The sequence below is a fragment of the Rhinolophus hipposideros genome (genome assembly GCF_964194185.1).
Source record: "Rhinolophus hipposideros genome assembly, chromosome: 19".
NCBI lineage: Eukaryota > Metazoa > Chordata > Mammalia > Chiroptera > Rhinolophidae > Rhinolophus > Rhinolophus hipposideros.
Window position 1 is genome coordinate 36,061,706 of NC_138065.1, and position 144,179 is coordinate 36,205,884.

Consider the following 144,179-nt stretch of genomic DNA (forward strand, 5'->3'; position numbering starts at 1 on the left):
CCAGGCCTACTTCACAAGTTTGTTCTGAAAATCCAACGAGATGTTTGGAAAGCCCTTGGTCCAATAGCAAGCTCTGCACTTCGAAGGGATTGAGCCAACAGCAAGGAGGAGGACGGGCAAATTTGTACGACTGCGGAGGTGAAGTAGTCGTAGTACTGTATGTAGTGCTATTTGCACTACTGTGAAGGAAGGTGGGGAAGGATGGATTTCTTCTCAGACCTTGGCTAACGATGAAAACAGGAAAGAATTGCCTGAACCTCGTTGTCCCTGGTCGAAGGGTAAAATGTACACAGTTCAAACGCACTTGAGGGAAATCAGCGATGATTTTTATCTGTAGGTGCTAATGTGGATTAAGGTTCTCACTGCTCGGGTAACGGTCTCGGGGCCTCCTGTCCCACACCTCGCAGCGCGTCCGCGAGTCCGGGGGACCTGCGCCCCTCCCTCCCCGGGACCGCTCCCCCGGGCCCCGCCCCTGGCCCCGCCCCCCCGGCCCCGGGCCCCGCCCCCTGGCCCCAGGCCCCGTCCCGGGCCCCGCCCCCCTGACCGCGGGCCCCGCCCCGGGCCCCGCCCCCGGCCGCGGGCCCTCCCCCGCCCCTCAGAGCCGGGCGGGGCTGTGTTCTGGGCCCCGGGACTGACAGCCTCGCCCCGCCTCGCCGCCGCCGGCTGCTGCCCAAAGTAGCCCAGCGCCCGGGGAGCGGCGCCCGCGGAGCCGCGCGCGCAGCCACACGTGAGTCTCGGCAGGTCGCCGTCGGGGCGGCCGCGCCGCGGGGAGAAGCCCGTCGGCTGTAGGGCTGCAGTGAGGGGGCCCGGGAGCGTTTTTCGGCTCGTCCCACTTACTTGGAAACCGAAAGCGCAGCGGCGGCGTGAACCCCGTCGCCCCCTCCCCGCGCCGGGCGCTGGATTGATGGGAGCCCGGGAGAGTCCCAGACCCGCGGGGGGGGCGCGGGCGGAAGGCACAGGGCAGCGGCCGGGCCTGACCCGGGGCTGGGGAAGCCGGCGGGCAGTGGCCGCTGATGCGGGCGGGCGAGGACCGTGTGGGGAGCCGCTGAGCTCGGGGCTTCTTGGCAGAGCAGGGGTGTGGCGAGGCCGAGACTGGGGTCCCGGCCAGGAAAGCGGCTGCAGAGCGCGGTTGCGGGCTGGAGGGGCCCGGTTCAGGCTGGGTGCACGGGAGGGTGAGGACTTTCAGGCGTGCCCCGCACACCCGCACTGCAAACCCCTTGGCCCCCTCTCCCCTCTTGCAAGACTTTCCAACCTGAGCACTCTAGCACGAAACTTTAATATTGGAATGAATGGAAACCTCCAGAAACTGTTGGATCGAGCGTGCTCGTTCCGACAGACAGGCAACACTCTCCCCCCACCCCCACCCCCACCCCCACCCCCACCCCGCCCAAAGAGAGCCCAAAGGAGTTGAAGGAAACCGAGACTCAGGTAGGTGAAATGAGTTGCCCGGGGACACCTAGAGAATTGCTGCCATCTGGGTTCTCCGCACTAAATTGCCTCCCCGTTGTTACCGCTCGGCTCGGCAAGGTTTTGGCAGTTGTGAGAATGATCAGTGCACACTGGGGCCACGCTCTTGCTGCTAACCCCACTGGCCAGACCTTCTTGGCTGGTTCTGCCCGCCTCCTGCATAGTTTCCATATTTGGCTATTTCAGATTTACTTTCATCGGAACTCAGTTATCTCTCTGTGACAGGCAGGCCTGCTCTACGCCAGCGTGAGGTTGGTGAAATGGGGCATGGCTCCCTGCCTAGGCTGCCCCCTGCACACCCCTCCCTCCTCTGCCCTGGGCTCTGACCCGTTTCCTGTGAGGACAGGCATCTAGTAACCGATTTAATTCAGTGAATATTTATTGGGCACAAGCACTGTGTGGGAACTGGGCCAGGGCCAGTAGAATATACCCGTAGTTCCTTCCTTCAGAAATATTTGCATTTTAAAAGGGTTGTGGAAGACAAAGAAATCGGTTCAAGTGCTTCTGGGAATAGAACAGTTCTGGGTGTGTGAGAGATAATTTTAGGCAGGGAAAGGCTGGGTAGGACTTCTCAAATCCAGAGTGCAGCCAGCCTCCAGCTCTGCCTTATACACACAGCCAAAGACAGGGGTGTTAGCACAATTGATGGTTTGGGTGAAAACCTTATCATCTAAACACTCCCACCCCCTACTTTAATTTGACAGAGAGGCAGGGAGGAAGGGAGGAAGAGAGGAAGAGAGAGAGAGAGAGAGAGAAATTAGTGCAAGAAAGATGGCCGTGAGATGGAAGCAGAAAATGTCTAATCTCTATAAAGATTTTTGTTGTTGTTTTTGTTATTATTTTGTTTTGAACTCTAGTTTGCTCCCAGATCATGGGTTCCCCTTCTCTGGATCCTGGACAGAGACAGGAGAAAGTCTCCTGTCTGAGCCAACCTCTGGAAGTCCTGCCGGAGGGGAGGCGACTTTCTCAGGTCCTCTGGGCTGAGGTCTTTGACAGTGGGGATAGAATGGGCAGTGTTTCTATCTGTCAGCAAGCATCACCTGCGTGCCCACTGGCCATGGGTGGCAGCGCTGTGGAAAGAATATGGAAAAGTGATGGGGCCCCATCCACTGGAATTACTAACTGTAGCAACTGAGAGTTCAGTAGAGATGATTTGCAGAAGGTGGGAGCTAGATGCCTGAATCAGTGCCGTTAGGTTAGCCATGGGAAATGCTTGTCAGCATTTAGACAAACAGAGCTTCATGATTATCTCAGCTTCACTGGGAAGGACCCTGAAGAAAAAATGGTAATTCCTTGTTTGTAAAGCTTTTTCCCTTTTAAAGCATTTTCTCATTGCTCTTGCCATTATGGTCTCATTTTATCCTCTGTGATATCTCTGTGAATCAGGCCAAAGTAGTATTATTCTCCATATCTTTCAGATGGTGAGGGTGCAGCACGGAGAGTGTAATAACCCTTTAGGCTCCACTGCCAGGCCAGGCCTGCCTCTGCAAAGTCTCTGTTTTCTGCTCCACGCCCCACGTCCTGCTTTCTTAGAGCGTTAAATCTGCTTAACTTCTCTTCGATTTCAGGGGTCAGCAAGGGGACCCAGACTCTGATAATGCGTGTATGGTCTGCTCCCACATGGAGCACACTCTCCTGTCAGCTGCCCTGGGCACCCCATGAACAGACGCCCACCCTACCCAGCTGGGTGCACTCAGGACAAGTTGTGTATGTGTTCCTGTTTATCCTGGAATCTGACATAGAGGAGGCCAAAACAAATGTTTACATTGAATTTATTTGAGATGTGTCTCCCATGGGCTCTGAGCTGCCAGGAACTGATGGCTGGGAACGTGTGCTGGGTACGGCTCTGGGGAGAGGGGCTGAGCTGCCGCAGGATTTGTTTAGCTCTCAGAAATGAGAATAGCACTGTACCCTTTTCAGATAGCCACTTCTCACTGCCTCCCTGAGAGAAGGGAGAAGCAAGTGCCATTCCGTCCACTTTACCTGGTTGCAAACTGGGTCAGAAGTGACTTGAAAGATCTCCCATAGGGACCAGCCACAACCCCAGCCCGTCTGCTGATTCCAATTCCTGTGCTCTTCTCATAGTATTTTGGCTGAAGGAAGCCGGGATTCTGGGCAAGAGGAGCGTGAGGGAAGCAGGAAGGCATTCATCAAAAGCTGCCTGACACCTTTGTCACTCACCGGGGTTCTTTAAGAGCTGATAGACCAGGGAAAGGGGGAGCAGTGGCCCATGCAGTCTCCGAGGAGGTTTTCCTGCCCAGGTGGTGGCTTTTTCTGTGGTTCCTCTGGGGCAGGAGCTTTCACTCTATCAGAGTGTAGCAGGTAGGTATCTGTATGTATGCTGGGGATAGAGGGGAACATGCCATGGGGCAGAAGCCATTCCCAGGGCTGGCAGGCTTCTACCATTGCCCAGGCCAAGGTTGGGTCGCAATTAGTTTGTTGCTTTGCCCAGTGGACAGCTTTATTTGGAGGGTCAGACATCAGTTGACCTAGATGGCCCCCGGCAGCCCTGTTTTGTGAGGAAGTGAGCTGGAGGACCAAAGAGGAAATAAATGTGAAAATACTCATCAGTCCTGAAAAAAAACTGCAAACTCCACACGCAATGAGAGTGATGAGTTCATTCTGCATGTTGTTACCTGGAGGCAGGCGGAGGTGCTCAGATTGCATTGTAGCAAGAACAGGTACCTCCGAACATGCTTGTAGGGCCAATGTTAGATGACACAGCCAGTGGGTGCCCCTCCTGGGGGCATGTGGGAAGGGGTACCCATCTCACTTACTTTCAGCAGATCCCCAGGACTCCTGTTTTGTCATGTTCTCCACTTCCCTCCTCACAGATTCAGAGCATCCCTGAATATCCCTCACAGCTTTTTATGGTATTTTTTTCTGTCAAGGAAAAGATGCTCTCCTGCTCCACGACAGAGTACCTTTTCCACCCCCACGCCTGATTCAGCTCTCCTCCCTCAGAGACAGTTCCCTCCGTTTCCATCTTACCACTGACTCCTTCTCTCCCCCACAGGCCCAGTCTCTGTTAAACGAGAGGACCCCATGCTTCCCCAGCCCCTCTCCTCTCCTCTCACCGACATGCTTCTGGAAGACTAGCCAGCACTTGCACTTGTGCTGTCGTCCCCCATCAATGCCGTACACCTGCTGCACTGCTCAGATCACTCTTTGAAGGCTTTCAGGGCCTGGTAATCCTGCTGTCGCCAGCTGGCTCTGCAGCTGTTGCCATCTCCGTGGAGGGGGCCACACCGTCCCCACTGAGGCTCCCTTACTTGACCTCGAACTTCTTTTCCTCCTGCCCTGCAAGTGCCTGTGTGGGGCTGGGTCCTCAGCTGGCTTGCTCTTCCCTATGCTCCTCTCCCTAGAGCTCCCTCTGCTCCCAAAGCTTAACCAACACTCTGAAGAAAAGGCTGATCCCGTCTGCCACCCAGCTCCCTTCTTGGCCAGTTTGATTTCTGATACACAGAATCTTCTCCGTGATAGTTGAGGAACCCCTGAGATACTGGTCCGGAGCCACCCCTTCCTCTGTGTTCCCCTAACCTGCGCAGAGATCAGTGCTCACCCTCGGGCACCTCTGGCCTGGCTGCCCCCAGCCACTCTGTCACCAGGGCTGCTACCTGAGTTCACATGCGCCCGACCTCTTGGCTGTTCTACCTGAATTGTGCATTCACTCGCTTTCCTGCCCTTCTCTTTTCTCTCCCACATTGCTGCAGAGGGGCCTCCTTAATGCATAGCCTGACCGAGACCTACTGTTTTCACTAATGCCGTAGTGGAAATAGTGTGGACTTCAGAATCTGGCAGGCCTGGGTTTCATTCTGGATTTATGCCTTGCTGGTAGTGGTTGTATGATCTGGACACGTTGCCCAAGTTCTGTGGACTTCTGTATTCCTACCGGTAAATAGAGATAGTAATCTTGCCCACGTGGGGTTGCTGGAAGGGGTAAATGAGCCAGTATGTACACAGAGCCCTGGTGTGTGGTGGGTACTCAGTAAAGCTGGTTTTCTTCTTCCTTGTATTTAATAGCAGTAACAGGGAGTTGTAGGGTCTCGGGGGAGGTAGAAAATGTGTGTCTGGCCTAAAGGCACTGGAATTTAAATTAAAAACAGATGAGCAAAAGAACTGCCATGTGCCAGGGTAGACCATCATTTAAACTAGCCTGTGGCTGTCGCTTTGCAATCTATAGACCAGGCAGACCTCAGGGGCCCGAGTGGGTGAGCTGGGGCAGGACATGGTGGGGAGACGCTGGGACAAGCCTTCAGCAGGCGGAGGACAGAGAGAGCAGAGAGAGCAGGCAGCCTCCGATAATGGAGGCCTGGCCCCAGGGGCAGATTTCAGGGGCAGGATGCTAGTCTTTAGAATGACTTGTAGTCAGAGCAATGCAGCCCTGGAGGAAGAATAGCACTGGACAGGGAGGCAAAACAGGAACCAAACAGAAGAAATAAAATGGGTTTGGGACACAAAATACAGGCATTAGCTTCATCACCAGGAGCGGAGCAATTACTCGAGTGGTAGCCAACTGTGAAGTCAGAGCAGGATGAGGAGTGAGGCTGGCTTGATGTCAAGCTGTCAGCCAGAGAGAGCCCTTTCCACTCACCCTTACTGAGGGGGGATGGCTGGGACAGGAAGCTGTGTCTGAGCCTCCCTAGTGGGGCCCTAGATGGAGGCAGGTGGATGGGGTGAAGTGCAGCAGGTCATGAAAGCTCCCCTTCTGCCTTCGTGACATTAGGAGTCTGAGAAAGAGGCCGGGTGGGGACCTAGGATGTAACCTGAAACTTACCGTGACTCCTGGGTTAAAGGCAAGATAATAGAGTGGAGGCGTACGTGTTAAGTAGATGCAGAATAAAAGAAGTGGTTAACCAACCTATTCCAGGAAGCCCTCAGGACGGGTGGAAGGGAATATTGGACTGTGGGCAAAGGCATTTCTAAGGGATAAAGCAAGGAGTCGGTAACTGCCCTAAATAAATGGAAAGTAGATTATTTTGGAGCAGATTGATTTCCTTATATTGAGGTGGTTTATTTGACATCCCAATAATTTGGGGTGTTGCTTCAACCTCTCAATAGCACTCCCCGGACGTTTCATACAAAAGTCCAATGCCACGTATTAGCTACGGGCAGCCAGACACTAAATTCTTTCAATCTTCCCTTCATACCAACAATTCCACATGTCTGACTTCAAGTGATTCACTCACCAACATTGCATCTTTCTAACACGTTTGACTTCTCTAGCCCCGTCTATTCCACCTCGTAACTAATGCTCGATTTTCTCAGCATGAGCTCTGTTTACGTGAAACAGGTAGGGCTTTCTACACCTGACTTACCTATTCTTCACTTTCTTCACACCATTTCCCCTGCCTAGAATGCCTCCTGTTTTAGGCCATTAATTCATGCCCCTTTCACCCCTTTCAAAGAAAACTCAAAATGAGTCTCTAATTAGGAAGGCTTCTGTGTTGAGGGTCCTTACGACCATGCCCAGGTTTGATGCTTTGCTGGGAGGACTCACAGGCTCCCGCATTTGGCACACGTGGATGGTTTATGAGAGGGAAAGGACTCAAAGCAAAATCAGCAAAGGGAACAGACACGGGGCGACTTCTGGAATAAACCAGGTGGAACCTTCGAAGAGTCCTTCCCCAGTGAAGTCACATAGGTGACTTAATTCTTGCTTAATCCCTCCAGCACTGAATTGTGACAACATGTGGGAAATGTTGTCAAACAGGGAAGCTCATTAGAGACTCCATGCCCAGGGTTCTTATCGAGGAGGGCTCACAGACACCCTCTGCCTAACATATACCAAAATTCCAGACTTCCGGAAGACAGACAGGTGGTCAGCATAAGCCACAACTGCTTGCAGACAGTGTAGGCACAGTGAGGCACACTAATCCTTAGGGGAAGCTGCCCCACACCACCTTCCCAGACATCAGCCACGGCCGTCTCTGAGGATAGCCGCCTCAGGCCTGCTCTGTGAACTCTTCTCTGCACAGCTTCCCTGCATAACCCCAGCTGTCAGAGCCTAACTGGTGGAGAAAATCCCCCCAGACAAGGAGCTAGGCTCCAGCTCAGCATGGCCACTTACTGCTAGGTGATACTTTGAACCCCTCAAACTCCATTTTCCTCCCTTATATGGAAAAGGGGAATTGTAATTCTTGTGTGTGGACCTCAAAGGTGACTGCGAGCACCGAGCACGAATGAGATGACGTAGTGTGTCATTCCACCCACCTCTGTTGGGCTGAGCCCCACGGAGTCTAAGGCAGTGAGTGAGTAGCACGGGACCTGCAGAGGGTGGTGCGATGTAGTGGCTTGGATGGGACAAAAGCCTGAGAGTGAAGCCTTAGCCAGCACTTACCAGCTTCGTTTCCATGAACACAAGACGCAATTCCCCTGAGCATCCAGACCAATCTGTAAAACGTGAACACAAATAATAAAACTGGTACCCGTACCGCCCTGGGTTGCTGTGTCGAGTAAGTAGAACAACCCACGCAAAGCTCCTCACCACAGCCTCCGGCCCATTGCAGGCACCCACGGTGACAGCTACTATTTCACTCAAATATTTGAGTACTTGCTTTGTGCCAGAACCTTGAAAACGGTTCTTGAAAAAGACATACACAGTCCCAGCTCTGTCTTCTGCTTGCTGGTACAGATTAATATTGAACAGATAATTATATAAAAATGAATTTTAATCATGCTAAGGGCTATGAAAGAGAAGTACAGTGTGACAAAAGAGCATGTAAAGAGGAAGAAGAACCTAAGCTGGCTGAGGAGGCATGCGAAGGCTTAGCTGAATATGTAATACTTTAGCTGGGCTCCAATGAGTTTAGCTCTGTGAGAAGTGGGGAGAGGAAGTTTCCAGCAGAGATAACAGCATGAGCAAAGGGAGACCAGCCTTAGGGTAAGGGCTGTAAGGAGGGAAGGTTCTGCACTCATAGGAGGAAAGGCAAAAAGAGCAGAGAGGCTGTTGGGATAAAGGGTGGAGCTCACAGATGATCCTGGAGACGTGGGCAGATTAGGGACTTGGAACCGGAAGGGTAATGGGAGGCTGTGAAAAGATTGTGTGACTGACAGCAGCTCGGCATTTTCAAAAGCTCAGTCTGGTTGCTGTGTGGAGAATGCTTTGGAGGAGCAAGTGGGCTGGTGGACCAGTTACTGGAGAGGAGGGGGCGAGGATCCACTATAGGAAGGGAGACCCATTACACACAAGAATGCCGCTGCAGGACCAGCTGACGGGGTGGTGGCTTGAATCTGGGGTGGGGGGTGGAGAGGTAAGTGGGATGTGTCTATGAGGTACACTCAGGGGTCTTCAGTGACAATTGGATGTGGGGGAGGATAGAGAAGGCATCGCCAGAAATGAGGCCAGTTGTCTGGTGACAACAGCAAGATTAGCAGTGGGTCTTCACCAAGAGGGAGCTGTGGAGAGAGGACAGATCGGTTCAGTTATGGATGTGTGGGCTTTGGAGTGCCTGTGAGACAGTCGGAAGGAGACGCCAGGGAGGCAGTAGCACATGTGGGTCTAAACACAGAGGAGAGAGACCACTGGGAGCTGTTAGCTTGTGCATGCTGTTTGGTGCCAGGACAGTGGTGTCAGGGAAGCTAGAGGGAAACAGTATTTCAAAGTGTGTGTTTTCTGGGAAGGAGGGCAGTCAACAATGTCTGATGTTGTAGAGGGGCCAGGAAGATGAAGACTGAAAACTGACCATTGGTGTTAGTGACCCAGAGCAGTTTGGGTGGCGTGGTGGGTGTAAGCCAGGCCGGACGGGGCCAAGGATTGGATTGAAGAGAGGCCAAGGGAGACAGTGTGTGAGGGTGAGGATAGGTCAAGAAGTTTGGCTGTGGGAAGGAGGAAAGCTCACATTTTAGAGATATACGAGAGTGAGAATTTTTGTGTTGCTTTCATTTTAGAAGAGACTTGTGATTGTTTCAGTGCTGGTGGAAGGAGCCAGCCAAAAGGGAGAGCTTGGTGGTGAAGCCAGTGGGATGGGTGATAATCAACATCAAGGACCCCTAAGGAGGCTGGAGTCCAGAAGAGGTAGAATCTGGCCTAATTCAGAGATCACCGCTGCCATGGCCCTGAGAGGTGAACTGGGGCGTCCCCTGCAGGGAGACACGCAGGCGTGGCGGCAGGAAGTGGAGGTGTTCTGGTCTGAAGACTTCTATTTTTTCTCTGTGCAGTAGGAAGTGAAGTGTGCCGGTGGGACTGAGGGGAGTGGTCATGGTTTGTGAAGAAGAGAAAGGTTTAAAATAAATAGTGAAAACAACAGCATGAGCTGAAAGGGAAAACCTGGCCCTGCTCTCTCTTATCTGTTCCTATGATCAAGTCTACAGAAAGGAACCCCGGCAAATATGATTTGAGGTCTCTAGCACCTTGTGGGGCACCTTTAGCAAGGTGCCCATGCTTGTAAGGTGCCCATACTTCCTTATTGAATTGAGTTGTTGGCCTGCCTATCTTTAAAAATCCTTCTCAGCATTTTCCCCTCCTTCCCAGGTGGCTGGCTCTGGGCTGTTGCCCCCTGACCCAGGGCTCGTTCACAGGAGTTGGGAGCACTGCTCAAGCCCCATTCTTCTAGCCCCAGAGGGCTGAACCCTCCCCCTCCTGTCGCTGACTACCCCCCACCCCTGTAGTCAACCCTGATTGCCAGCTTTGCCTTTTCTCGCTATAAGTGGGAGAATTGTAGACTTTTCAAACAGTTGAGATGACAAGACTTAGGTACTGGGAAGCATGCTTAGTGAGAAACAGGCTGTCCTGCTTTCTGCAGAACACCATCAGGCAGCCGTTCCATCTTTCCGTAAATACTTACTGAGCGTCTCTCATGGGCACTGTTCTCAGAGATGGTACCTCAGTAAACAAAAGAAACATCCCTGCCCCCAGGAAGCTTGTACTCGGGCAGAAGATGCTAGATGGCAGTAAGTGCTTTGGAGGAAAGTGCTGCAGGTGATGGGGCTGCCGGGCTGCTGCATTTCCATGTGGGCCACCAAAGGCCTCACGTGTGCGGTGACATTTGAGTAGATACCTGAAATGAGGGAACAAGCCATTGAGGTGTCAGGGAGAAGAACGTTCCTGGCAGGAGACAGCAAGCAGAAGAAGGCTCTTCTACTAGCCAAGAAAAAGTGTGGCTGGTGTCGCTGGAGCCTGTGAACAGGGTAAAGTGCTGGGAAACGAGGACAGAGAGGCCAGAGGCCAGATGACATGGGACTCTACGGACACTGACTTTTTATCCTGAGTGAGATGGGGCCATTGGAGTGGAGGAGTGACATATCTGACTTCTGTTTTTAAAAGGCTGCTGGGTTTTGAATAGACTGGAAGGGGCAGAGGCAGAGGTGAGAAATGAGCTCGGAGACTAACGTTGTAGTTGGTGGGGAGATGACAGCGATGCTGGAGGTGGTGAGCAGCCATTAGATAAGCTTGGAGGGAGAGCCAACAGAATGCGCTGTTGTGCTACAGACAGTAAGCCAAGGAGAACCCAGAGTTTTGGGTCCATGTAACAGGGTGCTTGGTGGCACCATTTTACTGAGAGGGAGGAGCAGGTTGAGCGGGGTTGGATGTGTTACCTTGAGATGCCTGGTAAACAAATATGGCCGTTGGAATGACTAGTTCAGGGTTGACGTCCCAATCACAGAGAGAAATCGGGATATTGCTAGCCTTAGGTGGCATTTAAGGTAGGAGCTGGATTAGCTCACCTGGAAAATGAATGTAGATACGAGAGACCAGCCGGCACTCTGAGAAATGGGGGGCGAAGGAGTGGCCAGTGAGGGGGAAAAGGTGACCCAGAAGCTGGCACGATGGTCTGGCTTGGTGCTTCTTGCACAGCAACAGCTATAGAATCTAGCCTGGGAACTCGTTAAAAAGCAGATTTCTAGCTGCTACTGAGAGATCCTGATTGTGACAGATATTGATTAGGATAGATTAAGCTACTGTAACAAATAGGCCCCCAAACAGAGGTGCGTCTCTCTGGGTAAGGTGTCCAAATCATCCTTTTCACTCTCCAGGACACATTCTTAGGACCCAACCACGCTGGAAACCATTCCTGGACTTTGTGCAGAGGTGTGATTCCCCACCCAGACTGGAAACCCCTTGGGAATGGGAACTGTCTGGTAACTTGGGGTCCTGTACCACTCCCCCCACTGCCCACAATAGAATGAGATGTAGGCTTCTGCGTGCAGCAGGCACTGAATAAATGCTAGGAGTGAAGGATGTTAAATGCTTATTTATGTGTCGTGTACTGTCATTTATATGGGCTAACACATTTAACTGTAACTCCAAGCCTTAGAGGCAGGTACTATTATTGTCCCATTTTCTAGCTGAGGAGATGACAGAAGTAAGTGAATGACAGAAGGGACTGACCCTCAGTGGCCTGGTTCCAGGGCTGGTCTCTAGACTGTACTGCCTTTCATCACAAACCGTCTTTTGGTGACGGTTGGGATGTGGGACATTTTCCCCTAGCCATGACACAGACCAAAGAGCACTGGACTTGGGGTCAGAAAGGCCATATTCAAGTTCCTGCCCTGCCATTGCTAGCTGTGTGATTTGGGGCAAGTTGCTTGACAACTCAGGGCCTCAGTTTCCTCAACAGAAATAGAATGATGGTAATATTGCCGCAGAGTTAGTGTGAGAACTAGGTGTGATGTTATATGTAAAAATGCAAACTGCCAAGTATTAGTAAGCGTAAGGTCGTATTATATTATTATTATGTTTGAAAATTAAACTGGAACTCCTAAGATTAGCCGAAAGAGCTGCCTGAGGGGTGTCAATCGTAGGAGACCCCACAGGCCTTGCTTTAAGCCCAACAGTTTCTCTATATACTCTTATTTGCCGATGTGTCTGCATGAGATTTAGTTTGAGGAGTTTTAGCTTTTAAAACAACTGTGGCACTCTTTTCCATTCTTCCTGCTTCTCTTGGGTCCCCTTTCTAGGCTCTCCCCCTGCTTTCCCTCTTCTGTTGTCCTAATCAAGCCCGTCAGCCCCAAGAGCCTGACGTCCAGTGTTGTACTGAGGTGCTACAATGTTCTGTGAGCTGCACTGTCGGATGGCCGCCCCCGTGTGAGCTGGGCGTCTGGGGTGTGCCTGGGGTGGTGGACTTCTGGAAGCTTCTCCCCTCCAGACTGGGGTGAGAGGGCCGCCTCTGGTGCCATCAGCTTCCTCCCTGGGTCTGGGCCAAAGCTGGCCTCGCTGCTGGCCAGGAGGGGATTGCCCTCCACAGACTCTTTAAGCTTTCGGGCAGTTGGCAGAGGACATTATGTCACATGTCTGTGGTCAGTTTTGGAGACATGAACTTAACGCAAAGGTAGCTGTTCACCAGCATTTGTGGGAAGATGAGGCGCAGCTAGAATGATGTTGGCCTTTGGTAGCTAAAAGTCACCAAAAGGTCAAGCCAGGGTTTCTGAATCCTCCTCGGGGTGTCAGTTCTGCAGCTTATCTAGGGTAGTTTCAGGGCTCTTCCCTTTCCTCAGAGTACCCTGAGGCCATGGAGGGTGGGGCCCAGCAAAGGCCCCGCCCAGTCCTGAAAAATGCTTCAGAATTCCAGGCTAAATCCAAACTAGGGTCTGGTGGCTGTGTGCATCCCAGCTCCCAAGAGGCTTTGGTTGTGGAGCCACTGGGTTCTCCATCACTTTCCAGGTGCATGTACTCTTGTCTACCAGTCCGTGTGAGAACATAGGGTGGTCAGGAATGGAGAACGGGGAGGGCACTGTGAGTCTGAGATGATGGTGAGGACATGGGGTTGCTACCCACATTCAGTAATACAGCCTGGCTGGGGATGAGGGAACCTTTCAGATGATGAGACGTGAGAGTTGTGGCGAGAACTAAAGGTAGAGGGCTGACCTAGCCTCAGGGGAACCCCTCAGAGAGCCTCCTCGAGGTGTGGTCAGGGGTGTGGGGAGAAGAAAAAAGTACAGACTCCCCAGCGCCAAAGGATCAGGGAGTTTCAAGAAGGAAGTACCAAATACCACATAAAAGCAGGGGGGCAACGATTTAGGAGAGACTCCTGGGCAAGTCTGATTACATGACTACAGTTGAGATCTTCAAACTAATATAAAATGCTTTTCCAAACTATGCAGGGCCTCACACACACACCCCAACACCCAGATGACTCGGGCCCCCGCCTCCAGGTTGTAAAAAGGCAGAGTACAGGTGAACTTGGGAGAGCAGGGAAGGCTGCGGGCAGGTGCCAGTGGGGTCTGCAGGCACCGCTCTGGGGCCAGGAGTGGGAGGGGAGGGGACTGGAGAAAGTGGCCGGTGGACTTGTTGCTGGGTCAGGACGGTGAGGAATCTGCCACCGTCTGGATTTGTGAAACACCGTGCTGGATTTGTGTTTCCCCATCCATGTGTGCATGTGGTAGGTTCTCAGCAAAGGAATTAGTGAGTAACTGAATGAATACATGTTTAGTGGGAGACAGTCCAGTATAACCATGAATTCAAAATAATGCATTGGGTGAACTGAGGAAGAAAATGGGTTTGCAGGGTAAAGTAGAGAAATGAGGAAAAGGGCAACAGAAAGGCAGCTCTGGGTAGAGGAAGAACAGTTAGGGGTTAAGGGTCCCAGGTGAGGGCCATAGCCCTGTGTTGCGGGGGAGGTGTTGGTATCTGGAAAAGCCATGGAGAGATATCCAGCTTGTGCACGCAAGTGAAGATAAAGTCAGTAATGTTCTGTGCCCACCCACAAGGTTACAGCTGGGACCTGAGCCTTAACTAGAGTACTGCCTGTGGGGGAGGGAGGGATGTGGGGAAAGGGAGGTTTGGAGGGGGTGGGGGAGAGGACCCGGCTCTGTGATCAGGCCTCATCCAGTCATCATGGTCACTTCTGGGCCCGGACAAGGGGTTGAGGGCAGGAATATGGGGATACAGAAGAAGATACAGGGAGCAATCTTTTCCTATAGAGAACTAGATAATAACTAGTTTAGGCTTTATGGACCATATGGTCTGTGGTGCAACTGCTGAACTCTACCACTGTAGCACAAAAACAACCATAGACGATTTGTAAACAAATGAGCGTGACTGTGTTCTGATAAAACTTTATTTACAAAAACAAGTGGTGGGCCTGTCAACCCTTGATGTATATTAACTAATCTTCAAAAATTCTGTGAGTTAACTGTTATCATTGTCACCATTTTACAGATGAACAAACTATAAAATGATGACAATGATGGAGAGACTAAGTAAGTTGCTGAGGTCACATGGCTATTCAGCAATGGAACCAGGATTTGAGCCCAGGCAGGTCCACTCCAGAGTCCATGGTGGTAACCATTATACCACACAGCTCTTGGCAGACCTTAGAAAGGCAGGGAGGAACCCCAGGTCCTCCTTATTCCTTGACAGCCTCCACTGCTTCCTAGCCATAGGACCTCCCCAAGTCTTCTCCTTTGAAAAATGGGGATGATGATAATAATAATATACACATCATATGGTTGCTGTCAGGATGAAAGCGAGACAATGCATGTAAATTAGTTGGCTCTGAGCCTGGACACAGCCTCCGTAACTGTAATCCTGACTCATATCCAATTCCAGTCCTTAGCTTCCAGTCACATCTTTTCATATTGTCCCCTTGTCCTCTGTCTGCCTCATTCACATTTGTCCTAGGTGCTTTTCATGGCCCTGCTTCCAACAGCGCTTTTCCACTGAGGCCTCATTTCAATCCTCAGTTTCCCTTCTTATTTACCAAACATTGACTGAGTACTCTGTGCCAGGCAGAGGGCTGGCTGTGAGGATCTGGGGACCAATGAGGATAGCCCCTCCGTTGAGGAGTGTTTTGTGCAGACCCTAGATGGCAGTGGGGACTGTGACAGAGTTGGAGCTGAGGGTGGGGGCTGAGAGTCCTGGAGTCAGAGCTCGCTAAAGAGGAAGAAGCTCTTGTGTGGAAAGATCAGTAGTGTTTTGTTGGTGGTGGTTTTTTCCCTCTTGGTCTAAGTTCTGAGAGCAAATCTAAAAAGTCTCTTGTAGCCTCAGAGCCAGGTGGACTCTGGATGGTTCTGAGCAGCAGAGAGAGTTCCATTCGAGGCTTCCCTATGAGTGACACTGACATTAAGGCGGCAGCAGCAGGACCCAGAAGAGGGGGCGGGGAAGCCCTTTAGCCCTTGAACCGCAGTCTCTTCACCAGCAGTGTGTGGGTGCACCCCCAGGCAAATGAGGAACCAGAGGTTTCTTGGCAACTTGGAGAGAAGTCACGGTTGTCTTCAAAGGAACGGGAATCATGTCCACATCATTCTCTGTCCTGTGCCGTGGTGGTTGTGTTGAGCTGTGGGAGCAGCTGCGAGGAGGAGGTGAAGGGCAGGAGCAGAGGCCTCGCTGTTGTCTTGTGGGGTTTCTTCTTTAGAGGAAAGATCTTTCTGGGCTTTGCAGACAGAGGCTTTGGTAAAACCTGTGAGCCCCTCTCAGTTCTCCCTGTGGCGTGGCCACAACATACTAAAGTGGTTTTCTTCTTTTTCTTCTGCCGCCTCCGTCTGCTCCTCCTCTTCTTCTTCTTTTAAACTTTCCTGGTAGTAACTGTTCTTCCTGGAAGAGCAGAATCTCAGAATTCAGGGGCCAGAAGCAACGTGGAGTGAGCAGCTGGCACCCTAGCAGAGCTATTCCCTTGAGTAATGCCCCGGGCAGAGCCTCCTTGGGTCACTGCATCTTGGGATTTGACATTTTTACTTTTCCTCATTGCTACCTACAATGTCTCCTCCTTTAATTTAACCCCAGGACCCTTCACTGGGTCTTGGGTGGGTTTGGGGAGTGACGTATTTGCACCCGGCCTCTGTATCAGATGTGAGCAGTGGAGTTGGCTCCTTACGTTCCTGGCAGGGCCTGAGCAGAGCTGGGAAAGAGCAATTGGCCTCTAGCAGCCCGTGCTCTGGCAGCTTCATTGGCCAGTGTGGTGTTGCCCCTCGTTTGCCCGTGGCTCAAGGCCCATCCTGGGGCACCAGGGCCTGTAAGTTTCACCTCCCAGAGCAAGCCATCTCTCCTGACTCCTCAGCCCTCAGTCCCGTCCCTTACAGGGGCGGTGGGGGGAGGCTGGAGGCCTCTCCATAGTTCTCAGACTCCTCCCAGGCACCGCCGTGCATTTCACCACATCTCCTGGACCCTAAGAGTTTTTGTCCAATCCAGTCATTTGCAGTGGAGACCTCAGGCCTAGTTGAGGGGGAGGGTCACACCAGGCTGCATGAGGGTTACTCTGGGGAAGCAGCACTGATTAAATCCCAAACAGGGAGTCCCACAGGGCTGCACTGCAGCAATGGGTGTGGGTGGAAGGACCAGGCGACAGGCTTCAGGACTGGCTTCGAGGAGTTTTCCCATTGCTGTCTCCCTAGGATGTCGTCTGTCTTCTGCTAGGAATCGTGTAATTTATTCTGGGAGAAATGTTAGATGTCAGCTGGTCTGACTCACCCTCAGTCAAGACTGTCCCTAAGACCCCCTGCCTAGTTATGTCTCCTCCTAGCGTCCTTTACGTCCTCTGCTCCTCTGCCACATCTCACTGGTGCCCTCACTTATCCAGTCTTCCAAACCGCAACCTGGGGCTCATCCTCCACTGTCCTCTCCCTCCGCCTTTCCATCGAAGCCAGTTCTAAATCTATGCGTTTTACCTTGGGAATGCCTCACACACATGGCTTCCCCTGACCACTGCCTTGGATCAGGTCTTCGTCCTCCTTTGGTCTGTGTGGTAGCCTCTTCCACTAGGTTCCCTGCGTAGGCCTGTCCTCTGTGGTTATCATCCCTAAAAAGGTCAACAGCGTGGGGTAAAAGTTGGAACTCTCGACGTTGGCATGCATTCAGGACTCTTCACAATGTGCTCCTCCTCTCTCTACACTTACAGCTCAGAGACCTTGCAGGTGTTTCGGACAGGGTATTTACTTACACAGGAAATAGCTGCACAGGTGATGGCAAAGCTGGGAGGCCAACAGTGAGGCAACGCCAAGATGAGTCATAACAGGGAGCTGCCCACCATTTCTAGAATTGAGAGGACAAAGGGAAGACATGGTGTTTCCAGAGCTTAAGAGCTGGGGACCACAGAGGGCTGCCTGGTGGAAACTAGTCCACAGAGCGGGGGTCATCTAGTGGTGATTCTAGCCGTGGAGCAGACCCAGTCAATGTTGAGATTGTGCCCAACACCCCCGACAAGGGAGACATACTCTGGCTTCCCCCTTCCTCCCACCCTTTAGTCTCCTACAGTGCCTCTCATTGACTGAACCCAACCAGAATCGAGGGAGCCTGGGAAACAGTTTGTGGGAGTCAACCCTCACCCCACCTTACAATGCAGACCGGGGCAGAAGAAGAGCAGAGAGTGGCTCTGAGAGCACACAGGCAAATGACTGGCATGTGCCCTTAATTCCACTTCAGCTATAGTAAATTATTAAACATTCCAGAATTTTTATGAGACTTTCTGGGAAACTTTTTTGTCACCTTCATCTAGAAAGTGCCTCTTCCTTCTGCAAGACCAGCTGAGATGTTTTCTCCTCTGTGAAAGCAGCAGACACCTCAGAAAGTGTTAGCTACACCTCACCTGGGCTCCAACAGTTCTTTGTTAAATCTCTCTGTGTGGTACCTGTCACCAGGGTATTGTAATGCATTGTCCCATGTCTGATTTCCTCTGCTCCAATTGGAGACCCTCCAGGGCAGATAAGGCTATCACGGGTCTCTGCCTTCTCAGCACCCAGTCCAGGACATGTACGTACTGAATCTGTGCAGGGATGTACAAATGAGGAGATGGTGGGCTGCCTGCCCAACGTTTCACAGCTGGTGAGAGACGGAGCAGGAATAAAGCCAGTTCTCTGGCCCTGTGCCCCTTCTACTCTGGGATTTGATCCATGGTCACCAGAACGCCCAAGAATTAGAAGTTGAAAACCCTGGAGACCTAGTTCCTGGGCTTATGTCTTATAAAGTACAATGTAATATGTAAAAACATTCCCAACTTTCCCAGACCTTCATTAATTTAAACAAGACTCTGGGGGACTGTGGACAGACCGACAAGGACGCACCTTCTGTGTGAAACCTGAGACTGAATTCTGCTAGATACGTGTCCTTTGTATTGTAACCAAAAGCCAAACTCACGCTGCTTCAGAATGTTAGACTATTTATTATGCGTTCCCCAAAAATGAATCAGAAGGAACATGTAAATAAAGAGTATCAGTCATGACATCTACAGTTTTCCTTCAGCATTCTAGAAAATTCTCACGGGAAAGATGCATCAGTTTATGAAGCTAAAACATGGTGTGTAAAAGAAACTCAAGGAGAGTTCTCCTGGAGCAGATGAAATGTGGTTTTCTTTTGTCTGTTTTGGTTTGAGTTACTAACCCCTCAGCAGGAGGACGACGTTCTCCTTTCCTTCGATGGCAGGAATAGGTATTGTGAACTGCGGTAAGGAGATACGCAAGCTGTATTAGTACTTATGATGGCTTATAAGTACTTACTTATTTTCTTATTTGTAAGAACTGACTCTTTTGCTGTTTTTGTTACCTAAGCTATTATACCCAAAGGGGAAAGATTTTAATCAAATGGAACTCTTATTCATTTCCACTAAATAACTGCCGGGGAATGACAGTGTACCAGCTGCAAATGTTGGAGTAATTAGAGAAATGTATTTGCTAGAAATGTCAGCCTTTGCAGTTCTATTATCGGGGCTCTCGTGTCAGCGAGCACAGTGAATTGATTGCATTTGTGGAGCTGGGTCACAGGCCTGAAGAACTTCAGAGGAAGGACACAGACCCCGTACAGCTCAGTTTATGTACAAGAACGTGGCCTTGTATACATCTAAAGTCCATATTGTACAGAAGAACAAAAGTGCTTATTTCTAAAAGGTCTCATGAGATGAAAACTCCATTTCATGCAAATAAACACTGGACAAGATGACACATTAGCGTGTGAACAAGGACAGCAAATGGCTTAGGCTTGCTGACTAGGGCCAGGCAAGACACACCGTGGAAAGAAAAGGTAGGATGGGGCTTCCGGTCCTTAGGCCTCTGCTGGCTGTTCCCCCGGCCAGGGGGCTGTCTGTTGTCTGTGAGGGTCCACACGTACTGGGTCCTGCCAGTACAAACACTGACAAAACCCAGGCCCGCCGGCAGCCTGATAGAGCAGTGGCTCCCCAAGTGTGCTTCTGACGCCCCGGGGGTGCCAGAGCAGCTCCGATGAAGAAGGCAGCTAGTGTGCTCTTATTTAAAATTCAAGTATGTTCAGGCACAGAAATGGGCAGATTTTACAAACGGGAGTTTTGCCCCTAGAAGAGCAGGTTGTTAAACATTTACCATTACCCACTACCTGGGACTCCTTGAGACCCTTTTAGGGGATCTGCATGGGCAAACTATCTTCATAATAATACTAAGATATCATTTGCCATTTTTACTCTCCTTCTTTCTTGAGCATACAGTGGTGTTTTCTAGAAGCTACGTGACGATGGTATTGCCACGGATTCAGTGCAGGAATAGATAGGAAAATCCAGCTATCTTCTATTAAGCCCAGAGATGTACAAAAATCTAAAACAATGCCACTCTTCTAATTTTCTTTGTTTTGGAAAATGGTTGTTTTTCATAAAAATACTGTTTATGTTAACGTATAACTGGCTCGTGATTATCTTAAAGTAACGTAATGAAATTTTTTTTTATTTTCTCAACTTTAATCTGAAATATGATAAATATTGATAGATATAACCCAGATAAAAATTCTTTGGGGTCCTCAGTATTTTTTTAAGAGAATATTTTTTAGAGCAGTTTTATGTTCCCAGCAAAATTGAATGGAAGGTACAGAGACTTCCCATAGACCCCTCCCCCCACACTTGCACAGACTCCCCTACTATCACCATCCCCCATCAGAGTGGCACATTTCTTACAGTTGATGAACCTACATTGTGTAGGGGAGGAAAACAATTTTCCCTCTATCCTTCTGAGTTCTTAGCCAAGCCAGATTAATAAGAGAAAAAAAAACAATCTCATACATACTGGGGTGCCAAAAAAATGGATACACATGTCTTATAGTCATCTTTTGTTATCAGTATATATTGAGTATTACAATTTTAATAGTTTTTTTCTTTCTTAAAATGTGTATACATTTTTTTGGCACTCTCTGTATATATCATGTATACAGGGGATAACCTGGGAAAAATGAGTAACTCTCCAAAGTGGCTTAGAATTCAGATTTGAACACCCTTTTAAGAGGGAAAGGGGAGGAGGGATGTAGGCCTCTTAGGGAGAGTAATTAGTTTTTAGGAAACCTGAATGGGCTCTTAGGAGAAAAGATGGGCGATATGAGAGTTTGTGACAAAGTTTGTCTGGATATCAACTTCTAGTTTCTTCTGTGATGAGTCAATCTTCCCTGGTTGATGGAACTCCCAGAAATGTGATAATTGAGTTCCTTTTGAAGGATCTGTCTTTAGACAGATAAAGTGTTCCAAGTGTGCCTCCATTTGCTGTTCTTCAAGTGTCTACAGTTCAAAATAATATACCAATGCAGCATATTTTGGGGTGACAGGTCCTGAATTCCTACAGTTATATTTTGGGGTGGCATATTCTGCTACCCCAATTCCATAGTTTACATTAGGGTTTACTCTTACATTCTATGGGTTTGGACAAATGACATGTATCCATCATTATTGTATCATACAGAATAGTTTCACTACCCTAAAAATCCTCCATGATCCACTATTCATCTCTTCCTTCCTCCATCCTAATCCCTGGCAACCAGTGGTCTTTTTACTGCCTCCACAGTTTTGCCTTTTCCAGAATGTCATATAGTTGGAATTATACAGTATGTAGCCTTTTCAGATGGGCTTCTTTCTTTTAGTAATATGCATTTAATGCTCCTTCATGTCTTTTCATGGCTTGATAACTCATTTCTTTGTAGTACTGAATAATATGCCGTTGTCTGGATGTACTGTAGCTTATCCATTCACCTACTGGAGGACATCTTACGTGGCTTCTAAGTTTTGGCAATTATGAATAAAGCTCCAATAAATATCCACGTGCAGGGTTTTATGTGGATATAAGTTTCCAGCTATTCTGGTAAATGCCAAGGAGTGCGATTGCTGGATCAGATGGTAAGAGCGTGTTTCATTTGTAAGAGGCCAAACTGTCTTCCAAAGTTACATTGCTATCAGCAGTGTATAAGAGGACCTGTTGCTCCACATCCTCGCCCGCGTTTGGTGCTGTCAGTGTTCGGATTTGGCCATTCTGATAGGTGTGTTGTGGCATCTCACTGTTGTTTTAATTTGCATTTCCCTGATGACGTGTGATGTGGCGCATCTTTTCATGTGCTTGTCTGCCATCTGTGTATCTTCTTTGGTGACGTATGTTTTGGATAACAGTCCTTTATCACATGTTCTCCAAGTCGGTGGCATTTCTTCTCATTCTCTTAACAGTATCTTTCACAGAGCAGAACTTTTTAATTTTAATGAACTCCAGCTTATCAATTTTTTCTTTCATGGATTGTGCCTTTGGTGTTATATCTAAAAAGCCATTGCCAAACTCCAGGTCATCTAGATTTTCCTTCTGTGTTATTGTTAGGGGTTGAGTAGTTTTGCATTTTACATTTAGGTCTGTGATTCATTTTGAGTTCATCTTTGTGAAGGGTGTAAAGTCTGTGTCTAGATTCATTTTTTTTTTTTTTGCATGTGGATTCACAGTTGTTCCAGCACCATTTGTGAAAATACAGTAGAATTGTATTGCCTTTGCTCCTTTGTCAAAGATCCTTTACGTGGGCCTATTTCTGGTCTCTCTATCCTGTTCCATTGATCTACTTGTCTGTTCTTTCACCAGTACCACATGCAATGTCTTGAATATTATAGCTGTATAGTAGCTCTCCAAGTCGGGTAGAATCAATCTTCCAATTTTGTTCTACTCCTTCAATAGTGTGTTGGCTATTCTGGGTCTTTGGATCCTCAATTTTTAAGAGTCTAAAGGGGGGGCCCTGAGACCAAAAAGTTTGCATTCATGGTATTGCATTCTGTAATGCATTCATGGTATGGAAGAGAAAGATGGACAGACACACAGATGAGTGCATTACATTTCTTGTGCTAGGAAAGAGGATAGCATGCGAGCGGAGGGGAATCTGAACTAAGTTTTGTACGTCCTACTGTTCTGGGGGCTGAACCAGCCTGTTGCTTTAGGGTACATCCCTGAGTCCAAATTCACATGCCATATGACACAGACATGAGCCTGGTCTCAGGAGAGAATCCTAGAGAGGCATAGGACGTGAATTGTCAGCCTCCCTGGGACTGGAAAACACAGGGCAGAGCAGGGCAGTCTGGAATTGGTCTTCTCAGAAAAAGTCTGGCTAATTAGGGTTGTATATATAACTCAAGTGCCATACCTTTTCATCTTTATAACTAAAGCTTGTTAGCTCTTAAGAGTAAACCATGTTAAAAGGGGAACAATCACATCTGTACATCTCACCTACCACCCGTGAAGTTCTGCAGGAAACACATGCAGAGAAGAAAAGGTGGGCCTTTGATCTCAAACCCCAGCATCAAAAAAACCCACAAAACAAATAAAACGAATCCCCTGGTCTGTTGGATGCCTCCAGAGAGAAAGATTTATTTGCTGAAAGAGGCCATTTCCTTTCTCTGCTTCCTTCACCCAGGCCACCCCCCAAACTCAGACTACTCCCGCAGTGAGAGAGCCTAGCAGCTGACTTGAGGAAAGCTGAGAGTTGGAGGGGTCGGGCTGCACAGCTGTTCCCAGGCCCAGTGGACCTCACCAGCTGCAGGAGAACCGTGAGGGAATTCCAAGAGCAAGTCAAAGCACTGAAGCCCCAGGCCAAGCCTTCCTGCTCCCCAGCCATGTGGAAGCACGTCACCCCCAGGGACTGCCCCAGATGGCCTCCCACCCATTAACCATTTGCCAGTGATTTCCCCAGGCACCACTTCTGGCACTGTGCCAAAAGAACAGAATTCCTGCGGTGGAGGCAGGGTTGTTGTTAACCTGGGAACCACCGGTGGGTTCAGAGGGTCCCTAAAAGGTCCAGACGTGTGTGCTATTTTACAGGGAGAAAGTCTAGAGTTTTCATCATATTTTCAAAGGCAGGGGGCTGTCCTTGCTCAAAAAAGGTTAAGAATCACTATGTTAGAAGCCAATACTCCTTACAGCTGCTCTGTTGAGCATTTTTCAAAAAGTGCATTTAATAACATCAGTTCAACAAATAGGTCAGTTGTTCTCCATGCCTGGGCCAGTGCTAAGGGCTGGAGATGCAACAATGAGCAAGACCAGATGCAATCTGTGTGTCATTAAGGGACACAGACATAAATCAAATAATCACACAAACACATGTCAAATTTCATACCAAGTATTGCTCTGCAGGAAAGGAACCTGGTTCTATGATGGATATAACAGTGGATGTTTAGTTTTTCTTTTTCTGTATTTATCTTTGAATAGGTAATGCATTCATTTTCAAAAATTCAAAAGGACTATACAGTGAAACTGCCTTCCCCCAACCTCCCTTATCCCCAGCCACTCCCTGGAGGCTATGCAAATTCTCCAGACTGGTGAGTGGGCCTCCTGCTGTTAGACCAGAGAGAGATGAGCAAGCTTACCTGAGGGTTTGAAGCTTGAAATGAAATTTGAAGCATGAATGTCAGTTAACTAAGTGAAGGGAACTGGAAGGGGACAGGGGAAGCACTCTAGACAGCGGCAACAGCTTATGCAAAGGTCCCGTGGCAGGAGACAGCCTGATGTATTACAAGAACTAAAAGAAAGCCTGCATGGCTAGAATGCAGAAAGCAAGGGGGCGGGGAGAGGTCCAGGATGCCGCTGGGTGGAGAGGAGGCAGGCTGATAGCCTGCTCAGCAGTATGGCTTTTCCCTACAAACCCTGGGAAACAAACCGCTGAATGCGGAGGGAAGGTCACCGTCAATCATACTTGCGTTTTGAAAATATCACCGTAGCTATTGTATCGAGACTGGATTGGAGGGGAAAACATTTAATGGTCTCTTATTTAGTTCAGGTAATAAATGATGTGGGTAGTTGGTGGTGCTTTATATACAGCAAGGGCCTCACATAACTTTCCTTCAGCATCATTTTGTTATAATGTTGATGAGCTGCTATAGGAACTTAGCTCTTGTTTTATCTATCAATCAGCCTGTGGTAGAATTGGTTTTGTTATACATCATTTCACCAGAGTTCCAAGAATATATCAACAATGTTAGGTGAGGACTTACAATATACTGCAAGAAATGTATTGGTGTGCAGGTTCTTACTTCTGAAAAATGTTAACAAACATTTGTTTCAATTCTCTTAACTGAACAGAAGAAAAGCCGTAACAAGAGTTTGCCTAGAATGTAGTTAACACCTGGCTATATTTTGTCCAAGCACATGGCCACACTGACAGGATAATTTAGCATCCTGTGAAAAGGTTGATGGACAAAGGGCTGAAGTGTCATGGCGTCTTGCTAGACGTCATCTGGTCCCGCCCCCACCTGACCACCCCAGGCGTCTCCCACTACAGGAGCCCTCCAGTGGCATGAGATTGGTCCTGTTGTTACAGGTTCTAACAGAGTGACCCCATGGGTGATGTCCAATAATTAATACACCCGATCGCTGGCTGTCATGGTTTTGGTCTGTGTACTTACTTTTCCTTCTGTTCTCTTAACCCCCCAGAATGGCTTATTCTGAGGAACAAGGAGGCATTCCCTGTGGTTTCCTCCGCCAGAATTCCGGCAACTCCATTTCCTTGGACTTTGAGCCCAACACAGAGTACCAGTTTGTGGAACAATTGGAAGAGCGCTACAAATGTGCCTTCTGTCGCTCAGTACTTCACAACCCCCACCAGACAGGCTGTGGGCACCGCTTCTGCCATCACTGTATCCTGTCCCTGAGGTGAGTGGGCAGGCCTGCAGCTCTGGTCACAGCAGACCAGCCAGCACCAGAAGGGGGTGTCCTGAGATCTAAATGTCATTTATGGCCACTCAACTGTAATCGCGGTTTTGGAATTGCTGTGGTTGGCCACAGAACCACGAATATGAGGAGGGGCTCTCCCGGGCCCTTCTGTGAGAGCCTGAGGAGTAAGCTTCATTTTTTGGCACTTCCTTACTGATGTTTACCTTCTCTTAAAATTCTAACCACACCTGTCTTGCATGTGAGGGCAAACCTAGAAGCATAGGCTGTTTGGGGAAGGACCCATGTCTCCTGACGGTCTTTGCTGTAATTGCCCTGACCTTTCCTTGCCCTTAAGGCAGAGGTGGTGTCGTGTGGAGAAGAGACTTCGCTGCCATGGTTGTTGTCCATTCCCAGGCAGCTATAAAACCTGGGTCATGCTGTATTGAGGGAGAAAAGCAGGCATTTCGGGCTTATCGAGGGGCAGTAAGAAAGTTGTACCTTGCCACACTTGGAAAGGGGGTTATTAAGGCACGTTCTCCTTCTTTCATGGATTTGTTCATGCAGCACCTGTGTGTTCCAGGCACCTTGCTAAAATAAGCCCTAGTGTCCAGAAGTGAAGAGCTAGAGGTTCAGTGTGGAACAGGACCCAGTCTCTGCCTTCTAGAATGTTCCAGTCTTGTGAAGGAGAGAGGTTGGGGTACAGTGAGATAAGCAAAAGACTGCCGTGGGAGCACTGGCAGAGAGCATTTAACTCTGTCTGGGGAACTCACTAATTGACTTGCATCCTGGGGGATGAATGGGAGTTTTTCAGGAAGACTGGAGAGGTGCTGATATTGGGAAGCAGGGGTGGGGCCCTTCTGGGAGGAGGGAACAGCAAGAGCAAAGACAGGCCCGACCTGCTCGGGGAATTTCAATGGGTTGAGCATGGCTGTAGTGCTGGGGCTGCTCTTGGAAGAGCTGTTGAGGTCAAGTCTTAATTCTGGCTCTTTTTATTTTTCTCTCCAGAGAATTAAATGCAGTGCCACTCTGTCCTGTAGATAAGGAGATTATCAAATCTCAGGAGGTAAGAAAACCACTGCTTTGGTTTAGCAGCTCTCTAGGTGATGGAGAAGCCAGTGTCCTGATTGGACATTGAGGTTGGAGCAGGAGAGAGGGAGAGGAGCCTTCCTTGGAATCTATATTCCTCTGCTGAGGGGTCAAGTCAGACCTCACTCCTACCACTGTTTGAGAGTCTTGTTCTGGTCTTTATTGAATCCCCACCCCACCCCCAAGTTTCTTCTGATTCTTCCTTACCATCTTCTTATACTGGTTCCAGTTACATTGAGTGCCTTGGAGAAATGAAACATCCTGTTTCCTGGAATTCACTTTTTTATTTGGTTAATCTCTAGAACTTCCTTTTATTATTATTGTGTCTAATAATAGCCTTATTGAGATATAATTCATATGCCATAAACTTTACCTTTAAAGTAGACATGTTTCTTGAGTATACACCTAGGAGTAGAATTACTGGGTCATATGGTAACTAACTATGTTTAACGTTCTGAGGAACTGCCAGAGTATCTTTCAAAGCAGCTGTACCATTTTACATTCCTACTAGCAATGTATGAGAGTTCTAATTTCTCCAGATTCTTGCCAAAATTTGGTCTTGATCTTTTTGATTATCGCCTTTCCAGTGGGTGTTAAGAGGTAACTTGTGGTTTGGATTTGCATTTCTCTGATGATTAGTGGTACTGAGCTTCTTTTCATGCGCTTGGCCATTTGTAATATCTTCTTTGTAAAAATGCCTTTTCAAGTCCTTTGCCTATTTTTAAGTGGATTATTTGACTTTTATTGTTGAGTTCTTTATGTATTCTGAATAACAGTCACTTATGAGATATATGATTTGCAAATATTTTTCTCCCATTCTCTAGGTTGTCTTTTCACTTTCTTGATGGTATCCTTTGAAGCACAAAAGTTTTTCATTTTATGAAGTCTTATTTGTCTTTTGTGTGTTCAGTTGCTTGTTCTTTTAAGTGTTGTATCTAAGAGACCTTTATCTAACCCACGGTCGTGAAGATTTTTCTCCCTTGAAACTTCCTTTTAAGCTCAGTTTTCTTCCTTTAAAATTCCAGTACAGGACATTCAAGTATCACCTCCTCCAGGAAGCTCCCCGAGCACCTGTCTGATGTACCCGCTCCTTCTCTCCCTCTTATGATGCGAATTGTCAGTGCTTAGCAGAGGACAGTGCTGTCCTTGTGTCTGCCTCACCCGCTAGGCCAGGGATTGGCACACTACAGCATGGGATTTGTTGGGACAAATCCAGCCTGCCACCTGTTTTTGTATGACCTGTGAGCTAAGAATGGTTTTTATATTTAAATCATAGAAAAAAAAATCCAAAGATGGGTACACAGGAACTCTGTACTATTTTTGCGACTTGCTCTGAGTCTTATACTATTTCAAAACAAAAATTTGAAAAATCAAAATAAGAATGATGTTTTCTGATACGTGAAAATTATATGAAATTCACATTTCAGTGTCCATAAAGTTTTATTGGAACGGAGCCATGCCCATTCATTCAAGTATTGTGAACGGCAGAGCTGAATTGTTGCAACAGAGACCATTGACATGTGGCCTGCAAAGACAAAAATATTTACTATCTGACCCTTTATGAAGAAAGTTTGCCAACCCCTGGTGTGTGCTGAAATAGCAAGTCAGCACAGCTTCAGTGACACTCCCTGATGACTAATACAAACCTTTCTGCTGGGATGGGAAGCGGAAAATATCACCCTCAGCCACAGACCCACCTTCTGACCTTTGAGCACGTGAGGTCAGGTACACCAACCACAAAATTCTCCTAGCAGCAGCATACAGTGCTGGGCATGAAATTACTACCTGGCTTGTATGTTTGGGGACCTGTCAGAAGTATGTATCTGAGACAGCTTTTTCTTTTACGGTGATGAATGTGGTATTTCCATTCCAACCACTGTCTGGAAGTTGCCACCCAGCTTTTGAGATGTACCTGAAGACCAAATTAATAATAACTTCATGTTGCTCTAAAGCTTTGGAGTGTGAGAGACCTATCATGTTTATCTTTTAGGTGTTTAAAGACAATTGCTGCAAAAGGGAAGTCCTCAATTTATATGTATTTTGCAAAAATGCTCCTGGATGTAATGTCAAGATTATTCTGGGACGATTCCAGGTTGGTATGACTCATGAACAATATTTGTCCTTGCCATTTTTCCAGTGACGTGTATTGAACAGCTTTTTGTGACAGTTTCTGAGCTAAGCAGGATGGGGTAGGGGGTTCATTGGGTTGCCCTCAGAGAATTCCTGTCTAGTAATTTTACTAGCATAGCATGCCAAGGGCTAAGACGTAAGGGAAAAGGTTCATTGTGTCTGGAAAGTGTGGAGGAGATGCCATATGTACTAGACTTTAAATTATGGGTTAAGGACATTGCTCCAAAAGCGAAAATGTGAGACATGCTGGGCAAAAGAACTCTCAAGCAAGGACATGTCATTTGGGGGGAACTGTGAAGAATTTCGGGTCCCTAGGGTGGGAGCCAAGGTATGACTGCCCAAAAGCATTTGCAAGTGCTGAGATGGGTGTTTCCTAGCACCTGTGGGCCTTGGGTACCTGGCGTTTATGGTCTAAGGCAGGTAGGTAACAATCAGAACAGAGATAGGATAGAGTTTAAAGGGGAAGTATTGGTACGAGATGCAAACAAATAAGGTGCAGGGGAGTTGACTTCCTCTCAAGTGAACTGTCCTATGTAGCTCTTCCATCCCGCTGGGGAAGCTTGTTAAATTCTAAGCTGGAAATGTGGCTGTGTCACGGCAGGGCTCATATCAGATTTGATCACACTATGAATGAGTAAGACTCAGGCATCTCAAGCTTCCTGGGAATTGCTTGGCAGCTGCTGAGATTTTCCCCTCCCACCCACACATTTTGGAAAGTATTTCAGGTGATTCAGTCTTTTCTCCATCACGCCTCCAAACCCCCCAGGCACTGAGCTTATAAATGTGTAAATGATTTCCTTGTTAATCCAGGGAGTACTTTGGAGGTTCATGGAACTTTTTTTGTGTTTGCAAGTCAAATCCTAGAGCAGGCTCTCTTTTCCCACTTTGTTGTGTTCTCACTAAGCCTGAAAAGGAAATGAGGCTCAAATAGACCACTGATTAGTTTAAAGGCCATATCATCAGCGTCTAGAGGACAGTGGCTGGTTTCTTTTCACCTCTTTCGTGCGTGTGCGTGTGTGTGTGTGTCCCTGCATTCCCTGTGCTCCCAATCCAACCTGATGAGGTATAGAGTCTCCCAGATAGCAGAGGCTTGGTGAATGCTGACTGTTTTGCTGAGAGTGGAGGGAAAACATCAGTAAATTTTTGGATAAGATGTGACTTTCAATTGTTATCACCATGTGTTTCTTACTAGCAGAGGCAAAGGAAAATAGCTGTACTATTTATGTATTTCCTGTAGAAAAACTGTTTGCTCTTTTTTCCTTCAGAGAAGGGGTCAGCAAACTGTTGCTATCAAGAGCCAGATAGTAAATATTTTAGGCTTTGCAGGCCATACAGTCACTGTCACAACTACTCAACTTCCCCATTGTGGAGGGAAAGCAGCCATAGGCCGTATGTGAATAGACAGGCGCGTGGCAGTTCACCAATAAAACTGTATTGACTAAAACCAGTAGCAAGCCAGGTTTGGCCCAAGGGCCATAGCTTGTTAACTCTGTTTTAAAGGCTTTTACAGGGAGACAAACTCAGTAGGATTTTGATAATTTGTCAGCATCACAGTAACTTGCATTAATCCAAACATTTTATTAAGCTGTGCTTGCTTTTATAAATCTCTAATGTGACGACCACTGGAATGAATGCTGTCCATATCATTATTGTCTAATAATCTGGTTAAAAACATGTCCTGACTTTACAAGACTGATCATTCCCAGCTTCTCTTGGGCCCGTGATCCTATCATTTCTCTGCCTACTTCTGGAAAAGCTTCCTCTCGACCCCTTTTCTTCCTTTTATCCTTTCCTTTCCTTCACTGTCTTAGGATCGGCCCTTCTCTTCCCTCTTTTCCCTCTGTCTGGCTTTTACCATCTGCTATGCAGAGATTAGTACTTGGTGCTGGGGATGAGAATGGAGAGTTCATAAAAGAAATAACAAACATCCTTGAAGCCCTGGTAAATTAATTGGCAAGCCTAAGGAAAATATTCAAGAACTAACCTGAGAACAGGAGCACGTTCCTAGATAATCTGAAAGAAACTCAGCATACTTTCTTCTTCACCCATTCTCCCGTCCTCCTAACTTCCACCAAGCAAGGCTGGCTTTCACAGCCTGTGTCCCAGGTCCAGGCAGCTCTCTTAATGCGGGGCGCTGTGCTCAGCAGAGGCAGGAGTGGCCTCCACTGAGAGCCTGCAGGCAGGGGCTGCCCTCCCCGCCCTCTCCATCCTCCCTCCCTCCCTCAATAGGCCTTCCAGCCGCCTCTCCTCCCTTGTCAACGTCCCCCTGGCCTCTTGTCATCTCTTGCAGGACCACCTTCAGCAGTGCTTATTTCAAGCTGTGCAGTGTTCTAATGAGAACTGTCGGGAAGTAGTCCTTCGGAAAGATCTGAAAAAGCATATGAGCGCAGACTGCCAGTTTCGAGAGGAAAAATGCCTTTATTGCAAAAAGGATGTGGTAGTAATCAATCTACAGGTAAAAAGAGAATAGTCTTTATGGGGCTAAATTCTGCCTGACTGGTCACAGTGAATCAGATGGGATACCAGAACCACATTTTTGGATTTATTATTGTACAGAAATAGGTCTAAGAAATAACTTTATCTGAGGGTTCTGTAAAAAACTAAAAGCCTTCTTGTTGGTGGGATTCTATTTATTCATCATTGGCAAAACTATTGTTCAAGCATCTGCTGAGTGTGAGTGTGCAAGGAGTTATGCTAGTGCTGAGTCATATATTGGTGACAATACTGTCTGTCCTCAGGATGCTGCGATCTAACTGGAGCGGGAGGGTGTGGGCATAAAAAGAGAGCCTGGGGTACCTTCTACATGTGCCATGACTCCCACAGCTTCCCCCCTATGAATCCTGTGCCGTCTGACCTTTTAGAATAATTAGAAAACTGAATTGAATTTATTTATACCAAGAAAGTAGCCATGAATAATCCTTTCTGGAACTGGGCCACACCTTCCTATAGAGAGTAAGCTGTGTAACATAGATCCCCAAAGAGCTATGTGTATAAACACTCTGAGGCCATAAAAGGGAACCCTTGAAAGTAAGGAGGGGCTTTGTTTCAACACACTTTCTCTGTTTCAGAATCATGAGGAAAACTTGTGTCCCGAGTACCCAGTATCTTGTCCCAACAAGTGTTTGCAGCTTATTCCAAGAACTGAGGTAAGTGTAAATAATGCTCACAGTAGGTTTTATGTAAGGTAAAGTTTTATTAATCATGATGATTTGATAGAATTGCATAGGCCGAGGCCCAAGGTTTAAATGACACCCACGATAACCATGTCTCTATCTTCCCTTCCCTTTTCCCCAAGAATTCTCAGTTTTTACCTTAGCATTCTCTCCACCAGGCCTTAGCATGGCTTTTTCCTTCTCCTATTCCCGCCCTTCTTCCCAAGCCACGCTGGGTTCCCTGCTTGCTGCAGTTACACCAGGCATTTGGAGAATCGGTGATGAATTTCTGTAGCATGAGGCTGTCCATTTCGTAGGTGGATGAACACCTTGCCATGTGTCCTGAAGTGGAACGAGACTGTCCTTTTAAGCTCTATGGCTGTACTGTAAAGGTATGCGGTGCTTTTGGTTTCTGCCCCTGCATTCTATATAATTCACTGAGCGAGTTCCTTGTACTCTTGGATTCCATCCAGGATACAAAAGGACATTCACTTATGAGAATTTTAAGACTGGCAATTGTATTCATCAGGGTTCTCCAGAGAAACAGAACCAATAGGAGACATAGGACATCTATGAACATGAATACGAATATGAAAAATATAAATAATATAAATATAAATAATAAGAAGGAAAGAGAGCGAGAGAAAGAGAAAGAGGTAGAAATAGATTTTTAAGGAATTTGCATAAGTGATTGTGGGGCTGGCAAATCTGAAATTTGCAGGGCAAGCGGGAAGTCTGCATACTCAGGCTATAGTTTAAGTGTTGTAGTCTTGAGGAGAAGTGCTTCTTCAGTAAACTTCAATCTTTGCTCTTAAGGCCTTCAGCTGGTTGGATGAACTCCCCCTACCCGCCATTATGGAGGCTAACCTGTTTTCCTTAAAGTCAACTGCTTTAAATGTTAATCACATCCACAGAATCCCTTTATAGCAACATCTAGACGAGTTTTGGCCAAACAACTCGACACCATAGCCTAGCCGAGATGATACATAAAATTAACCACCACAGGGAAATTAACCACAGGGATAATTTCTCCTGCCAGGTTTGGGGATCTCCTGGAGTCACTCTTCCAATGATGACAAATCTTGGTTTTATGGTACCCCCTGTCTATCCCCAAGGATTCTGAAACAAATTGGCTTAAAATCATGTTTTAAAATATATTTTGTGGGGCCGGCCGGGTGGCTAAGGGGGTTAGAGCTCCATGCTCCTAACTCCGAAGGCTGCCGGTTCGATTCCCACATGGGCCAGTGGGCTCTCAAAACAACAACATATATATATATATATATATATATATATATATATATATATATATATATATATATATATATATATTTTTGTTATCTGTTAAATACCTGTAAAAGTATTATTCAAAATATTATATAACATAAATTTTATAACAAAAATAACGTTTGATTCCTACATCAGTCTTTTTAGCAGATTCCAAATGGATCAAAGTTTTAACCATTAAAATATATCATGCTCTGTATTGTTTCACATTTTCTGTAAATCTAAAATTACTCCAAAATAAAGTTTATTTTAAAAATCATAAAAATACTAGAAGAAAAAATGAGTGAATTTTCTTTTTATTCTTGAAATAAAGAAGACCTTTCATAGATGATTAACACAAAACCAGAAGCCATAATTCTGATAAGTTTAAACATAAATATTTAAAACTTCTATTTGATTTTTAAAAATACCATAAATAAAGTCAAATGCAAACCATAAACTGGAGGTATGTTTATAACATATGACCATACAAAAAAGGGCCTACTTTTTTAATATACAAAGAATTCTTATCTTACACCTAATTAAACATAAATTATAACAAGAAATATAATTTGCACCATCAAATTGACAAAGACTAAAACAATTTATAATATCCAACTTTTTTGACAGCAGTTTGGTTATAACTATGAAAATAAAAAGTGAATCCACACATTGACTTTACCCTTCTGCTAGGAATTTATCTCACAGATATCCTTTCATAAGTGGGCAGGGATTACACACACACACACACACACACACACAGATGTTTATATAGCGAAAAAACCCACAAAACAACTAAAAACAACTTATAAGTCCTTCACTAAAAGTGCTGCCTACTTACTTATATATATTCATATTTTGGGATACTTGCATCTGATAAAAAGAATAAGGTACATATTTTTTAATTAAATATAACGTGATCTCTTTGTATTAAAATGTGTATATATCCTCACTAACTCTGGTGGGTGAGAGTAGGGCATTGAATGAGGCGATGCAGAGAAAGCTTGTAGTTTTCATTCTACATCATCTGTCATTCTGTATCTACATAAGCATATATTTCTCTTATTTTAAAAATCTATTAAAAAAAATATATATATATATATTACGAGAAGCTTTAAAAAAAAAAATCAATGAAGAGTCCATAAATTTGTCATATACCAAACCAGTGATTGTCTTCATTGTGAAAAGGACAGGGTTTACCTTTCTAGTGCATGAAATACAGAAATCCTTTCCAGCTTTGAAAGGACTTTTCTTTAGAATTGGGCCCAAATGTCCAATTAGATTGTATTCTAGAACTTACCTCAGTTCTAGAGCTGGGGATGAGAGTTCTCTGGACGAGGGGCCAACCCTAAACAGAAGGGAAATTGATGATGAATGTTTTCTTAAAATCCATGGATCACCCAGAACCCCTCACATTTTCTTTATTAGTCATATAGGCACTTTGTGATTATTATTGCAAATGTGTTATTTGATTTTGAGGACAAATTTGCATGGGCCGAAATCGCAATTAGGTTGCCTACCTTCGGCCTGTGACAGCAGGACAGTGATAGAAGACAGCATAGAAATGTAGGGAGGGAGAACTAACCTAAGCCTAAAACTGACCTGGAGCTAACCCACTAAGGAGGTAGGTTTTACATGCGAGTAACTGTGAGATGACAATATCTACACTTAAACCACAGTCCAATAGTCCCAAGGCCAGGAAGGAAATCAGCATTGGGAATTTTGATAGTGGTCTGATTCTCTGTCTCTTGGTTTAAAATTGTTTCGTGGGAACTGTAGAATCCTAAAGCTGGAGGAGGGACCTGGAGGGACCATTCTTCCTGCAACCCACCTTGAGTCAAGAAGCAAAGTTGTTAAAGTTCTGCTTTAGCAGAGCATACCACCCTTGTTTTGGGAGACTTTCAACAACCTGTCTTATTTTTCTCTTCATATTGAAGGACAAACGGGAGAAGCTGCAGCAGCATGAGCATTCTGCCTTACGGGAGCACATGCTTCTTGTTTTAGAAAAGAACTTCCAATTAGAAGAACAGGTAAGTAAATATCAAGGGTTTGGATATAAAGGGAGGCAGCAGAATTGCTGATTGCAATTATTGGCATTCTTATAGTCTCCGTTTCAGTGTAAGTTGACTGGTGGTAGATGTTTTTCTACTAAGTGGCCCGGCAGACTCACAGGATAGCAGGACATTTGAAGTGGAATGTGCCTTTGAGATCTTTGAGTCCATCACGCTCATTCAACAGAGGAAGTAATTAAGCTCGAATAAATTTTGATGTGTTTGTGACTCATAAGTGGCAGAATTCAATCTCAAACCAATGTCCCCTAATTAGTGTGACTAATTCTCAGTCACACGCTCTCCATGACATGCCACACTGCCTCTCTACAGCCCTTTTGGTTAATAATACCCAGTACCTAGTAGGTGCCTCGTAGGTGTTCGAAGTTTTTAAATGAAATCAGTATTACCATGAAACAACAGTTGACAATCTGTTCTAGGCACTCTAGGTTTTATATATTTTGTAGAGAGTCTTAACTCCTGCCTTTGAGAAGTTTTGTAACTGGATAAATGCCTTCATACATACTTATTTCACCGAGTTGCTATTATTAAGTGAAAGTATGTGTGCAAATGCCTGCTGTAGTCCCTGGAATATTCATAGTGGACCTCAATAAATGCTGATTCTGTTGCATAATTATTATAAAAGTTAATGATTTTGTTAGAACATCTCAGAGGATCAGACTTTTCAAGCCCACATAGAGAAGAAAACCATCTATCTGCAGAGAGAGAGCTGAATTTGCTACTGCCGATGATTTTATGATGTCTGATTCCAGATTCACGTAGGTGTGTGAGTTCCAGGGTCAGATACTGGAGAATGTTAGAAAGACTGTGAAACTGTAACTTTGGTAGAAGGCATGCTGCCTAGTAACCATTCCCAACTTCTTTCTCTATCAGTTGCCTCATTCACCCATCCATTCATTCAACAAATACTTCCCATGTGTCAGGTACAATGCTAGTTGCTAGGGACAGCTCACAAAAATGGAACCAGACATGCTGTGAGGATGCCGCCTGTCTGGGGACAGAGGCTACATCAGTGTACTCCAGGGGAGATGGGGAAGGACATCTGAGATACATCTTGAAGGAAGAGAATGTCTGTCAGTTCACATGTTGTAGAAAGAGGGCATTCTAAAAGGGAAAAGTTAAGGCAGGGAGGCATAAGGGAGGCTGATGGTTCAGGGAAATGGTATTCCCTGAATCCCATTGGATGGAGATTTTCAGAATCCAATGGGATGGAGAGACAGCTCAGGGTAAAACAGGCACGGTCTGTTGGATTCAGATTGCAATAGCTTTCCATGTAAGCTAAGACGTTTTGACCACTGCATTCATGTTTCTTTTATTTATTCATATTCTGCCTTGTTTCAGAAAGGATTTAAAGGCCAAAAGTCTGAACTAATGTTTGTCAGTACTAGGGAGCTAATAGGGACTTTTACATTGGAAACTACTTGGCCAGCTAATTGTTTGGTTTTAAAAAGTAAGACAGCTGGCAGTAGCATGGTAGATGGATAGATGGAGAGAAGAGAATGAGGACAGAGCGACCAGGCAGAAGAATGCTACAAAAGATTAGACGATGTAGTGTAGAGCTTGGCAATTGACGAGTGAGGGCTCTGGTATCAGGATGCCTGGCTCCGGGGATGAGCTGCACACACCGTCCTATGAGTATGAGCAAGCTACTTACCCTCTCTCTCCCCAGTTTCTTCATTTGTAAATGGGGTGATGGTGAGGGTTAAATGACATATTTAAGCCCTTAGCACAGTGCCTGGCACATGAGCTTTCAATATGAGGTTGGAAGCAAGATGGTGGAGGAGGGGATGGTGATGGTCATGGTCAGCCAAGGCTGCGTCAGTGGGAGACGGACATTGGGAACCACGTGGGGGTTGGAATGGCTGTGAGCTCAGAAGGCAGAGAACATGGTAATGTTAACTGAGATGGGGCACTACAAGGACCGGAGCAGGTTAGAGGTGAAGGTGAGGAGGGGAGACTTGCTTTTGTGCAGGGAGATGTCTGGTGCGTAGGTGGAAATCAGCTCTCAGGGTCTTCATAGAGGATTCTGGGGCCAGAGATCAGATGGTTGTTGCCACCATTTGTGCCTTCATTTATAAAATATGTAGCAGATGCCCTCTGTGTGCCAGGAACTGTGCAAGACTTTGGGAATAAAGAAATAAGTGAGATATCGCCTTCACAATTTACTGGAGGGGGGAAAAAAGACGAAAATAACCAAAAACAACAACAAGCAATAAGAGTAACAAGGGTATGTTATATACACTCGAGTATAGTCAGGTGTCATGGCATTTAAGAGGTAGCCTGGGTAGGTGGTCCTAGTAATAATCCTGAGAGAATGTACCCTTTGAGTGGAGACTTGGAAAGCAGTGCTTTCTTGATGAAGGAGGAAGTGTCTGAGAGGGAAAGGCCTGGTGGGAAATAGAAGTTGTGCACTCTTGCTGGGGTGCACACGACACCTGAATGGGCTTGAGACTGAAAAGGTAGCCAGGGGCAGAGCGCGTAGGGCCCTGTATGGCCTGTGAAAGGCCACAAGAAATGGTTAAAGGGGCGGGGGTGAGGGTGGGGCGCGTGGGGCAAGACCAGATGTATGTCTGCATATTATTGTGGACAATGCATGGAGTATGCATTGAAGGAAAACAAGACTGAAAAGGGAGAACATGCATTCACGCATTCATGTAACAAATATTTAGCAAGCACCTCCTGGCGCCAGGAGCCGGGCCAGTTGCTGGGGTTACAGTGGACTGTAGGGTCCATGCCAGGCCCAGCTCCCATAGAGCCTCCCTTCCAGCACCTGTGTGCAGGACCAGTTAGGAAGCTATTCTAGCAGTCCAGGTGAGAAGTGATGAAGGCTGAAGTTGGTGCTGAAACAAGGTGAGAGGAAATGAGAAATGGATGTTGTTTTGTCTTGTTGTGTGTTAAAGTTGGCAAGTATTGCTGATTGAGTGGATATGAGGATGAGAAAAGAGTTGTCTAGGGTCACTCTTCGGTTTTTGGTTATTTCTGTCCCATAGGTTACAAATTCTGAGCGGGTACCACATTTTGCCTACCACTCGCTAGCTGTATGCCGGGCAGATTACATAAACTCTCTGCCTCTGTGTCATCATCTGTAAAATGGGACCGATATTCATAACCCAACTCATAGGGTTCTTTGAGGATAAAAGAGCTAATGAATATAAGGATATGATAGACATTCAGCAGATTTCAGCTGTTACTATTGATACTGTGCACATAACATCTAATGTGGTATGGGGACTAATGATTTTTAGTAAGTGTATACTGAGTGAATGAAGATAACCAGTTCAGTAAATTCAGTCAAGTGATGTCACTGTCATTAGATGAACCATCATAGTGGGTTAGGTATAGAAAAGATTCATGAGAATCTGTGAGTCAGTTTTTTTCAAAGCACCTGCAAATATTTTCCTAGAATTATATAGGAATCTACTGGTAAATTCCTATATATTCCTATAAATTCCTTTATATATTCACATATATATGTATATGTGAATAAATATGTGAATAAATATATATATATAATCTCCTAGAAAACTATATAATGTAGTTTTTTGGGGGTGCCAAAAAGTGTACACACATTTTAAGAGATGTTATCTATGCTCAAGCAGTAGTTCGCCATAATAGAAATGTCTGGATGCTGATGGTAACCACTTTGATACAGTTTTTTCCTTTCTTAAAATGTGTATACGTTTTTTGGCACCCTCTCTCTCTATATATACCTGGAGTGCCAAGAAAATATGTATAAGCGGACACTTTGGTCAACATTGCTCAAGCAGTAGTTCGCTATAATCAGAAGTGTCTGGACGCTGATGGTAATCACTTTGAGCACCTCTTGTAATTGCAGTAATCAAACTTGACTTGTATTTATCTTTTGTTATCAGTATATATTGAATATTACAATTTTAATACAGTTTTCCTTTCTTAAAATGTGTATACATTTTTTAACACCATATCTTACCTGCAATATTTTCCTAGAACTGCATTTATTTTAATTTGTATGCATGCATTTAAATGACCTAATCTACATTCCTGTTATTAGATTTCTGATTTATATAAAAGCCTAGAGCAGAAAGAAAGTAAAATCCAGCAACTAGCAGAAACTGTAAAGAAATTCGAAAAGGAGTTCAAGCAGTTTGCACAGCTGTTTGGCAAAAATGGAAGCTTCCTCTCAAACATCCAGGTGAGAAATGGCCTTTCTACTAATCACCAAGATTTAGCCTTCAATTGGCAGTGAGGGTTTTTCTTATAATGTTTTAAATGAAAATAATTTCAAAAGCTCAGAAAAATTACAAGAATAAGATAGTGCAAAAAACACCTGTATATTCTCCACCTAGACTCACCAATTGTCAATATTCTGTCCCGTTGGCTTCGTCATTCATATTCATTCTCTCTCTCCCCAACTCCCCCGATCCCCTCTGTTCTTTCGGAACCATATGAGAATAAGCTGCATATATTATGGCCCTTTACCCCTACATACTTCAGTGTGTATTTCATAAGAATAAAGATTTTCTTTTACATAGTCCCAGTACCTTTAGCAATGTCAGTAAATTTAACATTGATACAATAATTTTATCTAATTTATGGCAGTTAGGGTTTTAATTAACATTGGGCCAATATTAGTCACTTGATTTCAGATTCATTGAGAGCATTTATAGTCCGGAATTTTGTAGCCAACAGAGTGAAACTATTAATTCCCTTGGGAAGAAAATGTTTTAAACATCAACAAAAGAGAGCAAAAATTACTTTGTAAATCATGAATGTTAAAAGCCATAAATTCCTAATGAATAATATCTTTATTGTAATTATAAAATTATAGTGAAAAAGATTCCTTGACATGTTGTATGGAAAATATTTTTGAAATTTGAATTATCCCAGAAAATACAGGCCATATAGTTTCCATACTTTGTCAGCACACTGTGTGTGTGTGTGTGTGTATGTGTATGTATGTGTACGCACATGTGAGTGTGTCTAGGAGAAAGGAAAAACATCATATGTTACTATCTCAATTCTGATCTTTTTCTAACACATTGAGCAGTCGAGTTAAGGCAGCAAGGGCAAGAGAGGAGGAGAGCTATAGTTGTCGTTTTATTTCATCTCTTCCATCTAAAGAGAGCAGTCAAAAGTTCAGGCCTCACCCAGGGCACTTCTGTACCATCTGTAGTGCGCAGGCCAGAACAGGTGGGCTGCCTTCTAGCTGATTCTCTGCCTTCTAGCAGAGCAGAAGTGAATCAGGAGAATCACTTCTAAGAAGAGAGGGAAGTGATAAGGCAACAGGAGAGATAACATGAGAACAGAGATATAAAGATAGGTTAGAGAAACAAGTGAAGAGAAATTGAGGGATGAGTAAAAATCAGATGAAGAAAAGTCCAAAGATTTGGAACAGCAGCTGGGATGGGGAGAGGGAAAGGGAGGAGGAGGAGGAGGAAGAGGAGGAAGATATAGGTGGTTAATCTCTGCAATCCTCATTGAATTTTCTATTCTTGGCTACGCAGTTTCATTTCATTAATTCTTTAATTAAATGTAAAATGTGTGAGTTGAAAAATTTAATCTCAATGAACTGCTAAGATATTAATTTACTAAGATATTAATATCCATTTTGTACTGAAAGGCTCTTACCAGTCACGTTGACAAGTCTGCTTGGCTAGAAGCGCAAGTGCGTCAGTTATTACAAATGGCTAACCAGCAACAAAATAAATTTGACATGAGGCCTTTGGTGGAAGCAATTGATACAGTGAAACAGAAAATTGCCCTGCTAGAAAGCAATGATCAAAGATTAGGTATGTGTAATACTTTTTATCTCTCTTTTGGTGACTGTTTGTCTGCACATGTTCATGAAAAAAGCCAACACCTGGCCAAGTGGAGAGTCACAGCCATCCAGGATAAACAATAGTTGAATCTGGTATTTGTGAAACAAAGTGCATGAGATTCTGGCTAATCGGGCAAAAATGATGAAGAGCCACCAGCTGGAGCTGGGAGGGGTCAGGGGTGGAAAAGGACCAAGACATTCCACGAACAGGGAATGATGGTTTTAAGGAGAGTGGAAAATAAGGAGAAAGCTAAGCAAGCAGTGTGGTGGGATCATTGTTTTAAGTACAGGCATACCTCGGAGATATTGTGGGTTCAGTTCCAGACCACTGAGATAAAGTGAATTTCACAAAAAAGCGAGTAACAGATTTTCTTCTTTTTTTGGTTTCCCAGTGCATACAAAAATTATGCTTGCGGTACACTGCAGTCTATTAAGTATGCAATAACATTATGTCTAAAGAAAAATGTACACACCTTCATTTAAAAAAAACTTGGTTGCTAAAAAATGCTAACCAGAGGGGAAAAGGGGTCAAATACCGGGGGTACCAAAAAAATGTATACAAGCGGACACTTTGGTCAACATTGCTCAAGCAGTAGTTTGCCATAATCAGAAGTGTCTGGACGCTGATGGTAACCACTTTGAGCACCTCTTGTAATTGTAGAAGTCAAACGTGGCTTGTATTTTGTTACCGGTTTATATTGAGTATTACAATTTTTATAGATTTTTCCTTTCTTAAAATGTGTATACATTTTTTGGCACCTTCTTTATATGGTGATGTATTATAAAAATGTACACTTGAAACCTATATAATTTTGCTAACCAATATCACCCCCAATAAATTTAATAAATAAATAAATAAATAAATAATGCTAACCATCATCTGTGCCTTCAGTGAGTAGCAGTCTTTGCTGGTGAAAGGTGTTGCCTTAATAACATCAAAGATCACTGATCACAGATCACCATAACAAACATAATGAAAAAGTTTGAAATATGATGAGGATTACCAAAATGTGGCAGAGAAACACGAAGTGAGCAAATGCTGCTGAAAAATGGTGCCAATAGACTTGCTTGACACGGGGTTGCCACAAACCTTAATTTTAAAAAAAGACGCATTGTGTGCCAAGCACAATGAAGTGAAGTCCAATAGCACAAGGTATGCCTATAGAGAAAACCATAAAAGGGTTTGGCTATTTAAAAGCATGCCGGTTAGAAAACCATGGCGCTCACCATGCTAACTAACACGCTAACTGAATGTTGCACGTGTCTTCTCTACACTTTGGCAAGATTCAGTTCAAGAGGACGCATTCAAATTTTTTGGTGCTGCTCTCGCCAAGACGTGAGATTCACTGAGTTGATACAATTAATACAAATGGTCCATGGGTGGACATTGAATTCAGTTCATCTTTAGGATGTCAGACTTTTATTGGTTCTCTTCAGATAAAAAAATTCCACTTTGGGCAAATGCTAAAGACAACTTTGAGGCCCACAGAATCTGTGTTTTCCTTTGCAGTTGTTTTAGAAGGGGAGACGAACAAACACGATGTCCACATTAATATCCATAAAGCACAACTGAATAAAAATGAAGAGCGATTTAAACTGCTCGAAGGTGCCTGCTATAATGGAAAGCTCATCTGGAAGGTGACAGACTACAGGATGAAGAAGAGGGAGGCGCTGGACGGGCACACGGTATCCATCTTCAGCCAGCCGTTCTACACCAGCCGGTGTGGCTATCGGCTCTGCGCGAGAGCATACCTGAATGGGGATGGGTCCGGGAAGGGCACGCACCTGTCGCTGTACTTTGTGGTGATGCGAGGGGAGTTTGACTCACTGCTGCAATGGCCATTCAGACAGAGGGTGACCCTGATGCTTTTGGACCAGAGTGGCAAAAAGAACCACATTATGGAGACCTTCAAGGCTGACCCCAATAGCAGCAGCTTTAAAAGACCCGATGCTGAGATGAACATTGCCTCTGGCTGTCCTCGCTTTGTGCCTCACTCTACTTTGGAGAACGCCAAGAACACCTACATTAAAGATGACACCATGTTCTTGAAAGTGGCCGTGGATTTAACTGACCTGGAGGATCTTTAGTCACTGTTTCTGGGTGACAAAAGACTTCTTGGGTCCAGAACCTTGGAAGATGAAACCTTTATCATAGTGACTAAATTTAAACTCAGTACACATTTGTATTCGGCTTTTTGCCCTTAGTGTTTGAAGTCAGTCTAAAACTTCCTAAGTGCTGTCTTCTTTTTACATTTTACTGGGTCCCAATTTGAAACTTAAAACACTTAGGATATCCTTTCATTATTTATATTTTTCTAGCTCTTGAAAGATGGTAAGTTTCTTGACAGCAAGGTTTGGGGCTTATCTCTTTTACTGGTGCTTAGCATGGGGCTTCAAGGGGTCACTCCACAAGGTTAAATGTTATTGAGGACACAGACGTTGAATTCCCAATTAAAAATTCTTTGGTACTTTACTATTTGGCCTGCTGATTTTGGAATTGACCAGAAGCCTGCAAAAGCCTTCTTTTAGGGTAGGCTGTTCCAGATCAGTAGATGGGTATTATACGTACAAAGACAGTATGTCCAGTTGGCAATCGACATTTTGGTCAAATACTAAATTACTACACCTTTAAATAGTTTCATGAAATTCACCACTAGTCAGCAAGCACAGTTTTGCAAGGCTGCATTAAGAACTGGTGATTAAAGTAAGCACCTTCATTTTCCCTGCTGTAGTAAAGCAGAAAGTACCACATAGCTTACCTATAAGGAGATATAAACATTTAACTAAAGTTCAGATTTTATTAGGTTCAACCATGTGTAAAAACTATTTTCATAGGTCAAAAACAGTCAAATATTAATAGTTTAATAAGGTTCAACTTAAATGTAGATATGCATATGTATACAAATAATTTAGAGGTGTTTTGCTAATAATAAAGTAATGTGCAGATGGGCAGAATTTAGTATATGGTAGAGAAAATATCATAAATGGACAAGAGAAATGTAAAACCTAGGAAAGACACCATTACAATTTCCTATGGGTGTCAGAAGTTCTCCCATCCAAAACTGATTCCTAGAAACAGTATCTCCTATTCTTTTTGAGAGAAATTTTAAATTCATAAATTGATATGAAAATGGGCATTTATATAAACTCGTGATTTTTCGTGTGGAAGTCCTGAGTACTTTGTGGAGAACAGAAATGATTATGTTCTTATGCGTCTGTCTGTATGGGTCCGAGGGTGTATATACAGTTGAGAAGAGTCCTCCTGACTCTTGATAAGCCTGAGCGTAACTAAAAACACACAGTTGACCTGAGCCCTAATTCACTGTTATGCATTCAAGCGTTACTCACACTTGGCCTGGCTCCCCTGAGGGTGCAAGGACCACTGCCATGGACTGAGGGATACTTAATGCAGGTCACTCAGATGATGACCGTGTACTTACAACGGGTGAATAGTTAACCTGATAGAAGAAGCGTGATTTATACCAGCGACTTCTGGAATAATTGGAAGTTGCTTAGTCTCTTCGGTGATGCTAAAGACTCATAGTGCATTAATCACCCCCACAGGATTAAATTAAAAGAAATAAGTTCACAATAGAAATATACTGGAAAACTACCTGTAGCTCTGGTAAACTCTGGCACAGAGTTCCTCAGACAAACTGAGGAGACTTTTTCTAGACCAAGTGGTTCACTATATTGTTTTCAGTGTTTCTAGTCCAAGATGACCCTTGTACTCACTCCTTGAGAGTGGAAGATAGTATTGTTATAACTAGTTTTAAGTAGTTGATGTACAAAACATTTTCAGTGCCAGCCAGGTGGCTCAGGTGGTTGGAGCGCCATGCTCTTTAAAACCAAGGTTGCTGGTTTGATTCCCACATGGGCCAGTGAGCTGCTCCCTCTACAGCTAAGACTGTGAACAGCAGCTCTCCCTGGAGCTGGGCTGCTGTGAGCAGCCAGAGGTTGGCGTGGGCTGCTGTGTGCTGCCATGAGTGGCCAGTGGCTGGTGGCCGGCAGTTCCGGCTGCTGTGAGTAGCCATGAGCTGCTGTGAGCGGCCAACCAATGACTGGCGACCGACTGCCTCAGCCGGGGGGCGTGCAAGGCTCATAACACCAGCGTGGGCCAGGTTGCTGTGTCCTACACAACTAGACTGAGAAACAACAGCTTGAACAGGAGTATGGGGGGAGGAGGGAGGTGGAAGAAAGGCGGAAAGAAAAAAAGACCAAAACATTTTCAAGTGAATTTCTCAAAATACTGATTTTGTGTTTTAATCAGCTTTTCTACATAAATTTAAATCACGGCATGGTTTGCTTGTGAGTTCAGAGTCCATCATTGAAACAGTGAACACAGAACAAGGTATCCTAGAGAATAAAGCACTCCTTTCCCACAAAGTAACAGTTGTGATTTTTGTTTTAAAGAAGTGGATCCATGTAAACTATTTTTCCTCTTTTATGATCGAACAGTTATTCTATATGAATAAGATTTAAATTTTTATTTCCTTTTGGTTTGATTTTGATTCCTGGTGAAATGAAAATACACTAGGCATAAAAGGGGAGCTACACTTGAGAAATACATATGCAGGATTAAAGTAGGGTGGGAGGCGGGGTACCTGTTAACGCATATTAACAGACCTCAATTCTGCCCCCTGATCTCCAAATTTGATGTTTTCAGAGGAACAATAGTCACAGCCAGGTTCAATTCACAGTGCCAATCCTGGATGCAAGTAAACAGGACACAGAATCGCCAAGCCTTTGTGTGGTCCCCGGACGATCGGTCCACTCTGCTGACTACCTCTTTTCTCTTAGAATGTGCTTTGAGACATGGTCTTAATCTTACGTAAGAATTCTGGCTGGAAATAAATCTTGATGGATGCACAGTAGAACCACGTGGTGAAATTACCTGAGACCATCACATTTTGGAGGGAGGAGGAAGCATTTGGAGAAGGAATGGTCAGAGGTAGGAGAAGTACAAGTGAGAGGGGAACGGAAAGGAATGTCAGCAGGACCAAGTGCCACCCTAAGAATAGCAGTCACCCCACAGCCAACTCTTAACTCATTATCACGCCCATGCTGCTCCCTCCTCAGTCTGTGTCTCTGACCCTTTGCCTTAAGTTGCGGACTCTTATATCCAAGTACCTGCTGACCATCTAAACTTAGAAATCCCACAGGTACTTTAAAGTCCAGTTCACCAAAGCTGAGCTGGAAATCTTCCCGCTCTATCTTCCACTGCCAACCTGACTCCCGCTGTCCAAGCCAGAAGTTTGGACACTTCTAGATACCTTCCTCACTGTCCCATCCAACCACCCACCCAGTTCTGCCAATATGACCCCCAGATAATTTCTTTAAATTATTCCTACTGCTTATCCCTACTTCCTACTGCTGCCTTAAGGCAGCCTACATTTTTTTGCTATGAAGCTTTTTTTGTTGTTTTTTTTGCTTTTTTTCAAATGCAACCTCACACTGCTACCCAGTAATCTTTCAAATGGAAAACTGAGAATGACTCCCCAACCCACCCACTGGCTCTATCACCCACAGGACAAAGCCCAGCCTCTGTGACATGGGGTGCAAGGCCGAGCATAGCCACCTCGGGCCCTCCAGCCTCACCTCCTGACAGTTCTCCCCCTTCACATTTAGCAATAGCACACCTAGCTGTCTGCCATTTGTCTGGGCTTGTGCTGCACTTCTACGGGAATGCTCTTCTCTACCGTCACCTTCTTTGCCTGGTGAATTCTTGTTCTGTAAGATTCTGCTTTGGCCTCACCTCCTTCAGAGGTCTTTCCAAACCACCCCTACTCACTGCACAGCCCACACCACCCTCACTAGACCAGGAACACCTGTTCTGTGCTGCGCACTGCCTTGTCTACACCTCAGTGTTCTCTTTTTTTCCAGAAAACAAGTGTTAATTGACTATGTATTTGTAAGATTTTTGTGTTATGTGCAAATACAACAGCTACTGTCCCTGTCCTCGTAAAACTTATAATCTGGAGGCCAACCACAAGTGACCCAAAGCGATCAAGACGTAAATATTCCCGGTCTCCTCTGTCTGATAAAGACTTTCCCTCTCACTCCACCCCTGCACCCCCAAAAATGTACCTCTCAGACCAGTTCTGAATGTTTGTGATGTGAAATAAGAATAGGCAGAAAACATTTCAAGGGAGAGCCCTTGGGGCAAAATTTATGAAGAAAAAGCTACACCAATCCACATAAGGATTGGGTAGAACTGAAGAAGAGAGAAAAGGGAATATGAACTTACGGGAACTGTTGGGAATTGTGACTTGGAGCCCCTTTGATGCTGTTTTCCTTCCAAGAGACCATTAAAGACTAAAGTACATTTAAAAAGTATTTTGGGCTGTTTGAATTACACTTGTCGAGTGACACTCCACGTAAGGATTAGACTCTGGCTCCAGCACTTATAAGGCACTTGAACAAATACATATATAACAATATACATTGTGATAAATGTCTTGAAGAAAATGACAGAGTGCAGTGAAAGAATAATAGCACCAGACTAGAGCGAATATGTGTATACTTCGGGTTATTAGGGAAGGCTTTTATGCTGAGGTAACACGACAGTGTTCATGTAACGTTTTCTGAATGCCCAGCAGTTTTGAACATCCTTCAAAATATCTGAGGAATTTCCTGTGCGAAAACTTGCCTCCTTGACCCCCTTTGCAGTACATGCATGTGACCTGGGCCCCTCAATCAGGTATACCTGTGCAAAATTTCAACTTGAAAAATGAAGTTGGAAAGAGTCAACGTTTTTTGCAAGAAAGATTTGCAAGATGAAAGAAGGAAATATGTCAAACTCCGGTAAAGGGGGTTGAGGGTAGCAGAGGCACAGCTTCTGGTACCCCAACCCTTCTTTGTGTGGACTGTGTTTGTAGAAGTTGTGGTTTGGGTGTCATGCAGTGGCAGCAGCAGTGGATTTTCACTAGAGCACTGGCTGTACTGCACTCACCTCTGGCCTCTGGTCGTCCTGGAGATTCTGTGGGCTACGTATGTTAATAAAGGCCCTTTCTCAGCCAGAGCGGGTTCTGATGTTTGTAACTAAGAACATGACTGAATCAAGCTGAGACCTGAAAGATGAATAAGCCATGAGAAGAGCAGGTGGGAGGAGCATTTTGGACAGAGGACACTGAGAAATATAACGACATGTGCCACATAACGACACCTTGGTCAACCATGGACCCCATAGATAATGGTGACCTAAGATTATAATGGAGCTGAAAAATTCCTGTCACCTAGTGACATCATAAAGTCATAGTGCAACACATTACTCACATGCTGTGGTGATGCTGGTGTAAACAATCATACTCCGCTGACAGTCATATAAAAGTGTAACACATACGAGTATGACCAGTACTTCTAAGATAATACTGCACAGTGATAATAAACAACTTCTAAGATAATACTTCACAGTGATAATAAACAACTGTGTTACTGGTTCCTGTATTTACTATACTACACTTTTAATCGTTATTTTAGAGCATACTTTTCTACACATAAAAAGGTTTCCTGTAAAACAGTTCGGCCGGTTACACTGGCAGCAGCCTCATACACCTTGTGTTTACTGCATCTCTCTCTTTTTTTTTTTTAAAGATTATATTGGGGAAGGGGAACAGGACTTTTATTGGGGAACAGTGTGTACTTCCAGGACTTTTTCCAAGTCAAATTGTTGTCCTTCCAATCTTAGTTGTGGAGGGTGCCGTTCAGATTCAAGTTGTTGTCCTTTCAGTCTTAGTAGTGGAGGGCGCAGCTCAGCTCCAGGTCCAGTTGCTGTTGCTAGTTGCAGGGGGCGCAGCCCACCATCTTTTGCGGGGGTCAAACCGGCAACCTTGTGGTTGAGAAGACGTGCTCCAACCAACTGAGCCATCCGGGAGCTCAGCGGCAGCTTAGCTCAAGGTGTCATGTTCAATCCTAGTTACAGGGGACGCTGCCCACCATCCCTTGCGGGACTAGAGGAGTTGAACTGGCAACCTTGTGGTTGAGAGCCCACTGGCCCATGTGGGAATCGAACCGGCAGCCTTCGGAGTTAGGAGTATGGAGCTCCAACCATACTCCAACAACATGAGCCACCGGGCCAGCCCGTTTCCTGCATCTCTTGATTGCATCATTTTCTTTTCTGCTTGATTTAATCTCATGTTGTTCTGTACAGTAACATGCTGTACAGGCTTGTAGCCTAGGAGCAATAGTCTATAGCCTAGGAGTGCAGAAAGCTATACTAAGTTTGTGTAAGTGTCCTCTATGATATTTGACAAAATCACCTATTGATGCATAATGTATCCTGGTTGCTAAGTGGTGCATGACTGTAAAAGTGTTGGTTTGGGACATGAAAAGAGGCCAGTGTAGTGAGAGTCCTTTAGAAGAGGGGAGAGTGGTAGTTAATGAGTCTAGAAAATAAGGCAAGACCCAGAATCTAATGCTGAAGTCACGCGAGGAGTTCGTGGTCTATGTAAAGTGTGATGGAAGCTAACATGCTTTTGGCAGGGGAATGTGTGCTCTGATTAATGTGTTCTAAAACATTGCTCTACGGGAAACACAGGTAAAAAGGGAACAAGAGAGGACGTGGGAAGAGTATTAAGGTTACATCACACTGCAACTGTGTTTACTTGTCTGTGCCCTTACTAGATCATAAACTCCTCGAAGCCAAAAACCATGTCTCATTCAAATGCAAAGAAGGTGCTCAGTGTATTAAACTGAATGTGTATATGCAATAACTCATTGAGTCTTTATAACAAACCTGCTAGGAAGGTATTATGCCCATTTCATAGATTAGAAAAAAACTGGTCATTAGAGAAATCTATGTGCTGTGTGCTAGGCACTGTCCTAAGAAGTTTACACACTATATATTAATGCACTAATCCTCACAACAATCTTATGAGTTATATGCTATTTTATCCCCATTTTACAGATGAAGCAACTCAGGCACAGAGAGGTTATATAATAAGATTTAGGTTACACAGCTAATAAGTAGTAAAGCCAGAATTTGAATCCAGGCAGTCTGGCTTCAGAGGGTCCACTCTTAACCACTATGCAAGACTGCTTCAGATGGGTACTGATTAATTCTACATGTTTATATAAAAATACAAATTTAAGTGAGTTAAAATATAATAATTGTAACCACTAGAATAAAAATTGAAGGTATAACTTTCAAATCAGTAGAGGAAAAAAACCTGGAAAAAGAAACTTTATCAAACGAAAGACAGAAAAGAACGGGAAGCAGGATACATAGAAAAAACAAGTTAGAATTAAATCTAAACACATAATTATGAATGAGTTAAATTCTATTAAAAGAGGAAATATCTTTAATGTGGGGGCACATGTATATGTTTATTAAATACATATCTAAAATAAAACAGAGCTAATAACTCCATTACTAGGTATATATTCAGAGATACTCTTGTACATGTGTACCAGGAGATACATACAAGAGAGTTTACTACAAGCATTGTTTATAAGAGCAAAATAACTAGGAAAAACAAATAAGAGATGGCATGGATGTGGAGCAACAGGAACTCTCCCACACTGCTGGTGGAAAAGCAAGCTGGTACAAGCACTGGAGAACAATTTCACAATACCAAAGTTGAATTGTACAAACTCTTCCACCTTGCAATTCCATTTGTAGACATCTGCCTAAAAATTCTTGCCTGTACCCAATATAATATCTACAAGAATGCCCATTAACTCATGTTGTAATGGCAAAAATCATTAATTGTTAGATTATTAGGAACAGGAGAATGGATAAATTGCTTTATAGTCATACAATGGAATTCTATTCAGCAGTTATGATGAAAAAGCTAGACCTACATGAATCAACATGGATAATTTGGGGTGATAAAAACAAGTTACACATTGGTATCATTTATGAGGTTTAAAAACATACAAAACAATACTATATGTTACTTATATAGCTGCAAATTTATGTAGCATGTATAAAAGCTTTCATGGGAATAGTGGATACCACGTCCAGGGGAGTAATTAACTTTGGGGAAGAAGAGAGGGAGAGGGAGACTACAGAAGGGGCTCACAGGGGGCTCTAACTGAATAGATATTAAAACCGGAAGCAAACGTGGAAAATGCTAAACTGTGCTAAAGTTAGGTAGTCGGTAGTCTGTATATAGGTGTTCATTATATTATTCTGTAATCTTACACGTTTGTAATATTTCATAGTAAACATTTTAAAGAAAATAAGTTTCCAACTCAAGATTGTACAAAAAGAACAAATAAACTCAAATAGATAAGAAGACATTAACGAAGACATACATTAGAGAAAAAAAACTTCTATGATAGAGTTATTAATAAAATCAAAAGCTGGTTCGATAAATCTGATCAAGAAACAGAGACAAAGACTTAAACAGAATATACAAAATGAATGAGAACAACATGAGATCAAAACATGTCAATAATACTGTGTAGACAATTTTATCCTCATAAACTTCAAAATGCCGATGAAATGGATCCTTTTCTGGAAAACAAGACTTATCCCTTAAAAAGGAACGCCACCCAGATGGCTTTAAAGATGAGTTCTTCGAAGCCTAAGGAACGGATTATTCCCAGGCCATGTCTACTACGGGTCATAGAAACAAAGTTCACCTGCCGGGTTCATTTTGATCCCTAGGATAAACCGATATCACAAGTAGACAAGGTATTTAGAGAAGGAAAGAAAACTACAATCCGGTCTCACTTATGAACACAGACACAAAAGTCCTAAATTAACCACACGGCGAATGGCATCCAGCCACGTGCTGGAAGAACACACACCAGGATTATACGGGTGGCTCAGTGTTAGAAACTTGATTACTGTAGTGCTGTTCTTGTAGGATAACAGAGAAGAGCTATACGACCGTCTCTAAGACTGATACTGCAAGTATCTGGTGATCCTCAGTACACATTTCTGGTTTTAAAAGACGATAAAAAGGCTTGGCAAACGGAGAACCAGCACCTTTCATTTTTAAGGAAGGTTATCTCCCAGAAACTCAGAAAGCTTCGTGAACGAAACATAAGATGCGATCCACACCACTTCCGTCCAACCGCATTCTTGGGGAAAAAGACAAAATTGTTCTTTACAGGCGAATTCTTCCGTATAAAATCCAAGAGAATAATTAGAACACCAAAGTTCCGTGGGAATGACCAGACAGATCAACAAATCCAAAACCCGAATTCTTCTGGGGCCCTTTAGGAAGAGCAACTTGACACAGCAACAGACACGGCTACGGAAAAACTCTCAATGGGCGAACACAGCCAGAAAATCGCAAGGCTTCATCTGCATAACCAGGGAAGACTTGAATTCGTGGAGAAATAACCCCACTGCGGGATGGGAAGTCTCAATCCCAAACAGATGACGTCGCCATGGGGTGACAGCCCGTTACAGAATGTGGCCTAAGGCTTGAGGTTGTGGGCGACGCACGTGGCAGCGTGAGGAGCCCACCTGCAGGCGTTGAAGCCGGCGGCGCGGCGGAAGTGCCACGTAGGCTCCGCCCCTCACTGTGTCGTGGGCGGGGCATTTCCGGCCGCTGACGTGCACGCGCGTTCCGAGGCCCCTGCCGCGCAACCGCGCGCGGTCCGGCCGCGGACTCGGCGGAGGTGGTCACCTTGGTTCCTCAGCACCTGGCGGCCGGGCTTGGCGAGCCCGCCGGAAAAGGTCGTTTCCGCTGCAGTTCCCAGTAAGTGACAGCCCCCGTCTGAGCTGTGGTTGGAAAGAGGCCGCGCCGACATTTTCTTTCTCCCCTCCCCCCAACCCCCGTTTAAGCCCCTCCCTGGCGTCTCCGTCCCTCGTGGGCTGTCTGCCCCCGCGCCTCGAATCTGTCGCTCCCCGCGTTCAAGGCGTCCCCGGAATATATAGGTCTGTTCTCGTAAGCACTTTCTTCCCCGTAAACGATCGCGAACTTCTCACGTATGCAGTAAATGCTCAATGCGTGCATAGGTTCTGCGACTGGAGGCAAAACAGGTATGAGGGATCTCATGTTATCGTTCGCTAATTGCGCTGAACAAGGAAAGTTCCTCGGGCGTCTCCTCAGCCAGACCGCGTGGAACAGAAGCACGTGATGTGCGGACCTGCTGGCCCCGACCTGACCCCCCCGAGCGCTTCCTCGTCCTCCCACTGCGAGGAGGCCCCGGTGACGCTCGGTGGAAATGCGCCCCCGCCACGTCGCCCCCCAGGCCCTTCGGAAACACACCCGCCGCTGCAGAGTAAGACGCCGACCTCAGCGTTTTACACACGTTAGTTTATTTAACCACGACAACAGTCCTCAGGTTGACACACAGGAGCACACTGAGGCACAGGAGAGTTAAATACTTAAGGTAACAAGCTTGCATGTGATGGAGTTGAAATTTGAAGCTCGTTGCAAAACTGGTGCTTTCCCCGCTTTCTCTTTCCCAAACACCTGGGCATCTCCCCTGGAGTTGCTTCCTGTGGGGAATATTTTGTCTGAACGCTGGTTAGCACATCCCTGCTTCTGGAAACTTGGCCTCTGTTTCTGCACTTTCTCAGGTCTCTCCTCAGCCCCGTGGGTGTTTCATTTTATGAGGTGTCTCAGCTCAGGAAAATTGTGCATCCTCCAAAGGTGCTCATGCCGCCTTAAAACTACATCCCCATCCAGTGCATCCCTCTTCCCCTGCCTTGGGACTAGGAGTCGTTATTGTCATCACTGTTCTCAGCAAACGGGTGAGCAGCTATTTTTATGACAGTGAAGATAATTGCAGTTTCAAAGAACTCTAAGGTTCCTGACCTCAAGGAGAAATAACGACATTTATTCATAAAAAGACCAAGAAAATAGCAGATAAACACTAACTCAGTTGCACCGAAAATAAATTTTACAAGAATAATTTCGAACAAAATAGTTAAGTGCTAGACTTGTTTCCTCCTCTGCAAAATATTAAGGATAGGTGAGATTGTTAAAATTTGTGAATCTTAAGTTCATACAAAGGAGCGATTACTGAGATGGAAACTGTTGGAGAAGCTATATAGTGTGTTCTTGATACATTATTACAGAGACCGGATTAGGCTGAAGGCTTCTCTTAACACTTTGAACATCTAATAATGGCTGTAGACCCTGCTCTGGAAATAAAATTCACGTTCATAGAACATTTTATACCCAATTTATAGGAGATTCATAACCCACCTCTCTTTTCTGAAGCCTACGTATTAAAACCCCTGATTTAGAAAAATAAAATGAACTGCAATTCAGCAGGCAAGACTGAGCCAGACGTGGAGGGCCTTTATCTTGTACACAGTGTAGACCCACTGGAGCTTGAAAAAGTTTGGCCGCAGTGTGAAGGAAGTGGGGAAAGGCTGTGAAACTTGTTAGGCGAAAGGTGGACTAGTTTAGATAGATGGTTTAGGAGATATTAAAGGGTTGTGCCAAGCAGTGTTGGGAATAGGGGGAAATTTGAAGAAATATTGGCAAGGACAAATCAACAGGTCTTGGTTTCTGATAGTATATAGAATTGAAAAACAGGAAGGAGTCAATGATAACAAGCTTTGAGGATTGTATAGCTGCAGGTATGTTTTTTCTCTACTTTGTCTTGTTTTAAGCGTACTAAGTCATTTCTATAACATACATGCTCTAAGAGGAGATGTCACTGCAAGAGAAGATGACAGACATTAAAAAAGCACAATGAGGGAATTCTACAAACAACTCTATACTCATAAATTCAACAACTTAGATGAAATGGACCACTGTCACAACCAGCAAAACTCATCCAAAAAGAAACAGATAAGCTGAATAGTTTTATAACTGAAAAAGCAAAATTCTCCAGTGCTATGTAGTTTCACTGGTGAATTTAATGAAACATTTAAGGACAAAATAATAGTCATTCTACACAAGCTCTTCCAGAAAATAGAAGAAACAGGAAAGCTTTCCAACTCATGAAGCCAACATTACCTGATACCAAAACTGGATTTAAAAAAATTTTATATATATATGTGTGTATATATCAACGTCCCTCATGAACAAAATGCAAAAATCCTAAAAAAGTATTAGCAAATTGAATATAGCAACGTGTAAAAATACTTTTGTGAATGAGTGTCATTTATCCCAGAAATTCAAGGCTGGTTCAACATTTGAAATTCGGTTAGTGTAACTCACCATATAAACAGACTACACAAGAAAAACTACATGTTCCTATCAATCGATAAAAAAACAAAACAGCATTTGGCAAAATTCAATATCCATCATTTTAGAAACTCACTACCATGAACCTGACAGGTTCATCTGTGTTCTTAAAAAAATTTGGCTCAACCAAGATGAAGAAAAATCATATTTTGAGCCCCAAACAGAGTCTAATCCACTTCGAGGTCATTGGTTCTGTAATAGCTGTAGAAATGACCGCAGTCTGTGATTCACAGGACTGATTGGTGTGACCGACAATGGCTGGAGCTCCTGAGCAGCCGAGCTTTGCCTGATCTCACTTGGGCTTCTTAAACAAGACTGCTTGCTCCTGCGATTCAGCAGCCCCACCCCATCCCACCAAAGAGGCTACATTGCTGAAATGGCAGACAGATGGTGAAGAGTGAGGAGGGGTGGTAGCATTGGACATAGTTGTGGTAGTCTCTGTAAGAGATGGCATTCACTACTTTTCTGTGCTTTTCTGTCTTAAAAATTTTGCATGTTGACAGAGCAAACAAATAGAATGTGTACGTAAGTTTCAGAAAGTATGTAGTTGTCTTGATATCAATGTTCCAAAATAATAAATAAATAAAAAGAACAACAACTCAACAAACTAGTAATAGAAGAATCTGATAAAGGTCATCTACAAACCCTAGAGCTAACATCATACTTAATGGTGAAAGACTCAATATCCTCTACCTCCAACATAATATTGTGTGTCAACTATAATTCAATTTAAAAAATTGTGTTTTTGAAAAATCATGGCTTTGTGGGGAAGAGATTGTATAAAGGTACAAGTAAAAGCAGGAAACCCAGTTACTTGAATATTACAGTATTTCAAGTAAGAGATTTGGATGGTTTGGACTAGGACAGAGTTTCTCAACCTTGTTACTATTGTCATTTGGGGCTGGATTATTCTTTGTCATGAAGGGCTTTCCTGTGCATTGTAGGATATTTACCTACATTCCTGGCCTCTGCCCACTAGATTCCAAGTAGTGACCAAATTGTGACAAGATTCCAAGTGGAATTTATTGGCCACAGATAGGCCAATAAAACAGAACCTCTAGAGAGCCCATAAATAAACCCACGTATATTTGGTTTACTAATCTTTGACAAGGATGCCAAGAACACACAGGGGGAAAGAATAGCTTCTTCAATAAATGGTATTGGGAAAACTGGACCACTACCTTACACAACAAAGAAAAATTAACTCAAAATGGATTGCAGAAGTGAACAAGACCTGAAACTATAAGACATAGGGGATAAGAAGAAGACATAGGGGATAAGCTCCTTGACATCAGTCTTAGCATGATTTTTTGGATTTGATTTGTGTTTTCAGAACATCATGTGACTGTGCTTTGTCACAAATCAGATCTTGACATTCCCCTGCTTAAAACCCTATTACTTCTCACTATATTTGGGATGAAATCCCAACTCCTTAACATAAAGCTGGTTTTATATTTTTACATTGTCTGGTCCTTGCTTACTTACCTCATTTTGTACCATTTCCCTCAGACTATTGTGCTTGAGATTCCACTACCATCTTTCTGAACATCAGCAATGCTAAACTTATTCCTGCCTCAGTGCCTTTGAACTTGTCTTCTGTCTGTTTCAAAGTTCTTTCCTACAGGCTTTCACATGGCTGGCTGATTTTCATCTTTCCAATCTCAGGTCAAGTATCACCTTTTTAGAAGCAGACACTTCCTATCCACCAGGATAGGCATTATCATCACTTGTTTATTTTCTTTGTAACACTTGTCATTAGAAATGGGTTTGTTTCTCCTCTTCACCCCAAACTAGAATGTAAGCCAGTGAATGTAGAGATCTTGTCCATTTTGTTCACCATTGTATTTCCAGTATTGGCTCAGGGGTTTAATAAATAAATTGGGTGTATGAATGCATGAATTAGGAGAAAAATGGTTTTACCTACAAACATGTCTAAATCTCCAGAAAAACTTGGTTTTACTTTAATATGCAGGGTGATAACTCGTAGATGATCCAAGGAGAATGCATATTAAGCAGAGATGAGGGATTGGAGATCTGAACAAATAAAAGGGCGGGAGGAGTAACATGTCCCTTGAATTTGTATGAGTACACAAGATTACTTAGAGAGCAGTGTTTCTCAAACTATGGGGTCAAGGCTTCTTGAATTAGTAGAGGTCGTCCTCCAGATTTTCTAAATGAAGATCTCTGGGTGTGGAGCACAGGAATCTGCCTTTTAAGAAGCTTCTTGGTGTTTCTTATGTGTACTAAAGTTCTGGAACCAAAGGAATAGTGTATAGAGAGAAGTAATCAAAAGATTAAGGACTGAGGCCTAAAATGGTCTATCTTTAAGGATGGGAGGGAAAAATTGAGCCCAAGAAGGAACTAGGAATGAGGTGCTGCAGGTACCAGAATACATCTCAGCTCTGAAGGGGAGCTACAATCACAGCTATCCGTGACTGGTCTATCATTCGCCTCAGCTGCCATAATGCTAAAATACCACAGACTGCACAGTTTAAACAGCAGGAATTTATTTTCTCACAGTTCTGGAGGATGCAAAGTCCAAGGTCGAGGTTCCAGCAGTGCTTGGTTTCTGGTGAGAATTCTTCCTGGTTTCCAGATGGCCTCCTTCTTGGTGCATCCTCACGTGGTCTTTTCTTTTTATGGTGCTTGGGGAGATGTTTCTTTCTGTTTCTTCTTCTAAGGCCACTACTCCTATCAGATTAGCACTCCAGCCTTATGACCTTATTTAACTTTAATTACCTCTTAAAGACACTATCTCTACAGTCACATTGAGAGTTAGAGCTTCATACCATGTTTCCCCAAAAATAAGGCTTAGCCCGACGATGCGTCTTTTGAAGCAAAAATTAATATAAGACCCAGTCTTATTTTACTATAATATAAGATCAAGTCTATAGTATAATATAATAATATAATAAATATAATATAATATAATAAATATAATATAATATAATTAATATAATATATAATACCAGGTCTTATATTAATTTTTGCTCCAAAAGAATCATTAGAGCTGATGGTCTGGCTAGGTCTTATTTTTGGGGACACATGGTAGTAAATGAATTTTGAAGGGATGCAATTCAGTCTACAGCAAGTGGTGTTTCCCTTTATCACGGAATAAAACCAGTTTGACATAATGTGAGCCAAGAGTATCACCGCATCGGTGCTAAACTCTTGTTCTTTTAGGCTATAAAGCAAATTTCAGCTAACACAAGGTGCTTATTTTGATCAAATCTGCATATTGTGAGGATAGATACTCAAATTAGGTGTATGAAAGGTTACCACTTAATAGAAATATAAAACCATTTTAGAAATAACTAATACCTGACCCTCTTTCCATTCAGAATTTAAAATATGGTTTCCATCTCCTTTGTCCCCCCAAAAACATCATTTTGCCTTTTTAAATTCTCTCATAATTTGTCAATATTTTGGTTTTACAGACATGGCAGCCAGGTTTTATAGGCATGAATAAGAAATCCACAGGCCGAAGTCCTGAAGATGCCGGGACCAGCAGAAACGGAGGTAGGAATTTTTCTTGCTTTAAGACCATGTGAGTAATTTCAAATATGCTTTATAAGTTATTTGTTTCTCTCTCATTTGTTGCTAATATTTCAGAGAATAATTATGTTACGTTTTATATCAATCTAAGATAAACACAAACGAAAGAAAAAAGAAAAGCAAAACCAAAACCACCACCGATCCCGACGTAGATCAACATCTTCTTCTTCCGATGACCCTGTGTTCCCTTCGTCTTCATCGTCTTCTGGAAGCCAGACAGATTCAAGTACTGAAGGTATTTTTATCACGCTGTTAAAATTTTTTCATTTATAAGTTAAGATGATTTAAAAAGAAAATTCACTAAAACTCCTTTAAAACTTCTGCTTCTCCAACAAATGTTCGTTGAGAATACCCACGTAAGTGTCAGGAATAATAGTGTGCACGGCATGGTCCCTTCAGCCAAGGAACTTTTATTACATTGGGTAATAAAGATAAATCAATAGTCCATTACAATGCAGGTGAGTGTTATGAGTTGGTATGCATGTGCTAAAGGGATCAGGAAAGGCTTTGGAGAGGAAATGATGTCAGAACTGGAGAATGACGAGGCAGTGGAATTCAGGAAGATTGATCATAAACGGAAGGAATTACGTGTGCTAACTACTGCTGACGTTTGGGTTTCTGATTTTTTTCTCAAGTAATGTGTTACACTTCTAGTATTAATTTACCAGAGGACTATTCAGAGTTATTTGTTGTAAACAAAAGAAACTGAGTGTCTGACTTAAATGGGAAAGGCATTTATTGAAAGGATGTTGAGTAACCTGCAGAATTGCCAGAAGCCTAAAGAACTAATCTTTGAATAGTCTTTGAAAGTGAAAGTTGGCAGCTAGAACCATAGGCAAAGTCATGCCGCAGAGCCCAGTCTGCCACTACCGTGTTTCCCCCAAAATAACATCAGGTCTTATATTAATTTTTGCTCCAAAAGACGCATGAGGCTTTATGTTCAGGGGATGCCATACTGAAAAATCATACTAGTGCTTGTTTTCTGGTTAGGTCTTATGTTCGGGGAAACTCGGTATTGAACTGGATGTCTCAACTTGCATTGCCATGGTCACTAAATGATACCACTGTCATCACTGCCTCTGCTGCCACTAGACAGTGGGTATTTCTGCCACCACTGCAGAATGAATTTTTCACTGTTTCTGCTTCTTTATGTCACTAGCTCCTAGACAGTGATTGAGACTAGATCACATGTCCATGTCCCAGCTGCATAGGAAACTGGAAAATCAAGTATTGGCCTTTTCAGCATTGATGGTAGGAGGCATGCAAAGGAATATTCACCAAACATGAAGGAGAATCAGATACCAGGCAATCAAAATATAACAGATGTTCTCTACATTCAACTCCAGACAATATCCATTGATTAGCTCACTTTAAATTACTCCTTTGTCTCACCTGCCTTTATCCTCTCCGTGTTTGCTAGTTGTATTGTAATTAGTTTTTCTATTAGTTAATTTGACATCAATAAATAATATACTTGTAATTCTACTTTTTGTTCCATCAACTTTAGTCAGTTATTTTACTCTTTAATATAGGTAGCCCCTACCCTTTCCTCCATCTTTTCTTCCCACTGTATTTTTTTTATGCTTTCAATAGTCCGCTCTACACTTACAATCAAAACTAACTCATTATTTTTGTCCATAGATTCACTTTAAATGTTCAAAACCAATAATCAGCACTTAAATTATTATAACTATATAAATACTGTTACGTCAGTGCCAAGTCATATGCTAGGATTAGATTTCCCTTTCATGGATCTAATACCCTGGTTACTGGGACTCTCCAGGGATGTTTCTAGTCATAGCATCAAGTACATTTACGTTTTATCAGTTGCTTAAAACCATGCCGTATCTTCGTATTGCTTCACATTTGAACCATGACTTTCTTTTATAGTTTTTGATTTTCTTACAGTTTCTAGTTCTAACATTTGTTTTTCATTGTTGACAGAAAGTTAATGTAACTTTACCATGATAAAAAAAAGTTTCCATTCTTTCAATCATGGAGTTAATTTCTTTTCCCTGGAGATGTTCTCGTCTGCCTATTATAAACCAGGCCACTTCAATTTTTAAAAAAAATCTAATTCTTTTAGATGATACCAAAGGAAAAATTAAGAGAAAGAGAGGTGAAAAAAGGAATAAATGGAGAAAAAAAGGAAAGGTAGGTAATTGTGAATAATTTAACACAAGAGTTGGTTATTAGAGGATTCTGCACTTTCTTATTAACTAAGGAAAACAAAATCTACAGGGAATTTTGAAGAGATATGAGGGATGGAGTGTTTAACATAGTAATTAACATGGAGCTAACCTAATAGCATCCTTTTGCTTTTTAAAAAAATACTCAGAAAACTGAAAACTATACAGAGAGGTAAAAACTTACTTCCAAACTTTAAGTCTAATTTCAGGAATGGGGTGGTAGAGGGATGAGGAGGTAGGGGGTGGTCTTTATGGTTCCAAGGCATAGGTGGGATGAAGACACTCAGTCTCGTTCTCAATGTTATCTGTTCATGCAGGTGTCTTCTAAGCTGCCCATCATTCTGTCTGGTCCTCAGTCATTGATCCGCATGATCTGTCGCTGACATGTCTCCCTTCCTGTCTGCCTGGCCCCGTCAGGTACGGTGGCGCTCTCTCTCTGTTAGTTCCATCTCCACATTAAAGCCTGGTAAGCATAATTGCCTCTCCCAGTCATTTTTACTATCCCAAAGCTCAGGTTTCCCTTTCCCCCACCTTCGATTCCTCATATTTGTGTGCAATTTTACTGCTTCCCTGGTGCTCTATGAATCAGGGTACCAGGCGCATCTTCTGAGGATCCTCAGTGTCTATACTCTTAGCACTCCCCCACGATATCCTCTTCTTCCTTAACCCAGGGAGATTTCTTTCTGTTCTTCTTGCAACTTGGGGTGAGGAGGTTGTGGGTAGGTGAGGTTCATTCCAGTTCTTTCCTGTCATATTTCTCCCCAATATTTTATCTACATATGGAAACTTCTCTATTCCCCTAATGTCTTACATTTTTAGAAATCAAGTTCTGGAAGACTTCTTTTGTTCTGTTTCCTACCCTGGTTTATCCCTTCCCTAATACAATGAGCTCAAAGCTGCTTGCTTAAGAGGAGTATGGGAGGAAAAGATGAACTAATCAGAAGAAAAAGTTATCCTGTCACATAAAAACTTGTTGAAATGACAAGTTTGTGGAATAATATTTGCTAATATATATCAAACGCTGACTATGTACCAGATACTGTTCTAAGAACTTTACATGTATCAACTGATCTAATCATCACAATAATAGAATAGGTACTATTACTATTCTGATTTTACAGATAAGAAAACTGAGATAGAGAGAGGTCAAGTAATTTAAGTTTTGTTCAGTAGTGTCAGAGCTTGTATTAAAACACAAGAAGTCTGTCTTTGAAGTTTACCTTCTTTACTATGCCACTAGTTCCCAAATGACCCTGCCTCTCCCCCCCTCCCGAACCCCAGCCAAGGAACATTTGGAAATGCATAGGAGGTATGGCTCTGATTTTCATAAAGACTGGGAAGTTACTGGCATGTAGTGTATAGGGACCCAGAATGTCAAATGTCCTGTAGTGTGAGGGATGGTCCTAAATAATAAAGAATTGATTCATCCAAAATTAAAGTAGAACTATTGAGAAACACTACATTACACCATACTAGTTCTAAATTGCCAAGATTGACTCAAAAGTTAAAAAAAAAAATAGACTACTCCTCATGGAAGACATTACAAATGTTATCCAAAAGTAAATTGATAGGCATATTTTCCACTTAGTTCTTTCAAGATTTTCAGGGGTTAGGTGAGTCACATATAATATAAAATAATCTCTTCCAGAGTATGAAAGGATACAGAATGCCTTTTAATTGATTTTATGAAGCTAATAAAACAGAAATGTTAGATTTTGAGAAATATTACTAGAGACAAAGAAGACATTTCATTATGATAAAAAGGATCGATGTATCAGGAAGATACATTTATACAGTTATAAATGTATACACGTAGTGTATGTAGTGGGTTGAATAGTATCCTTCCCCCAAATTCATGTTCACCCAGAACCTCAGAATGTCACCTTATTTGGAAATAGCTGTAATTAGTTAAGATAAGATCGTACTGGAGTGGTGTGGGAGGGTTTTAAATCCAATGACTGGTGTTATGAAAAGAAGAGGAGAGGGCACACAGAAATGAACAGGGCAGAAGGCCATGTGACCACCAAGGCAGTCATTGTAGTTATGCTGTACAGAAAGCCAAGGAATGCCTCGGGGCATGAAAAGCTGGAAGAAGTAAGAAAGGATTCTTCCCTGTAGCCTTCAGAGGGAGCGTGGCTCTGCCAATGCCCTGATTTTGCACTTCTCACTTCCAAAACTGTGAGAGAGTAAATTTCTGTTGTTTTAAACCACCTAGTTTTTGATAATTTGTTACGACAGCCCAGGACATTAATACACCTAAAAAATACATGAAACAAAAACTTACAGAATTGAAAGGAGAATACACAACTCAAATTATTGGAGAGTTCAATACCCTAGTTTCAATAATTGATGGAAAAAGTAGACAGAAAATCAGGAAGGATATAAGAGACTTGAACAACACTATCGATCAACTTGATGTAAAAATATATCTGTAGAACACTTCATCAATAGCAGCAGAATACACATTATTTTCAAGTTCACCTAAAACATCCTCCAAAAATGTAAAAGGATTGAAACCATTCAAAGTTTTTGTCTTTGATCATAGTAGAATTAAATTAGAAATCAACAACAGGAAGACATTTAGGCAATCTCCAAATATTTTGAAACTTAAAAACACATTATAAAATAACCCATGGGTCAGAGATGAAATCATAAGAGAAATTAGAAAATATTTTGAACTTGAAAAAAGTCTATCAAAATTTATGGAAGGCAGCTAAAGCAGTGCTCAGGGGAAACGTATAACTTTAAATTCCTATATTAGAAAAGAAAAAAGGTGTCAAATCAACAATCTAAACTTTACCTAAAGAAACTAAAACAAAAAGAACAACCCAAAGCAAGAGGAAAGAAAAAAAATGATAAAGAACAGACCAAACATCGAACAAATAGAAAACAATATAGAAAAATCAGTAAAACCAAAGGTTGGTGCTTTGAAACAACAATATTGTTGGTTTTGATCAACAAAATTCATAAACCTTAACTGTGCTGATCAAGAAAGAAAAAAGAGAGAAAAGACACAGATCAACCAATATTAGGAATGAAAGATAGGACATGGTTACTGACCCTACAGAAATTAAAAGTATTATAAGAGAATATTATAAATAACTTTTTTGCCAACAAACTAGACAACTTAAGTGGACAAATTACTAGAAAGATGCAAATTGACAAAACTAACTCAAGAAGTAATAGAAAATCTGAATAGAACAATAATAAGTAAACAAAATGAATTGGTAACTAAAAATCTTCTCACAAAGGAAAGCCCAGGCCCTGATGGCTTCCCTGGTGAATTATAATACTTAAGGAAAAAAGATTACCAATCCTACAAAAATGGTTTCAGAAAATGAAGGAGGAAGAAATAGTTCCCGATGCATTTTATGAGACCAGTATAACCCAGATATCAAAATGAGTCAGGTACATCACAAGGAAAGGAAATTATAGACCAATTATTTTTCATGAATACATATGCAAAGTTTGTTAAGGAAGTACTAGGAAACTGAATCCAGCAATGTTTGAAATGGATTATACACCATGTTCCAAGAATGCAAATATAGTTTAGTACCCCAAAATCAATTAATGTAATATACCATATTAATTGAATAAATAACAAAAACCATATTATCATTTCAGTAGACACAGAAAAAGCATTTGAAAAAATCCAACACTCATTAATGATAAAAACTCTCAACACACTAGGGAAAGAGGGAACTTCTTTAACCTGATAAAGGGTATCTATGTGCTTAATCATGCTTAATGGGGAAAGGAATGAATGTTTCCCCCTAAGAGGAAAGAAAGCAAATATGCTTTCCCCTCTAAGATTGGGAACAAAGTGAGGATATCTATACTTCATGTGCCTATGGTTCTAACTAGTGCAGTAAAGCAGGAAAAAGTCATCTAGATTGGAAAGAACTAAACCTTTATTTGCATGCATATTCCTGAATATAGACAATCTTAAGTAACCTAAATAAACTACTAGGATAAACAAGTTTAGCAAGATCAAGATACAAAAATCAATTTTATTTCTATGTTAGCAACAAACTATACAAAAATAATTTTTTAAAAAATTTCCATTCCCAATAGTATATATATATATATAATATATAATAAAATAATATATAAACACATATTATGTTTATATATAATATATATAATAAAATATATGTATTAAAATAATACATATATAGTAAAATAACATATACATATATAATAAAATATATATATAATAAAATAATATATATATAATTTAAAAAGTGCAAGACATTGCATTTCTGAAAGAAATCAAAGATCTAAATAAATGGTGATACTCCATGTTTACAGATTAGAAGACTCAGTATTGTTAAGATGGCCATTCTTCCCAATTTGGTCTATAGGTTCAACATAATTCCTACTAAAATTGCAGCAAGATTTTGTATAAATTGACAAGCTGATCCTAAAATTTGTATAGAATTTTAAAGGACCTAGAATAGTCAAAAATAACTTTGAAAAAGAATAAATACTGAGGGCTATCCAATTTTAAATCTTACAAAGCAACAGTAATCAAGACAGTGTGGTATTTGGCCTAAGGATAGATATATAAATCAATGAAACAGGATTGAGAGTACAAGAATAAACCCTTATATTTATGGTTAGTTGACAAAGATGCCAAGGTAATTCAATGTGGAAATGGTAGTCTTTTCAACAGATGGTACTGGAACAATGAAATATCCATATGCAAAAAAAAAAAAAAATCTTATATCTTTCCCTCATGCAAAATTTAACTCAAAATGGATTATTGGTTTAAATTTAAGAGCTAAAACTACAAACTTCTAAAAGATGATAAGGAGAAAATTTTTGTGACTTTGGATTGGATAAATATTTCTTGGATATGGCAACAAAAACATGATACATAAAATAAAAATTAATAAATTGGATTTCATAAAAAGTAAAAACTGCTGCTCTTCAAAAGACACAATTAAGAGAATGAAAAGACAAGCCACAGACTGGGGGAAAATATTTACAAATCATGTATCTGATAGAGGACTTATAGATATATAAATAACTCTTATAATTTGATAATAAAAAGACAGATAATCCAGTTTTTTTAATGAGTAAAATATTTGAATTGACATTTAACCAAAGAAAACAAGCAATGGCTAATATAAACATGAAAAGATGCTCCATAACAGCTTTTAGGAAAATGCAAATTAAAACCACAAAGAGATGTCACTACACACCCACTAAAATGGCTATAATAAAAAAGACTAACATTACCATGTGGTGGATGAGAATGGGGAGAAACTGGAATCCTACATTGCTGGTGGTAATGTGAAATGGTACAGGCACTTTAGAAAAACAGTTTGGCAGTTTCTTAAAATGTTAAATTTACCATTGGATTCAGCAATTCCATTCCTATGTATACATCCAAGGAAATACAAGCATGTGCATACACAATGACTTATATGTGAATGTTCATGGTAGTGTTATTTATAATAGGCAAAAATAGGAAACAATCCAATTGTCTATCAACTGGTGAATAGATAAACACAATGTGGTGTATCCTTACAATGGAATATTTGTCAACAATTAGAAACAGATCATGGATACATGCTATACATGGATGAACATCAAAAATATATTAAGAAATTAGACACAAAAGACTACATATTGTTTTAATCCACTTATATGGAATTTTCAGGAAAGGCAAATCTATAGAAACAGTGGTTGCGTGGGGCATGAGGGTCACAGTGTGGGCTGACTGAAAATGGGTACAAAGGAACTTTTTGTGCTGATGAAAATGTTCTAAAACTGGGGACTTATGTGACACTAGAAATATGTGTGGTGATTAAACAACATGCTCCTGAGTCAGAAAAGCAATTAAAAGGACAATAAAAAAATAGCAACTGTGAGACAAATGAAAATAGAAATACAATATAACAAAACCTACTGATGCAGCAAAAGCAGTCCTAAGAGGGAAGGTCATAGTAATAAATATCCACATTAAGGAAAAAAAAAAGAAAGAAAAATCTTAACCCAATTTAACACTTCAAGGAACTGGAAAAAGAACAAACTAAGCCCAAAACTTGTAGAAGGAAGGAAATAACAATAATCAGAGTGGAAATAAATGAACTAAAAACTAAAAAGACAGTAGAAAAGCTCAACAAAACTAAACTGGTTTGTTGAAAAGCAAAATAAAATTGACAAACCTTCAGTTAGACTAAGAAAAATCAGAGAAGACTCAAATAAAATCAGAAATGAAAGAGGAGACAGTACAATTGATAACAGAAACACTAAGGATCATAAGAAATTACTATGAATAATGATACACCAATAAATTAGAAATCCTAGAAGAAATGGATAAATTCTTAGAAACATACAACCCACCAAGACTGAATTATGAAGAAAAAGAATATCTAAGCAGACCAGTTACAGGTAAGGAGATTAAATTAGTAATCAAAAGCCTCTCAAGAAAGAAAAATCCAGGACCAGATGTCTTCACTGGTGAATTCTACCAAACACTTAAAGAATTAACACCAAACTCTTCCAGAAAATACAAGAGGAGGGAACACTTCCAAACTTAGTTCAAGAGGCCAGTGTTATGCTAATACCAAAACCAGACAAGGGCACTACAGGCCAATATCCCTGATAAATATATGTGTAAAAATTCTCAACAAAATATTAGTAAACAAAATTCAACAGTACATTGAAAGGAACACACACCATAATCTAGTGGAATTTATTCCTGGGGTGCAAAGTTAGTTCAACATTCACAAATCAATAAATGTGATGCACCACATTAGCAAAATTAAGGATAAAAATCCTATAATCATCTCAATAGATGCAGAAAAAGCATTTGACAAAATTTAACATCCTTTCATGATAAAAATTCTCAACAAATTGGGTACAGAAGAAACACTCTTCAACATAACAAAGTCCATAGGTAACAAGCCCTCAGCTAACATCATCTTAATGGTGAAGGGCTGAAAGCTTTCTGTCTAAGATCAGAAATAAGACAAGTATGCTCATTCTTGCCACTTTTATTCAACATAGCACTGGAAGTCCTATCCTGAGTAATTAGGCAAGAAAAAGAAATAAAAAGCATCTACATTGGAAAGGAAGAATTAAAACTGTCTCTATTTGCAGATGACATGCTATTATATATAGGAACCCTAAGGACTCCACCAAAAAGCTGTTAGAAATAATAAACAAATTCAGTAAATTTGCACAATACAAAAATATCAATATACAAAAATCATGTTTATATACACTAAAAGTAAACTTGAAAAGAAAAATTAAGAAAACAATCCCATTCACTATAATATCAAATAGAATAAGCTACTTAGGAATAAATTTAACCAAGGTGGTGAAAGATCTATAAACTGAAAACTATGGGAATTGATGGAAGAAATTGAAGAAGACACAAATAAATGGAAATGTATGCCATGCTCATGGATTAGAAGAATTAATATTGTTACAATATCCATACTACCCAAAGCAATCTACAGATTCAATGCAATCCCTATCAAAATTCCAGTAGCATTTTCACAGAAATACAAAAACAATCCTAAAATATGTTTGGAACCACAAAAGACCCTGAATAGCCAAAGAAATCATGAGGAAGAACAAAGCTGGAGGCATCACACTTCCTGATTTCAAACTATATTACAAAGCTATATTAATCAAAACAGTATTGTGTTGACATTAAAAAACAGACACATAGATCAATGGGACAGAATAAAGAACCCTGAAATAAATCTGTGTATATATGATAAATTTATTTTCAACAAAGGAGTCAAGGATAATACAATAAGGAGAGGATAATTTCTTCAATAAATTGTATTGGGAAAACTGGATGTCCACATCCAAAAAATGCAACTTAACCCCTTATCTCACACATACACAAAAATCAACTCAAAATGGATTACAGACTTGAATGCAAGATCTGACACTGTAAAACTCTTATAAGAAAACATAGGGGGTAAGCTCCTTGATGTTGGTCTTGGCAGTGATTTTGGGGGGTGGGCAGATTTGACATCAAAAGCAAAAATAAACAAGTGGGACTACAGCAAACAAAAAAGCTCTACACAGCAAAAGAAACCATCAAGGCAATGAAAAGGCGATCTATGGAATGGGAAAATTGTTTGTGAACCACATACCTGATAAGGGGTTAATATTCAATACATATGAAGAACCCATACAATTCAATAGCAAAAAAATAAAAAACCCAAACAACCCAATTAAAAAATGGGGAAAGGACCTGAATAGACATTTCTCCAAAGACATACAAATGGTCAACAGGTATAAGAAAAGGTGTTCAACATCACTAATTATCAGGGAATGCAAATCAAAGCCACAATGAGATATCAAATCACACCTATTAGGATGTCTATTATTGCAAAGACAAGAGACGGGAGAGATCCAAGATGACAGAGTAGATAAACACTGTGCCTGCTTCCTTCTGAGAACACATTAAAATTACAACAAAATTATAGAACAATCAACCTGGAGAACCATCTGAAGTTTGGCTGAACAGAAGTTTTATAACTTAGGATATAAAGAAGAAGCCACATCAAGACTAGTAGGTGGGGCAGAGATGGGAAACGGGCTGGCCCCAAATCTCTGTGCAGCGGTCGAGAATCAAAAGAGATATCTCAGCCACAGAGGTTCCCCCTAGAGGAGCGAGGAACCCTAGCACTACACTAGGCTACCCAGCCTGGAGTACAGGTGCTGGGAAGAGGAGCCCCCACGACATCTGGCTGTGAAAAAGTGAAGATTCTGACCATCTGGGTAGGAACAGAAGGCTGTGGGAAACCCAGACGTCCTCTTAAACAGCCCACACACAGACTCTCACTCCCAGGTACTCACCCTGGGCTCTGGAGAAAGGATCATGATTCGGGGGATGTTGGAGGTATACAGGGGGCAGACGGAGGTGTGTGGCTTTATGGTGAGGGCTGGAGGACAGTCTCCATTTTCCCTGTGTTGGGTCATCCTCCCATGCAACCAGTAGGCAGATGCCATCTTTCCTGTGTTGAGCCCTCCCCCACCACAGGCAAATCTGAATCTGATTGGCCTGGTGAGCTCTGTCGCTCCACCCTGCTGACTCACTGGGACCCCATTCCACCCATCTCCCCCATTGCTGGAGGCACTTTCTCTTGAGCAGCAGTTCTGCCCACATTGCACTCTAAAAAATATTTTTTTAAAAACACCCATTTTGGAGAACCATAATACTTTCCAGGACAAAAGTTAAATTTACTGAATCGTAAAAAATTTTCAGAAAAGTAAGAGGTAATTTTTTTTTCAATTACAGTTGACATACAATATTATATTAGTTTTAGGTGTACAATATAGTGATTAGACATTTATATAACTTATGGGGTGGTCACCCCAATAAATCTACCCATCAGATAGCAAGAGGTAGTTTTAATATAAAATATTATATTTTATATAAAAAGAGACTTTTAAAATATGTTCTAGTAGAAAAACAACTGCGGCCTACAATCAGGAGACCTGTTGACTTATCCCTACCATACTGTTTTCCTCTCCATTTCTTTATCAGCAGAGGCTGAAGTACCAGGAAGCTGATGAAGCCTAAGCTTCACAGCCCTTCCCAGGATCAGGAAGGGTCCATAGTACTGTGCTTACAGGATCTTTGTAACACCAAGGTGCAGGGCCAGAGTTTTGCTATGATTTAAATGTGTTGTAGGATGCCTGGTACTGGAAGTTAAGTAAGTATTGGACAAGAAACAAGGTTTGAAATGGAGGAAGCCATTTCAAACCTTGGAAAGTAGTCTATGGGAAATATCTGATAAACAGATATGTAAAATTCTGTTTTCATCAATATCTATCAAAATAAAGATTCCACAAACTTGATATACATGATAATTACATATGCAATTACAAATGCAATTACAAATGCACAGTGCTTGTTTGTTTGCTTATGATATCCATACAAAATAGCATTTATCAGAATTCCTTTTTTTATGTTGGATGCACACTTACAGCAGTGCTATAGGTAGTATACCTGTGTGTGAAAACACATTTGCTGATTTTGCATTTAAAGAAACAAATTTTGATCATCCATGATAGAGAAAAGACTGAATTATCTATCAACTCTCTATGTACAAAAAGAGATATTACAAAATCCTTATACTATGAAATGACTGTCAAAGAAATTATAGCCCCTCCCCCCCAAAAAAATAGAAAAAAGTAAAATAGAGATATGTCAAGCAGTTAATAAAAATAGAATGTTATTCTTCTGGATTTTGTGCTGTTTGTGAAGTTATAAAATTTGTACTTTGTGATTTCTGTTATTCTAAATAAACATTCCCATATGTACTGCCTAATTTTGTATTCTTTTTCTTTGTGGGGCCTCCAAATTGCATAATCTTTAGGTGTCATAAAACCTAGCTCTGCCCCTGCTCATTGTACAATGAAGGGGTTAAATTATATCACTTTTGAGAGGTTTTTATGGGCAAGACTGAAAATGGGGCCTTTCATATCTCACGCCAAACTCATATGCACTCAAGTGCATATGGCCACTCCTGAGGCAGGGGAAGTCAGGAATTCCATCTGATCCTAGAAGAAGGAAGAAGCAGGTTTGGTGAGTAGCTAGCCAGGCTTTGTCAATAGGTCTTTCTCTGGGATTGGTATATGGATGTTGGGAGTGCTGAACTGGGGTCACGTCACCCTGGAGCTCCACCACCACCACCTTTCTTGGTTGCAGACGAGTGTGGCCACATTAGAAGACAAGTAAACCACCGCACAGAGGGAGGCAGAGCCAGGAGATGGAGAAAAGGGGAAGGGGAGGACGAGGGAGGGGGAGAAAGGGGAAGAAAGAAAATAAGAAAGAGGACGGGCTGAAGGGAAGAGAAGACAAAGGACAGGGAAGAGGAAGGGGGGAAGTGGGAGTGTTGAGAAGAAAGAGCGCATTGCACTCTATGAGCTACATAAGTGCACAATTAAATTTGGAGCCCCTTGTTTAAAAAGTTAAGATTTTCAAGATGGTAACAGCATGGCATTAAACCAAGTATGGGGGCTTTCTGAGCATGGGGCCCTTTGAGACAGCACAGGTCACACTCCCGTGAAGCCTGCCCTGGGAGTCGCAAATGCCCTTCGGTGTTTCTGCTAGCTCTGTGTTTCCCTTACCAGCAACTAAAATGGATTTAATACAACAGCATTACTCTAGACTCTTACTCAAAATGGGTAAACCCTCCAATTTTGGAAATTATAATAAATCTACAGTGTGTTTATGAGTCCTTGCATGGAGCTCTGTATATAGTAGATGTCAATAGTATTGATTAAGTCAGTTTTGGCTGGAGCAGGAGTCAGAGCCAAGCTGAGGTCTGGAGGTTTGATCTGGTTCTAGGATTCTAGGAATCTTCCTAAAGATGTATGTGTCTTGACAAGAGATAATGTTCCCTAAAAGTTTGTGTATACATTAGTTCTTTGTAAACTAAACCCTATTTTCAGTACTTACACTTTAAGGAATTTCATGGGGAACCGTTTTATCAGACCAAGAATCATTCCTTTCAAAAATACAGATTCTCCAAAATCACTTTGCTTAAAGTGAGGTACACACAAGCTGTTGCATAATCCCCTGCTCTCAGTTTCACGATAAATGCCTGCTCTACGGAGAAGTCAAGGGCCTCAACCCTGCCCCACCTCTGCACAACACCCACCCCTCACCTTCAGACAAAAATCAAGGAGATTTCACCAAGAGGGTGAATCACACAGCCATCCCTATCTCTGGACCCTGATGGAATTGATTGAATTATGAGGCACTCTGTGACTTCCCTTAGGGAAATGGTCCTGGTCATTGGCTTCTGTGTCACCTTCTGAATCCCAGAAAAAATTAATTTAGGCATTTACAACTATTGGAGACAGTGGAATAGCTGGGTGGGGGGAAGGAGTGAACAGAAAACCATGTACATTTACATGACAGTAGAGTAATGAGGATTTTTTAAGGCCATTCTGAGAGCACATAAAGATCTGTAACTCTGAGAAGCAGTGCAGCATGTGGAAAGAACCTTGGCTTCTCAGTCCAGTTGGGCCACTTGCTTGTAACCTCAGACAAAACATAATGCACCTCACCTCTTGGTCAGGATCCAATGAGATAATGTGGGTGAAAGCACTTTGTAAACTTTAAAGAACCATTCAAATGTTAATAATGGAATTTCCTTGGTGGCAAAGCTCCGTCTGTCCATAGCAATATTGTTGCACTGGCTTATTTGGATAAAAAGATGTATTTTCCTCGTCCCTTTTGCTCTTTGGAGCAGCTCAGCCTGGTGGCTTTATTTCTTTTCTACTAAGAAGAAGCTAACCTCAATAATATCCCCCTTTCCCTGTGTACTGGAGCCTGGACACTTAGAGCCAAGCAGAGCCCAACAGCCCAGAGGAGTTACCAGAAGTAGCTTTTAAGCTGTTAGCCTCAGGACTCAGCTCACAATGGAAGGAACAGCTTGTTTCTGGAATGGAATTCTCCGTGCACCAAATCCTAGCTGGGAGGAGAGAATGAGCTGGAGAACTTCCAAGTTTGACTGAAGGACTTTGGAAATGCTGCATTTATTCCAGTTTGGGAATTTGTAAACTGGCATACAAAACAATCAAATGTGCTAGAAAATGCTGTAATCTCTGTTGACTTGTGGCTGCCTTTCTCAGTGATATAAAAACTTTTGGACATTTTTAGAAACTTGAAAAAAATCATTTTCTTTTTCCCTTGAAATGATAAAGTCACAAATTTTAGCCAATGTTTTTACTTTTAGATGAGCAACTTTCTGTAGTAGCTAATTTAATGTAATATAATAATATTCACAAAAAGAAGCAGTTGCCAATTTCTCCATTTAACAAATGATGCAAGGTGTTAATTTAAAATATCTAAAAATGATTTGTCAATGAATAAATTTTGAAATAACATACTGTGTTTTGTTGGGGAGCCATAAGAACAGTAAGACGCTGAAATTTCACTACGTGTTGAGTAATGGCCTTAAAAAAAGACAAACTTTTTTCACTCTACCTACTATTAGAATTCTTGAGATTTCCCCTGAGTTATTTTGATAAATTTTCGTGTTTTGTTTCTAAGTTGCAAGAAAAGAGAAGGTTTTAGGTGGATATTTGCAAGCATGGCTCAGAAAATAAAACACATGGATGTGGAGAGTAATCAAATGAAAAGTCAGCTATATCGTCCGTATCAATTTTTAACATTACTTCAAGGTATTAGAGACTCTTGGTTGCTGTTGAAGGATTTTAATCAAGTGAACATAACAAGGATCTGGATAGAGTGTCCTTAGGCGAATTTGCAGAATTGTTATCATTTATGTGCAGTCATTAACTTATTGCTTATTAACACTAATGTTTCATAAGCATTGTAAGTTTAAACAACACTTCATTGTGGAATGAACACTATATGACCAAGAATAAAACAGATTACAACTTTCTTGTCAATGTGTAGGGCTTGATTAGATCCTCATTAAAAGAAATAAACTGTTGAGAGCTTGAAAAGGGAGAGATCCAAGATGGTGGAGTCGATAAACACTATGCCTGTGTTCATCTGTGAACACATTAAGATTACAGTTAAATTATAGAACAGTTAATCTGGAGAACCATCTGGAGTCTAGCTGTACAGAAGTCCTGTATATATAAAAATATAAAGAAGAAGCCACATCGAGACTGGTAGGAGGGGTGGAGACACAGAATGGGTCCCACACCTGTGTGTGGTGGTTGAGAATCAGGAAGGATATCTCGGTCACCTTGGTTTCCCCCAGAGGAACAAGGGACCGCAGCCCAGAGTACTGGTGCCGAGAAGAGGCGCCCCCACAACATCTGGCTAGGAAAAACAGTGGGGATTCTGACCATTTGGGTGGGCTGAAAGGCTGCAGGAAACCCAGATATCTTCTTAGACAGCCCCCACAAAGACTCACTCGCTCGCAGACTCTTACCTTGGGCTCCAGCGTAGGGGCGGTGACTCAGGGGACCTCGGAAACATGGGGGAGGTGGGTTTGAGGGCAGACTGAGGTGTGTGGCTTTGAAGGGAGGAAGGGAGAACAGATGATATTTTCCTGGTGAGGGTTCTACCTTCTTTGCAGCCAGTGGCAGGTGCCATCTTTTTTGTTGAGCCCGCCCCCTCCAGCCAAGTCTGAATCTGATTGGCCTGGTGAGCTCCATACCTCCATCCTGCTGATTCACTGGGACACAGCTTCACTCAATTTGCCTACTATTGGAGGAACTTTTTCTGCAAGCAACCGCCCCACCTGCATTGTAAAACTATCAGAAAACTATCTTGGAAAACTATTGGAGTTCAGTAGGCAGTGACTGGCCTTAGTGTGCTCTGAGACTTTTGCTGAGTCATTCCAGACTCAGCACTGGTGCCAAACCAGAATTTACATTAACATGGTGACCACAGTTCTTCCCATTCTAATGACTCCCTGAGACCCTGCTTCACCCAACTCACATACTGCACAAGGTGTAATTAGTGGCTGACGCTTCAGGGAGCTGGTAGGTGGCAACAGGCCTCAGGGTGTCCTGGATTTTTGCAGAGCTACCCCACACCCAGTACTGGTGGCAGCTGTCCTCAGTTCGCAGCTGTGGGGACAGAACCCTAGAAAGCAGTTTCCAGGCTCTCGGCCTCACATAGAAAGGTGCTGGCTCAGATAGTAAATGGCCATCAACTGTGATTGGATGGCCATCACTGTGGCTAGTTGGCCATCAGCTGTAACCAGTGAGCCATTGTGGAGAGGAGAATAGGTACGTGTAGGGTGCTGGGGAAGAAGGAAAACAGTAGACATTCTCTTCACTGACCTCCTCTGATCCTGTCCCCACCAGATTGACGCTGGCGCTCCATTCTCTCAAAACGCGTGGCCCACGTCCAGGGCACCCAGAAAGCTTACGGCCAGCAGATCCTTTTCTAACTCTCCCCCAATATTTCTGTCCCTTCCAACAGTTGTCTGCTTACCAAGGGTCTCTTCTGTTTCTTCCAAAACTTGTTTATGACAGTTGTTCTTATAGTTATGTTTAAAGTACACACAAGCAAATTCAACAAGCGTAGAACGCCCATCAGACAACCCACATGTCACAAAAAATAGTGAACACAGCTTAAAAGTTTGGCAATTGAATGAACTATTTAATGTCTTAACATAAAATATGTAAGATGTTTAAGGTATATATTTTTATTGAAGTGATCATCAACTTTTACCAGTTATGTGAATGAGCCAATCAACTCTATCTTTACGGTGTTGGATGAGAAGTTTTCCAGCATCCTGAGATTGTCTCTCTAGATTTGTGTGAAAATAACCTAAAATCAGATCATGAAAACATGTTTTCCATTGAGCTTGGTCAGGGAATATATGGATTTTCCCCTTGCGGACTTATCTCCTCCTGGCATTTTATTTACAGGCCACCTGGCCTTCCATAGGTGATCCATACATTGGAGAATCTACATGCCCATCATCAAGATCTGACTGTAAGAAACGGAAGGACAGTGAGCCTGTAGGGAGGTTCTTCTAGAACATTTCACTCAGGTGCCTCAGTATCCGTTAGGGGTTTGGGCACTGCTTTCCATGGGAACAGCCAGAGAGCAGGCGTGACCAGATTCAGAAGCGATCCTGGAATCAGAGACCTGGGCTCTCCAGAGCAGCGAGTCAGAAGGTCTTGGAAGTTTAGCCTCTGGAAGGAGCTGCTGGGTACTGGTCACCTTCCAGGTGATGACACTGGGGTGGGATGACAGCAACCTTCCTCTGCCCCCAGCGACCTTTCTAGGAGCGAAGCTTAGACCCCCATGCCAGTGCCAACATAAGAGATGGGTCAGACCACAGGCAGGTGCAAGCATAGCCCTTGGACCTGTCCCATCAAAGCCCAGGACTCAAGGACTCAGGGGCAGAGACTATGTATACAGGAGCAATCTCGCTGTCCATGGGAATCTGGGCGCAGCTTAAGGTGGAAGAACCTTGGCTCTCTCTGAGCCTCAGTTTCCTCGTTCACTAGACAGGAAAGTGTGACCGAGTGGTTTCTGTGGTCCCTTCCAGCTCTGCCGGCTCATGAAGCTGTGACCCACCTGCAGTGGTAAAATCAGCCAGTCACCAGCAGAGAATGGACACCACCCAACAAGTCCCCCATCTTTACCCAGGGGGATGGGGTAAATGGGATGACACTGAAGTCAGGGTGACAACTCAGGTCTTGGCAAAAAGGCGGGGAAATGCTTCCCCCTCCAAACAGAAACAGAAGACAGGGATGGGGCTGTGGTCTGTCTGTTCAGACCCTGAATCTGTGAGCAGGAAGGGGCTGCTCCTACTCACTGGCGCAGGGGAGGCAGAGCCCCCACTCCTGCAGCTCCACGCCCTGACTCTTGGCCTTGTAGCCAGTGGGAGAGGCTGGGCAGGGAGGGGTCGCTCCATCCTACAGGAGCGTCTTGGGATGTGGCCGCTTTGGCCTCCTCGTCAAGGACGTGTGGGAAGGTTCCAGGACCCTGGACGTCACAGGCCTCTCATGCCCTCCCACAGGTGGCTCAGGTGAGGGTGGGTCAGTCCTCTTTGAGCGCCTGGAACTCCGGCATGCTCCAGGTCCGGGTCCGCGGCTGCGTGTCCCGCTCCACATCCTCAGAGATGGTCCGGATGTCGCTGGCGAAGGGGGATATGCGCGCGCGGGTCTTGAAGGTGGCCAGTGCCAGGCTGCCGCGGGGCCGCAGGCTCCATTGTCTTGTCAGCTTATGGGCCTCCTCCTCCTGCTTCATCTTCTCCAGGACTTCCTGCAGCACCGAGCGGAACAGCCGGGACACCTCCTGTACCTCGGGTTCCTGCTCGGCCATCAGCTGCCGGAATCTGGGAGCAGAAGGTCAGAGAGCACGGTGGGGCGGTCACCTAGATGTGGCATGTGACGCACCCCAGAGGCTGGTGTGTGCCCACACTGTAGTCATTTCCCATCTCCTCCACTGCTCCACTTCTGAAGCCAATCAGGAGCCACCTCCCCTCCCTGTTGCTTGCGTTCAAATACCAGCTCTGCCACTTCTGGCCTCAATAAGCCTCAGCTTCCTCACCTGTAAACTGGGGTCATAGCCACCTTTTTGTGAGGTTTAATGAGCTAACAGGTGCAAAGATCCTGGCACTTGCCTCAGGTTATCCAGGCCAGTGTAGTAAGAAGAGCCCACTGCTATCACCTCCTACTGATGTGAGGCTTTCTGCAACCTTTCCCACCTTTCACCCACTGGCTAGAGTGGTCTCTCTGAAATCTATATATGATTAGGTCACTGCCCTGAGATATGCTCCTGCCATCTCCTCAGGGAGGGTGAGCTATTTGGCCATTTACCAGGTCCCCTGCTACTTCCACAATCTGTGCTCCAGCCAGGAAGAATCACATGTGGTCCCCAGAGCTCTCTACAGGGTTTCCCAGCCTGGTTCCTCTGCCTAAAATGTCTTTGCTAGAGCTCAGAAATGAGCAATAGTTAGCAAGCCCATTTACTATATGGGTTCTTCCACCATATGGAGAATCAGGACTTCTCAAACTTTTCAGCAATGACATGAGGCCGAAAATGTGGCAGGATAATCACATGTGTATCTCCCCAGACTCCCCATTGTTTATGAAGTGTGGTTTGCCAGCTTAAATTCTCTCATCAATACCACACACACACACATGTGCGCGCGCACACACAAACACACACACACACAACTCACCCCTGCCCCTGTCTTCAGGATTCTTCTGGAACTAGATACACTTGTGGGGGGGAGGTCTTCCACAGTACAGAATAATAAAAATGGGGGAGGGTAAGATTCCCAGCCTGGAGGAAGAAAGGGGGGGGGACATAAAGAGACTACAAAATTCAAAGGCATGTGGATAAAACTAGAGAAGGAGAAAGAGGAATTTAAGGGGCATCTCGAAGAAAAAGGTGCATATTGCTTAAAGAGATGGGTGAGGAAAGATTTGGGGAGACTAAGGGGGATTTTAAGATGTTTTATTGTGCATCTATATTTCTTTACTAGTATTTGAGAAATGCAGATAAAGGATGTAAGTTACCTTTGAAATTATTTTTGGTTGTTGGACTATATTTCTTTGACTTCAACATGAATTCAGCTGAGACTGTGGGTCACAGCTTTATTAAGGTTATATTTATATTCAGGAACATTATTGTACCCAAGCTCTTAATGTTTGGTGCCCAGGGCTCTGAACCCTACACACACACACACACACACACACACACACACATACACACCTGCGGCCAGTTATTCTGACATCAGATAATTGTTATCTGGGAAAACCACTCTAAGATGGTGGTATGGAAGATAAACTGATGAAGGAGAAGGAGTTAGCTACATTAAAATCCAGGATAATAACAATCCAGACAGAAAGCTCAAAGGCCTGGGGTTCTCTCCTATCAAAACTCAAGTGCTTCCAGGAGCCGCCCCCTTCCTCCCTCTGGGCCCGTAGCCTGATCTGGTGTTTCATGGCCTCTTTCAGATTCCTCCTCCTGCCTTGTTCCTTCTGACAGATAACTGGGTCATCCAGAACCCCTGGCTGTCGCCCTGGTAACCTTAGGTCCTGCCACTGCAGCCAGCAACAGCTAGCCCTGTGCAGGGGTTACCTGAGGATGGCGGGCCCACAGTAGGATGGATGGATCTTGGCACAGACGTCCTCCAGCTGCAGCCGCTCGCCAGGGCTGAGGTCGTAGGGGGGCTGCGACGTGCGGGCCAGCCAGCTGTAGTCCACTCCAGTGCAGATCTTCCTGACCGCATTGCTGCGCTCCCGCTGCTGCCTCTCGGCCTCTCGCATCTGCCCTGCCAGCTCCGTCATGAGCGTCTCCAGCACCATCTCAGCTGGGCTCCGGGATGACAGCCGTGGCGGGGCCTCGGTCCACCGGAGCCACGGGATGAGGGACATGGCCCCCCAGGCCCTCCTGAGACACGACGGAGTGCGTGTGTCTTCCTTGGGCCCTTCTGTCAGTTAGGATGGAGAGAACAAGGGGAAGGGAGGGGAGCTGGGACCCCAGTGAGAAGACCTGCTCCATCCTCTGGGTGGCCTCAAATAAGTCGCTCAACCTCTTTATGCAATCATTTCTAATTCTATAAGACAAGATAGGGCTATTGTAAGAACCAGTTGTGAATAAACTTAGGACGCACCACATAAAAGTAAGATACTCTCATGGTTGTAACAATCCCCAATGCATCTAAATGATTGAGAGAAAGTTCCTCCTGAAGCCCTGCTAACTCCAAACAAAGCAGGAAGCTGATTGTGTGTGGCTGAGCACAGTCTTATCCTTATGACTTAAGGGGAAAACAATACACACACACACACTCACACACACATACACACACACACACAGTACAGATGCCTACATCCTATGTCAACTTCACAGGAAAATACGCTAAGCTTCTAAATGCCCCCAGCCTATTGCTGAAGGAAGCTTAGAACTGTATGGGGTTGACATCATCCTGCAAAAGACACAAGTTACCCACCCTTCATTCAGTCAGTCATCCCTCATTCATTCATGCAGAAGCATTAATCAAGTCTGTGGACACACCTGTGCAGGAACACAAATGGGAAAGCACACCAGGGACCCTGCCCAATAGACACAGGATATGATAAGTAAAAACCATAACATCATTGCAGAGGTAAACACGACTGGAGGAGTGGAGAGTCTGTATTGATGGGGAAAGGAAGGAGCGACTCTATATGATGAACGGGGTCACAGAAGGCTGGATGAGAGCAGGCTGAAGGGTGGGTGAGTGCAGGCCTCAGACACATGGACTAACGGAGATGTACCAGGTGGAGGACCCAGATGTGGTACAAGGTGAGACATGTGCAAGGAGCACCAGGTAGGAGAGCAAGGACCTAACTCATCAGCATATGACTACAGGGGTCTGCTCAACACAGGTTTGGTGAATGACAGACTGATGGACTAGAAAGGATGAATGGATGAATGGGTGAATGGGTGAATGAGCTGCCATCTCAGGCACGCCGGCCCCCTGTCAGAAGGGGGTTTGTGCCTCTGACAATAGTAACAGCAAGCACCATTCCTGGGCTAAAAATTGAAGTGGGTCTTCGAGGAGTCCCACCTCCCCTTTCTAGGCCTTTTCGCTCCAGGGAACTCCCCCTTCCATGCACCAATGGCGTCGTCCTGCCTGGACTCCCCAGGTGCAGTGAAAAAAGATTCAGTGAACTCCCTCTCAGCGATATGGCATGACACGTGTCCCCTCCTGAGGACATCCACATTTTTAGGCAGCCCTCCCATCACCCTGCGTCCACAGCGCTTAGCCCAGAGAAATGACTTGTTAGGGCTGGAGAATCAGACATCAATGGGAAAATTATTATGGGCTAGCAGTAACCTTCTGGAATGGCACAAATGGAAATGCCTACTTATCCATGGAGACTTGAACAACCAGTTTCCTCATGGCGGCGTGGATTGAGCCAGCTCCTGGCCCTCAGCCTGTCCCTTTCTGTCCTCACACCACGAAGGGCCTTGCAAACATGCATGGGGACACCCCAGCCTTCGTGCCCAAGGCCCATCCACACCCTTACCAACAGTCACCTCTTTGCCCCCTCAGACCTAGGGTTGTCTGCACTGGTGATATTGTTCACCCTTGGGAGACTGGGACTAAAGAGGCCTGCTCAGGCTCTGGAAGTGGGCAGGTGACTGTCTGGGCAGGGAGTTCTGGATCTCAGTACCTGAGGCCTGATTTAGAGGGGAACTGACGTTAGAACAGACTCATCTCCTTAATCCCCCAGACTCCTCACCACAGATGGGGCTCGGCCACAAGAAAGCCAGAGAGCAGCCTGGGGCCAGGGCCTGCTTCCCAGGGTTTACTGTTTGTACCCCTGACCTGAGTTGGCATCTAGAAACAGATGCTTAGCCCATGTCAGATGGCACAGGCTGAGTGGGGTGATTCCACCAGAGTCCTGGGGTTAGTGGATTCTTAGCTTTTCTGGCCCAGGGAATGAGGTCTCTCAGGGGTAAGGGCATGTTATGAATTTTCCTCCCCCAACTCCCTGCTCTCCCCACCTCCAATCCTCACTAGAGATTGACAGAGGCTTTGACAAATACAACGTTTATGCCAAGCTATTTCTGTCCCTGGTGCCAGCTGTTCTCCCAGGAGGCTCTGCAGCAGGTCTGATTAAGTTCTTAGGGCAAAGAAGGGAGGGAGAGATAGAGCGAGAGAGAGCAGGGCAGTGAGGAAAGCTGGCCAGATAGAGGCCAGAGGTGGTTGGCTTATCCCAGGGCCCGATCCAGCGGAAATCCAATGTGAGTCTGTGTTGTGACCAAGTGTCTGGGGAAGAAGGTGATGGCAGGTGTGGTCTGATAAGGACGCCCAGAAGGTTCATCAGAACAGCAAGGGTGGGGCCGGCCCGGTGGCTCAGGCGGTTGGAGCTCCGTGCTCCTAACACGGAAGGAAGGCTGCCAGTTCGATTCCCACATGGGCCAGTGGGCTCTCAACCACAAGGTTGCCCATTTGACTCCCGCAAGGGATAGTGGGCTGCGCCCCCTGCAACTAGAAAACAGCAACTAGAAAACGACAACTGGACCTGGAGCTGAGCTGCGCCTCCACAACTAAAACTGAAAGGACAACAACTTGAAACTGAACGGCACCCTCCACAACTAAGATTGAAAGGACAACAATTTGACTTGGAAAAAAGGCCTGGAAGTACACACTGTTCCCCAATAAAGTCCTGTTCCCCTTCCCCAATGAAATCTTAAAAACAAAAAAAAAACAGCAAGGGTGGTCTTTGCTGGGTGCTGTGCACAATTCCCTTCCCTTGTTCTGGATTAACCCCCATGGCAGAGCCAAATGCCCCCATGTAAGCAGCAAGGCCCCTTACACTCCTGCTCCCTGCTAGGCCATGGCAGCTCACGCCATGGACTCTGGAACTTTCCCAGGAGGAATAATGCCCGTTTCCCATTCTGTCAACAACCCCTACAATCTGCCTCCAATGAATGAACACTAATTGACTGAATACTTGTTGTTGTTTTTTTAAATTAGGACATTTGAGGAAATTTGAATATGAGCTGAAGGTTAAGTAACGAGTGTTGATTTTCTTAGGTATAAAAATGGTTATAGGTGAACGTTGACAAGTAGCCCAATCTTAGAAAGCAATGCTGACGTGTTCTTAGCAGAAGTGTCATAAAGCCTTCAATACCTTACATTCAAATAGTTCAGAAAATGTTACACACACACACACACACACACACACACACACACACACACGGCAAATATGGCAAAATATTAAAGTCGTTTTATCTAGGGGGAATTTATGGGTGTTTATTGCACTATTATTCCAATTTTTCTTCATGGTTTGAGCATATTCACAATTTCAAAGATAGAAAATATCTAGCTCAAAACTCTGCAGGAAGCCTTCTCAATTCACTCTATCTGTTCGGCTTGATTTATTCTTCAGCGCCGCGGCCCAGTTTATATTACGCCCAGTTATAGCACCGTGGCATTTTTCACAGATGGGCGTGGGTGTTGAGGGAACAACCAGTGGCCTGCCATGGGCAGGTCTGGGGTGTGGGGACTAAAGCCCAGGCCTGAATTCTGACCCACTCATGACAGCAAACACAGGTGGGAGTGTGCGGTGTACCTGTCACTGTTTGGTGCTGGGGCTCCGTTCAGGACCCTACATTCAGGAGAGGGACTGGAACAAGTCATGATACTGCTGAGGGGCACGCCCAGTGGTGCAGTGCCCCTGTCTGGAAGGGCACATCAGTGAAGTGGCAGCACAACACAATGAAGGGTATACCCACTCTGCCTTTGGTTGATTGCCAGCTCACATAAGGCAGGTGCATGTTGGGGGAGCTCAGGATTTAGCAGAGAAAAACTGCATGCAATTTCTACACCCTTCCCCTCCCTGCCATAGCTGCCGGTGTCCAAGTTACCCTCATTGCTCCAAGCCTCGGTTTCCCCATCTGTAAGATGGGCTAATAAGGGTACCTACTCCAGGTAACTGTGAAGATCAAATAAGATAACGTTCGTATAAGTGCAAATAAACTCACAAGAAGTTGTTCCATCTAGGTCTGTGACTGTCGGTCCCTCAGTACAGGGATTCTTGACCTGAAGCCCACAGGGAGAATTCAGAGGTTTATGAACTCAGATTGGTAAAAACAAATCTTCATTTCCACTAATTTTAACTGAGATGTAGTACTTCCGTCAGTTATGAATGTGGGCCCCAGACCACAGCTGTACCAGTCAGGCCTGTGACTTTATCTCCAGTAGAGATCACAGAGATTTTCATAACACTGTAACAATGTTATTCTTTAAATATCATTTAAGCTCATCACTATTATGAAATCATGGCATTTGTTAGAGCTGCCACTAGATTTCATTATTTTACATGTTCATAGGGATTCATATATTAACTACCGTGTTTCCCTGAAAATAAGACCTACCTCGAAAATAAGCCCCAGTGAATTGTCAGTTAGACGGACGCATTTAGTACGTTATGACGATGTTCCAGAAGAAGATGACATGACTGTATTTGAATAAATGCAGATTGTTGTACATGAAAAAATAAGACATCCCCTGAAAATACGCCGTAATGTGTCTTTTGGAGTAAAAATTAATATAAGACCTGGTCTTATGTTCAGGGAAATACGGTTTATCTCAAATTGTTTTTAAAAACACATCAGAATCTGCATTTCAATACAGCTGGTTTCTTTCGTAATCCTATGAACTTAATTTCATGCACTTAAAAACATTTTGCTGAAAATGTGTCCACAGGCTTCCACAGGGGGCCATGGCACAAAAAGTAAAGGATCTCGGTTTGGTACAAACTTGACCCCAATCCTGTTCCTGGCCTTGCCCCAACCCTGGCTTCTAGGGAGGCCTTCCCTCACCTCCTGACCCCCATGAAGGGAAAGCTCAGGGGTAGAGCTTCAGTTTACCCAGCACCAATAGGAAGGCTCTCACTTGTTCTGTCTCTGACCTTTGGCGTCACTCCCCTGAGCTCTTTCTCCTTCATTCTCTGCCCTTCCTCCTCTACCTTCCTCTCCCCTTCATTACCCCTTCCACCCCCACACTCTCTGAGCCTTCCCTTCAGCCTATTTTTGAACATCCCTGAGGATGACATCTTTTCTGGGGCTCCCTGGGAAAAGCTACCACCAGCTGTGGCTCATTAGATACTTGAATATGCTGAAAACATCACCTCCATGCCACCAGGGCAAGGGGAGTCTGGTTCTAGGCAGCGAGCAGTGGGAAGGGGACCAGGAGAATCTCAGTGTAGGTTGTGTACCCTTGGAGTAGGAAGCAGGACTCTGACTGCCCCGCAGGAGGCATGAGAGGTTTGCCTGACTCTAGCCATAAAGGCCACCAGCCCCCAGCCAACCAGGGAAGGACAGCTCAGTCTCTGCCAGGAAACTGTTTTCTTGGTATCAAGACAGGGAGCCCCACCCAGATGCCACCTCTGAGCTGGGCTCTAACAGCTGAGCTGGGCTGCTGCAGGCCAAGCTGAGAGGTAACCTGCATGCTTCCAGGAACCCGTGGGCGCCCACTGTCTCCCTGAGCAGGCAGGCTGGCTTTGCTGAAGCTGGATCCCGAGTCTGGGCAGAGGTCTTGGAGCAGGTACAGAGAGCAGGTGCTCCTCTCTCTAACTGACCTTCCTCCCAGCCCTGTGTTTGCCAAGGTCCAAGGCCAGCTTCACAGACTACAAATGGACCTTAGTTTTCTTTGGCATCATAGAAGAAGAATAACAGTAATCCACCAAGCCCGGTGTGACTCAGCCTGACCTGTGGGCCCCTGCCCACCTGACTAACACCTGCTCATCTTTTAGGATCCACCTCAAGCATCAGCAACTCTTTGCACCCTGCCACACACGGCCCCCCGCTGAGGTAGAACGGTGTGCCATCATGGCATCTGTAAGAAATACATTTCTCACTTTTTAAATTGTTTTTCTCTCTCTCCACTTGGCTATGAGCTCTGTGAAGGCAATAGCTGAATTTGTCGACTCTGCTGACAGGCAGTAGGCACTTGATAGGTGGTTCATGAATGAATGAATGAATGGCAGTCAGTTTTCCTCATTCTGAGGCAGAAGTTCAATCAGAAGGGAGCAAGTACTTGGGTCCAACTGGCCATAGTTGGATGGGGTTAATCGCCAGGAAACTCTGGCCTGGTCCCACAGTTGCCCCTTGGACTTTTCCTTCCCAAGCCTGGTCCTCTTCCTGCAGCCCAGCCCACACCTCCCTGTCCAGGCCTGCTCTCCTAGGCGTGTTATCGGGGACTCACAGAAAGCTCTGTGGCTGGAACCCTGAGACCACACATCACCCATGTGTCCTACTCACTGCTGCGTCCCGAGAGCCTGAGTCTGCCCCTCAGGCTTAGTAGGTGCTCAAGTTGCAGCTCTCAAATTGATGAGAGAATGTCTGATTTGGGATTAACCTCTTTTCCTGCCTGGGTCCTCCCCCTAAAAGCAGAAGAGAAAATGTTGGGGCTGGGTCCCCCCAAACAGACATGCTGGTTCCAGAGCAGACAACAGCTATGGCTTCCCATGGGTTTATAAAACAAGGACACTCCCCAGTTCGAGGATATCATAGAGGCCACCGATTCCTGTGGAACAGCTGAGGACTGACAGGGCCTTCCTGTGGCCATCTGACCCTGGACTCAGACTGCTCAATAGGCTGTCCTCAGCCTGCCACAGCCCGGAAGCTGCCTCTCTCCGCTCCAGGCTGACCGGCCTCAGCTCTCATTTCTTAAGGCACAGCTGCTGTCCATAACATAAAAATGTCCATAACATAAAAATGTTATGCCTTCTATGCCAAATCTCACTCATTCTATTTTGATTTTTTTTTATGATTTTTTTTTTTTATGAAACTGATTTTTTTTTTTTGATGACTTTAATACGAGGCAAAACCTCGTATTAAAGGAAGCCACTGTCTCCTGAGGAGACGCCCTCTTACCTGGCTCTCTGAGGTCTGCCTCCACTGAGGTGAAAGGTCCAACAGGGGTCCTGCTTTCTGCTTCCCAGTCTGGGAGAAGAGTGTCTGGATCTTCAAGGAAAAGCAGAAAGTTTAAAAGCCATGCATGTGAGGTAGAGAGAAGACTACATCCTAAGCGTCCCCTTCCTCTTTCTCTTCTGCTTCTGGCTGTGGCCTCATGCTTTCCCCTCTCTTTCTATCTCTGAGAAGTTGTGCCGAAGAGAAAACAACAGTGACCAGAGGAGGGATCCAGCCTGGTGTGTGTGTGTGTGTGTGTGTGTGTGTGTGTGTGTGTGTGTGTGTGTGTGTGTCCCAGGAGGCTGGAACCACGGCTCCTCTGAAGAATGGGAGGCAGGCCAGCTCCTGATCTCTGGTTGCCTGGAAACCCACCTAAGCCTCTTTTACCTCGCGCTGTATTATCTCTAGAGGGAGCCCTCTGACATGACGCAGACACCTGAGAAAACCCAGTGGGGGAGAGAGGCCTGCCTCCGGATGGCTTTCTCAGCGGCTTCCTCCCCGAGCTAAGGTGGGGGTGGCACAAACGGGAAGCAAGACCCCTCACTGCACCCTCTGCAGAGTCCTAGGTGGACCTGCTGTGGGCAGATGTTTCCAGCTACTTGGTGCGTGGTTCCTGGCTGGAGGTCTCCTCTTCCAACCTCCTCCCTCCACCAGGAGAGGGGCGATTCTGGGTGCCGAGGGCAGCGGCCTGAAAAGATGCGTCTTTACCCTAGTCTCACGCACCCTTACCTGTCCTCCTCTTTGCCAATCAAAATTCTCTCCTTCCCTCAAGGCAAACTCAAGTACAGAAAGTTATTCTGACTTTCTCGAGGAGGGGTGAGCCTGAGGAAGTAATCCAGGGAGAAGAGGGACCGTGAACTGTGGTTACTGACTTTGAGGTACTTGAGGGGACACACAGGGGCTGGCAGGGACCTCCTGTTGCTGTCTGGCATTCCACAGTCACAACTGGGCCTTCTGTCTGTCTCTGTGCTCTGGACACACTGTTATTTGCAGACTATTCTGGCTACGGCCACATGAGGGCCAACTTGCACCTAACAGACATTTGGTGGCACTGAAACGGATGTATGCTGCCCTGTGAGGGGCCTGGGGGAACTGTAATGGGCCCTAAGCTGCAGTATAATAGATCTCAGGTGATGCTATATCAGGTACCAGGTGATGGAGTGACTTCTGGGCAAATCTAGTCCCGATCGTGTTGAAAATAAAGCAGAAAGTATAACCAAGCAGAAATTAAACTATGTGATGAGCTGACTCAGCTTGCCCACCTGCCTGCCTGCTTGTTCTATGGCTGGTTCCATTGGGCTACCTGACTTCCTTCCTTCGTCATCTTCTCACGCAGGGGTCTTGAGGTTAGGAGCCAGGTCATACGAGCACAACAGTCCTAAAGGTTGGGAGGGTCGCTGAGGGGATGACAGATTCACACATTTCGAGCAGCTGAAGCTCACTTCCTCAGACCCACAGTGCCGAAGTGGCTTCCTCCCCAGAGCCAGAGCAACCTAGAGCAGGTAACTGTAAGTCCTCTGAGCACCACCCCCCACTCCTCACCCCGCCCCCCCCGCCCCCCCCCCCCACCGCAATCTTAGCATGTCCCGAAAGGCAGACATTCCAAGGAATTTCCATGCTGGGGGGAAGGGAGCGGCAGGACTAGAAGACTCTGTCCTCCCTTTGGGAAAGTTCCTCGAAGTGACAAGGAGAGGAGGCCAGTGATCAAGCTACATACTCTTTCATGCAACATGTATGTTGCAGCACTTTTCTGTGCAGGCCCAATGCTAGGAGCCAGCTGAGGAGAGTGATCCCACCTGCCTCCGCTCTCCACATGGCCCAGCCAAGCCTCCAGGAGGCTGGGTCAGACAAATAGAGAGTGGGGAGCAGGGACAGTGTTAGAGTTCAGAGCTAAAGGCTGTGCAAGCTACTACTGACTATTCTGTTTGAAGGAAAAACTTCATCTCTTTTCTATAGCCATGCATTTATCTTAATACCTCACCCTCAAGCACATACAGCTAATCTAAAGGAGATCATATGAGTCAACGTACGAGCCATCTAAAGGAAGCTTCTGTACCAAGCAAGATGTGAGCTTCAGGCTCCTGACCTGTGACTCTGGGAAACACGCTCACAGATGACCAGGTGTTTACATCCTCCCTGCAGACCCAGCTGGCTCCTTCCTTGCCCTTTTCAGTGATGCTTACAACCAGGAGAGGGGGCCTCTCCATCCACCTTCCCTCCCCTGCCTGCTGCCTTGACAGTTACTCAAAGAGGGCTTGCTGTTTTTGTCGACAGCTAATGTATTTTGACCTGTCCTGTGGCGGCATTGTGATTACTCACGCTGGGTGTCAATTTGTACTAGACACAGAAGGTGGTGGTGGTTTTCTCTCCTTTAGCATCAATGGAAGGTGCTGAGACATAATTAAATATGCAGCAGCCCTTCACATGGAATAGCACCAGTGGGGCCCATGACATTGCCTCATGGATGGCATTTGATTAATAAATTGGAGATGTGGAATTATGAAGTTACTGGATGTAAGGCTGGATTTAAAACTGGGGAGACATTGAAGAAGAGCCCTGATCCCAGATGTCAGGCCATGCATTCTCATATGTGGGTGCTCCTCCTGTTCCCTCCTCCCTGGATTCTTTCCAGGCTGTGGGGACCATTCCAACTATTTCTAACCACTCGGTCATGCACTGGATTTTCGGAGTCCTGCAGATGGTCTGTGTAGCTCAAATCCTGCATGAGACTGAATTAAACCAACATAATATCCAAAGGTACAGACCAGACTTGCACTGACCCGTACCTCTTCTCTCTGGGTAGCCCTTTTTCCACTCCTGTGGCCACATTTCCTTTCCCAGGTAAAGGAAGCATTGAACCTGACTTCAGGAAACATTAGAATGCTCACTTTCCTCCCAGCTGGCTTGCTTGAACCCCTGCTGCCCCTCTCTCTCCGTCTTTCCTCTCTTCTCCATTTAGCCTTATTCTGTTTAAAATGTATATACATTAAACTAACGGGAACCAAGGAAAGAGACAAATGCATTCCTCATTCATTCATTCATTCATTCACAGTGTTTATTGACCATCTGCTCTGTGCTAGGGAGCACCTTGGTGCCCCATTACATAGAATTCATTCACCATCGGCTTCCTTTAGGTTCTGCCCATTGGTTTGACAGACTGATCTGAGAGCCTGTGGCAGAAAGAGCTAGTCCACCCAAGATTCACGCCCCTTTTCCAGAGTGATGACATTTTTCAAGGAAGCAGCTAACCAGAGACTTCATTACCCAGCTTCATTCACTTCTATGTAGGGCCATGTGACGAAAGATTGTGGGTGGAAGGGATGTGGGTGGAAGACCTAAAACACGATGACAGAGTGTCACCATGTTCGACCTTAGCTGGGAATATGCTCACTGGGCAAGTCACATTTCCACATCGTGTTTCATCGCAAGGCCTGGCTTATAAAGTCTCCCTGGCAATTCCCCACCTTCCAGCTCTTCTCTCTTGCTGATGGTCAGCAAGGGCTCTGGGGGCCTAGAGGATGGCGGAGACACAATTGTGAATGAGCCTAGGTCTCTAAATTAGCACGTGGAAGGCCGCCCGCCAATCACCCATGTTGAATTCTAATATGTGCAAGAAGTTGATTACATCGAGCTGCTAAGACTTGGGGTTTCTCTAGCAATTGGCACCACCCTAACTAGCGACAGGGATAGACGTGGAACAGTTTTGCCCTTTTCTTGGTTCCTGGAGCTCAGAGCTCTTTCTAATATGTTCCCTCCCCGGTTTTCCATCTTCATCCCAAATGAATTACTTCACCCCGTATTGCCTCATGCCTCTATGCAACATGCACACTCCAACCCAAGTGCCCTCCCACCTGGGGAAGTCTTACTTATCCATCAAAGCTTAGCTCCAGTGGCAAACCCTCAGTGAATGTTCCTGTCTCCCCAGCTGCCCCCTCCCTTCACTCTCAGAAGCTTCATTCTTACTCCTGCACATACAGTCCATCTTCGTTATTCATGGATTCCATATTTGCAAATTTGCCTACTTGTTAAATTTTATGTGTAATCCCCAAATCAGTACTTGTGGCACTCTTTCGGTCATTTCGGACATGTACAAAGCCTTGAAAAATGTGACTTGCCCAGCGAGCATATTCCCAGCTAAGGTCGAACAAGGTGACACTCTCGTCGTGTTTTAGCTCTCATACTGTAAACAAGTGTCCTTTACATGATCAAGCTAGTGCCACACTTTTCTCACTGTGTGCTTTCTGTTGGTGATTTCACTGTTTAAAATACCCCTCAAGTGTAGTGTTGAAGGGCTGTCTAGTGTTCCTAAGTGCAAGAAGGCTGTGATGTGCCTTATGGAGAAAGTACGTGTGTTGCATGAGCTTAGTTTAAATATGAGTTACAGTACGGTTGGCTGTAAGCTCAAGGTTAATGAGTCAACAATATATATAAATAAGGTGTCTTTAAACAGAAACACACACAAAACAAGGTTAGGTGTTGATCAGTTGACAAAAATATCATGACCAGAGGCTTGCAGGAACCTAATCGTATATTTCCTGTAGGAGCAGTGGTTCAGTATTTGCTATTCCGTGTTTGTAGCAACTTGTAGAACATTACTGCAGATAATGAGCATCAGCTGTGCTTCGTGCTGTTTCCTGAGCACTTGGTTCAGCATCTTTGCAGAATAAGACTCAAGGGCAAGGAGCCCAAACCCTCGCACCTGCTAAACACAGATGCTCCTCCACTTACGATGGGGTTGTGTCCCAATAAACCCATTGTAAGTTGAAAATATCGTAAATCGAAAATGCATTTGCTACACCTAACCTGCTGAACATATAGCTTGGCCTCGCCTTGCTGAAACGTGCTCAGAACATTACATTAGTCTACAGTTGGGCAAGCTCACCTAACATGACTGCCCTACAGAGCGTCGCTTGTCGACCTGGTGACCGCGTGGCTGACGGAGAGCTGTGGCTCCCTGCCACTGCCCAGCATCACGGCAGTACATTTTACCACACATCACACTAGCCTGGGAAAAGACCAAAATTCAAAATTCAAAGTGCGCTTTCTACCGAGAGCATACCACTTTCACACCATCATAAAGTGGAAACTCGTCAGTTGAATCATTGTAAGTTGGGGAACATCTGTACATGTTTGTCATGCACATGATTTAAAGAAAATAACAGCTGGGCTAAGCAAATGCCACAGACCTGCCCCGTGCTCTCCTGAACCTGAAAGAGCCCCAAAAGATGAATTGTCACAGGCTCGAGGACCCCCAGACAACAGATGGAAGCCAGGCAGGAATGGACAGTGTGGGGCTGAGGTCACCTGCTTGTCAGAGTACGCGCCTGCCAGGGGAAATGAGTAAGGGGGGCAGTTAGAGGGCGGTCTGGGAGCCTGGCGTCCTACCTCAAGGTCCGGAGAGTATAGGCCTAAGAAAGCAAGGGAGCTCCTTCTGCTCTACTTGGAAATGTTTCTGGGAGGCGGCCGAGTCATGAAAACTCAGTAGGAAGAGGGGCCAAACTGATTTCGGACCTCTGGGTAGGGACCGACGTGAGACCGTGGAGGGGGTTCCCTGGGGCTGGGAAGGAAAAGAGGAGGTACTAGTGAAAGGTGTGGGAGACAGCATGACCGTGAGGGATGAATTGTCACACGTGGACCTGAACGGTGCCTGTGGATCCTCAGAGATTCTGAAGTCAGTTCCCAAAGAAGAATGTTGGTGAGTCCAGAGCAATGGCAGCAGCCTGGCAGTGAGTCACGCTGCCTGACCACCCAGAGGCCGCTCAGACTGGGCGTGGAGAATGAGGGCGAGGGTGGGAATGGTTGGGGATTCTGACGTGGATGGTGGTGAGACACAGCATCCGGGGGAGCAGACTGGAGGGGAAGTCGGACTCAGCTTCGGCTGTGTGGAGGTAGAGGAGTCTTCATGGCTCCAGGAGGAGACGTCCTGTGAGCAGCTCCCCACGCAGAAGGAAGGGTTTGACTAAAGACACAAATCTGGAGGTCATCAGGGTCGGGGTAGAGGATCAACCTTGGGCACAGGTGAGCAAACTGACATCACCCAGGATCTGGGGCCCTGGCAGAATTCTAGGCTGTATTAAACGGGTAGTACGTGAGCATCAGAAAAGGGAGTGGCGATCAAGCAGAGTTAGCAGATGTTTATCGACCACAGGGCAGAAGTCACCCCAGAGAAACTGAGGAAGGGTGTGTGGGGATAGCAGCCATGCCCCCAGTGCCCCCAGTATATCCCTTTTCTCTCCTCCACGTTCAGGACAGCTCTGTCTGAGCTCAGTTTCCTTTAATTGATGACATCCCAGCTCAAGCTCACAATCCCTGAGGCCGAGGAAGCCCACTGGGCCCACACGCAAGTGCTGTCTGCAAGTGTGGGGCAGTTAGTGTCCCTGGGGACAATCATCAGCCAAAGGGGGATGGGAGCCAGCCAATAAATGCTCCAGACTCCTGTCCATCGGGTAGAAAGTTCTAGAAGGCATGCTGTTACAATTCCCAGGAGGTCCTCAGCAATGACCTGGATAACACATGCCCTTTTATGCTGGTTTTCATCCTAGCTGTCTCACTCTCTTTGTGCCTTCACTCCTGTTTCCTGGTCACTTCCCAAGTCCTAGGGTCTGCACCCCAGTCTCGACCAGGGCTCTGCTTCTAGGAAAGTCAGGGAGAAAAAGGCGAGGATGTGGGGTGGTCTGTGACATTAAATACCACCAAGAGGTCGAGTCGAATGATGCCCAGGAGGAGCCACTAGCAACAAGCAGGTCACTGGGGGACACTGCCATTAGAGCATGGAGGTGGTACCAGCACCCCCGGGAGCTGCCACCCCAGCATGCAGATTTTTTTCTTGCTCTGCACAACACTTAACACAGGGCTCAGTGCCTCCTCCGTCTCCAGGAAGAAGCATTCCCTAAACCAGAGTTTACTAAAGGTTTTGCAGACAAGATGAATAAGGGTTTTTCACTGCAGACTGCCCTGCAGACGGTGCCGATTCCTATTGGACACTGACTCTTCTCAGCCCCTCTCTCCAGCCACCAGCAGGTCCCACCTGTCTGACCTCTGGGTCCTCTGCTCTGCTGGCTCCTGCCTTGTCACTCCTGGACACCCTTTCTCCACATAGGCAGGCCACCTCTCTCAGAAGCCACCTCCCTGAGGGCGGGGCTCATACATTCGTTGATGCTGAGAGCTGAGCCACAACGTTGAGGCCCAAGGCTATGAGCACTGCTGTCTTCCTTGGGGTTCCCTCTGCAGCAATGACTCTTCCCACAGCAGCTTTTTTATAGAGAAGGCATGCCAAGGTCAAGAGCATGGCTGATTGAATTCAATCCTTCTCTACAAGTGAGAGTGGATGCCTTGCTATTGCTCTGGAAGGGCTGAGAACGATATTTTCTGAAAGCCTTTCCACCAAGATGTTCTCTGATGGAATCATAAATGGCTAGAATTCACTGGAGCCTTCTAGGAACTCTAAGTGCTCTGTCTGTCATTCGCCACACCCCGCTCCCTGTTCTCTCCAGCCCACATTCATTTCCCCAACAAAGGTTTACTAGGCACACACTTTGTGCCAACCCAGGGCTTGGTGCCAAGGGTGGAGGTACAGAAGTCAGGCTCTTATGTGCCCCAGGGGCTTCCCAGCCAGAGGAGGGGACAAAGCTGTGTGCTGATGGGCTGGGGGCACTGCAGAGATCCAGAGATGCCCTGAGAGCAGTCCTGTGGCCTCCCGGCTTCCACTCTGTGTCCCATACCATACACACCTTTCTCCTGTCCCTGCATTGCTCTACTGAGGATCCCAGAATGCCAAAGCAGCAAGGAGTCTGTATGCCCTTTATTCCCACATTGGCTGAGAGTTCAGAAAGGGCAAGCACCTTGCTCATACAGCACAGCAAGTGAGTAGCAAAGCCAGGCTGATAACCAATGTTCTTTTCTTCCAAACCACTGCCTGCCCACTGTTGCCTCTGTGGCACCACATACCAGACAGGAGCCCTTGGGCTTGTGTATCCTAAGCCTTTGTCATGAACATCAAGCATATCTGATTTTCTGTGTGTGGCAAGTGCTTTAATTTGGAGGGGGTGCTGAGATGGTATGCGCATTGAGTGGAATTCCATGTTACTTACTCTTCTCACAATCCTGGAGGCTGCTTGGAAGAGGAGGCGTTTCAGCAGTCTTCGATAGATGTACTTGGTAGGATGATCAAGGAGAGACCCCCAAGGACAGGAGGGGTGAGGATTGGATCTGAAATCTGGGGGTGAAATCAGGAGCCAAGCCAGAGCACCTGTCCTATGTGAGATTCTGTGCTGACTGTTGGAAACTTCCAGAAGGCAGCAGCAGGCTCTCCAGGGTTTCTTTCACCAGTACCCTTGGTTGTTGTCCCAGAAGATAAACCAAAGGCCCTTAACCTCCTTTTGCCAAACCACCAGTCAAGGAAGACGAAAGAACAGAGCCATCCAACCAAACACAGAGAAGCAGAGCGGACTGCGACCCAGTGTGGGCACTAGCATACTTCTTACTGGGGCAAGAGACCACTTTTGCTCCTGGGTGAAAGCTCAACACCTTGTGAAAGCGGCCGATGCCTGGCGTCTCTGGAAGCCTCAGGTAGGAAGTTGGAAACAGGAATTGAGAAACTAAGATTCAGAAACTTGCTCTGACACGGTCCAGAAGCAGTCAAGCTGTCCAACAATGGAGCAGCCACTTACGAATCCTGGGACATCCATATGCCAGACTTCATTCAGCCATGAGACAGTAATTGTCACAAAACTTGCTTCCAGCCTCCCCTCTGGTGGAAAACAGCAGAACCCATCATGGTGGTCATGCCCATGGACAAAGGCTGGGAGGTCGAGTGCACAGAAAACATTGTTGTCGCGGTGAAATTAGCTTCTTGAAGAAAATGACTGTACATGTCCTGGATTCTTTTCAACATGTTCAAATTGCTGTTACATTGCCTGTTTAAAACCAGACTGTAATACAAAAAAAGGGATTCTCCAAGGAAAAGAGAAGTTTGTTCATTTATTTTCTAGCAGGCAGCTTCTCTGTTTCCCTTGAGTTCATACATTTTCTTGACGTGGGTGAAGCTCATAGAATAGTATAGAGCTTCTTTTGAACTTGCACATTTCTTCAAAGTATGGTAGAATTCAGACTCCCTGCCGATCTTGGTTTTCTTAACAGGCTAAAAAGGCCATGCACATAATAGTCAAATCTGTAAGGACAAAAGCCTCTCCTTGGATCTCAGGTTGGGAAACATCTCATCAGGAGTGTATAACTACAAACTACTTGGTCTACACTGCACTGGGTGAAAACAAGTTGTATAAAACCAGAATTATGGAACTTGACCAATCTGTTTAATGACTTACCCAAGGAAATACTAAACCTAGAATCCAATCTCATAATCCATTGATAGAGTCAATATGCCCATGAGGGAAACTAATCATCTTGCATATGCTTAACACCTGACAATTTACAAAACAATTTTACAAAAAAATACTGACCCTCCCTCACCAGAGCCCAGTGAGGAGGGGAGGTAGATTCCTGTGTGCCAGGGGCTGTGTAGAAATCTTAGGGTTTACCCTCTGAGTTTGGTGAGCCTTGGTAACCAATTGCTTCCTAGTATCTGGGATGAGTGGGATACAACGATTCTCATCTTCATGGGAGCTCAGCCTCGAGGCAGAGGGCCTTCCTGATGAAGAGTGGGGGCTCTTCAAAGACCTATCTCTCTGCTTTCAAATCTAGACACATCACTTGTTTGCTGTGTGACCCTAGCTTTGTGTCCCAACTTTTCTGAGCCTCAGCTATAATTTGGAGCTAATACCTTCCTTGTAGAGTTGCTGCAAAGATCAAAGGAAATATGTACGTAAATCATCTTGTCTAGGATCCTGCTCAGAACAGCCCCTCAATAAACAGCAGCTTGACCCGGATTTGTGTAGCCCCAGCATCAGTTTCTCTGTGTCACTGCACATTCAGGGGCCGAGCTCATGGCCCCCGTCTCCTTAACTCTCTCTAAAGAGAGACAGCCCCAAAAGACACCCCAACAGCACAAAACTTACCTCCAGGGTAGGCAGCAGGGAGGTGAACCAGCTCCCTCATTCTTCTGTCCCTTCAACCAGACTCCGCAGGAGCCCCCAGGACAAGGTGTCACTGAAACAGACCCAGACCTGTCCCTTGGGGCAAGCTTCTGGCTGTGGAGAAGGACTCAGTCAGGGTCCCATCTTGTCCTGCCGAGAATCCTCACCTCCACAGAACTCCCAGAACAAGTCCTGAGGCCCCAGACAGTGTATCTGGAGAGAGGCTTTGATTCCTGGCTGGAGAAATGCTGTTTTCAGGGTCTGACCTGGCTGCTGTGTGAGACACGGGGCAGTAGAGGCTTGGGCTCACTCTCAGGGTCTTCCTGAATTTTGGGGAGACCATCACTCTGGCCCTTGTTTGCTTGTGCAAATCCAGGTGTAAACATGGTGACAGAGGGTGTCAGCCACATCTCGGAAGCCTTTGGCACGCTCTCTCCACTCGGTGCCGTCCTTATCTTCCCAAAGCTGCTGCTTTACACTTGTGGGGTAGTTGCCTGTTTCCTGGAGGTGTCTGAGTGTACAAGCCTTGCACAGAGGCCTGCGCCAGTCACACAGGTGCTCCATTTCTCTATGACAGGAGAGAGAACCTAGTCCTCTGTGCGAGCCTGCCACATGCCGGACCCTCTACAAAGGCCGCTGACACTTCAACCCATCTAATTCTCACAGCAGCCCCATGACAGCATTCGTAGTACCTCCATTTTTCCAGTGAGAAAACTGAGGCTCAGGGGGCAATCGCTGAACGTTTTAGTGCTAAAACGGCAGACTGTAAAGGCCATGCCCTTTGTGTTACATGAAGGCCAGAGTTATCGCCCATAATTCTGGTGATGGCTGCAGTCGAAGGCCCTCAGGTTTATGGATCAGGGAAGGGGCCTGGTTCTTATGGAGCCTGGATCTGTGGTTGGGGCCACATTCCCACGGCTTTTGAGAAGTGGAGCCCACACTGGGCATACAGCCCACCCCATGTGCCCTGACCTGGAGCCCTGCGGTCCACAGAACTGCCCAGTGGGTGGCCCCCAGGACTCCTACTGGCGCTTCATTTCCTACCCTCCATACCTCTTCCTCAGTCCTTGTTCACTGGGGCAAACTCAACCACCCCCAGTTCCCTTGTCTGATGGGCCAGGAGCAGAGAAGTGTCAATTGCAGTGCCCAGATTTCTTTGTTGGCCCCTGAGACTCCTACCTGTTTATGCAGAAGTCAGGTGCTACACCTAAGGGGGTACCTAGAAAAGCTGCTCAGATAGCTCAGCTGTGCTCCTCCTGCCCCCCCTTAGTCCCCAGGGCCACCCGAGCTGGCAAACATAGCAACAAGAGTCGCCTGCCCTCATTATCTGGCGTCATCCTGCACTCAAACCTCTCTCCCTCCTCAGCCAAATAGACACTGAGACATTCAAGCTTTGGGCTCCAGCTGGGAGACCAGGTTATTCTACCCACCACTTGCAGAGCTACTCTGTCCCCAAGGATTCGCTGAGGTCTCAGTGCACAGATGCCCTCACATGGCTTCATCCGCTTCCTTGGGGTCCTGAAATTTGGTGGTATCAATTATGCTTATTTATAATCCACCTTTTCCCAGAAACTGCCTGATGTAGTTTGTAGTAGGCACTACAAATATGTTGGTTAATGAAATGATTTACTTTTGTATATTTATAAATACATGCAATACAAGATCAAATTCAAGTTTTAAAAATGGATGCCAAGGCCCAGCCTGTGGTCCTGAAATGCCATTTATCCTCCAAACTCATGAGGGTTTTTGGAGAAGGGGCTGATTCCAGGTCTGGGCTAGAAACGTACAAGATAAACCTAGAACTTCTCATATTACATAGCAAGGAAACCATCGAAGATTGCTGGGCCCATAGACCGGGTGGTGCTATTGAATCAATGGCAGCCTTGAGACCCTAAGCTGCGAACCCAGCTAAGCTGTATCCAGACTCCTGACCTACAGAAGCTGTGAGATAATAAATGTGTGTTGTTTGAAGCTGCTACGTTTATGGTACTCTTATTACACTGCAGTAGAACACTAATACAGTTGGGGACTGTCATGTGAGCCACAGGACTGTCCTGTCAGCAGCATGCCTCCCCCCACCCTACTCTCATCCCAAAACATATATTCCCAGTAGAGCAGCCACTGAAGGCCATGGCTCAGACCCAGGGACTGTGGGAGGAGATGAGAAGAGGCTCGTGTCTCCTCAAGCCCCCTTCCCCCAGGGGACTGCCCCACCTGCCACACAACCTTTCTAAACAAAAATACAGAAAGCAGAATCGGACAAGAAGCCAGGGGCTGCCTGGAGATTAGCAGCTGGGCCAGACCAGGGCAGACAGTACGTCTGAAACAACATCAGCTCATCTCCCTGCTCCAAGGCGAAGATGATTGGGCCACTCACTTGTCACTTTCCTGGGCACACTGGGACCTAGTTCCATGGAGGGGCATGTGAGGTGGGAGCCAGGAAACAGAGAATTCCAAAATAAGCAAGAGGAGGTGGGGGATGAGGAAGCTGAGGGAGGGGCTTGTTTTATTTTTGTCTAAGGAGGGAAAAACCCCTCAGATGCCCCTGGATGCTCTCTCCCCCAGCCTCACTGGTCTCTCCCTGCCCCTGCAATTTGCCAAGAGTGATTCTACCTCAGGGCCTCCACTCTTGCTGTTCCCATAGCGTAGGGCACCCTTCCTCCAGACCTTCACAAGGCTGGTCTGTCATGAGAAAACTGAGGCTTGTCAGTGGGACCTATTCAAAGTGAAATGTGTAGTAAGAGACAGAAGAGGATCTACCCTTTGATCAGCATGTCTCCACATTCCACACTCACTTGCCAGCAGGCCAGCTCTCGTGAGGTAGACCTCTGCCTCCTGCCCCAGTGACAGTCAATGGGCTGAGTGAGTTTCTGAGAAACTGGAGAAACAAAGCCATCTACTACCCCCTCCTGGACAGCTGCAGGGGAATTCAGCCAGGGTCACCTGGCAGGAAACAGGTGACAGCCAATACCAGTGACCCCTTGTCTGCAAGGGTGATGCTTGTCTGGGGAGTATGCAGTAAGCAAGAGCCAGGATTGGAGCTGTCTCCTGGCCCTGACTCCAGCCACATGCCTTCCAGGGACATTATGGGGATAGAGCCATGAGTTTTGCCCTTTGTCTGATCTGAGGACAGAACGATGAGGAGAGAGGAGACTGTTGAACACACAAAACATATTGAGCCAGATACTCTGTGCATTATGTAAGATACCCCCTTTGACTCTGCTTCAGAGAGGTTCAACGATTCACCCACGACCACAGAGCTAGAAAATGGTAAAGCCACGCCTCCGAATCCAAACCCAGTGCTCTTTCCAGTAGTCCACACTGCTTCTCACCACACGGGGTCCTGGGAAGCCTGCGTTGGAGGCAGAATGGTGCAGCTATTGAGAGCATGGGCACTGCCTTGGTCTGCCTGAGTTCAAATCCAGCCCCACCACTTGCTAGCGACATGATTTGGGGAAAAGTATTTAATCTCTCTGTGCCTTCGTTTCCTTATCAGCATTTTTCATAGCACCTATTGCATAGGGGTTGTGTAAGAATTACATAAAATAAAATACATGAAACAGATAACTCGGGGTGTAGAACATAATGAGTGCTCAAGAAAAGTTGAGCTATTGTTATTGGACTGTATGCTGTATTGAACTTGGCTTCCCCAGGGTGTCTGAATGGTGATTCTACGTGCAGAGAGGAACAGGAATGATGGCAGGAAGAAAAGTGAGCGCATGGAACCCTCAGAACGAGCTGCATTTCAACTCAATTTAGAGCTTGTCATACTGGGAATAAAACAACATCAGCCATGACACACCCTTAACAGCACAGTAATGCTGTCGTAACAACTCTGTCTAGTGGGTACTACTAGTTCCATTTTGCAAGGAAACTGTCGAAGCTCTGAGTATGTAGGTCCTGCCCAAGTTAGGTAGCAGCGAGAATTCCAAGTGGGTGACAGTGAGTTCCTCTGACCACCTGCACAGGTCAAGACCTTGAGGGCAGGGGGAATGCAGGACGACCTATATCAGTGGTTTTCAAACTAGCATCAGACTCCCCTGGAGGGCATGTTAAAAACAGATTGCTGGGCCCACCCCCCAGCTTCTGATTTGGTAAGTTTGATTAGGAGTTGGTCCAGCTCAGTGCCCTCTAATTGTGAGCAACAGCGACATCTCGTGGTGAGGAGAGGAACGAACCTTGGGCTCCCTGTGAACCTGGGCCCCAGCCGAGCTCACAGGTCCAGGATGATGTCAGCGCCACACCGCCCACATAGAAGCTAAGAGGCCCTGTCCTTGCCCCGGAGTGTGCAGGCACCTGCGTGCCTTATTTTACCCTAGAAACAGGAAAATCTAATCTTATTTCCTGAAACTTCCAGCTTCGTTTCAGAATACTTTTATCCTCATTTTTGTGAATAAGTTCCTTCCCTGGTCTTTCCACCCCCATAAGGCGAAGGCCCAGGAACCAATGCATTGACGTCTTAGCTAGAGATGGAATGGCTCTCAAGTCAGGAGACTGGCTTCTTGAACGGGGTGCCTCACTTAACAATTGCTTTCAGCCCCAAGGAGCATAGGATAACGTGAACTATTATTCCTGATAGCTTGACATCTGTCCTTAGCAGGGCCAGCCTTATTTCCTCTACTCATGTAGCTGTTAACTTGGTAGCCTGGGGTTGGGCAGCTGTGGGGAACTCAAGCACGTTGGGCCTGTGTCTGAAAGGCCTGGTTTCATTCCCTGCTCTGTTGCTGAGCGGTGAGGCCTTAGGCACCTCACCTCAGCTCTCCGAGGTTGTTCATCTGGAAAATGGGGAAGCTGAAATCAGTCCATTATGCGAAAGGGCCTTGTGGTGTGGAACGTTCCCTTCATGCTGGGACGAGAAATTAATAATTAACCACAGGGTTAAGGCAGTCAATGAGGCACACAGTGAGGTGTGACCCTCCCCCCCCCCCCCCAGATGAAGAGAGGGAAGCAGGTGGGCCTCCACGGGCTCTCGTTGCTCTGCGCTGTGCTCTGTCAGGGGGCGTCCCTGTGGCCTCGGCCAGCTCTGCCAGCCCTGACCTCACCCCCAACCCCCCAGCCCTGCCCGCAACCGGCCTGCTCACCCTCACCATCCTTTGCCCACACCTCCTGCCCCAGGTCCTGCTCCTCAGTGCCTGGCCACGCCCAGTCAGCCTGGGGAGGTGGGGCCGTGAGAAGCGGGCGCCTTCCCACAAACCGCAAACCTTCCCCTCTGAGATGACTAGACCCTCTTAGCTTTATCCCCCAACATCCCACCCCCTGCCCTGGGCACTCCTGATTTCAAAAAATGGCCTGTGAGGTTATCCAGGGAGCCAAAGACAGGAGGTGAGGAAGGCCAGCTTCTTGCCCCGCCTAATCTGGAATGGTGGAAATGTCCTCTATCTGCACTGTCCAATAGAGTAGGTATTTAGCACTTCAAATGCTTAAAATGTACAACTGAGGAATTTTTTTATTTCATTTTTATGAATTTAAATCTAAATAGCCACATGTGGTTAGCAGCTTTAGTCATGCCCCATCACTCCTTCACCAGCCCTGCTCCCCCAAAACATTGTCCTGGAAAAGATCAGATAATTATAATAGCTGACAATAAAAGCATGTAACTAATACAGTGTAAATCATTGTTCCCCTTCCTCCACCAGGCTCAGGACCTCAAGCCGAAGGAGCTGGCAGTAGGCTTTCGGGAGATCACTCACAAGGTTAAAGCCACTCACAAGGTTAAAGCCAGGAGAGTGCCCCCCATTCAGCTGTGCGGGCCATAAGACCACCAGAGAAGATGCTCAAGAATTCCAGTGTCTCCCACCTCCAAATCCCAGGGAATTCTACTTTCTCTGATTCTTCAGTCATGAGGTCAAGGAGGTCACGAAACGTTTAATCAGGGACCTATCTGCCAGCAGGTCAAAGGTCACTATCCATGTTCAGCAGGTTTCACTTCAAGGGCAGTGGAGGCTCTGATGTGACTTCATCAGGCGTGTTGACCCCAGCTGCTGTTTCTGCTTGGAGTGGAGTGGAGTGACGTGGGGCAGGAGCCCCAGACTACTGTGGTCCCAGGGATGAGGCCATCACAGCAGAGACAGCAGCTCAGACTGACTGTCACCACAGTCCAGAGCCAGCGGGGTGCAAATCTGCCCCCATGACCCCTGTGCCTTCCCTCATCTGAACCTCTGAACCCCAAGGAGTGGCTGAGAGGGTGCAGGGAGGTGAAAGGGACAGGGAGTGGGCATTAGGATTGGGACTGGGGTTGTGGGTGCTGGGAGAACAGGGTTCTGACCCCATTTGATCACTGAATACGAATGGGATGGTGTATAATTTTTCTGTGTCTCTTCTCAGTTTCCCCAGCTGCAAATGATACTAATCGTAACTATCTGAACTACCTCAAAAGGCTGCCATAGGGTTTAAATCAGATGTTGATTCACTAATCCATTCATTCATTACATGTTTATTAAGAACGTGCCTGGAACAGCACCATCCATCTTCTCATGGCAGCAGAAAGATCAAGGAGGACCCCTGTGGGAACTCCTGTCCATGGCATCTGAAACACCAGGCACTGGTGTTGTGCACACAGGCTCAGTACCCGCCTTCCTTAGACTGTGTGACATGAGGCCGACATAGGAGAGGAGGCGGAGGAATGGAAGCGGAGAGCGTAAGGGAGGAATGTGGGGCAAGGGAGGAGGAGGCTGGCTTGCCCAGACGGCCTCATCAGCCCTGTGAGCTCACTGCCAGCTGCTGGTCCAGACAGTGCCGGGCTGGTTTCTCCCGGAAGCTCCTAGGGAATTGTCAAGCTGGGTGTGACTTGATAGCCCCCTATCTGCCCAGCCAGCTCATCGGCTTCTCAGCTTTGGCGTCTCAAGTTCTTGCCTTCAGCTCCTCTCACTTCCTGACTTTTTGCATCACTGTCACTTTCTCCCTTACCTGCCTTCCCCAGCCTTTGCAATGAGGGTTTAGAAAGGGAGACACCTGCAGAAAACCCACCGAACAGGCCCTTGTGGGAACCAGTCTTACTCCTCATTTTAGGCTCAGGCTTCCTGAGGCCTTTTCCTCTGGTAGAAATTTGGCCAAGAGAACCTGTACCAACCTTGCCAGATGGTACCTTTCAGGCACTGGGCCAGGGTGAGAAGGGGGTTTTTCTTATCAGAAGCAGGCACTGTGCTGGGACTCCTGCATGCAGTGGGTAGTGAACCGGGCTATGTGGTCAAAACAAGCTGGGACCACCGGAGGCAGAGGTAACAGATGGTCAAGGGAAGCAAAGACGGTGTGGGGCAAGCCCAGCCCCCGGTACAGAAGTGGTTAGAATGTTGACCCTGACAGAAGCTGGCACATCAGTCTGATGGCCCAAAGTACAGAATAAGTCTTGTTTTGCAACATTTCTCCCATTAGGCTGGGAGCTTCCCAAACCCATAAGCCATGCTTCCTCTTGATCTTGTACTCTCAACGTGCCTCGTAAGAAGTTTGATCCCTTAGAGCTTGATCAGCACTCACTGAGCACCTGTGGCTCATGTGCCAGGTCTGCTGGAAGGGGAGCAGAGCACCAGGTGCTCCCAGGCATCCTGAGCGGCTGGCTTAGCCGGTCTGGGCCCCAGTTCTACCAGTTATCAAGCTCAGCCTCCTAGGCATACAGTGTTTGGACAAGCTCAAGGGCAATTTTCATGCAACCAGGCAAACATCACTCTCTAGCTCCTTGTCACCTTCTGGGACATGCATGGACCCAGAATCCCTCTCTCTGAATGTTCAGAGGAGCCTATTGGTTCCAGCTGGAGCTCAACCAGTCAGCACTATGGTTTGAGCACCTACTGTGAGCAGATCTTGATGCTCAGGGTGTGGTTGTCACCTTTTGTTTTGTCTGCTCATCATCCCTCCTGCCTTATTCTGGCCCACCCACCTGTAGTTTATAAGATTCCTATAGCTCACATCACCAAAAGTAAGCACCTGGCCCAGGTCTGGCCAGTAAGAGATTTCACCCCACCCCCCAACCCTTGCCATAGCAATCAGCGTAGGAATCTTCATCAAGACTTTTGCTGGAACCAGTGGGGAAAAACAACTCTCTGGTAGAACATACAAACCTGAGTCTTCTGGTGGGCATCTTGCCATCATGGGAGGAGAGCCAAGGCAAGGGACAGAGAAAGATGTCCTAAATTCCTGAGGACATCCCTTGAGCTTTGAGGGTTTCCGTGCCTGAAATTGTCAAGCTATATAAGCATCTACATTTCCTTTTTTGCCTACATTAATTTCAGTTGCATTTTCTGTCACTTGGAACTAAAAGAATGCTAGCTGAAATGGGGAGAGGAGGGTGCAAGGATAAAATAAAGAGAGGAAGTCAAGTGGTTTTTACCTTCAGAAAGGTCCCAGGCTGAGGGGAAACATGGTTTGCATTCTTGGGTGTCTGAACACATGATCTTCCATTTTTTAAACCTGTGGTGTGTGGGTGGGTGTATGTGTGTGTGTGTGTTACATATGCATTCAGAAAAGTTCTTATACTTTTTACTTCTCTACTAACTAAAACATATTAATAATGGAAAATTTACCAAAAATATTAAAAAGGAAGACAGGTCATTTACATCCCACTATCTACTGTTATTCTTTTCCAGTGTGTTTAAAAATGACAGTAAGGGATTTGGGTCCAAGATTGCAGATTAGGTAAACGCTATGCCCACTGCATCCCAGGATCACACCAAAATTACAAATAAATTATAGAACAATCAAACTCAAGAACCATCTGAAGACTAGCTGAAGAGAACCCCTATCACTAAGGATATAAAGAAGAGGCCACATCTAGACAGGTACGAGGAGCGAAGACGTGAAATGGGCTGACACCAAACCCACAGATAGTGGTTGAACACCAGGAGGGACACCTTGGTGGCAAAGGTCCCCCTGGAAGAGGAAAGGGCCCCAGCCCACACTCAGCTCTGCAGCCTAGGGTCCTGTGCCGAGAAGAGGAGTCCCCACAACATCTGACAGTGAAAATCAGGAAGGACTCTGCCTGCCTATACAGGTGAGATGGAAGGTGGCTGGAAACCCAGATGCCCTTGTAAAGCACCCACACATAGACTCACTCACTTGAAAATACTCACCTAGTCTCCAGTAGAGGGACGGCAACTTGAGAGGCCCCAGAGACATATGGGGGAAAAAACTGAGTTGTGTGGCTGCGGAGCAAGGGCTGGAGGGACAACAGCCATTATCGCTGTGTGGAGCCTACCTTGCATGTAGCCCACAGGAGGGTGCCATCTTTTTTATGTTGAACCCTTCCTCAAGTGGCCGAACAGTGACTGCATTGGTCTGGTAAAATCCGTTCATGTATACCACCTTGGTGACGTGCTGGGTCCCCACCCTGCACAACTAATACTGTATACCCCCTGAGCTCTCTTGGCTACTGAGTGGCCGGCCCCATCTCACAAGCTGCAGAAGCATTTTACAGTAGCAGACAGCCCATGGCATTCTGGGGAACTTCTTGGTGGTGGGCAATGAGGCACAACCCAGGCTGCAGCCTCTATTGGGCAGCTCTCGGGGACCTGCGGGCCTAAGGTGAGCAGTGGATGGCTTTAGTGTTCTCAGGGAGTTTTTGTGAAATGGTCGTGGGCCTGGCATGGATGCAAGAACCAAAACTGCATTAACTCTGTAAAACCTACAACCCACACCCAGTAGCTCCCTGGAATCCCACTCCACCCACCTAGTGCTGCATGGCCAGGGGCACTCTTGGCACCTGGGGCTTGGTCCCACCCCACAAGCTGCAGATGCCTTTTACAACAGTGTAGGGCCCACAGTTGCTCAGGGAACTTTTGGTGGTAGACAGTAAGCCACAACCTGTGCTGCAGCCACTCTTGGGTAGCTCTCAGAGACCTGTGAGCCCAAGGTGAGCAGTGGCTGGCTGTAGTGTTCTCAGGGCATTTTTTGAAGTGGTCACAGGTCAGTCACTGGTACAAGAATTATATCTACATTAACCTGTAACAAGCACCGACACATCTCATGACTCCCTAGGACCCCACTCCACCCAGCTAGTCAGCTAATACAGCTGAAGGCTAATACATCTCTGAAGGCTCTGTTAACACTGGGTCAACCAGCCCAATCCAGGCACCTTTCAGGAGGCTCTTTCAATGGCTGAGCTTTACAGGCAGACAGCAGTTTGAAATAGGCCTAGAGGGCACTTGGCTTTTTGCTAAATTGCCGCAGGCCTAATACTGATGGCAGCCCACCTTGGTTTACAGTGAGGCCACTCCCACATGCCTCCAGGTCAGCACAGGCAGCAGCCAACCATACATAACTTTGTAGCTCCTACCAGGTAGCCACAGACCAGTCACAGGCAAGGCTGAAATTGGCTTGCATGGGAGCCCCTCCCGAGAGACACTAGGAACAACACACCCAGAGGCTAGCTTCAGACCACACCAGAGCACTACCTGGTTAGCCCCACAAGCAGCACACTCAAAGGGAGGGTCTCAACAGGCACAATTCTCCTCCAAGGGGTCAGCACCACACAGCAGCTCATACACTATGGGCATAGCCAATTTTCACAGTCAGTCAGTCCCACCCACTGATGCACCAAAAGCAGTCAAGGCTCATCTACAACAGGAGAACACACACAACACACTCAAGGAACACTCCTGGAACACACATACAGGAGATTAGGGAGATTGCACCATTGGACCACACAGGACACATACTACATAAGGCCACCCCAGCAAAGACTGAGAGCCATAGGAGATCTACCTAATACACAGAAGCAAACACAGAGGGACAGCCAGAATGAGGAGACAAAGGAACATGTTCCAAATAAAAGAACAGGAGTAACCTCCAGAAATAGAACTAAATGACATGGAGGCAGCCAACCTACCACAGACAGAGTTTAAAACAGTGGTTATAAGAATGCTTAATGAATTTAGTGAGAATTTGAACAAAGAGATAGTAGGCATGAAGAAGGACATAGAAATCATAAAAAAGAAATAAAGACTATAATAACTGAAATGAAGAATACACTAGATGGAATCAACAGCAGATTAAATGAAGCAGAGGATTGAATCAGCAATTTAGAAGACAAGGTTTGCAGAAAATAGCCAATCAGAACAACAAAAAGAAAAAAGAAAAAAAAGATAGTTTAACGGACCTCTGGGACAACATCAAGCATAACAACATTCACATCAGAGGAATACCAGGAGAAGAGAGAAAGAAAAGGATCAAACACTTATTTGAAGAAATAATGACTGAAAACTTCTCTAACCTGGCAAAAAAAGAAATAAAATAAAAAATAGACATACAAGCCCAGGAAGCACAGAGAGTCCCAAACAAGATGAACCCAAACTGGCCCACACCGAGACACATCATAATTAAAATAACAAAGGTTAAAGACAAAGAAAGAGTCCTAAAGCAGCAAGAGAAAGACGAGGGAGCTCCCATAAGACTAACAGCTGATTTCTCAACAGAAACTTTGCAGGATAGAAGGAAGTGGCAGGACATATTCAAAGTAAAGAAAAACAAGGGCCTACAACCAAGACTACTCTACCCAGCAAGGTTATCACTTAAAATTGAAGACGAGATAAAGAGCTTCCCAGACAAGAAAAAGCTAAAGGAATTTATTACCACCAAGCCAGTATTACCAGAAAAGTTAAAAGGACTCCTTTAAGCAGACGAAAGGAGAAAACAAATGAAGATAAAAAATATGAATACTAAAATGGCAATAACTATGTACCTATCAATAATCAATTTAAATGTAAACGGATTAAACACTCCAATCAAAAGATATATGGTAGTTGAAATAATACAAAAACAAGACCCATGCATATGTTGTGTACAAGAGACCCACCTCAGATAAAAAAACACACATACATTGAAAGTAAAGGGATGGAAAAAGATATTTCATGCAAGTGGAAACGAAAAAAAAATCTGGGGTAGCAATACTTATATCAGACAAAATAGACTTTAAAACAAAGACTATACTAAGAGACGAAGAAGGACATTACATAAAAATATATAGTCACAAGATGTAAAGTACAGCATAGGGAATATAGTCAATGGTATTGTGATAGCTATGTACGATGTCAGAGGGGTAGTAGGGTTTGGAGTTTATCATTTTGTGAGGTGCATAAATGTCTAATCATCATGTTGTTTTGTATTAATAATGATAATAATTAATTTTTTAATAAAAAATAAAAATGACAGTAAGGTCACATTGTACATATCACTTTAGTCTGTTTTTCTCTACACTTGGACATGGTGACTTTCTTTAGGAACATATAAAGGAAACCAATAGGAGATAAGGTTTGTGGCACAATTAAATTCACATGCATCTCACCACCTAGCTTTCCATTTTGTTTCAGAAAGAGGCACAGAATGTGGACAAAAAAACGTGGTGATTTTTCTCCATTGTGTCATCTTCAGAGGAAGTTTCTAAAAACAGAGTATTCATTAATTCACTCATTCAATGAACAAATATTTAGATTCTTCTCATGTGCCAGGGACTGTACTATGCACTCAGGGTATAATAAACACAGCCAGACATGGTCTTTCCTTTTGTGGAGCTTACAGGATGATGAGGAAAAGTCAATCACCAAATAGTCGCCAAACAAATGTAAAATAGGAGCTGACAGGTGATATAAGAACATAACATGGGAGGATTTGAGCCACTCAGGAAGACTTTCCTGAGGAAGTGAGGTTTGGACTGGTATCTAAAGGAATGAAAAGGTGTTAACCAGGCCAAGGGAGGGAGTTGAGCATTTTATGCAGAGGGAAAGCATAGAAAGCGCAACTCTGGCTGGAGAGTTTGGTGAGGGACTCTGCGCAAGTCAGTGTGGCTGGAGTGGAGAATGTCACATGACAGGAGAGCAGGTGGCAGAGAGAAGTAGGAGCCAGATGACATAGGGTCTTGGAAGTCACATTAAGTTTTGTCTTTATCCTAAGAACAAAAGGAAGCCACTGAAGTTTCTCCAAACTGGTGTGTATGGGACATGACTAGACCTGTGTTCTGTGAAGGTCATGTGACTGACTGCATGGTGAGGGATGGCTTGGACAGGACCAAAATGGACTCACGTGTATCCGGTAGACAGCTGTTGCAGGAGTTGAGATGTGGAAGGTAACTTGCATTAGGGTGATGATATAGGAAGTAGAAATAAGGAAGTGGGGGTTGGAGAAGTAGTTAAGAGATAAAATCAGCAGGACTTGATAACGGATTGGATATGGAGGGTGTGTGTGAGAGAGAGATTACTGGAATTTCCTCAGCTTGCTCAAGTGGATAGGTGGTGCCAGTCAGGGAGCCAGAAAAGAGAACCAGGATGAGAAGATTATGAAGTGTTCAGATGCACTGAGGTGTAGAAACCTTTGAGACATCCAAAAAAGAGATGTCAAGTAGGAAACTGGATGTCCCAGTCAGGAGCTCAGAGATAAAATGTGTGCGTCATTTACAAACTGTGTGCACTGACCCACAAAACAACCAGCCGGTGTGGGTTCTGATCCCAGCTCACTGCTCTTCATTGCCCAAATCACTGTCCTTTCTGGGACTCGGTGTCCTCAAGTGTTCCATGAGGGGTGGACCAAAGCTTCACCCATCTCTAACATTCTCTGAATCTGTGAGCATATGAGGATGAAGGTTGCCCAGACATCCTTGAATTTGCCCCCCACCCCCAAAATGAGGGATCAAAGTCTCCCAATTTGGGGAGTATTGTGGCTCTGTTAGACTGGCTGTGGAATGTTCTTATTGTGACCCTGGCTGTCCTCTCCCTGGGCAGATCATAGACCATTTTAAGCATCCCAGATTCCTGTTCTTGAGTAGGAAAACCTGGCCCCTCATCCTCGTTTGAATGGAAGAGTGAACTTCATAAACTGCTTGGCACAGGGTGAGACAGATTCTCTGAGGAAGGTGAAGATCCAAGGTGTGAACATGGAACACGAATGCTTCTTGCCATAGACCCTCCAGGCCGCTCCCCAAGGTCTTCCAATCCTTCCTTGCCTCCAGCCTGCTCTCCCCTAACGTTCTGTTCTCTGCATTGTTCCTAAAAATGTGTTGCTAGGTGTCCATGTCATGTTTGCTTATTTCACGAATGACCCAGTTCCTGATGATGTCCCAGGTTCTATCAACCTTTCCTGGCCAGAGTAGCCATGGAACAGTGTATTCCTAGAACTGTTGGACACCCAACTCCAAGAGCTCAGAAGCATGTCTGTTATGTGCTAGACACTGGACATAGGAAATGAACAAAACCCAATCCAAATCCTGGAAAAACCTTCCTTCCAATGGTTTTGAAGTGGGATCTAGATTATTTCCCCCTAAATTCATGACCAGTCTCTACTCCACAATAAAGCCTCTTTCCTGCTCCTTCTCTTAGCCTTCAAGATTGTTCCCAAAATCATTGGAACTGGTGGTTGTCACTTACTGAGGACTTATTTATACCAGTCTTGATGTCAAACACATCACATTTTTTATGTCATTTAATCTTCAGAACAACCTGTGAGGTAGATTCTGTTTCTCCCACTTCCCTCTTCAGGGCCTGAAAGAGATGACGTCACTTGCCTGAGTTCAAACAGCCTGGATTGAAACCCGGGTTTGGTCTGACTTGAAAATGCCAGGCTCTACCCATTCTACTCTGCCACGTGTTTCAGGATGGCTGAGTGTTTCCGGCCTGAAAACTTGGTGTTACCCACAGGAAAGCAGGAACCTTCTCTTATTCAGCCCTATGCCCCAGAGCCTAGAACAGTACCTGGCAAATATTTGTTGAACCAGTTTGAATGAATGAAACACTTTGAATCCCCCCACCCCGACCCCCACCTACTATCATCAAGCACAGCTTTGAAAACTACCAGCTGCAATGTGTTCAATACATTAACAACATAATGAGAGTGAATTTCTAGCTGGGGGGCTTGGGGTACCCTCTGGGTTAAAGACCCAAAGCAGTAATTTATTAACTCATTAGTAAATGGGTAGGTACTTGTATCTCTCAGTTATGTTTGAATTTCTTCCTTTTATATCAAGGAGACTAGTTCTGTGCCAAAACTTTCAGTTGCCAGTGACCTTTAATAAAAGCAAAAGGCTTGTTAGCAAACAATGAAGCAACACTTTTGAGAAGAAAAGAGTAAATTGAAGCAAAGTTCACTATTTTCTACATATGCTTTTCCATTGAGAACTTTTGGTGTCAGCATGGCTGTATTCGAAGGCTCCCCAGCCTTTCAGATCAAAGCCCATCTCTTTCATACACACTAATCCTATCCCTGTCTACTCTGGTCCCCTCCAGCCATATGGATGGTAGGTTTTCCTTAGCCTCTGGGTCTCTGTCCTTGCTGTTCTCTTACCTTGAATCTCCTTTCCCTTCCTCTTTGCCTGATTCAATTGTATTCACCCTAAAAATTCTAGGAAGTCTTGAGTGCCACCACTACCCCCTACTCCCCACATACACCATCGTGGATCAGTGCTTCTCTTCTGTATTTCTTGTGACACCAGTAATGTAACACAACAGTATTTTCTTGTCTTTATCCCACATTCCATCTACCCAGACAACCCCTGTGTTCTAGTCTCCCCAGACACAAGCACAGTGCCTGGCCTATGGTAAGTATCATGAAATAACACTGCACTCAGTGTTTACTACATTATCAAATAGTTGTAGAACCATTTATTGGTACCTACTGTGTGCCAGGCCTCTGATGTGTATCATTCCAAAGTCTCACAATCACCCTGCAGAGTAGGTTTGATCACTCCTACTTTAAAGCGAAGGAAGCTAGAGCTCAGAGAGTTTCAGTAACTTGTCAAAGGACACACAATTTAGAAAGAAGCAGAGCTAGACACGAGCTCAGGCCTTTAGGACTCAAAAGCCTATCCGCCTTTCCTGCTAACTCCCAGGCTTCAAGTCACCCTTCAAATCTCTGTCAACTCCAAATTCCAAACTCTGTTATAACTCAAAAGAAAATGTGCTTATCAGCTATGTGACCTTAGATAAGTCACTTGACTCCACTTGGTCTCAGTTTTAAGTGTAACCTGGGGGAGGGTGAGCTACGTGACACCAAGGTACACTACAGCATGGTGGTGGCATAATTGTACACATAGGACGAGATGGAGCTTCGCCTAAAGGCAAATAGACTGGAGCATAAGCCTCGCTATAGTCTATCAGGGTTTCCTAATGTGGGGATGTGCACAGACAGAACCTTGGTGAGCATGTGCAGGGCCCATCCATACCTTCCAGCTCCCGTAAGTGTGCATGCAGCCTGTGCGTGTGCAAAGAGGTCCAGGGTCTGCCAAGCCTAGGGGTGTGCCAGGCAGCTAGGTTGTGTATTTTCTGGCTCAGGAAATTGTCTCGTGCCTCTTCTAGGCTGGCCTCTCCACCTGTTCCCCAGGAATTGAATCAACAGCCTGTCGTGGGTGCTCTGACCAGACTCAGCCTAGCCATTCGTGCGTCTGGGGCCCAGACGCCTCACCAGGGTGCGAAGCCTTCCCCAGCCCAACACTCTTCCCCTGCTGCCTACCAGCTGCCCCACTGCCCCCTGTCCACTCCTTAGGTGGTGGAGCCGTGTTTCTAGGAGCATAAGGCAGCCACACTTCCCATACAGAACAGAGGGAGCCTGTTAGCCACAATACTGGGGAAGCTGGATATCAGTGGGAAAGGATCTTGGAAAGGCTAACAAGGCTACTGGGTCATAATTATATTTTCATGAGTAAAAAAATCACTTAGACAAGAGAGTGAGCAAAGAAAACTGAGAGAAACAAAAAGTGAAAAGAGGTAGGACCCCCACCACGGGGGGCGGAGGGGGGGGGGATGAAATCTCTCCAGTTTACCAGAGTCCTGGCCCAGGGCGCTCTGGGATTAGCCACCCTTGACCAATCAGGAGCCAGCCAGGGTTCAGGCAGCCCCAGGCCTAGCTGAGAGCCTATTCAGGGCCCCAGTTCTTATTTGATCTTGAGCCCAGCCAGCCACTGTGAATGAATGCACAAGGAGAGATATGCGGCCCTAACCCTGAGACTTCCTCCTTGGTGCCCTGAACCCCCATCCCCACCCCCATTTGTAAAGGTTGAAGCAGAGCCAGCTGAGTGGAAGTGCAGGACCACTGGAAAAGAAAGGTGTTTGATGTTAAGGCCTGCTTCGAAGCAGGAAATAAAACTTCACAAGGATTGAGGAGGAGGCACCGCATCTGGTTTCCTTCCTTCCTTCCGGTCCTGGTCTAGAAAAAAGCCTGGAGTCAGAAAGCATCTCCTCGCCAGACACCCTGTACCCTCCACCCCCATCCTCCTAGCAGGGGGACTCTCCTTCCACACACCTTCCCCTACCCCTGGCTTCTTTATCGTGGGGGCCCCATCTTCTGCTCAGACTCCAGGCACATGGTCCCCACCCTGCAGCCTCCTCCCTCAGACAGGGCTGTGGTGGAGAGAGAGCCCGTCCACTTCTCTTCTACCAGGGGTTGGGGGCGTGCAGCACCTCAGAGAGGGAGGGGGAGGAGACAGTGGGGCCTGGGGGAATCTCCCAGGGCTGCACTCTAGACAATACATGAAAAGCATGCAAATGCTGTGCAAAATTAGCATGCAAATGAGCACATCTCCCACCTATTCATCCTCTGTGTCCCCACCCTCCGCTCCCTCAGGCCTGGGGAGGGGCATTCTTATTCTCCCTATCTAACAGCCTGGGCGAAGGGAGGCCTTTATTCTTCCTTCTCTCTTTCACTCCCACCCCTAGTCTTTCCTCATCTTCACCCCACCCCACCCACTGCCTGACCTTTGGTGGTTTGAGAAACCCAGTGTTTGCCAGCTTTGGCTGTGGCCCCTTCAGGAAGGGGCCTCTTTGTGGGTTCAGACCCTAAACCCACACAGTGATGGGAGGAGCACCACAGGAGGAGCCTCAGCCGCAAACCCATTCCAAGGTTTAGACCCATTGGTGCTTCTGTGAAATCCAAAGACTCTCCAGGGAGTGAGTGGCAAGGGTATATTCTGCCTCTGGCAGGGCCCACGTGGACAGACCTCTATTATTATGATTCCTACTACTATCATGGCTATTTTACTGCAGTGAAGGAGCCCCTGAAGGAGAGAGTGGGATTTATGATAAACTAGCAGAGTGGAGTTTGACTGTAGTAATCACTGCACGGAAAACATGTATCAAAACATGATGTGGTACACCCCAAATTTATACAATTTTTACTTGTGAAAAGAAAAAGAATGGTGGTTATCAGCCCTGAACTGAAGTAATCAGCCAAGTTTGGAATTTAGCATTTGGAGAGTTAAATGTAAAGGAATTGCTTAAAGCTGCCTGGAGTAGTTTCCTATACACTAGGTTTTTTTAGTGAACTGCCTTGGGCCTTGCTCTTGTTGGGAGCTGTCTTGGATCACCTTGGGCCGGGAATGGAGGTCTGTGTCCGCTGTTCTCACAGTGCCAGGCTGAGTGTCTCTCAGGGCAAGCTCACTGGGGTCCTGCCTCCTCCCATCCTCTTCTCGGAACTGGAAGGAAGGCCCTATACACACTGCCTTCCCAAGCTTAGCCCAGACTTAACTGGGCCTGGTAACAGCTCTGGGGTAGGGAGGAAGCCTGACCCAGACTGGGATAGAAAATGTTTCAGCCATTTTCAAAGACTCTGTAGCCAAGGGAAGGAAGCCACTTGGGGTGGGTCCCCAGGACGGTCCACGGCCTTCCAGAGGGAAGAATAACTGAGAACGGCAGGCCCGAGACCTTGAGGAGAGAATCTCAGACCCACAGCAGAGTCCAAAGGGAGCAGTGAACAGGACCCAGCTCTGCCCCTAACTAAATCCAGCACTCCTGGATAACTGAACTTGTGGCTTCCACACTAGCCACACCTTCTTCACGGCCTGGCCTCCAAGGACGGAAGACAAGTGGCTCTACTGATCTCCATCGCAGCACATCATTCTTGTGACACCAAGGAGAACTCTGTCCCCGACCCCCAGGGATGAAGTTCTCGCTTCCTTCCAAAAACTTTCACGAACAGTAACTCTACAGCCTACATTTGTACCCATTCTTCAATTTATATCACTATAGTTTTTTCAGTGGCAGTCTAAGTCCCTTTTGTTCTATTTGTTTTCAGGAAAGAGAATACTGAGGTTGAAAGAGGTCTTGACAGAGTCAGGCAGATGGTCTCCCCCACGCCACGTTGCTGCCTCCTGGGTCAACCCAGGGAGCTCTGGCCTCCCCACCCTGACTTCTCCTCACTCCCAGACAATGCGTGGCGTTTGTTGATGTAGTTATGTGCCTTACCTGTTTAATCAGCAGAACATCACGGGGAGGTGTGGGCTCTTACCAGCCACATGTTACAGACAAGGAAACGAAGGCTTAGAAAGCTCCAGTATCTTCCTCAAGGCCTCACTGTTAGTAAAGGACAGAGCCAGGACTAGAATCCAGGTTTGCCTGACCCCTTAATGACCATCTGGGTCATGGTGACAGAGGTGAGCCTCCCAAGTGAGGATTACATTGACTTTCTCTTTTTTTATTTTGGCCACACCACATCACATCAGTGGCAACAATATGGCACGTGTCCCTGGAAGACACTTAAAGTTAACTGGGGCAATACCCTCTTTGGCCCTCTCCATAATCCTTCCCTATCTGGTACTTCTTCCTCTTCCAGGAGTCCAAGAATTGTAGTCCCCCAGCCTTTTCAATGAGGCAACAAACATCATGATGTATCTCACTCACCTATCCTCTCTCCCTGGGACCAGAGTGCTTGATCCATCTCCTCGAAGCAGCTATTCTGATAGAAAGGACAAAGCACGGAGCTGAGCAAAAAATTGGGGAAGAGGAAACAAAACCAGATTCTTCTGTGGTGGGTGGATTTCTAGCCATAAATTCATTTTAGACTAGATAGCACCACCCACCTTTTATTTATGGTTAGAATGGAGATGTCACCCTGACACTAGCCCAATCCAGCAGGGCATCATAGAGCAGCTCTCAGAGCACCTGGACAGTCTCATGGGCCAACCGTGGAGAAGGTCTACATCACAGACCACCACCACCCAGCCCATTGGCCACCCCTACTCTGCCACCTTCAGGCTCCTGGCTCTTAGAATCCTTGATTCTCTAAGGTCCGGTAAAAACTTCACCAGGACATAGAGATCCTTGCTCCAATACCCAATGTTTCAGTCCAATCTTGTGAGAAATGGCCAGGAAAGTTGGAGAGAGATAAGGCATCATATTCTTGATCTTAAAAACTCTCCAATCTCTCACATATGAGGTCAGACAATTAAGTTCATGAGCTCATTCTAGAAAAAATGCTACATACCTCATTGCTGAATATCGCTATGGTCACCTTCGAAGTACTCCCCTTGGGAAGCTATGCACTGATGCCAATGCCTAGTCCACCCTTCAAAGCAATTTTGAAGCTCTTTTTCTGGAATGGCCATCAGAGCTGTCGTCGTATTACGCTTGATGTCCTGAATGTCATCAAAATGTCTTCCTTTCAATATTTCCTTTATCTTCAGTAAAGAGAAAAGTCACTGGAGGCCAGATCAGGTGAGTAGGGAGGGTGTTCCAATACAGTTATTTGTTTACTGGCTAAAACTCCCTCACAGACAGTGCTGTGTGAGCTGGTGCATTGTCGTGATGCAAGAACCACGTGTTGTTGGCGAAAAGTTCAGGTCTTTTTCACGCAGACTTTTCAGCACTTCCAAATAGAAAACTTGGTTAATTAACTGTTTGTCCAGTTGGTACAAATTCATAATAAATAATCCCTCTGATATGAAAAAATGTTAGCAACAGTGTTGCAGCAAGTTCTCAAACTTAATTGTCAGACTTTGTATTGCTGGTGGAAGTATAAGCTGCTACTACCCAGGCAACTTTTTGGCAAATCTACTAAAACTAAACATAACCTACTTAACAAGGCCCCTTCTTATATATAATCAGTAAAAGTTAGTATTAATGCTCACCGAAAGACAAGTACAAGAGTGTTCATTGTAGTTTTATTCATAATAACCCCAAACTGGAAATGACCCAAGTGCTCATCAATAGGAGAATGGATAAATTAATTGAAATATATTTATATATGCTATATAGTAGTGAAGAAGAATGAACTACTACTTAGAGCAACAATCATAAACCTCACAGACATACTGTTGAGAAAAAGAAGCCAGACATGAAAGAGTACTTCCGCTATGATTCCATTTCTATGAATGTGAAGAACACACAGACTAAAATATAGCAGGAACCTCTGCCTGGGGGAAGGATATTTTCTGGGAGAGTACATGAGAAAACCTCTGGGGTCCTAGAAATACTCTGTATGTTTATCTGGGTTGAGGTTTCACCAGTACATACATACGTTATATATGTAAAAATGCATCTGGCTGTACACCAGAGATTGTAAACTTTATTACGTAAGTTATATCTGCACCCCCCCCACACACACACACCCAAAAAAATTCCAAAAAAAGACAACAAAATATGAAATGGTTTTGTTTAGGTTTAGTATGTTTTTTGTTTCTGGTTGATTTCACTGCTGGGGAAAAAACAGCTGGCTGGCTAAAGTCTAACCCAATTCCATCTTATTATACATAAACACTATTTCATCATATATGGTCTAGGTGGAGAATAGTTGTTCCCCAATGTCTTGGCTAAGTCAGAAGCTGGCTTCCTGTGAGTGTGTGCATGTGAGTGCTTGCATGTGTGTGTGTTTGCGTGAGTGTATGTGTGTGTGTGTGTGTGTGTATGTTCAACCAAATGTTGAACTGCCAGTGGGCAAGGGATTATACATGTGAAATTCCCCTTAACGTTGCACGACCCACAAAGTTTTATTTCAACAAAATTTTTGGTGTGCCTACTAGGTGTCATGCATTATTCTGGGAACTGGGGACATAGCAATAAAACAGACAAAAACTTCAGCTCTAGTGATACCAAACAAGGCCGATAGCAATCAAGATGGAGGAAAGGTCTCAGGCAGACCTACATCCTCTGTGCTTTGCCTTTTCCAATAAAGAACCCAAGCTGCTTCTCTGTGGGCTGCAAAGGTGGGTAGTAACAGAACTGTGGCTAAATCCTTGCAAATGGCTAAACCTGGTGTTAGCCGATATGTAAGGTACTAGTCTCCCCAGAGCAGGCAGGGACAATCCATAAAATGTCAGATCATGAGGAAGTCAATTGCGCCGGAAGGTTCATGAGCTACAGAGTAGACACATTTTGTTTGAGTCCTGGTTCTATCGCCTCTTCTCCGTGTCACTGTGGGTAGGTCACTTAATTAATCCTCTGAGCCTTTCTCCTCTCATTGGAAAAATGGGATTATCACAGCTACCTCAAAAGGCTATTTGTGTGGACTAAATGAATGCCTGCTTGGCCACGGTGGCTGTGAAATAAAAAGTAGCTATTCAAGTTAATTGGAGACAGAGAACATACACATCCAAATGGAGTCATTCACCCACGTCCTGCTCCAACCTGACGTAGGCTTGTTCCCACTTCCCCAGCCTTGCACACAGCTCTTCACACTCTTACACCCTCTGCCAAATCAGGACACTTTCCACCTTCAAAACCCAAGACATGCCTCTTCAACAAGCATTTTCCAACTGACTTGTCCCTTTGTGGCAAATATCACCAGCTCAGACCCCTGTGTCTGCTGCTAGTGGAATGCTACTCTTAAGGTTGAACTCCATTATTTTTCCCATCAGACTAGGGAGTGCTTGTGGGCAAGGGCTATGTCTCTCAATAGGATTAACATCCAGACACCAGCCACTTGGGAGCCCTTCATGCATGACCTTCATGCATAAGCCATATTCCTTTGTTTCAAGGTCTTGGAGTGTGCCACTCTTTGGGCCTGAAATGCTTGTTGCTCAGCCCCTCTCACTCCCTACTCACAGCAAGTTGTCAAATGAACTCTTAGACCCTCCAGGACTCAGCTTAAACACCACTTTCTCCAGGAAGCCTTCTTTGATTTCCAGACTGAAATTCTTTATTTTATCCTCTCATGGAATCCAGTAATTCTCCTTTAGAGCGCTGACAGCTACAAATAATTAAGTAACAGCAAGGCTCCTTTAATGTTTGTCCTGCATTAAAATGAAAGTTCAAAGTAGACAAGTACATTGTTTTCCCCAGTATATTCTCAGCACTTAGCTCAGTGCTTGGTGCATAGTAGAAATGTTATAAATACTTGTTGAATGAATGAATGAATGAATGAATGAATGAATGAATGAATATAGCCTCTCCCCACCATTCCCAGGTTCCAGCATGAGTCTGTTCACAGAACATCCTTGGTGGCCAACGAGAAAGACAGGCATAAAGACCTTCTGCTTCAGCTGAGATATATTTCTTTCTGGGAAGTTCTTGCCTTTTTGTGGTTGAGCCATGAGTCTCTAGGTTTTCTGTTCATTGAAACCCTCCCTTCTCCCCAAGGCACACATTCCCCAGTCAGAAGAAAACCCTCCAAAGTGTTCCCCCACCAGGAGGGACTGGGCAGTGGGCTGATACCACAGCAGCAACCACAGGCTAAATACAGCCTGCTTTACATCCTGTTGCTTTGCAGCACACCTGGCAGACGTGCCTCACAGGCTAGGAACCGACTCCCCACTCGCTCTCTCCAGCTCCAAGAAGCAGTCCTCACAGGCCTCCATTGAAAGAACCTGGCTGGATTCTCCATTCCACGCGCACCTCCTCCCCCCTGCTTCATGACTATGTTTTGCCTTTGCCCACTTCTAACAGGTGGTAGTGGTAACCCCAAAACCTGGGACAGCCGCCAGAGACCATGGACTGTATAGGGTGGATCCCCACCCCAGCAGGCCATGGCCTGGGAAACGCTGGCTCAGGCAGCCCAGCGTCTGCTTACGGCCTGCTCTTCCTGCTGCAACACATCTTCACTTCTCAGAGCCTGCTCCCCCAGTGGTACAATGGGGGTGGTGGAGCAACTTTACCTGTGCTTCCCACCTCCCAGGATTGTTGTCCAAGCCAACCAGGAGAGCGGTGAGGAGGCCCTGCAGTGGGCTGGCCACCAGGCAGGACACTAAGGAAATAAGGATGAAGGAGACAGTCCCTGCCTTCAAAGAGAGTAAGTCAGCAGGAAAGGAGCCAAGAGACACTCAATACAAGGAGACAGAAACACGGGAGGGCCCCACCAATGGGGCACTAAAGGAGCAGAAGCCGGGGTCATGGACACCTGAGGAGTGTGTAAAAATTATTTACTGGGAACTCAGGACAACCAGATCGAAACTGTTGCCCACTAGCTGTGTGACCTTGGGCAAGTTATTTACCCTCTCTGTGCCTGCTATGTACTTTATAGAGGTGTTCTGAAGACATGTAAACGAACGTGTGTAAAGTGTTTAGAACAATTCTGGGGCAAAGGAGGTGCTAAATGAGTGCCAACTGCTATTATCGCTATCTCTGCTATTTTCAGTTATTCAACAAATGTGTGCAAGGCTGTGTTTTAGGCACGGGGAACACGTGGGTAAACAAAGCAACTGGAAAAATCTGCTTATATCCTAAGACCTCCCTGGGAAAGGGAAGGGGAACAGAGGCCTGTAGGAGGTAAGACTGAGCCGTAAAGTCAGCTGGAGTAACCATGGTCCAAACTGTGGAGCAGCAAGGGCCTTCTCCTGTGTTGCTATGAATATGTCTTTAGCTGCAAAAGGGGAATGAGTTTTTGTAAGGATTAAATTAGAGGAGGAAATGCCAGGTATATATTAGGCACAGAATAAATGTGAGCTCCTCCCTTCCCTCTTTGATCCCACAGGGCTCCTCTAGGGGCATATCCAGACCAGAGCGCCCCTCCTTAAACCTTTCTACAGCCTCTGCCCGGGGCCCTCGGGGCCCTCGAGGACGAGGACGGGGAGGGCTCAGTTCCAAGGAGGGTGCAGCAGGCTACTGAGTGTCCTAGACAAGACCGAAGAACCTGAAGCTGGAGGTTGGAGGGTCAATACCGGCCTCATTGCCTTTTAGCTGTGGGATCTCAGCCAGGGACAATAATAACACTTGTCACGCATGCCAGGCTCTTTATCATCTCATCCTTCCACCAGTCTTGAGGTCGACAAGGAAAGTGAACCTCTGAGAGGTTCACACAGCTAGGAGGTGGAGAAGCTGAGGTCGGAACCTAGTCTGTGGGACTCTAACACCCCAGCTATCAGCAGTGTTGCAAGATTTATCAAAAACAAACACATAAAAGCAAAATCAAACACAGGACACAGGGTTGAATTTGAATTTCAGATCAATAAGAAATCGTTCTTTGGTGTACATTTGTCCCAAATATTGCATAGGACACATTTATAGTAAAAAGTTAATTCATTGCTCATGTGAAATTCGAATGTAACTGGGCACCCTGTATTTTATCTCGCAGCCCTTGCTCTTAGTCTCTCCCATCATCAGAGGGCACTACCTCGTGGAGAAACTGAAGGCACTGAAGAGACCGATAAAGGACCAGTATGCCCCGTGCCTGAGGTGAGCTCTCACTTGAAGCCAGGCTCCAGTGAGCATGCAAAGGGCCCTGCTCTAGCTCCTGAGCTTCGGGGACCCAGATCTGACCTCCTCTTTCCAGAAAAGTCCACAGGGCCAAGATGTACCCCCCCCCCCACAGCCTGTGTCCCCCCACCACACTCCAGTACTGGACCTTGGAAATCCCTGTCCAACGGGCCTGAGCCCACTTATAGGGCCTGTGAGGGTCCATCCCCTGGGCTTACTGAGGGCCGACCTGATGGCTGGAGGTAAGGGCTGCAGGATTAAACGCAAGACACCCAGTTACACTTGAATTTCAGAAACCCAAGGAATAATTTTTTAGTATAAGTATATTCCAAATATTGCAACCCTTCTCTGGGCTCAAGGAGCGGCCAGGGCTTGCTGTTTAGTGGTGTGTGGACGTGCAGGCTGGCGTGTTCACACAGGCACTGATAGCACTGGTGGTCCTTCTAGATACAGGATGGAGCCAGGAGTGGGAAGAGAAGGGGGTGGGCTGTATGTGTTCTGCCCTGAGCCATGCAAACTTCTCCACCCACCTCTAGATGGCCGGTACTATGTCCTGACGCCCAGAGGACGGCTCTGAACTGGGCAGGAAGGAGCTGGCTCGTTCCTCCTCCCTTCACCTGGGAGGTCTCCAGAGGCCCAGCCTCCCAGCTCTATCCCAACACCACCCAGGAGGCTCTGTCTGCCTTTATCTCTGAGCCCACGGTTTACTTTCTCCAGGAGGCCCAGAGGGCCTGGGCTTCAGAGATGGGCTCGAGAGATTAGTAATGGTTGCTCTGGTCTAGACAAATCTGATCCAGCCAGCTCTGAGCAGGGAAAGTCGGAGACTGGCCAGCCAGGAATGCAGCTACTCCAGGGAGAGGAGGGATTGGGGGTTTCTGGGAATTCAGATGTCCTCCTTGACCCATTCTAGAACACTGCAGAAAATACTGTTTCTTCTTATGGAGCAGCTTCTTCCCAGGTTGTGGTGAGCGGTGAGGATGAGGAACCCTGACCTTGGGCCCTATGAGACGCCCTTCTCTGACGACCCCCTCGCCCCACGCTTATGTCAATCTCGGCATGAGTCAGTGTATGTCAAGTGCTTAGGACAGTGCCCTGGACCTGCAAGCACTCAGTACGCTGCTGCCATCTCACCATCATTACTTACGAGCAACACATAATGACCCATTTTTATACTCATCTTGCCCACTGGATGGTGAATTCCTAAGGACTAGAGGGAGGGCTTGTCCCAGTGCCTGGAATGGACAAATATGTGTTCAGTAAATGTTAGTCTAATGAAAACGATCAATAGTCTTTAATTGTTCCTAGTTCATGTACCTGAATTTTCTCCAGGCTACTCCATGCTTTGGGTGCAGATGAACCACCATAAAATGTCACTGGCTTTTATTTTTATTGTGCCCCCTTTCACAAGGCCTCAACCCTCTGCCAACTCTCAACAGCCCCGTCCCCACCCCCGGATGCCTCCAGGGTTTCTGCCCCACTGGGTCTCACCAGCTACTGCCTTCAATTTCTTGGAGCTTGAGTGTCAGGGGCTCTGGACAAGTCTCCCCTGAGAGTTACACTTGGTTGGATGGGCCAGAGTCTTTATGAGAATGGTCTCCCCATTTTGTTTAGAGTCTTCTTCCGAGCAATCAGACAGCATTGGACTGGGCTGTCCCCTCCTCTGATGGGCTGCAGGTCACCACCTCTCCCCTCTAACGTTGATGGCTTGGTTACCCACTGCCTTCCTGGGTGAGCCACTCCATAACAGTTCCAAAAACTTGGAGGAAAAGTTCTGTAGGTCAGCCCCACCGGCTAGACACAGCTAATCCTGCCGTAAACCCATGAGGGCCCCTACATGGCTGTTCTGAGGGGTCATATGTACACACACCCTCACACACATGCACACACACTCACACTCACACCCTCCCCCCTATACACACTCACACCTTCCCACACACACACACTCACATACTCACACCCTCCTCTCTCTCACGCACACACAAACCCTCCTCTCTCATACATACACACACATCCCCCTCTCTCTCACACTCACACACACACTCACACCCTCCCTTCCACACACAAACACTCACACCCCCCTCTCACACACACACACACACACCCTCTCTCTTTCACACACACACACACTCCTCTCTCATACATACACACACAACCCCCTCTCTCTCACATACACACATACTCACACCCTCTCTCTCTCGCTCACTCACACACACATTCATACTCTCCCCCCCACACACACACCCTCACTCACACACAGTCACATATGCTCACATTCTCACCCCTCCTGATTGGCTAAACTGTCAGTAGCTCACAGATAAGCTACACTATGACCAACCCACAAAGGACATACTGCAGTAAGAGTTGTTTATACTTAGAAGCCCCGATTAGTGGGGGACTTTGAAGTTTTAAAAATCTCTAATTTCACCCTTTTTCAAAATTATCACTGTCCCCATACATCCCCTTCTTCTACACACGTGTCCCTTCTGTTCTCCCTACCTTCATGGCCCAGAACTTCTGCTTGTTGCAAGTGGAGTCCCCCCAACCCCATCAACACTCCCAAACCAGAGCCAGAGAGCCCCCCCCCTTGGGCAATGCTGGGTGCCCTGTCGCTCTGCCTTTCTCTTTGGGCCAGGCCTCCTCTGTTTCTCCTCATCGCTGTCCAGGCCCCCCCGACCCTGCAGGTCTGGTTTCGCTCCCTCCACCCCCACTCCCACCCCTCTCCACACATGCTCCTTCTCACTTCTCCCTCTGTGTCTTGCTGGTTCCATCTGAGTCACTTGCTCCCTCGTTATCCTCTCCTTGCCGGGCAGCTGGTTGCCTTGTCCCTGTCCCCAAAGGGCTATTTTTGCTGTATGTTCCCCCCACCCCACTTGCCCCTCCTAGGGGATAGGAGAGGTAAGTGGGGGTGGGGGGAATATATAGCAAAACTAGCCCTTTATCTGAGTATGAGGGAGGCCAGAGCAGGGAGGAACTGGAAGGGCCTCAAGGCCAGAGAAGAAAATGAAGAAACTGCCATCTGTGATGGCGTCTGTGCCTGGAGTGCGTCTCTGCAAGGAGTCCCTGACCTGCCTGTGCAGGGATCTGATGGGCATGGGAGCAGTGACAAGCAGTGAGCCTGGGATCCATTGGGCTTGGGAGCAGTGACAAGCAGGGAGCCCTCCCAGGCACCTGGACTCAACACTCCTACCAGGGGCTTTGAAAGAACAGCTGATGGGTCCCAGCACCTCTGAGGTAGGTCTTAGAATAGTCAGACCTGGGTTCATGAATTCGTTCCATTCCCAGTTACTGGGTGCCTGCAGGGAGCGGGGCACAGAGCGTCCTCTGCACGGCCACAGGGACCCCCACGTGCATCACGCATGCCTCCCTCAAACAGGGCTCTAAGCTGGGGGTTCAACAGCAAACAGAGCAATTGTAAGGCCTGCTGGGAAGGGCCTGGGGTGCTTGTACAAAGGCTGTGCACTAACCACCCCCTTCCAGGTTTTGGTGGCTTAGTTGTTGCTTTATAGCATATGGTCACTGTGTAATGTGACCTAACCTTACCTCCCTGGCGATCTCTTGCCCACTGTCCCTGTTCCTTGAATATACACACCTATACACGCCACTGTAATCAAGCAGGTCCCCACCAATTCCTTCTGCACCTCTGTGAGGTTGTGACATCTTCTCTTCACGTAGATGTCCCTCCTCCCCTACCCCCCAAATCTCCACATCCAGTACCTACTGTCCGTGAAGTCCCCCAACTGTGGGAAGCCCTCCTGGTCCCCTGGCCCCTCCGTTCCAGCTTGTGCCCAGCAAGCATGGATGGCTTCTTGTTATGCCACATGGTCTTCCCACCTCCGGCTATGCTGCCCAACAACAAGGGCAGGCCTTAAACACGTTCTTTCTGACACACAGAAGCATTGGCGTCTGGTTATCATTATCATTACTTGTATGCATTCTCCCACAGAAAGAAACTCCCGGTTGGGAAGAGCTTTCAAAGTGCCCGGTGTTTCCAATACATTATTTCATTTCTTCATCGCACCCCTCGGGAATGGACATTGTCACTCATATTTTATAGGGAGGGGAATGGCAGCTCCCCAGCACAGCAAAAGCAGCAAGACTGGCTTGAGCATCACTTGATACAGTTGCTCCCTGAAGCTCTCCTCATATGGCTCTCCTCCTTTCCTGGTGGCTCCTTCTCTACAGGGCTTTGCACACCAGAGTCCCTGAGGCCCAGCCCTTGTCCTTTCTCCGTCTGCTCTCACACTCCCTCGATATCCTTCAGGCTCATGGCTTTAAATACCATTCGTAGGCTGATACCTCAGACAGAGTTCTAGTCCAGGCCTTTCTCCGGCAGTCCTAACTCATATGCCTGACTGCCTACCTGACCTGTCCAGCCGGAGCGACCGACGTATCAGATGCAGGAGATACAAGACTGTACTCATGCTCTTCCCTGCCCTCTCCCCCCAAACCTACTCCCCTCATCTTCCCGTTCAGCAGTGGAAACTCCATCGATGGCTCAGGTCAAACACCCAAGGTCTTCTTTGCCTCCTCTTTTTCTCTCACCCCCCAAATCCAATCATGGGCAGACCCTATTGGCTCCTCCCTCAATTATATCCAGCATCCAACCTCCTTTCATCTATCTTTCTCCAGCGCTGCTCATTTCTCACCTGCTTATCTCACCAGGCTCTAGCTGGTCTCCATTTCCACCTTTTTGCTTCAGCTGGACGGTCCTTTACACACAGAAGTCAGATCATGTCACATCTTACCTCAGAAATGGCCTCCATTGTACGGCTCCTGGATCTCCCTATCCTCACATCTTTCTACTTCTCCTACTGCCCTCTCTTCTCCAGCCTCTGCTCTCCTGCTATTGCTCAGACACACAGGCCCGTGCCTCAAGCCTCAGCACTTGAACCTGATCATTCCCTCTTCCTGGAACCCTTTCCCCCTAGAACTAGTGAGCAACTCCTTCCCTTCCCTGATGGCTCTGTTGAGATTGCAGCCAGAATGAACCCCAACCCCAGTCACACACTCACTCCTGGTCCCCCTTTTTCTACTCCACTTTGTCTTTATTTCACAGCCTTTGTTATCTAATTTACTTATTTCTTGTGGTTGTTTGGTACTGTCCCCCCAATCCCTATGAGAAGCAACCTGAGGGCAGGGGTCTCTGTCTTTTGGGTTTACTACGGTATCCCAAGAACCTGTGATGGCACCTAGCACATAGTAGATACTCAGTAAATATTGGATGGTAGAATGAACAGATTATTTCTTCCTCGTGTTTCACTTCTCTTTGTGCTGGAACTTTATGAGGCTCTATCTGGGAAGTTGGCCAGGTGGACATGCTGTATTTTCTTAGCCCAGTGACTTAGGAACAAGGAAGGGAAGACCTTAGAAAGCCAGGAAGCTGCTGGGGCAAGTTTGGCTGGTGCCGTTAAAAAAACAACCACTCAGATCAGGCTGAGCTCTCATGGGCCCAGCTGTGACCTCTATGCATGGCCCCTCCCTCATCGCCCTCCTGTCCTGAACCTCAGGGGACCAACTGAGCTTGTCACCAAGCCGGCCCATGTCATCTTGCCGGCAGTGTGCCCCACCTACTGCCCCAACCTGTTTGCTCTCATTCACTCCTCCCCATAGCTTCTCCAAACACCTCCCGCCTAAGGTCTACTCATACATGCAGATCAAAGGATGCCTGCTTTGATCTGGACACCCTCAGCGCTGGATACAGGCAACTTAAAGACCACCTCCACGCCCACACACGTACACCCCCAAAGGATATTATACCATAGGAGCTGCTATGGAGGCAGATAGATTCCATTCAAATCCTAGCTCCACTAGTAACCAGCTCTGTGAGTGTGGACAAGCCCATTGTGCTCCCAAAACTTTAATTTCCTCATCAGTAAGGAGGACAATTCTGCTGCTTTTTAGGGTTGTTGTAAGGGTTAAAGAGTTATGTTCGCAGAGAGTTCAGCACTGCACCTGGCACCCAGTGGTGCCAAATAATGATTAACACTCTCCCAAATACCCACTTCTTAAGTGTGCCAAGCACTGTTACAGGTGCAGGTGGCCAGTCAGCCCCATGGTCCCTCCTAATGGGCAGCACAAAGATGAGGGGCTGCAGCCCTGAACTGCTGCTGGAACTCTGCCTTGGAGGGCAAGCAGATCAAAGAGATGGTGTATATGACTTGAGAGGCAACCCCAGACATTGTCCTAACTTCCTGCTGTCTGAGAAATGAGTGACATGTGTCAGGGAGAAAGAGCAACTGGTGTTGTAAAAAGACAAGGTTAACCAGTCAAACCTGTGGAGAGAGAAAGGGTTTGGGGGTCAGGGAACTCTGGGGTGAAAACCCAGTTCCATAGAGAAAAGACTACAGGGTCATGCATTTCTCTGTGTAAAGCTTGCTTTCTCTCCCCACACCTTTCATCAACATAGTATTGGCAGTGGTGTCACAATAGGCTGCCACCTCTGAGTGCCCTGCATCTCTGACATCGGTAGGCAGTGTAGGAGGATGGCTGGTCACCTACGAGCAGCTGCATATTGAGGCCATCGTCTCAGGAGGTGCCTGTGTGCTGTGTCTCTGCTCACTAGCACCACACCCATTCTGTTTCGCTATAAAACTTCTGACTTCTGGGCCCGCTGAGCTAGGTGAGCTCCACCTGGAGATGGGTGACACTTCCAAATGTCTTTAAAACAAAAACAGGAAAAACTGAACAGTCTCTACGGCTATGAACCTCTCTAGGCAGTTAGGGAGGCCAAGCCTCACCTTCCCCACCCCTGCGTGGCTTCCAAAGCTCTCTTCCTTACTCTCCCCACCCCAGAGTCCCATGTTTAAATCACATATTTAAATATTCCGTTTTGCCTGAAACAGGCTGGAATCATGAAGCTTGTAATGTCTCCCAAGGATTACCAAAATCCCTTAATCCCCTTCTTTCCTGTAATATCATGCATAGAAATTCATTTTGAGAAATGCATTTTTAAATTGCACAAGTGTTTGCAAAAACATGGCTCCAAAATATGTCAAGGAGTATCTTCTCTACCAAAGTGTCAACTATAGTCGTACTGCTGAGCCAAATTGTGTGTGTGTGTTAATCCCAGCTTCCTTACTTACCTTGGTACCTACACAAGGTGCTTGGCCCCCTAAATGGCACCTGTCACATCCGTTTGACCACTCTTCAGTAAGAATCCACTGGGCACCTTCTACGGCAGGCATTTCTCTAGGCCCTGGGTACAGAACAAGCAAAACCAATGAGACCTAACCTGGTATGTGGGAGGCCCAGGCAATCAATTACATATCTCAGATCATTTTAAGCATTTAGAAGAAAAAGAAAGCCAAACAGAGGCAGAATGACCTGCCCTTTAAGTTGCTCTGTGGATCATGCTAAATGCCAACCTGCTGTAGGAGTCTAGTTTCCTTGTTTGATTGAGTGTGAGAGGAACTTAAGGGTCCTCTTCTATTTCTATTTCTTCCACAATGATTTATGGAGCCTACTACCTGCCAGGCAGCAGGTGGCCGGCACAGCCTTCTTAATTGTGAGAAGTTTTACATAAACACCCTTAGTTCTGGACCTATCTTGAAAAATTGGAAGCTCTGGCAATACTGGGCATGCCTTCCCTTGGAACAACAATTAGCCAGTGCCAAGAAGTGGCTGCTTACTTCAAAGAGCGCAAACAACTTCTGGTTCACCAGCCCTAAGGTCTCTTACACCTGGTCAGCTTCATTCCCCTGCCTGACTGTGGTAGTCATTTACTGGAGTTTGGAAGCCCTGACTCAAGCTGTCACCATAGTGAATGCATACGAGTACATACTGAGATAAGAATACTGAAAAAAACCCACACAAGAAAAGTATCATGAAGGAGACGTAGAAGACGAGCGTCAAGCTTTTGGCATCCTTCCCATGGGAAAGTCGAGTCTATGTTCCTCCTTTTGAATCTGGGTGACTTGTGCCTGCTTCGGCCAAGAGTCCAGTGGAGGTATTGATATGTGACTTCCGAGGTTAGATTATAAAAGGCCGTGTACTTCTGCTGTGTTCACGGGAACTCTGACTTCTGGAGCTCTGAGGTCCCATGTAAGAAGTCCAGTTGCCTTGGTACCACCCCGCTGTGTGTAGGGCACACTAGTCAGCCGCCCCAGCTGAGTCCAGCCTTGGAACACAGTCCAGGCACCAAACATGCGAGGGCTGATGTAAGAACAGCCAAACCTGTAGGGAGTTTTCATAAGAATTTATGTGAGCCAAACTGATGACACCCCAGGAAGCCAGGTCTCAAATACTCCAGAGAATGACAGTCTTGCAGTTTCTTTTATGCATGTGGAATTGAAGAGGGAATGGAAGGAAGATGACATGAAGGTGAGAAAAAGCAAGGTACAGGATAGTTAACAAGACTATGTACTCCCATCCTCTCTTGACCCTACTTCCATCAACCCTTTTCCTTCACGTCTCCACACTTTCTTAAGGTGACCAATTGCTTGCCAAACAATTGATTCTCCGTTCCCATCTCACTTGGCTCCTCCGGACTTTTTACCCAGTTGATCACTCATTCCTTGAAACACTTTCTCCCCTGGATTCCAGGATACCACCTTCTCCTGGTTTTCCTCCTGCCTCATTGGGTGCTCCTTCTCTGTGTCTTTTGCTGGCTCTTTTTCATCTTCCTGACTCCAAAGCATTGTCCCTGAACATCTCATCTCTAATTCCTCACGACCCCAATGAGGTTGGTAGTCATGAATTTAAATAAGGCCAATCCTCAACCAGGCTCATAATTTTAAATACCTGTTATAGCTGATGACTTCTAAATTTATGTTTCCAGCCAGATCATTCCCCTGAATTCCAGACTCAAACATCCAAATGCCTCCTTGACACCTTCCCCCGGAATGTTTAATAATCATCCCAAATTTAACAGATCCAACACCAAATTCCTGATCTTGCCCCCAGAATCTTCTTCTCCTGCCATCTTCCCATCTCTGTAAGTGGTCGATCCATCCTTCTAGTTGTTTGGCCCAAAAGTTTGGAGTCATCTCTGACTCCTCAGTTTCTCTCATTCCCCGATCCAACCTGTCAGGCCATCCTGACAACTCTGCCATGTGTGTCTGGAATCTGGCCAGCATTCAGCACCTTCACCATTGGGATTGGGTCCAAGCCTTCATCACCCCTCTCCCGGGTCATTTCAAGAACTTCCTAACTGGTCTTCCCGGTCCTACCCCTCATCTCCTTTATTCTATTCTCTACAAAGCAGTCAGAGGATCCATTTAAAACATAAGTCAGGTCATATAATTTCTCAGCTCAAAACCTTCTATCTCATTCTGAGTGAAAACCAAAGTGCAAACGCCCTGGTACTTCTTTGATCACATCTTCTATTCCCCACTCTGTTTTGGCCACACCGGCCTTCTTGTTGTTCTTGAGCAGTATAGAAAGCATGTTCCCACCTCAGGACCTTTGCACTTGCTGGCCTTGATAGCTGGCATGCCCTTCCCCAGAAGTCTGATTTGCCCTTTCTCTTCCTTTAGGCCTTTGTTCAAATGTCACATTATCAGTGAGGGTTTCGTTGATTGACCTTGTGTTGGTTTTCTCCTTAACATTTACTGCTAGCCAACTTGCTCTAAATTTTACCTTTCTCCCCCTACTAGAATGTAAACACCACAAAGGCAGGAACTTTATTTGGTTTATGGGAGTAATCTCAATGCCTAGAACAACACCCAGCCAGAAGCAGGCATTCAATACCGTGCGTTGCGTTGATTTAATGACTAGCCGTAGAGGTCATGGGTGTTAGATGAGGTTGCGAGGTGGGCAGGAGCCAGATCAGCAGGCTTGTCAGTCTTGCTAAAGATCTGGAGGAGGGATGACATGGTCATGATTGTGTCTGGAAAATACTCCCTGGGCTCCTGAAGGGAGAACACTTCTTCTACACAGGTGATTCTTGCCTTTATGAGGCTGAGTGTGGGGAGGTATGAGGATTTGTTTTCTGGAAAGGCCTCTCCCACTTAGAAGGGGCTGAGGCTCTGGGACTAAGTAGGGCTCTGCATTTTGACAAGACTCAATGTGGCATGGGACTGTAATTATGGATTGTCAGCCCTGCATTTCTGAGTCAGCTGCTCAATCAAACCCTTCCCAGTGACAGGTTGCAGCACTGCCTCCTCTCCCCAGACCTCACCCTGCTAAGCCCTCACTGCTCCAGAGAATATCAGAACGTGACCTTCTCCTACCTCCCTTGTCACCCAGTCTCACCTCTTTTTTTTTTCTCCCGCACTCCTCAACTTGAAGGGATTTCAGTGGACATCAAGTTCAAGGGGCAAGAGGCCAGCTAAACTTCTCAGTTCCCCAGTAGGTGAGGAGCTGCCTAGGCACAGAAGGCTTTGGGGTTGAGCGGTGTGCAGACGCCAACTGCAGACCCTTTCAGGATGGAGCCCCTAGGAGCCATGAAGCTCAGCACTGGGGCAGCCCTCCGTCAAAAGCTCCCTCTTACCAACACTCCAACTATCCAAACAATTAGACTATTTTATTCAGAGTCCCCTTGGCCTACAGGGCTCCTCAAACTAAATTTGCCTTCTGCACATTCCTTAAGCGTTTTAATAACCTACCAAGAAGAACAAAAATTCCATTTCTACTAACCTAATAAGTCAGGCCAAAGTGGAAATACCTTTCAAGGGCCCCTCCCTTCCCAACTCAGCTGGACTTTCATTGCAGAGGGAAGCAAAATTAATTTTAACTTTGCTGCTGAGATGCACCTAATCATTTAGCTTCGCCAGGAAATGGGGAGGGGAATCACAGCTAGCAGGCAGAATGTTCCAGCCCCAGGCACTGAGTTGTTCAGGAGTCTTTCCTACCTTCTCACGTGCTAGGTTGCAGGATTCTTGCCAGTTGCTGACCTCCCAGGCCCTGCTCTAGTGGCCTTGCCAGGCACACACCACCTCACTGCCTCATAGAGAATGCCAGGCTGAGCCAGGAGCAGCCAGGTTTGCTCTGTCACCAACCACAGGTTACAGGCCAATCCCAGGTCAACAGTCATGTCCATCCATCATTTCTACTATCTCCTGATCTGAGAAAAATTCCTCTTTTCCCAGTTCCTACTCATGAAAATCTAAATATAGTGAACTTAATTCATTGGCTGATAGATTCACTTATGGGGAGAAAAATTTCTGTGCATTTTCAGAAAAGAGAAGAGAAAGATGGGACAGAAGGAAACTAACAATTGAGTGCTTTTTATTGACTTTCATATGTTAGCCTGGTATTTTGGAAAGTGCCTCAGTATCTGAGCTTGGAACAAACAGGACTTGGGCTCGACTCCCAGTTTGCCTTGTGTTAACTGTGTGGCTTTGGGCAAGCTACTTAGCTTCCCCAAACTTCTAAAGCTACATCTGTAAAATAGGGATTATGGTACTTTCCTTCAAGGGCCTTTGCAGAGACTAAATAAGATGTTAAGGGGAAATAATAGAACCTAGAATTCCTTGTCCAGTCAATTTAGACCTCTCTGAAATAAAGATGTATTTCAATAAGAAGAAAAGTTAATCTATGGAAAATAAGTGAGTTTCAAGAAGGAGTAAGCTAAAACACATACATGTATATGTGTGTCTGGGTATGTATGTACATATGTATGTATGTATATATACCTATTTGTATGTGTATTGTATTGTACCTATATTTAGGTGTATGAAAATGTTTACTATAGAAACAAATAAGTAAAAACAAACAAAAATTTCTAGAACTAAACCCTTGATAAATTTGGTAATTACTTTTGGTAATATCAACATGGATGACATAGAATCTCATGTTCACAGATCAGATGATTTAATAGTATTAAATCTAGTTTGATTTCTCCTGAGGCCTCTCTCCTTCTCCTGCAAATGACCATCTTCTCATTGTGTCCTCACAAGACTTGTTCTCTGGGTATAAGGTACCATAAACAAAATTAAACAATAAGCAACAGCCTAGGAGAAACAAAAAGTATCAAGAATACATTTTTAAAATGGTTACAAATTCATATAAAAGAGATAACCAACCCAAATAAGAAAAGTATGGAAAGAATCTGAATAAGAAATTCACTGAAGAGGAAATATATTGATATTTCCATGCCAATAAAGGCATGGAAAGATACTCCACTTTATTGCCATTCAGATATATGCAAATTAAAACAGAATTGAAGTACTGCAAACTTTTGACAAAAATCTTAGTTTAATAATATGAAAAGTTTTCAAGTACGCTCATGCATGGTTGGCGGGTTGGCGGAAATTTAGATTGGCACTCTGAAGGGCAATTTGGCCATATCTATTAGATTTGAATTGCATAAAACCCGTGACACTTCTTAAAATGAACCCCCTAAAACGGCAGAACCATGTGCATAAGAAAACATGGCTAAAGATGTCCACTCCAGCACTGTCTCTAAGACTGAGAAGCTGTACCACCCCATATAGCCGTCAGTAGGAGCCTGACCAAACAAACTCATCACTAGGAAATACTACCTATCAGTTACAAATGAAAAGGCAGAGCCTGATGAACTGCATATTGCTGAGAGAAAGAGCAAGTTGCAAAATGATTCAGTTGGGAAACACCCTCCATAGAAAATCCTGCATAAATTAATATAGGTATGAATTGTATATTAATAATATATACATGTATATGGCCTGAACACTGATATTAATGTAATACCCATATTAATTTAATACCTACATATGTAGGTACATAGATATTAATACATATGCATATATATATATATACATATATATATAAAATGTATATGTATGTATATATATGAACAGGTCTTGAATGCTACACACCAAATTGAGGATCATAGGGGGGCAGCGATTAAAGAAAAAACTTGTGATCATAACAACAGATGACATAACAACAGAACTTGGATAAATTCAAAATTCATTATGTTTTAAAAACTCCTAGAAAACAAAGAGAGAGAAAGTTCCTTGAGTCTTATCAGTATTATTTCAATTGTTTACCAGGGAAATGCATCTGGGTATAAACTGTGTAATTAAAAATTGGTTCATTTCTTAAAGCTCCAGAGTTGAGTTGACCGCTTTGTCCACACTTTGTCCACACTGACCAGAGGTGCCTTCGGACAGAGGAGAAGGCAACTACGATGCAGATTCTTCATCTCTGCAGGCCTTCAGTTTTTGTGACTGGCACTCACTCAGTGACCTCCACTGCCCTAAGTAGGTTTTCCCCAGGAAAAATTTAATCCCTGGTGAATGACCATCCCTCCACCTCCTACAAACCCATGTGCATGGGGAGAGGAAAACTCTAGTGAAAAAGCCTTTGAATCGATGACTCCATAGATAGCCACAGAACTATTTGATAGAGAGAAAATGATTCTGCAAACACAAAAATACACATACCTATGAGAAATCTGGACTAGCAACCCAAACATTAGGAGATAGTGAATCCACATTCTTAAAACACACACAACGCCGATTTTGTTAAAATAGTGATCTCTCTTGCCACATTCAAAACAGGTTTCCATTCATCAGAATCCATCTGCAAATGATGAGCTTCAAGAATTGCGCAAGAATACCACATTCCAGGGTCAAATGGAAAAGACACTCAACCCTTTCTCTATAAAGTAAGGGTAGGCAGCCATAAATTTACTCAATTTAGCTAGTTTATCTGATATGGCTCCACCCCCACTCCCAGCCTAATTCCCCCAATGCACTTTTATTTCACGTATGGAGATCATCCTGCCTATTTTCAGTTGCGATTCTGGATGTACAGGGACACAATTTTATCAGTATTTGGATAAGGATTGGGAATTGGACAGAGTAGTGGGATGTCTGTTCTGCTAGCATAGGAGGGCTCAAGAGGGTAAAAATAATCGTAGTGACCATTTATTGAGCTTCTTTCTACTAAGGGCTAGCACTGAGCTAGGCATGTTCCCTACATCACCACACTTGAACCCCATTTCCTAAGACACAAGTACTAATGCCCTCATTTTGCAGGTCAATTATATAACTCGTAAATGCCAGAGCACACACTTAAGCCAGTTCTCCAGTTCCAAAGTCTATGTTCTCGCCCATTGCACTCATCAGATTCCTTTTTTTCCAGGGAGGCAAAATCAAGCTGGAAGATCCCTACTTCTGAGATAAAGTATTTACTTGCTCAAAGCTCTAACGAATCTAGACATTAAGATCAGGCTCAGAGAAATGGCCCCTTCCTTCACCCTGTGGAGGATTCTGGAACAAGGGAAGCCTTAGGGCTGAAACTTGTCAGTCACTGGGGTGACTCTTATGCACAGAACCCTGCTGAGTCACCAAGGCAGTCGCTGCTATTATGCAATAAACCAGAACACCACCTCCGAGTTGCTTGACCCAAACAAGGGCTGGTGACTGAATAGAAGGAAGTCCAAATATTAGAATCACCTGCCTTGGAGAAGAAATCTGGATCTCTCCCTCGCTCTCTTTTTTTAAAGTACAGTTGACATGCAATAGGATATTAGTTTCAGGTGTACAACATAGTGATTCGGCATTTACATTGCTTATGAAGTGATCACCCCGGTAAGTCTAGTAACCATCATTCAACGTACAAAGTTGTTACGTTAATATTGACTATTTTCCCTACACTGTATCTTACATTCCCAAGACTTCTTGTTTGTTAGAACTGGAGGTTTGTACCTTTTATTCCATTTCATCCTTTTCACCCATCCCCCCACCCCCATGCCTTCTGGCAACCATCAGTTTGTTTTCTGTGTCTATGAGTCTGTTTCTGTTTAGTTTTATTTGTTCATTTTGGTTTTTTTTGTCTTTCAGATTCTACATCTGAGTGAAATCATATGATATTTATCTCTCTTTTTTCAAATATATATCCTAGAAGTGGAATGGCTGGGTCATATAGTAGTTCTTTTTTTAATTTTTTTTTCTATTTTCCAAAGTGGCTGCACCAATTTGCAATCCCACCAATAGTGCTTGAGGTTTCCATTTTCTCCTCGCCAATACTTGTTGTTTGTTGATTTATTGATGGCAGCCATTCTGACAGGTGTGGGGTGACATCTCATTGTGGTTTTGATTTGCATTTCCCTGATGATTAGTGATGCTGAACATCTTTTCATATGTCTGTTGACCATCTGCATGTCTTCTTTGGAGAAATGTCTGTTCAGGTCCTCTGCTCATTTTTTAAACTGGATTGTCTCTTTTTTTAATGTTGAGTTGTATGAGTTCTTAATATATTTCGGATATTAAGTCCTTATCAAACATATCATTTGCAAATATCTTCTCCCATTCAGTAGGTTGTCTTTTGTCGATGAACATAGACCTACCCCCAGTGACATCCACTTCTGTCCTCCAAGAGCTGGTCAGCTCCCTCCTCAGGGACCTCAGCCCTGCCATTCCCTCTACCTGGAAGGCTCTTCCCCCAGAAACCTGAGCGGCTTGCTTGCTTCCTTTCTTGCCTTTCACTCTCTACTCAAATATCTCTTTGTCATTCATTCAGGCTTTCCTGACCTTTACATTTAAATATTAATGCATAATGGGCACTCAATAAATATTTATTAAATGAATAAACCAATCTGTACTTCGGAGAAAAACAGTGAAATCCTGGAAAACCCCACATGTAAGTGTGGCATGAAGGGAAAAATCAAGAGCTCTGGGGGCATGGATTGAATCTAGGTCTAGCCTAGATGAATACTCGTTCTAGTTTATCATCAATCTACATTAGTACTTAACAGAAGCCTCATTTTGGGGTTGGTCAGTGGAGAATACTTGCCTCCTGGGATTGTAGTGAAGGCCACTAATATTTTACTGAGGATTTATTTAATCCCAGGCCCCGTGGCAAGGACTGTAAATGCATTAGTCCTCACAATACTCCCATGCAGAGACCAAAGTGACCAGGGTGATAAAGACGGGAAACAGACAGGTCACAAGACTCCAACTCTCATCTGTCTGTCTCCAAGACCCATGCCTTAACCACCACACCAGATGCAGAGGGGCGTCTGTGTACACAAAATGCTGGCTCCTGATGGAGAATAGGTGCCCACAATGTCCCTTGATTTTCCTGGCTGCCCAAGCCCTCAGCAGAGCTGCTCCAGACCAAAATGTCAAGGCGCTGTTCCTGCCACTGAAAAAGAGCAGGGACAGCCAAGAACCCCAGGGACAACCCACACGGCCACCCTTCCACAGCCTTTCACATTCCAGCCTAATCTCATCGCCCCCAGCACCACCAGGATCTTATTTGGCACCGGGTCCTGGTACTTTGTTACTTTTGCACAGAGTAAGTGATTTATAAGGAACCAATTTTTTTACTTTAGATTAATATGTCACTAAAATTGTTCTATAAGCTCCTTTTAAATGTGATCTCACATTTAACTTTTCACTGATTAAAAAGTGGCCTAAGTTGTTCAACTGACTTTTATTTATTTGAGCAATAAAAAATATTTATAGATGCATATACTTACATGTACACATATATCGTTTTAAGATATAAGTTGATATATTACCATGTATTCCAACATAAAAAATAGACAAAAAAATGCATTCAGGACCTAATTTATACACTTAACAAAATTAGCTGGGCTTTTTTTGCTTTTTTAATCCTTACAAAATGCTAGTGTTTTGCTTTAAATGATGAGGTAAGGGAGAAAGTTTCAGGTTGCTTTTTGCAAGCCCTTTGCCACAAATCCCACACTGTGGGCAAGAGCAGTCTTGACTTCCAATAAATGACAAACCAGATGGGATGGCATCAGCACCATCTTTTCTCTCCCATACATTGGATTTCGGAGGAGAGTAGACATTTTCATTACCTTTAATAATATTTATCACATGAATGTGACACAGTGGTTTGAGGAAGCAGAGAGTGAAACAAATCTGAAGAATCATTATTTTTTTGCTGTTCTTTAACTGGTATTTCAAATAGGTGTTCCTTCTGTGACTTGTCTCTACGTTATAATTAAGAGAGAGAAAATGCAATTTAGTACTCGGAGGTTAGAGCCCCCACAGCAGCTGGTGGTGGGTGGGGAAATGCTTGAGCTGCTGACTCAAGAGACTGCCCATCAGACCTCGGACGCACTCCCTGCCTGCACACTCAGAGGTTCTCAAATAGTTTAGTTTTAAAAAAATAGGTGAAAATGATCTTATCCTTTGATTTTAAAAGAAGAAGGAAGAGGACGAGGAAAAGAAGAATGGAAGTGATGTCAGTGCCTCCTTTGGACCTGTCTCCTGGAGCTACAGGTGGGGGGGCCAGGCCTGCTGGGTCAGTGCGGTGGAAAGTCACATCTGGGGCTCTTTCCACTGGGCCATAGCACTGCCCCTTAAAATGACGTCTCATGAAATCCCTGCATCTCAGCTAGAAAGGTCTCAGAGATACTGGTCCAAGCTTGGCCCTTAGCAGAAATCACCACCAGGCTTCCCAGCAGCAAGAAGGCAAACAGCACACACCCAACGCCGTCCTTGACGAAAACACCTCACACCCATTTCCTCCACAGCCTACATGAATTGTTGAAATTGGCTGTCTTGTTTTCAGCCTCAATCATTTCTCCTCCTCCCCCAAACCCTTTCCTATAGAAGTAGAAGTCCTAGTGTAGACCATTAGGTAAACATCTGTTTGTCCATGAGATCCTCCTGTCTCCTGCAGGTAGTGTTTGTGAAGGAAGCTACTTAAAGGAAAAAAAAGTCTAATTATTTTGAAAAAGAGAGAGAATTGTGGTCCCATTGAAGAGAACAGTATCCGCTCAAGAGTCAAGAATGGGATTAATCAGTCTTACTAAGGTCACTAATTGGCTTAGGAAAAGGGAGAGAGGGAGGGAGAAAAAGAGGGAGGGAGAGAGAGAGAGAGAGAGAGAGAGAGAGACAGAGAGACAGAGAGCGAGAGAGAGAGAGAGAGAGAAGAAAGAAAGGAGAAGAGGAAAAGAGAAAGAAGAAAAAAAGGGGAAAGGTACAAATAGGGAAGGGAAAAAAATAAGTAGCTAATATTTATTGAGCACTAAGGAGCAGGCACTGTTCAAAGTGTTTTACTCGGACTGATTCATTTAATATCTACAACAGTCCTCTAAGAGAAGCTATCATTATCCTCATTTTTTCAGATAAGGCAACTAAAGGAGAAAGTCTAAGTGTCTTACGCAAGTCCCAGTCAGTCAGTGAGTCTGACTCCAGAGCTGACCACTTTGCTATACTGCTGAATTGGGAAAAGCCCCCAGAGATCAGAGACAGTGTTAGATACTCTGTGGAATGGATGTCATACTTAAGAGCAAAGACCCCAAATAGCTATGTTGTACACCTGAAACTAATAACAATATTGTATGTCAATGGTAATTGGAAAAGTGTTTATTAAAAAAAAAAGAGCACAGACCCTCTTAGAAAGAGGTGAGTTCAATTTTGGTTCTCCTACTTCTTAGATTTACAGAAATTATTCAATTCTCTCACAGTTTCTTCTTCTCTAAATTGGAGATAATAGTAGCATTTAATTCATGGAGTAATTGTAAGGATTACACAGCCTAAAACACTTAGCACAGTGCCAGAACATAGAATGTGGCAAATCTTTGTTTTTCTCTCATGTAAGTCTCACAAGGACCCGATAAAGGATGCATTGTCCCCATCTCACAGATCTGAAAACTGAGACTCCAAGAGGTATCCAACCTGCCAAGGTCCCATGCCTAATAATGGACCTTACTGGGGGTGGGGAAGAACTGGATAGAGAGAAGACCGAGTGGAGGAAGGTGGAAAAGAGGAGGGAGCAGGCTCTGTGTGGGACAAAAGGAGGAAACATAAGAAGAAAATGGAGCCTGCTGTGGTGAATGCTAGTCTGTGGTTACCTCAGAAGCCTCAGGGTTTTTGAGATGACATCTCTAATCCATACAAGGTTGATTCACTCACTGGGAGCTCTCCTTTCTTTCAGATTGTGTCTCATTGTGACAGGAGGATGTCTGAACTCCCACCAAATTCCTTAAGGAATTACTTATCCCTTAAGTTTGAAATCTCAACAAACTCAGAGCACCTGTCTAATTAAAGAAAACCCCTCATTGTACTTCAAATATCCAATCAACCTCAGCATCTCCTTCCTACCTTAAAACCACAGATCAGTGTTTCATTAACTTACTTATCCAATGTAAATTATTGCATACGCGTGAAACAAAAAGTTATACCACCATTGATAGTATCTAGCCCTTGTCTGATAAAATTTTTACTTGCAAGTTAGTCTGTAATTTAACACCAATGAGAACAAAGGTTTTGCAATGGTCAATATAAAAATTTAGTGTATAAGTTATACTTATGCACTAATATATGTATATTAGTTTCTTACTGTTGCTATAACAAATTACAACAAACTGGTGGCTTAAAACAAACTGAATGTATTACCTTACAATTCTGGGTGTTTGAAGTCCAAAATGGGTTTTCTGGAATAAATACAGTTGTCAGCAGAGCTGTGTTCCTTTGTTCCTTCTGGAGGCTATAGGGGAGAATCCATTTCATTGACATTTTTTTCAAGTTTCCCAAGATTTATTTATTGCTAGAAGATGGGGCAGTCCTCACCCGTGGTTGAGTCACCATACCCTGCCCCTCAGAGCTTCGTGCCATCCTGGGTACCATCCAGTGATATCATCTAGTGATGGAGTTTCTTGTCGTGTTTTTCTCATTTCTTTGACTTTTCCAGCTACTAGAGGCTGCCTGCATTCCTTGATTAGTGGCCTCTTCCTCCATCTCTGAAGCGATTCCTTCCAAATCTCTTGCTCTAACCACAACCCTTACTTCTGTCATCCACGCTTCTGTTGTTACATCTTCTCTCTGACTCTGACCCTCGTGCCTCCTTCCATAAGGACCCTTGTGACTACATTGAGCCCCTCCAGATTATCCAAGATGATCACCCCATCCCCAAATCCTTAACTTATGTGAATACACTTGCACTCCATGTAATACACTCCATGTAAGGCAATATGTTATAGGTTCTGGGGATTGGGACATGAACATCTATTATAATATGCTACCTAATTTTTTCAGCTCATTGATTTTTAATAATATGTAGAAACTCAAGACCCAATAGCTTTACTAACAAATACTGCCTCAGTACCATCACCTTCCAGAGGAATTAAAAACTTGATGCAAGAGCCTAGGGCAGGTGTCATTGTCTGTTACTCTTCTTACAGGTTATAAAAAGTCCTGATAAATTTTGTCCAATATTGTCCTTGACATTTTCGTCATTAGAAAGAAAAATTAGGGTGGGTCTTTCTCAATTTCTATTTGAATATTCAAAATTGTATTTTAATAAAAGGCACTGGTTTTGAACCCCTTTATATTGCCAGAAACCCATTTTTACTTTATACTTCTATATACTTCTATACTAAAGAGAGAGCCAAGGGTTTCCATGACCAACTCAGAGGGCCCCACTTGCGCTGCTTTCTTGCACAGAACAATCTTCTTAGCGAATCAGAGGAGCTCCTGTCTACCTGGTTCTACTGATAGTTACAAGCCTCAGTAATCAAACCTTCAGACTTTCTATTTGACGACGCAGGCATGGAAGCATGGTTCCTGCATGGAAGGATGAAACTGTAGTTCAAACGAAATGCCAAGGATCTGTTACCAGTCTATGTAAAAGGAGGAGATTAGATGTAGCATTTGGATCATATGGGAGAGACTGGCGGAGTAGCCAGTGGGAAAGCCTTTTATGGTTTCCCATAGGGTCATACTGCCTCCTTAGGGGACATTTGAAACATTTGATGGGCAGGGGAGGGGCGTTGCTATAGGCATTTGTGTGGAAGGAGGCCAGGGTTGCTCAACTCAATGCACAGGACCCTTCTGCACTATGATAAATTGTCTCACCCAAATGCTACTAGCACCCCTGTTGAAAAGCAGATGGCCCTCCCCCTGTGTCTCCTCACCCATGTTTCTTTCAGTCACCTCTGCTTCTCATTCTCCTAAAGACACACTGTTTTCAGCATAAAAGATATTTAAGCCACAGTTTTTGTGCTCTAGAAGCAGTTAATACCTCAAACAACACTGTACGGTAGCTTAGGTGAAAACACTACTAGTTTGTAAAGACTGGCAGCGTCCACAAGAGTGAATTAACACCAAGAGGCCCTAAATTCTAAAATCGATTGTTATTCCTCTCCCCCGTGGAATTAAAAATAAACAGGACAATAAACCAAAACATAAGAAGCTCTAACTTTGGTAAGAAAGTTCTCATCTGTCATCTGGTGGCTACTCTGATTTTTTTAAATAAATGTCAAATGCTTTAACATTTCTTTTCCTTGCTTCTTTTGCCTGTCTATTGCTGCTCATTGAGTGAAAATGAAAAAGAACTCTTCATTTTAAGTTTACTTTTAAAGGTTGTTGACAGCTCAGTGATGGGAAAGCAAGCCACTTGCTGTATCCTAGCTCTCTTGCTAAACTCCAGTTCTGGTTCCATCACTCACTAACTAGATGACTTTGGGTAAGCTGCTTAATGTTTGTCTGAAAAATGGGAATTTAATATGCCTAATGGTTTGTAAGGACTAGATGAAAATGTATGTGCCTGGAATGTAGTGAATGCTCAGTACATTTTAGCTATTCATATTATTACTGTAGCTTCTTCCACTCCAGCCATTCTGCAATATCCATTCAAACACCTTGAATGACTAGTGTCTGTGCTAGAGCCTGAGGAAATAAGATGACAGCCTTGACTTCAGTGTTTACAACTTGAAAGGGAAACGAGTTTGTAAATAAGCAAAAGCAATAGTGTCATAAGTGACTTGATTTAAAAGAAAAAAAAGGCTAGACAGACACTCCTCCATTTACGATGTTATGTCCTGAGAAACCCATTGTCAGTTGAAAATATTCTAAATTGGAAGTGCATTTAATGCTACACTGTAGAGTATGAGTTGTTTACCCTCATGATCGTGTGGCCGAGTGGGAGCTGTGGCTCACTGCTGCTGGCCAGCATCACAAGAGTATTGTATTACATATCCCTCGCCCAGGAAAAGATCAAAATTCGAAGTACGGTTTCTAGTGAATGGGCATCACTTTTGCACCATCATAAAGTAAAAAAATCGTTCAAGTCGAGGAGGCTACAGCTGTGGGGGTGGGTATGTGTGTGGAAAAAATTGTCAATTCTGAAGGCTTGGAAAGTATTTTCATCAAATTCGAAAGGAGTAGCTCTCATTCAGATGTGCAATGCATGGCACATGAGATTGTTTTAGGGAATGTTGGCAAATACTTAAAAGACCATATTGCCTGAGAATTCTTTTCTGAACCCTTAGTAGTGAAAACACAACCAGATAAGAAAAAAAGTTGGCCAACAGCAATAAGATACCACTGATTTTATCTGTGCATGTCTGATTTCAGAAATGTTCAAGTATGAAAACAATGTGTGTGGAATCAATAGAAATGTGGTATATGTAGAGTGGGTGTGTGTTATTTGGGAACTGCTCATGCTCTTAGCATTGAACACATAGTAAACTGATTTGTCCTGTCTCACTTTGTCTACTTCCATTCCAAATCTGTCCTGTACGCCTTTTCCACTCCAATATTATTGATGGCTTCCTCC

General features: G+C 45.1%; 3 protein-coding genes across 5 annotated transcripts; 2 read left to right on the forward strand and 1 right to left on the reverse strand.

The window, feature by feature from the left end:
* The first annotated feature begins 597 nt into the window (after positions 1 to 597).
* On the forward strand, positions 598 to 45,104 carry TRAF5 (TNF receptor associated factor 5). 2 transcript variants are annotated; one of them, XM_081026810.1, is made up of 11 exons: positions 598 to 727; positions 25,006 to 25,224; positions 26,230 to 26,287; positions 28,301 to 28,402; positions 30,731 to 30,895; positions 31,509 to 31,586; positions 31,910 to 31,984; positions 34,793 to 34,885; positions 38,955 to 39,095; positions 40,524 to 40,692; positions 42,232 to 45,104. In XM_081026810.1, exons 2-11 carry the CDS (start codon positions 25,007 to 25,009, stop codon positions 42,807 to 42,809), a joined length of 1,677 nt encoding a protein of 558 aa, XP_080882936.1. In that variant the 5' UTR covers positions 598 to 727; position 25,006; the 3' UTR covers positions 42,810 to 45,104. The 2 variants fall into 2 exon arrangements, with proteins under 2 accessions (XP_080882936.1, XP_080882937.1); XM_081026811.1 differs by lacking the exon at positions 28,301 to 28,402 and having other exon boundaries at positions 659 to 727.
* Positions 45,105 to 52,207: 7,103 nt separating this feature from the next.
* On the forward strand, positions 52,208 to 63,444 carry LOC308487905 (uncharacterized protein encoded by LINC00467). The gene is made up of 5 exons (XM_081026812.1): positions 52,208 to 52,378; positions 58,267 to 58,348; positions 58,476 to 58,619; positions 60,471 to 60,538; positions 60,891 to 63,444. The coding sequence occupies exons 2-5, from the start codon at positions 58,291 to 58,293 to the stop codon at positions 60,954 to 60,956; spliced, it is 336 nt and encodes a 111-aa protein (XP_080882938.1). The 5' UTR covers positions 52,208 to 52,378; positions 58,267 to 58,290; the 3' UTR covers positions 60,957 to 63,444.
* A 12,249-nt stretch (positions 63,445 to 75,693) lies between these two features.
* RD3 (RD3 regulator of GUCY2D) lies at positions 75,694 to 86,634 on the reverse strand. 2 transcript variants are annotated; one of them, XM_081025686.1, is made up of 4 exons: positions 86,402 to 86,634; positions 83,507 to 83,564; positions 79,106 to 79,457; positions 75,694 to 77,351 (listed from the first exon to the last, which is right to left on the reverse strand). In XM_081025686.1, the coding sequence occupies exons 3-4, from the start codon at positions 79,399 to 79,401 to the stop codon at positions 77,054 to 77,056; spliced, it is 594 nt and encodes a 197-aa protein (XP_080881812.1). In that variant the 5' UTR covers positions 79,402 to 79,457; positions 83,507 to 83,564; positions 86,402 to 86,634; the 3' UTR covers positions 75,694 to 77,053. The 2 variants fall into 2 exon arrangements, with proteins under 2 accessions (XP_080881812.1, XP_080881811.1); XM_081025685.1 differs by lacking the exon at positions 83,507 to 83,564.
* Between the last annotated feature and the right edge of the window lie 57,545 nt (positions 86,635 to 144,179).

Excerpts from the sequence above, each read along its gene's own strand:
- TRAF5 (XM_081026810.1), top strand. The coding sequence starts at position 25,007 with ATGGCTTATTCTGAGGAACAAGGAGGCATTCCCTGTGGTTTCCTCCGC. Across the intron at positions 30,896-31,508 it reads TGGTAGTAATCAATCTACAG|AATCATGAGGAAAACTTGTG; the intron begins GTAAAAAGAGAA and ends TCTCTGTTTCAG. Across the intron at positions 31,985-34,792 it reads TCTATGGCTGTACTGTAAAG|GACAAACGGGAGAAGCTGCA; the intron begins GTATGCGGTGCT and ends TTCATATTGAAG.
- LOC308487905 (XM_081026812.1), top strand. The coding sequence starts at position 58,291 with ATGAATAAGAAATCCACAGGCCGAAGTCCTGAAGATGCCGGGACCAGC. Across the intron at positions 58,349-58,475 it reads CGGGACCAGCAGAAACGGAG|ATAAACACAAACGAAAGAAA; the intron begins GTAGGAATTTTT and ends TATCAATCTAAG. Across the intron at positions 58,620-60,470 it reads GACAGATTCAAGTACTGAAG|ATGATACCAAAGGAAAAATT; the intron begins GTATTTTTATCA and ends TAATTCTTTTAG.
- RD3 (XM_081025685.1), bottom strand. The coding sequence starts at position 79,401 with ATGTCCCTCATCCCGTGGCTCCGGTGGACCGAGGCCCCGCCACGGCTG. Across the intron at positions 77,352-79,105 it reads TGTGGGCCCGCCATCCTCAG|ATTCCGGCAGCTGATGGCCG; the intron begins GTAACCCCTGCA and ends TTCTGCTCCCAG.